The sequence below is a fragment of the Sphaerodactylus townsendi genome, linkage group LG14 (genome assembly GCF_021028975.2).
Source record: "Sphaerodactylus townsendi isolate TG3544 linkage group LG14, MPM_Stown_v2.3, whole genome shotgun sequence".
NCBI classification, from domain to species: Eukaryota; Metazoa; Chordata; class Lepidosauria; order Squamata; family Sphaerodactylidae; genus Sphaerodactylus; species Sphaerodactylus townsendi.
The window spans coordinates 32,383,416-32,484,947 of NC_059438.1; the positions used below are offsets into that span (position 1 = coordinate 32,383,416).

Here is a 101,532-nt window from a genome sequence, read left to right on the forward strand (position 1 = left end):
GAGGAATCTTTGTCTGGGAGCTTTCAGCTGCCCCCTCAGTGGTTTTCCCCTTAGCTGGACTCATATCTGAGTCTGGAGCCCAGCTGGGGGGAAACCCTCAAAACAGCTTAGGGATCAACATTTGCAGTGGTTGCTTGGGCCCCTTCCGCACATGCAGAATAATGCACTTTCAAGACACTTTCAATGCACTTTGCAGCTGGATTTTAACTGTGCGGAATAGCAAAATCCACTTGCAAACAATTGTGAAAGTGGATTGAAAGTGCATTATTCTGCATGTGCGGAAGGGGCCTTTGTGGATGTGGAAAGTCAAGCTGACTTATGGCGACTCCATAGCGTTTTCAAGGCAAGAGATGTTTGGAGATGGTTTGCCGCTGCCAGCCTCCGTGTGAGCTGAGAGAACTGTCCTTTGCCCAAGGTCACTCAGGAGAGCCAGCATGGCGTAATGGTTTAGAGCAGGTGCACTCTAATCTGGGGGACCGGGTTTGATTTCCCACTCTGCCATTTGAGCTGTGGAGGCTTATCTGGTGAACCAGATTAGCTTGTGCACTCCAACACATGCCAGCTGGGTGGCCTTGGGCTAGTCACAGCTCTTCAGAGGTCTCTCAGCCTCATCCACCTCACAGGGTGTTTGTTGTGAAGGGGGAAGAGGAAGGAGCTTGTAAGCCCCTTTGAGTCTCCTACAGGAGAGAAAGGGGGATATAAATCCAAACACTTCTTCTCTTCTTCTTCATGAGAAAAAATAAGGATTAAATATGCACAGCCCACAGATTCTCCGTCATGGTCTGGGCCTCTGCTTCATGCATACACAGGAAGGACAAATGACACCCATTTTTTGCAGTTCAAGACCCTCAAAGAATACCACCCTCCAATTAGCCATGTGTTGCCATTATAACAGAATTATTGAAAAACAAACCCTGCAACTGGAGAAGGTTGGGCCGGGGGAAAGGTTCTTTCCAGAAACTATATGATGATATCTTGTCCATGGGGCTTTTTTTATTATGATGTCTTCTCGCCAAAGTTTATATTCCTGTGGTTTCTTACATAGAGAGGATTTTTGTGGCTCCTTTTTTGAAAAAATAAAAAAGAGAGAGCAAGAGAGAAGACGGTTGCTAACAAGCCACAGGAATTAAATTTCTCAAGGTTAGGATTCACTCATGATTTCAGGCATCAGTAATAGATGCAGGGAGGTCCGGGTCTCAGTGCAAGCTCCTACCCGTTAGTGTGAAACTGTGTTTAGTTTGTTCCATGAGATTTGAAAACTGATTTTCCCCCACTCTGGTGAATGAGATGCACCATCCAGTGGCGAATGCATGAATTTCAAGCACCAGGGTCCCCCCCCCCCCACCTCCCGTGTTTTAACAGCTTTCTTAACATACAGTGCATTTATATAAACAGAATTAAAATCCCCTGAACAAATGAACTGTAAGTTCACCCTGAGTGTTCCTTTTCAGTGAGCAGCTGAACTTGATTTATCTGCTCCAATTTTCAAGCATTTCTTCACACTGAACATTTTTAATGACAAATTTTATTCTCCATTAATAAATGAGGCATTTGTATTTCGTTTGCAGGACACATTCGAAGGCAACTGTAAATGAACTCCACTCAGACACATGCTGATGTTAAGAATGGGATGTTAAGAATGGGATGACCCAGAAAGGGATGGAGACTGAAAGAAGCAGAAGGCGGCAGAACTCATGAAGTTGAAAGAAGCAAGGCTACTGGGCTGGGACCTTGATAGCTTATTATAAGCTCTTAACACCTTGTTTAAGGGCTTTGGGTGTGTAATTGGTGAGAGTTCTTTGGGGGAGCTTCATCATCTCAAATCCAGCACACCAAGCATCTGGAGTCTTCACGAGCCACCCACTCGCAGGAAAAAACGGACTTGGCATGATCAGACTGTAATTAGAGGGCTGTCAAATGAAACTTAAACAGGACCTTGAATTGTTATGTTAAATGTTAATATTTGATGAGTGTTGCATGTTAAAGAAAAGTAAACAATTTTGTTTAAATTTTTAGCTGTTGCAAAACTCCTTCAAAGTTCTGCCCCGCTGAACCCGTAAGCTGAGGTGACATTGATACAACTACGACTGAACTCTACCTGGACACATACAAACAGGGGCGGAGTGTTCACAGGGTCATGTGGGGTCACATGTCCCTGGGCGCACGCCAGCTGGTTATGTGGGGGGGGGGGCAGAGAATCGCCCCCAGACCCCTCCCCTTGGCCCCGCCAGGCTGCTCCTTGAGCCGGCAGAGCCTCCGCCGGCCAAAGGAGCAACCTGTCTTGGCCACTGCCAGGCACCCCTTGGCCCAGCCCCTCCTTCAACTGGTGGAGGGTCTGCTGGCTGAAGGAGCAGTCTGGCTGGGCTGGGCCAAGGGGCGGCCTGCGGCAGGCTCCCACTGGCTACGGTAAGTGGGGTGGTGGGGGCGCCCAGAGCAGATGTTCCCCGGGCACCATGTCCTCCCCTATGCCACTGCATGCAAATGCCCCTCCCCCCTCCCACCATCAGTAGTTACCTTTAATCATTCCCCAGCGCTGCACAGAACTTCCCAGACACTGTGCAGAACCAAGTCAGATCGGAGAGTTCCCCCTGCCGGGCAGCCCCTTATCTACACGGCACCAATATGGTGGCTGTACAGCTTACAGGGAACATTGCCCACTACACAACCACTCTACCCTGTGCCATGGAGAGAAACACATCTGACTGTCACGTCTCTGAAGATGCCAGCCATAGATGCAGGCAAAACGTTGGGAGCTAAAACTACCAGACTGCGGCCACGCAGACCAGAATACAGACCACTACAGTCAAACAAAGGTCAAATGTTGGTAAGCAGAACTGTAAACATCAGCTTGTTTTAATGTTTGTGCCTTCTTCCTAAGTGAATTCAGATTTTCGTTTTTGTCTGCGGAGTGAGTTTCAAAGTTTTCACACACCAAGAAAAACAGTGCTGACGTTGTGCCCTCTCTGTTACAAATCTACTTTCTTCAACTATTTCCACCAGCAACGTTTGAGATGCACAGCTAAAAATGAATATTGGTGCCAACATCATCGACTATCTGTATTGAACTGTGTGTAATACTGGCCAGATGGAAAATTGGCATATACTGCTTCATCAAGGAAAGCTCTCCTGCAAAAGAAACATTTCAATTAATTACTTTTTTTTAAAGACTGACATTTCAGTACATACATGTTGCTGTTTCTTTTTTGCAGGATTGTACCCCAGACAATAATAAAATGTGTCATTTCCAGTACAAAGTACAGTTGTAACCAAAAAGCACCCGGTGCAAAATCTGATTTTGAAAATCCGCACTATGTGAAACACCCTCGACCATCTGAAGAATTTTGCAGAAGCCACCAAAGGCCTGCTTCAGTTCTGTTTCTCTCTCGAGCAGGGGTGTCCAACTCTGGCGCTTCAGATGTTCATGGACTACAGTTCCCATCAGCCCCTGATGGGCTTTTGTGATGTTTATGATGCTGTATATGATGGCAAGATTTTACAGCACTGCAGGCTCTGCAGAATTTTGTTGGGCTGATCATTTTGAAGCAAGAATAACTAATTTTGAAGCAAGAATAACTATTTAGATCAGTGACGGCGAACCTTTTTGAGACCAAGTGCCCAAATTGCAGCCCAAACCCCACTTATTTATCGCAAAGTGCCAACACGGCAATTGAACCTGAATACTGAGGTTTTAGTTTAGAAAAAAACAGTTGGCTCCCTCTTCCTCTGCCCCATCCGCTCGAGCAGGGGCCAGCCTGCTCTAGCCTCCAGCAAGTCCTGCGCGCACTGCTCTGTGCCTCTCTAGCGTCTCTGCCTCCTCTGCGCCCCCCCCCCCTCGGGTGGCAGCCACCTGGAGCATAGGCACCAGATCTGCCAGCCGAGTCCTCCCTGCTCACCACGGTGCATGCACGTCGTGCTCAGTGGCCCAGGCCAGCCTAGATGGATGTGTGTGTGTGTGTGATTTTCTGCCCCCCACATGATGAACTCTGTGTGTGCGTGCCCACAGAAAGGGCTCTGAGTGCCACCTCTGGCACCTGTGCCATAGGTTCGCCATCACTGATTTAGATCAAATGGAATAACTGCCTCTTGCCAAGGCCAGGAGGAGCGCATAGATAGCAATATCTTACACTGGAACTGGAGGGGGATATGCCCAGAAGGTCCTAAAGGTCACAAGCTTGAGAATCAGTGTAGAGTAACGGTTCACAGATCAGACTAGGATATGGTAGACCTTGGTTGAAATTCCTGCTCTGCCATGGAAGCTCGCTGGGTAATTTGGGGCCAGTGGGTCTCTCTCAGACTATCCTACCTCACAGGGCTATTGTCGAGAGCGTATAATGGAGGTGAGAACAATGCTGAATGCCCCTTTGGGGAACATGGGCCATGCCTATCTAAATAAATAAGAGAAACATAAATAGGCAAGAATTGTTCTACAACGACCTTGAGCGTCACTGTAATACAATTCTTGCCTATTTATGTTTCTCCTCGTGTGTACCACTTCCCAATTCATTTATTAATATCTAAATAAATAAACCAATACGATTTTAAATTGCAGCTTGAAGAACACGAGGCAGAATGTAATTCTGTTGACCAGGTCAGGCAGAAAGCCAGACTTTTAATCACACCTGGCCAATCCAGAGCAGTTTTATGCTGCAAGCCAATTGCAGGTGCCCACGTGATATACCCCTTCTGCTCGCCAGGGCTGCGGCACACACAGTTCCAACACTCCCTACCTGCTCTTCTGATCCTGGAAGAGCTGAGCGTTACTGTTATCCAGGGCTCTCCGGAGCTCTCGATTCTGGCGCTGCTGGTGGCGCTCAAACAGCAATTCCGCCCGGGCAGCCTGGATGCGCTGCCTGTCCCATTCTGCGTTTCGCTGACGTTCTTCCTCCTCCAGCCTCTGCAAAAGGTAGAGTGTTTGTGCTCTCTCTATAGCCAGCGACTGAGGCTTCCTAGCTAAATGAAGAAACCTGTACAAATGGACGCTATGCCGGCTTTGTATCTAGCTGAAGTTCCTGGTCCAGACAATGATAATTAACCGGGGTGGGGGGGGTGGGGGTGGGGGGCGCACTGAAACCAGCCCTTAGCTCCCTATGCCAGTTCTTTCAATGCAAGATTGGCACTATTGCAAGATTGGCACTTATCTGCAATTGATTGGAACTTACAATCAATTGGAAAAGGATCTTCGGTTTGAGGAATAGGAGTTGGTAGAATGAATGGGATTGTGGGTTACCTTAACAAAAGGCACAGGATCTAAGTCGTGAGAAATGATAGCTTCACCTTACTCAAAGCTGGTCTGGCCTAAACTGGGGGTATGTGCCCAATTAAAAATATCACGTATTGTCGAAGGCTTTCACGGCCAGAATCACTGGGGTGATGTGTGGTTTCCGGGCTGTATAGCCCTGTTCTAGCAGCATTCTCTCCTGATGTTTTCGCCTGCATCTGTGGCTGGCATCTTCAGAGGATCTGATCAGATCCTCTGAAGATGCCAGCCACAGATGCAGGTGAAAACATCAGGAGAGAATGCTGCTAGAACACGGCCATACAGCCCAGAAACCACACAGCATCCCAAAAATGTCACACTTTGAGAAAGGTGCAGTCAGACGGGAACGGCAAAGAAGAGGGGCGAATGGGAGCCTGGAAAACGAGTCCTATGAGGAAAGATTGAAGAAACTGGGTATGTTTAAATTGATGAAGGGAAGAATGAAGGGAGACATGATCACACTGCTTGTTCTGTGTTGCTCCAGAGGTGAGGACTAGATCTAAAGGGCTTAAGTTACTGGTTGAGCATCAAGAGAAATGTCCCAATGAGATTGCCGGTGGATTGGCATTTCACTCTGGTTGAGCCTCTAAGTGCTCCCAGACTACACACTGTTGACAGGGGCTCTTTTGCCAACTGTAGAGCAAGTTTTTCTTAGCTCTCACCTGCCCTGGGGACCTTACATTTGACAGGTAGACTGGAAGGGTCCGGATTTTAGACCCACTAGTTCTGACAAAAACCCAAAATCATAAGTGTGAGAGAGCCGTCCTGCTCTTGGAGCAGCAGTGGCGTAGTGGTTAGGAGCAGGTGAACTCTAATCTGGAGAACCTGGTTTGATTCTCCACTCTGCTACTTGAGCTGTGGACGCTTATCTAAGAAACTGGATTAGCCTGTGCACTCCCACACACACCAGCTGGGTGACCTTGGGCTAGTCACGGCTTTACGGAGCTCTCTCAGCCCCACCCGCCTCACAGGGTGTTTGTTGTGGGGGGCGGGGGAGGGAAAGGAGATTATAAGCCCCTTTGAGTCTCCTTTCAGGAGAGAAAGGGGGGATAGAAATCCAAAGCTCTTCTTTTTCTTCTTGGAAACAGCCTCCCCTCCCCCTTTTTGTTTTTTTCCTCATTAGTCTTTCTTTCTCTTTCTAATCTTTTCTTTTTTATCTCCTTTATTTATTTATAAACCCCCCCCCTCTTTCCTGTAGTTTTTTGTTGGGATCTGGGGGTGAAATCACTCCTCCTTTCCTTTCCAGAAGCACCGCTCTGCTTATCCCTGATCAGTCCGGCTTCCGAAGCCCAGAGGCTTTCCCAGAAACCAGAAGAGGATGCAGGAACCCTGGCCAACCTCTCTGCCTGGCTGAGTGGCTGGCTGTGCCCCAGAGGATTTTTTCCCCCTCAACTGATGGAATATAAGAGGGAATACCAGCTTCTCGAGGACTTGTTGCAGCTGAACATCCCGTATTTCTTTCAGCTGATCCTGATTCATCCCTTTCCATCGGTCAGTAATCACTCGATGTGGGGCAAAGGAGCTGGTGGCTTGCTGTGGATTTTCAGACAACAGGTCTCCTCTCAGTGTACTTGAAATCTCAGCTGCGTTATCTTCTAGTTCTTGCTGCTTTTCTAATTTCTTTTTTTCTCCAGATTCGATGGCCTTAAAAAAATAGGAGATAAGCAAACCACATAGGATAAACAACCCAGACCGTATGTTATTTCATCATAGATTTCTCTTGCCAAACTGTGCGCTGTGTTCAATGAATAATCAGATATTTTATATTGCTAAATACTATACTATATTCTACCTGCTAGAGGAGGAGGAGGAGGAGGAGGAGAATTTGGATTTATACCCCGCCTTTCTCTCCTGTAAGGAGACTCAGGGTGGCTTACAAGCTCCTTTCCCTTCCTCTCCCCACAACAGACACCTTGTGAGGTAGGTGGGGCTGAGAGAGTTCTGAGAGAACTGTGACTAGCCCAAGGTCACCCAGCTGGAATGGAGGAGTGCAGAAACACATCTGGTTCACCCGATAAGCCTCTGCCACTCAGGTAAAGGAGTGGGGAATCAAACCCGGTTCTCCAGATTAGAATCCACCTGCTCTTAACCACTATGCCATCCTTGGAATTAGTTGGAGGACGTGCAACAATGCTCAGAGTAGCCTAAAGCAGTAATCTTCTTATCACCACAACAGCCCTGTGAGGTAGGCTCTGATTTGCCCACATAATCCAGTCCCCTTCAGGGCTGAAGAAAAATGCGACGCTAGATCTTTGCAATCAGAGTTTAATATTCTGTCTCTAGGCTACTTGGAATCGTATTAGGATTACAATCAATTTTGACTTGAATAGGCTTAAATGTGGAACTCTCACTGCTAAGTAAGAATGTTAGATATGGAGTGTTAAAAGCGTCATATTCAGTGAGTGCTTGGTGACAGAGAAAATATTCTGGAGAAAAAATTTTTTACAGTTAAAACCATTTTAACTCCATTACAAGAAGAAGAGTTGTTTTTTTTATGCCCTGCTTTTCTCTACCTTTAAGTGGCTTACAATCATCTTCCCTTCCTCTCCCCACCACAGACACCTTGTGACGTAGGTGGGGCTGAGAGAGTTCTCGGAGAATTCTATGACTAGCCCAAGGTCACCCAGCAGGCTTCATGTGGAAGAGCGAGGAAAACAAACCTGGTTCACCAGAGCAGAGTCTGGCATTCATTGTGGAGAAGTGAGGAATCAAACCCAGTTTTCCAGATCAGAGTCCAACCACTCTTAGCCTCTACACCACACTGACTTTAAGAGGTTTTTGGTTTTTTGCATATGACGTACAGAACTGCATTATTTGAAACCCGCAAAAATATCCCTGGTGTTTATTTTCAGAACACCATCAATGTACAAGAAGCCTGAATCATAGAGTTGGAAGAGACCCCAAGGGCTATCAAGTCCAACCCCCTGCAATGCAGGAATGAACAATCAAAGCACTCCCGACAGATGTTCATCCAACCTCTGTTTAAAAACCTCCAAAGGAGGAGACTCCACAACTCTCCGAGGGAGTGAATTCCACTGTCGAACAGCCCTGACGGTCAGGAAGTTCTTCCTAATGTTTAGGTGGAATCTCTTTTCCTGCACCTTGAATCCATTACTCCGGGTCCTAGTCTCCGAGGCAGCAGAAAACAAGCTTGCTCCCTCTTCGACATGACATCCCTTCAAATATTCAAACATAGCTATCATGTCCTTGGTTTCTCCAGACTAAACATCCTCAGCTCCCTAGGCTTCTCTTCGTAGGGCAAGGACTCCAGACCTTTTACCATTTTGGTTGCCCTCCTCTGGACCCGTTCCAGCTTGTCAATACCTTTCTTGAATTATAACTGTCTGACAAAGTTATAAACAAAATCACCACTCTTGGGGGGAGGGGATTACAACTTAAATCTATCACTGGCTGAAAGGGTGGGAGGGGGAAGAAAATGGGGATGAATGTTGGATTACACTGACGGTTCTTTCTTCCAATAGTTAACGCTGATGTACCTGTGATCTATTGAATTCTTTAGTAGCAGCACAAACGGCTCGTCGTGTTTCTTCATCGGCCCTCTGAAGGTCCATCGCCTTCTGGTCCAGGTCCAATCTGTGTGCATCGTGCAGACCATCTAAATCAGCGAAGCAAAAGGGTACACACCAGGGTCGTAATGCAGAAAACAAACTCTTGCGTTTATACCCTGCTGCTCTTCTTTGATAAAGCTCAGATTGCTGTTGCAGCTTCACAAACATCCTATCTGAAAAGTTCAGTTTGACAGAAGTCAGTGACTCACAGGTGTCAAACTTGCAGCCCTCCAGATGTTATGGACTACAGTTCCCATCATCCCCTGCCAGAATCATGCTGGCAGGGGATGATGGGAACTGTAGTGCATAACATCTGGAGGACTGCGAGTTTGACACCAGTGGTCACCTAAGCCTGGGTGCAAATCCCCATTCTCAGGAAGATCCATGAGTGATCTTAGGACAGTTTGACTCCTTCGGCCTAGCCAACCTACCACATCGGCTGAACGGAGGAAGTCAGGGAACAGGTGAGAGAGCTCCTCCTGCTGCTTCCACTGTCTCACAAGAGACAGCAATTTTGTGAGTGGCCAGGAGAGGGTAATGTATACACGGCCTGCTTGCCTCACTTGCTTCAAAAGTCAGACTTCCCTCTGTGATACACCTCTGAAGATGCCGGCCACAGATGCAGGCAAAACGTTAGGAACAAGATCTACCAGATCACAGCCACACAGCCCAGAAAACCCACCACAACCAGTTGAACCCGGCCGTGAAAGCCTTCGACAATACATAGCAAGCGCCATTTTTCTCACTACACCTGCTGCACCTGCCAAATTTCCTCTTCAGCAGCCCAGCTTTCTTTTGTATTTGGTGGCCGAGGACAGAAGAGGGAACAACAGCCACAGACTTAAATAATTAAAAACAGATCCAGGCCTGCAGGTTGGGCTTAATAGTTGGACCAAAGTTTGAAGAGGCTGATGGATACTGTTTCCCTCTGCGCCCTACTTACTACATAATTGGCAACACTTTGGCCCACAACACACGGCACTCTTTTCAAACATTCACTTATTACCTGCATATTTCCGGTCTGCCAGTGCATTCGTCCAGTCTTTTTGCTGCTCTAGGAGCCATTCTCTCGCCTGCTCCTGCTGATATCTCTTCCTGTTCACACTGTTCAGATCCTCTCCCATAAATTTCTGCAAGCCAGATACTGTGCATCGAGGGTCATTATCTGCCATACGAGCCGGCGTGTCTTTCTTCAGGGCTTGCGGGTCAGACAAGTCAAATTCACGCCGCGTTTCCGGCTGCTGAAAAGTTTGGTGAAATTCATGGACAGCTTTTTTGATATTGAGAGCATCTTTTTTCTGCCGCTGATCTAGAATGCACATGATCTTGTCGTTCTGTTTCATTTCTGCAGCTGGAACAAAATGATATTTTGAGTTAAAATTTAAGATCCTGGATAGCCCCAGACTAGCCTGATCTCATCAGGTTTTGCAAGGGAAGCAGGATCTGCCCTAGCAAGTATTAGGATGGGAGACCTCCAAGGGATATGAGGGTCGTGACCCAGAGATAGGCAAGGCAAACCATTTCTGAACTTCTCCTGCCTTGAAAACACTATGGGGTTGCAGCTGTGACTTGATGGCAGAAAAGAAGTGAAAAGGTGAAGTTACTGCAAGAGACTGACACAAAACCCTGGTCGGTTGAATGGATGGATGAGATGTATCAATGGGCTGTACAGTACTATTCGTTTCTTTGACTATACAGAAGTTTAATTTGGATTTATACTCCACCTTTCTCTCCTGTAAGGAGACTCAAGATGGTTTACAAGCTCCTTTCCCTTCCTCTCCCCACAACAGGCACCTTGTGAGGCATAAGAACATAAGAACATAAGAACTAGCCTGCTGGATCAGACCAGAGTCCATCTAGTCCAGCATTCTGCTACTCGCAGTGGCCCACCAGGTGCCTTTGGGAGCTCACATGCAGGTGGGGCTGAGAGAGTTCCAAAGAACTGTGACTAGCCCAAGGTCACCCAGCAGGAATGTAGGAGTGCGGAAACACAACTGGTTCACCAGGTAAGTCTCTGCCACTCAGGTGGGGGAGTGGGGAATCAAACCTGGTTCTCCAGATTAGAATCCACCTGCTCTTAGCCGCTACACCATGCAAGGGCTGACTGAAGACTATGTTATACTTCAATGACCCAGGTTCAAATCTCCACTCTGCCATGGAAGATTGCTGGGGGATTCAGGACCAGTTGCCCACTTTCAGCCTAACCTACGTAACAAGGTTATTGTGGGGAGATAAACAGGGTATAAATGAAGTAAAGAAATTAAGTGTACATTTGACAAACAAGAACGTAGATTTTCCAGAAAAATGTGAAAAAGAAATTTTTAGACTTGTATTTAAGACGTAAAATTCAGAGGAACTCATATTAATTGTGGGTTCCAACAGTAACAAATACTAGACTTGAAATATTTGATTGAATAAAAAGTTAATAAAATGGGGCTTCAATATTCAAAGTTTTAAGTGGAGCTTTACCCTTTTGTTCCCCAACCCACATACAAATCAATAAAACATACATGTACAATTATCATGCACAATTCTAAGGGGCAGTATTCAAACTGCCAAGTTCATCTCACATTGCGTTGGCAATAGGATCCATTCATCATTAATATCAGGAAAGAAAGGACAGGAAAATAAAGCACTGAAAGTCTTTCTGCTGTTGACAAATGAGAACACTGATACAATTGCCTCAATAATATACCGATTGTTGCATCCCAGGCTCTTTCAGTTGCGTCCCGAATCCTTTTATCATTGACTTGTGCATCTAGACCTTCCAAGTCGACCTTGGATACATAAAAAGAAACCCTAAGTTAACATCTGCAAGTCTGAATAGAACTGCGATGACCCTTCCACCTGCAGCCACCAAAAGCGATGACCACTCTTTTTTCCCTAAGTAAGTAAGTAAGTAAGTAAGTAAGTAAGTAAGTAAGTAAGTAAGTAAGTAAGTAAGTGAATGAATGAATGAATGAATGAATGAGAGGCAACTATATTTGCCCCCTTAATTTTTCCCTCTATGGTTGCTGCCACCAGGAATATAAATTCCCAGTCCCGCCCGCCCCACCCCTCTTGATCTCCTTTTGGTGGCGCCCCGGGCTCCGTCTTCGAGCAGGGCCCAGGTCGGCTCGCTCTGTCCATGCTTCACCCCGATCGTCCGGGTCCGGGCATCGAACACCCGGCTTTGCCGCTGCAACTCCCGGAAGCGCCTCCTCTGCAGAGCCGCCGTCTCGGCCAGGTCGGGCACATGGTCCACTCTTCGCATGGTGGGCGACCCAAAAGCAGCGTCTTCCTCAAGCCGGTTGCTATGACGGTTGCCAAAGGCAACAGGCCACGCCCCCGAGCGTTTTCAAGTCTAGCGGGAGAAATGGAGCCGAGGGGAGGGGCGAACATAACACCCCGCCCACTGGCTGGTCAGGAAGGTGGGCGGTGCCCTCGAGCCGTAGGTGACTCATGGCGACCCCTGTAGGGTTTTTAAGGCAAGTGATGTTCAGATGCGCGTCCTCTGTGCCGGAAGAAGCCACGTGACACGGGGGACCGACACAGTTCACCGTAGAGACTACTAGGTCTAGAGCGTCCGCAAACTCCCTAGCCCCTGTGTCACTCTGGCATTTTTGTATCATGCTGCTACTTTGATCTCTGGATATCAGTTGTAATTTTGATAAAACAGTCGCAATTTAGCGGAGCCACCAGATTTATTTCTCAGTTCGCTTATTCAAATATATGTCACAGGCAGTCGAAGCTGCTTTTTCTGACGCCGCAACGTTGAACGCAGGGGCTAGAACTATAAGTCGGTAAAACTGGAGGGGCTGAGAATAAAGCGCATGCGCAGGACAAACCACCGACTTCTGCCCTCAAAATGGATGTGGCTGAGGCGACATGACGTTATCTAGCGTGTTTACGTAACGCCTTGGCCCTTGTCAAAGGCTGAAGTCTCGCGAGAGTTTTCTGTCAGGAGAATTTGGCTCCAAATCGGGCTCGGTGTGGTTGGGTTGAAGGAAAAGTTGGATGCTGTCGGTTTAGGTCCGTCGCTTTGCCGCTGCTTGTTCGGTCGTTCAGTCATATATAGAAAATATTACAAAGAAAATATAGAATATATATATAGCACTGAATATGTATATTCTCATATATAATATACACATATACATACTCATGTGTGTATGATATCAATGTGTATTTTATATATAATAATATATATGTATTCAATGCTATATATATCTATATACAGTATATATGTATACAGTATTTGTTATGTAATTGATATACAGCAAATATTTAAAAGATTATACATATATCTTTTATTTACAATATATATATCTTTTATTTAAAAATATTTAAAAGATATATATATATATCTTTTAAATATTTGCTATATATCAATTACATAACAAATACTGTAAAGAAACAGGAATGTCTGTATATGATTTAACAAATACATACATAGACCTTCATTGGCATCAAATCTTTATAGGATTTGGCTGCTAAACATAGCCTGAATGAGAGGCCTAGCTGAATTTCACATAAACGTCTAAATCCTGTAAAGATTTTCCTCTTTTTCCCCCAGCATTTGTTATGTAACTGATGAGAGGCATAAGTACATAAAGCAGAGAAATCAGAGTTGCCTACTCTGTTGGAGATTCTTGGAGATTTAGTTGCAGAGCCTGAACATTTGAAAAGGGGAAGGAGCTCAGTAGAGTATAATACCATAGAGTTCACCCTCCAAAGCAGCCATGTTTCATCTGGGACCTGATCTCTGGATATCAGTTGTAATTTTGGAAGGTCTCTAGGATCCACCTCGAGGCTGGCAATATTACTCTCAATGGCAATTCGTTGTAAGGTTGGTTGGAGGTCGTTTTCCTCCACTGCCTACTTTGTGTGCTTTCTAGTAGACCACTATACAGCAGGCCTAGCAGAGGTGGATTTTTAAAAAAATTATTGTGACTTGGAGGAAGTTCTGGGGAGGTAAATGTTACTGTTAGCCATTTGTTACTTTGGAGAGTATTTTAAAGCAGATGAATGTTATACTCGCTTCTGCTTAATAGACTGCCTGTATTTTGTGTTGCAAAGCTTTCTCCTTACCCTACCAATATTTAATTAACAATAACGTCCCATTTCCCTGCTTCCAGAGATGGGATACTTAAAGCTCTTGATGGTGGAGAATTTCAAATCATGGCGAGGGCAGCAATGCATTGGTCCGTTCAAGAAATTCACTTGCGTCATTGGTCCTAATGGTTCAGGTAACAAGCCACAAGTGTTCATTTTTCATACAGTTTTCAGATAATTAGTATCTCATTTCCTTGGGGAATCTGCACTTTTCTGATATCCTGGAGAATACATCATGACATTGAATCAGGCCCATGGGATTCTGTTTGTTTGACCTGCCTCAATTACACTGAAACTTCAGTGTCTGGAAGTGGGAACTGGGAACTTCAATTCCATGAAGAAAGAATGATATCAAACTTCAGCTAGTTGAAGGGATTTATCACAACATACATTAACATTTTGCAGATATCTTGTGGAAGAGATTCATATAGAATCCATGTATCTCCCACTAGTATCATTTTCCAATAAGCCTAATTACGAGGAGTTTTTAAAGCTTTCCTTTTTAATGTGTTTGTAATCTTGTATGTGCTTGGTTCTTTTAAGAGATGGTTTTCCACTGGATTAGCCTAAAAACAATAGAAGTGTAATGTAATCTGAGAATTACTTCATTCTTCCAAAGTCTTATGTATGTTCTACAATCGGAAAGCTAATGTTTGTGATTGTGTAAGAAGCCTGTAACTTATGATCAGGCCTAAAGTCAAATTCTAGATACCAGTCAGCTAATTTTCCTTATTTGAAAAGAACATTTTTAACAGTGTTTTGTACCATTGAAGGAAAGTCAAATGTAATGGATGCCCTTAGTTTTGTTATGGGTGAAAAAGCATCTAATTTAAGAGTGAGACACGTTCGGGAACTTATACATGGAGCACATGTTGGAAAGCCAGTTTCTTCAACTGGAAGCGTAAGCATGGTGTATTGTGAAGAAAATGGAGAAGAGAAAACATTTTCAAGAATTATCCGAGGTGAGTAATCTTAAGCAATTGTGTATTTGTTTTTGGTCTCTGTGGAAACAGAATAGAACTTTTTAAATTTGTTAGTCTAATGTCCATTATTCAGTGATAATAGTCTTGTGATGTAATAGCGGGAGAAAGTATTTTATGCAGTGTAACATTTGTTATTAATGGGGAAAATACCTTTACATTCAATGTAATAAAATAGCTAGGAAACATGTTTTGGTTTGTGGGCTGTGTCCGAAAGCTATAATGAGAGGCCTACATTTAAAAACTTGTAAAAATACAATGACAGAAAAGAGCAACAAATAGCAAAAACTATTTGACAGATTAAATGGTGCTAGTGTTAATCTCCTTGTTCTCTCTTGGTGATGAAATGTGTCCTGCACAATAGTTAATTCTCCCACTGGCTCCTCTTTTTGTGTTTAATCCTTCCCTTCCAAAAAAAATCCCTTGTCCTTCATCATTCTCCCCCTTAAACAATATGAAGGCAAATTGAATATCTTTTTTCCCTGGTTGGATTTCCTCTGCCTTTTTTCTTCTTGCATGGCTATAATTGCTTGCTATGAGCCACGTCCGAGAGTTGGATGGAGATATCCTGCAAGCTAATTTGATTAGCCTTGCCTGCTCAGAGCAATTGGGAAGATTCTTCAGGAGTCCTTTCCAGTTATTGATAAGAGAGACAGCCATATACTTAACTGTTAGTGTGGTTTGTATGTATATATTCTGGTGTTTATTCCAATATTAGGTAATGGTTCCGAATTTCTTGTCAATGGTGCTGCTGTCAATCGATCGGCATATACAAAAGAACTTACAGAAATTGGCATAATTGTTAAAGCACGGAATTGCCTGGTTTTTCAGGTAAATGTTTGATGTGTTGTTTAATGTTTCAGAAATTTAGTTTTGCATCGTGGAATGAACTGTGCAGTGGTTACAGGCTGTGATAGTAGAAGCAATAAAATCAGGCTGTGATAGTAGAAGCAATAAAATCAGCAGTAAAACATTATTAATTGAAATGGTATAATAGCAGGAAAAAGCATGGCCCAGTCCACAGCCCAAGGTGACCAAGGACAGTGCCGCTGCCTCCAGGGGGCTTTCTGGCAGCGTGAGGAGTCAGAAATGTTTTTTTTACCCCACCACCAGAAAGCCTTTTACAGGACTAAGTAGACTTTTAGGTTTTGCTACTGCAGAGCTGAAGGGTGGCTGGTTGCTGGCACCTTTGCCCCTCCTCCAGCGAGGGTGTCCCTTGTGCCAGTGGAGAGGGCAAACACATCAGCACAGCCCCCATGCTGGCTCCACCACTGAATTTTGTTGTTGTCGTTAGTCTTCGACTAGTTTTACACACACTGCAGCAGAATTTACATTTTCTTTGGATTAAGTTTCAGTTGGTTTCAATAGGGTGAAGTCGAATCAATTGCAATGAAGAAACCCAAGGAAAGAACGCAGCTTTTTGAACAAATTAGTAGTTCAGGAGAGCTTGCTGTTGAATATGCTGAAAAGAAAACGCTTATGCAGAAAGCAGAAGAAGATGCTCAGTTTAGTTACAATAAGAAGAAGAATGTGGCAGCTGAGCGTAAACGTGCAAAGTTAGAGAAAAATGAGGTAATTCAAAAGAATTTGTCGTTTCCAAATGTAATTGCATATGGTGTTTAGCATGCACACTATTTTTTTCAATAAGCCTTTATTGGCATACAGAACATACAGTATAAATACAGTTAAAATTACTAGATAAAACTTCACACTGGATCATAAGTTCAGTTCGCAAGCCTCAGCCAGAAACTTTGCCACTGCGCAACAACAGTCAAGGTCATTACAGTTTAAGAGCATATTTACTTTATCAAGCTCTGTAAAGGTTTTCATAGAGTCAATGATTTGTAATAATAAGCTGGATCTTGGATTCTGGTAAAGTGGGCAGTGGAGGAGAATGTGCACAATGGAATCCAACTGCCCTGGACTGCAGGGGCAAAGCCTCTTATCGTTTGGTAGACCCTTGAGTCTTCCTCTATGGAGCGGGGATGGCATAATGTTAAATCTAGCCAGCATGTAGGCTCTCCTATATATAGGGTTGGTAAGCGCTGCAATATAGTAGGCTGGGTTTCCCTGCACAAATGGAATTGCCACGTTCATTGGTGAGCAGGATTTGTTGGCCCAGCATGCACACTTTTGCTTTCTAGTTGATGCGAGATGTGTAATATGTGCGTGCATCTTATTTTGTTTTCAAAGGAAAACCATGATTTAGGATCAAGGTTTTCCAAAATTTCCCACTGTTCTGATTTTTGTTCATATGCATAAATCCCAGCAGTGTACTTCCACAACAGGCAGATTGTGGTATGGTTCTGATTCTCCTCCGTCATTTTGATTACTCCCTATTGTGAAGCAGTAATTCAGGGCCAAACTGGACATTACAGTGATTTGTGGTGCAACCATTTTAAAGAAGAGTTTGGTAATTTACAAAGTGCTGTGAGGGCCTTATTGGCCCAGCAGGGCAACCAGGCAACCCCTCCCCCACCAGCCTCCGATGGCTTCTCAAGTAATGGCCGAATTCTTCTTGAAAATGGCTTCAGGAGACATGAGAAACTTGTGGCTGCTGTAGTGTCTTGTTTGACTCTTGGGGTTGAGCTAGACATGACAGAGGACATAGGTCTCCACTGTCTTTTAAGGGACCCAAGTTCTTTGGGTTCAAATTGGGGCCACTTGGCTTTCTTTAATGATATGTGTCGAAGGTCCTAGAATCAGGTTGTAGCAAATGATATCCTTTGCTTTTTCTGGTTTAAACCTGAGGCTTCTAGCTTTATATTTTCTGGGTGGTCTCGGCATTCTCCAAGATGAACCTTAACAGCAAACACAAGGGAAAGGAACCATCTCTTTTAACTTGCTCATTTGGTGCTTGCAGGCAGACCATTACCAGATGCTTTTTGAAGAACTGAGAGAGTACAAGAGTCAGCTGCAGCTTTTCCAGTTATATCACAACGAACAAACAACCAAATTTTTCCAGAATAAATTGGCTTCAAAAATCATAGATATTGATACTAAGAAAATAGCAATTTCTAATGCAGAAGATACAGTAAAAGCCAAGAAAAAGATGCTTGGAATGTTAAGCAGAGACCAGCAGCATATTGAAAAGGAAATTAAGTAAGTTCATACAATTCATCTAGTTGGTTAAATGCCCTTCTGTATTTGAGCAGGTGCATGTGATGCTGCATAAATTAAGTCATGGTATCCTGGGAAGGTTTTGTTATCAGTGGAGGAGAGAAGCCAGGCTGACTTTACCCCACTTGCTTCACAGGTAGCACGAAGCAAATGATCAGAGCCTTTATCTCCATTAGCAGGAGGAGTATCCCAGTAAAAGGCTTTTTCTGCACAAGTCAATGAAAATGTTTGCAAAATATTTCCAGTCCCTCCTGCAGGGGCGAATCTAGGCAAACTGGAGCCCGGGGACAAAATCTGAGTTTGGTGCCCCCCCACCCCAGATTATGAATGGGCCCTCCCCCACAACGTGACAATGATTTCTTGCACCAGCTCAAAAAACCCCTCCCACCGCCAGCCACAAGCAGCCACTTGGCTTTCTCACCAGCTCTCTTTCTTGTGTCCTCACACCAGCCCTATGAGGTGGGTTGTTAGCCTCAGAAGGAGCTCCAGGCATAGATGCAAGTAGAATTAGCACCCCAAGCATGTAAAATCTCTCACAAAATTCACCCCCCCCATCCCCAGGGTTTACCAAGTAAGCGTCAGCATCATCTCTCACCGTCCTCCTGCCCCCCAGCCAAGGCAGGCGCTGGCTCTCACCACTTTCCTGGTGTGTCCTCCACACCAGCCTTGCAGCGAGATGGGCTGCTAGCCTGAGAGCGACAAAGCCAGTGCAAGTGGGAATTAACTTTTTTAAGCATTGTAAATCTCTCAGAGTGCCCCATCTGAAGGTTTACCAAACAAATTCAGCATCATCTTCTGGTCTGCTGCTGCTGGACTCCCTGCTCAACACTTTCCTGTGCATGGCTGCCAGGGAGAAGGCTTCTGAGCAATGCCACATGTTAAAAGTGAGATAAGGTAGCTGCTGGGTTAGAGGGAGGCCGGAGCTCCCCAGTCCTGCTCTGGGGGGCCCAGTGGGACTTCTCCCCCATCCCCTGGACACTCCAAGAATGCGTGGAGTGGGGTGGGGCCTCTGACAGGCACTGGGAGCAGTCTGCTGCTTCAATGCCTGCTTTCTAGGACTTGCTCAATCCCTCCCTGTGTCAGAGGATGTTTTGGTGCCCCCCACGTGACCTCAATCGATGCGCCCGGGGACAAGGGGTACCCCATGTCCCTAGGCAGGAACGCCAGTGCCCTCCTGTTTATTCGCACTTAACCCCTCAAAACGATTCCTGACTGCCATTTTTTTTAACTTCTCCCTGAATCCAGTGCTTCGATGCTTCGAAGCCTTGTGCTGCATATTTATAGATCGTGCACTCGAGGTTTCAAAGGTACCACCCCCCCCCCATTACAAAAAAATGATGAAAATAAACAGGCAACAGAGAGAACAAGCTCAGAAAATGGTGCCAAGAAGGAAGTCCGGGGAAGCAGAGAAGCGTGGGAAACATCTTAAGGAGGTCACATAGCAAGTCAGACTTTTTTGGGAAACCTTTTCAAAAGAAAAATCACTAAAATCGAGGATGCATTTAAAATGTTTTCAGGCTGGAGATGAAACGTTTTGGATCTAAAACGTTGCAGAGCTCCTCGGAGGAAATGTTTTATTTCCTACCTCAAAATGTTTTGCTTTGGTTGTGCGGAAAAGGCCACGGTCATGTTAGCTGTGCAGCTTTTTTCTACCTTCTAGATTCTTCTGTTCATGCCATCGAGTTACAAAAGGGTGCACTGATTTCTCTTCAAGGACAAATTAAAGAAAAATGGAACAGAAATCCCTCTCTTAAAAGACAATGAGAAGAATCAATGGCTAAATCTAAAACAGTGCATTTCTGGAAAAAAAAATTCCCTCCCCATAATGCTACTTTGGGGAGGATATTCCATGGATTGTAGAATTAATTCTAGAAAAGTGGCTTCTTGTGTATTGCTGGTGTTTGTGGTTCAGAGTTTCTGGTCCTGGAGTTAAAAAATAGGATTCAAAATCATTTCACAAGTAATCTGGAGGAACCAGGTTTGATTCCCCGCTCTGCCGCTTGAGCTGTGGAGGCTTATCTGGGGAATTCAGATTAGCCTATGCACTCCAGCACACGCCAGCTGGGTGACCTTGGGCGAGTCACAGCTTTTCGGAGCACTCTCAGCCCCACCCACCTCACAGGGTGTTTGTTGTGGGGGGGGGGGGAAAGGGCGAGGAGATTGTAAGTCCCTTTGAGTCTCCTACAGGAGAGAAAGGCGGGATATAAATCCAAACTCTTCTTCTTCAAAACTCTTTGTGACAATTTTTCTGACAGTTGACCAATATCTCCTCAGATCTCTGGAAGCTTTGCTGAATCAAAGGAAATCTCAATATGTAAAAGCCAAAGAGAAAACCACTCACCAAATTAAAAAATCAGACATGGCAAAGGAAGTCTTTAAAAAGCATATGAAACAGCAGGACAAGCAAGAAGAAACCAAAAAAGAACTGGAGGGAGAGCTGAAAGATATCGATAAAGCACGGCGAGCATTTGAAAGAAAGGTTGAAGAGGAGACCTTGCTGCGGGCGGAAGACGTTCTGCTGGAAGAAAGTCAGGTGAATGTTGAGATGAGCTTTGTTCCCCTGTGGGCTCTATTAGACACACATCTGATGGGAATGAGCTGAATTCCTGAACTGGACTTCTTCCCAAAAAATAAGTACATGAGAGAAATCTCCCCTCCCTCTGTCATCATTTGGTTCCTGTCCTAGCAGGAGCTGCTAACACGTGACTAATATGGCCAAACTAGGACTTAAATATCATACTCTGTTTGAGAGAAACCAAGGGACAAGTGTCCAGTCAGACTAATAGGCAGATTCTGGTCAGGGCTAAAAAGCACCCAGATACTTGTTCCCAGTTTTCGTATTCGCATTGAATATTTATTCGCAATCTGCACCTTACAGAATAAAGTATTAAAGAGAGAAGAATTGGGACATAAGAATGATGTAGGGCAGGGGTATCCAACTCTGGTGTCCCAGATATTAATGGACTACAATTCCCTTTAAGGCCTTGCGCGGCCTGGGACCTCTGTACCTGCGGGACCGTCTTACCCCATACGTCCCAAATCATTCTTTGCGTTCGGCAGAGACCAACTTACTGGTGATCCCTGGCCCCTCAATGATACGGCTGGCCTCCACTCGGGCCAGGGTCTTTACAGCCCTGGCCCCGGCCTGAAATGGAGGCAGCCACTCCCACCAGCAGTTCGGGCCCTGCGTGATCTTACTGAATTCCGCAGGGCCTGTAAAGACAGACTGTTCCATGAGCCTTTGGGGAGGCTAGCTGTTGATAGGGGCCCCCTCCATATACAACATCAAGTGGATCCTACTGTCTCTTCCCCTCTTCCCCTTTTGGGGTTAGAGGGAACTGATAGCAGATTTCATTCTTGTTTTAATGCTAATTTTAATGCTGCTTCAAGATGAGATAGGGTTTATATTTTAATTATTAGAGCCTGTATTTATTGAAATTGTGGTTTTAAATTGTTATTGTGCTCTATGTATATGTGTTCACCGCCCTGAGCCCTCCAGGGGAGGGCGGTCTATAAACCCAATAAATAAATAAAAATAAATAAAATCAGTCCCTGCCAGCATGGCCAATTGGGCCATGGGAATTGGGCTGATGGGAATCGTACTCCCTGAACATCTGGGGCACCAGATTTGGACATCCCTGATGTATGGGGATATTAACTATCTTTTTCTGTGATTAGATGTCGTTGTGTATTTCGTTTGATATGCTAAATATTTACTGGAGTTTTGTGTTTGTTTCTTACACTACTGTGTTAACAAATGTTATAAAACAGATTTAAACCAGGAAAAGGGAATCTTAAATACCTTCAATGGACTATAGCTGCCAAGAGGGAAGGGCAGGGTATAAATATAATAGTAAAATAAAGTTTCATACTGTGCATTACTTTATCTTTGATGTATACAGTTATAAACTGGCTTGATTAATAATGACTGTATACTCTTGTACCCAGCTAAATAAATATAAGGAACTGAAAGAATTAGTGAGGAAAAGAGTAGCAATGTTGGTTCAACAACAGGAAAAATTGCAGTGGGAACAAAAAGCAGATGAAGAAAAAATGTCATTTGACAAGCGAAGACAGAAAGACATTGAGGTACTTGTGAAGTAAAGATTTTGAAGTGGTATTTGATTCTTCTAAAGCTACTGTCCTCCCCCTTCCTTTTCTCATTTCTGTATATGCTAACCTTACAGAAAGAATTGCTGCATAGTTTCTGTCTTTTCTTCTGTGGGGTGACAGGGTATTTAGCTCTTCCGCATTCTCCCTATTGCTTTTAAATAGTCGTGGAAAGGAGGAACTAAGACGGATCAGGTTTCCCAGAGTACATCAGTTCTAAAATCAGCATTGCATGGCAGAGTTTCATAAAGGGAGGATAGAAGCCACAAACTCTGTGTTATGCCTGCATGAGACACTGCAAGACAGGGAGCAGCTCCCCCCCTCCCAGTTGCAGATGATTTTGATAAAGCAGTTCCTTACAATTTTATTATTGCATTGTGTAGGGAAGCCTAAAACAAGTTATGGAACAGATAGAAGATCACAAAAACCGAGCTCAGAAGCTACAGGAATACAGCAGCTCATGCATGTATGTATTTAATAAATCTCCGTTCCCCAAGCTGTTAAATCTCTCAGGGTTTTTGTTTTCTATTATTTACTTTGTGGAGGTGCTTCTGTTTCTAGTTACAAACTGACAGCACTGTACATCAAATCTCTGGGTAGCACTTCATTTCATCTGTTCACCATGACGATAACATGAACCATAATGGCTTCTATCCAGCAGAAATAAAGCTGGTAAATTTTACTGGTGTTAGTGCTCTTTAAGTCTGGCTTTCTCTGTGTTTGAATTGAGACTGTGGATCTCTGGTTACGGTTTTCCTCTGTGGTAGACAGCACTATAAGATAGTAAGTTTGGTAATTATTAGTTGTACCAATACTGTCATTCTAAATTGGGAGGCTAATTCTTAAGAAAATTGCAGTAGTATAATCACTTTGTTACTTGTGTATGTGCTCCTGCCATCAGTATTTATGGCTCTTTAAATCCCGAGTCTTTCCCCAAAATTTGATGAGGTAAACATTCCAAGCAGGTCTACTCAGAAACCTAGTCAATTTTTTTTCAGTGGAGTTCACTCTCAGAAAAGGATTCACCACAAGATGACCACAATATCATGCGTGGAATACCTGTTGCGGATCAAAATGCAAACATATTATCTGCAGCACAGTAATAGAAGCATCTTGTATATCCAGCTGCAGTTACGAGACATTTATTGAAATATGTATGTGTGTTAATCAGTCCTCCTGAACAATCAGGACCCTAAGATACTGGAAATGATGGCCAATTTCCTGGTTAATACCTTGAAATAATTTTCTGGACTTCCCCCCTTGTATAAATGATGTCTGTATTCTCCTGATACTCTTACCAGCTGTGTCATCCTGTCTAACCGTATCTGGTGCATATTTTATATATATATTTCTGATGCCTAATAAAGGTCTAGTTTGAGTTTGAGTGTTAATCAGTTTTTATTTAAAGTTTTACTTGCATGTTCTGCCACCTGTGACATATCTAGTTGGCTGAAGGAGGGGCTAGAAGAGATGCATTTGTGGGAATTACTAATGGCTGATGCTGCATCATTTGAATAAAGAAAAAGGTTAATGAAATACCCGCCATAATCTGGAATTTGGTTGAAATTCACCTTTTGGACTCTGTTACATAAAGAAGACTATTAAAAGTAACAAATAAGACATATTGCCAAGTTACATTAATGGTAATATAAAGTATGTATTTGACTCCTGTGCTTACTTGGCCACTAAATCAGAGGGCTCTGACCTCTGGGAATCACAGCAGCCATTACTTAGTTGACATTTAAGTAATTGGCCTGTTTAACCTATTTTTCTTTTGCCTTGTAGGAAATCTTTATTGGAGAAGAAACAAGAAGAAGAATTGCTGGCCAGTGAACTAGAACATTCAAAAACACAAATGGCCAAAGTAAACGAGGAACTTATTAAAATTGTCAGTGATCTTCACAATGCTAAAATTGATGTCTATGAGGGGAAACGTCAGCAGATGAGAGCGGAAAACCTGGAGAGCCTCCGAAGGCTGTATCCTGGTTCTGTGGTAACAAGCTGGATTCCTTCCATTTTAACATGTGTGATGAACTTGACTGTTTCTCGTGCTTAAATAGTTTCTCTAGTAGAACTGTAGTAGCTGTAGCTCAGAGGTGTCCAACCCTGGTGCTTCAGATGTTCATGGACTACAATTCCCATCAGCCCCTACCATGCCAGGAAGGGCTGGGGAATTGTAGTCCATGAACTTCTGAAGCACCAGAGTTGGACACCCCTGCTGTAGTTTTTAAGAGGGGAAGAGATTCATCTCTGGAGCATAGGGCTGAGCCTCCACTTTTCCACGGGTGGAGGGAGTGTGACCGTAACAGTTCATCCTTTCATATGCTCTGTCGCGAAGGGCTTGACAGTCGGATGGAGCTGCAGCTTGGCAGAGTAACCCCCTCCCTGCTGTCCTGCTGCTTTGTAGAGAGTTTCAGAACTCTTTGTTTTCTTCTCTCTCTCTGACCTCAGCCTTGCTTAGCAACTGTGTTTCTTCCCTTGCATTCTCCCTCTGTGAACTGAAAGGCATGGAGTGCTGCCCTCCTTATGCTTAATTTCTACTACTTTGAGCCCCCCCCCCCGACATCTAATTTTTACTACTTCATTATTTGCTCCTCTTAAATGAGGAGGCCTTTGCATTATACACAATGCACAGGTTCATGCATGAATTACAAGATCTCCTTAGTTCCCACATCCTGCCTGGGGCATGAGAGAATCCTCATGCTATTTTCCCAACTTGAATGAGTCTGGAGCCATGTGGATTAACCCTGGTGGGAGGTTCATAGGACTTCAGCCCCTTTTTCATAAGTTCAGAAAACCTGCAGAAGTTGAAAAAATGAAATATTAATTAGTCCCATTTCTTTAAACAGCAGTTTAAACAAACACTTCACAGGCTGCAGACTGTCCTGGAGTAGATTTAAAAGAGCGTTTCTGTCTGTTCCAGGCATTCTCAGAGGGAAATGGCAAGAGAGACAAGCTAATGCAACAAGAAAACAGGAGCTTATCAGATAAATAGGGCAACCCCCACCCCAATCTTTACCAAGCTACTTGTTTGAAACATGTTATGCCAGCCAGGCTCTGATATGGAAATTCCACTGCAGTTAGAGAAATTCTCAAAGCAGAGAGCAGAATCCAGTCCAGATTTTTAAAGCAATATAGGAACTGAATCCCATTTTTTCATAACAATGTTGTATGTGCATGTATCAGCAAATCAAGTGGTCCTTTGTTATCCTTTTTTTTTTTTAGTTTGGAAGGGTCGTTGATCTGTGTCATCCTATCCATAAAAAATACCAGCTTGCTATCACCAAACTTTTTGGCAAGTACATGACTGCGATTGTTGTAGCTTCAGAAAAAGTGGCTATTGAGTGTATCGCTTTCCTCAAGGGAGAGAGAGCTGAGCCAGAAATGTTTCTTCCTTTGGATTTTCTTGAGGTAGGCTTTTTATTCTCTTTGGGAGCCATGTCTTGTCAGGACTAGTTACTTGCGCTTTTATTGTATTCTTTAGCTTTAGAAATTTTTAAGGTATGTTTTTAGTCTGTGGGAAAACTCTACTATATGAAAATTAATGCTTCCCAGCTTTGTATTCTTTGTAACTCCCTCCACAGCTGCCTTTTGGTGGCCATTACATGATGTGTATTGTCATTTACTTTTTAAACTGAGGCTCATTCCGCACATGCAGAATAATGCACTTTCAAACTGCTTTCAGTGCTCTTTGAAGCTGTGCGGAATAGCAAAATCTACTTGCAAACAGTTGTGAAAGTGGTTTGAAAACGCATTATTCTGCATGTGCGGAAGGGGCCTGAGTTTAAAAGCATGTTTGGCCTCCTCATGGAAGGTGTTATTGATGTGGTTCATTTATTAGAGTATATTATCAGAATTCCTCCATTGCCTTTCATTTACTGACGGTTTTATATTTATGTTTAGGTTGAACCTATCAATGAACAGTTAAGAGAGATAAAAGGAACTAAAATGATGGTTGATGTGATACAGACATCTTTTCCTCCCCTTAAGAAAGTGATTCAGTTTATTTGTGGGAATGGTCTGATTTGTGAAACAGTAAAGGAAGCAAGGCAGATGGCCTTTGATGGACCCCGTCGACTGAAAGTAAGCACGATACACCAGTGTTTCAACACCAGAGGAAAATCTTATTTTAATAGGCTGATCTGCTTGAGAAGAATCATGGGACTGTTCTGTGTCAAAATTCAGGTTTAGGGTTGCATGGTTGACTTACCCACACCACAATCAGTTCTGGCATGATTCTCTGACTTCATTATATATTGCAGAGTTTATTTTAAATGTTCTTGTTTTATTTTCTGAAGTGGCTTGGGTTGAAAATGCACTGAAAGTTTTTGTAAATATGATGCTAACCGTCCTGTCTGTAGTTCTTGAGATGCCAGAGACAGCGATGGGGGTGGGGGAGCTGCAGTATCTGGGTCTTCAGGAAACTTGACGTGAAGACTTGAGTCACTGTCTCCTTGTTGTTGTCAGGAAGTAGAAGGATGTCTGAAGGAGAGCCAGACAGTGGTCTGAGCAAGAAAGCCCCACTGCTGCTCCTGACCATCAGCATCTAGCAGGAGCTAAAGCAGCCAGCTGAAAGGACTGCAGATTTGGAGTGAGGCAAGGATTGGATCCAACCAGATTTTCTGGTGGTAAAAAAGGAAGGAGGGGGGTCTCTTTGGACCTCAAAACCAGATGAGCTGGAGATCATGGGACCTACATGGACAAAAAGCCATGTGGGGACGTGGGCTGTAATAAGGAGAGGAATGGGTGAGACAGAACGAACAAGTTGGATGGATTCAACCCAAATAATACCAGTTCTGTCTTTCAGAATTCTGGAAGGTGCTTCATTGGCAACTGTTGCTGAAATTATAATTGTATTATATTAGAATTTTGAATTGTAAACTGCTTTGGGAACCTATCTGGCTGAACAGTAGGGTATGAATACAGTGGAACCTCGGTTTTTGTTGGTAATCCATCCGGAAAGAATCGATGGAAATTGAAACCGATGAAAACCAAGGCAAACTTTTCCATAAGAATCAATGTAGATCCAATTAATCTGTTCTAGGCACGCCAAAAAACATACCAAAAACACATTTTTTTGTGAATAAACATAGTGTTTAATGCTGAAAACAGTAACAAACAATAACACTAGGACCAGCTTCAGAGCCAGTGGACCAATGTCGCACCAGAAAGCTGTCCAAAGAGGTCGGTTTCTGACGCCTCTTTAAGATTTGTCTGAAATGGGGCAAGATATTGTCATTAAACAAGTTGCAGACACAGCCTTCAACAGCTTTGTCCGGGTGATTTTTCTCCACAAACCCCTGCACCAAATCTATGAAAACCAAGGGAAATCGATGAAAACAGAGACAAATTTTTCACTGAAAAAATGGATGAAAACCAAAACCGGGTGATTTTTCTCCACAAACCCCTGCACCTTATTGCAAATTGATGAAAACCGAGGCAAATTTTTCACTGAAAAAATCGATGAAAACTGAAACCGATGAAAACCAAAGGCAATGAAAACCAAGGTTCCACTGTATAAAGAATAATTATACTGATTTGTGATTTCATCATGGGTAGTTTAAACCTCCTGATTTTGACAGACAAAAGAATTTTGTGATATATTAGAGTCCTAGATAATGCTGCTGGTTGTAGATTCTGTTCTGTTGTTCATTGAGGGGCAGAATCCAGCAGAATACAGGTACCTGAGTATACATTCTATTCTTTGACATCTCCTAGAAATTCCTGTTTTACTGCAAGTGCCTAAGTATTATAAGGTCAGGAGAGATAGAGCACTTCAAGAAAACCAAATGTCTTTTCATTTTCAGACAGTTGCTCTTGATGGAACTTTATTTTTGAAATCTGGAATAATCTCTGGAGGATCAAGTTACTTGAAAATGAAGGCTAGATGCTGGGATGAAAAAGAAATAAATGAGCTTAAAGAGAGAAGAGAGAATCTGATGAATGAACTGAAGGTATAACTAGCTTTAATGTATATCTATATCTATTTAACAGTCCAAGATCTCCATCCAAAGGGGAGGGGTAAATCCGCTGTGGGAGCAGTGTGCTGGCCTCGTTGGCAGATTTGCTCTCCCCAGGGCACATACCCCCGCAGAATGGTAATTTTGCCAGTACACAGCTGCTGTTACCCTCTTCTGGTGCTGGAATGTGGTGCCAACTATCGCACCAGTGTTCCCATACTCATGCTGCCTCTGTCAGCTCAGCGGGGGCGTGGCTGATGGAGGATCGCTGTATACCGCCAGCATTTGGTTCAGACTTAATCCACCAAAAACAGTGGCTTAAGTCAGAACAGCCCCATAGAGGCTGCTTTGTGGTAGGGAGACTTTTGCAGGTTTGTAGCCTCACCACCCCACTGGGAATTCCCTTTTTCACCTGTTGCTTATTATTAAAAAGAAAGCGTTTAATGTTACATTGCATGGAGCTTGCTTGTAGAACTATTTCAGTAACGATGTATTGTCGAAGGCTCTCATGGCTGGATTCAACTGGTTCTGGTGGGTTTTCTGGGCTTTGTAGCTGTGGCCTGGTGGATCTTGTTCCTAACGTTTCACCTGCATCTGTGGCTGGCATCTTCAGAGGTGTATCACAGAGGAAAGTCTGTTACACACTGTATCCTGTGTCCTTTGCAAAGCTTGGCTCCCAATACTTAAAAAATGGACTGATAACCCTACCTGCAATACAATGCACTCCACCACACATTTACATAGCAAGTTCCACCCAAACACTTAATGATTAGTTCCCCATCCTGGGACAAGGACAATATACCATACTAAACTTTCCTTCTCACTAGACACAGTGTGAAACGGACTTTTCTCTGTGATACACCCCTGAAGATGCCAGCCACAGATGCAGGCGAACCATTAGGAACAAGATCCACCAGACCACGGCCACACTGCCCAGAAAACCCACCAGAACCACTATTTCAGTAACATCTGTCCGTGTCTTGGAAAACAATGTCAGGTTACATTCCTTTTGATTGATTCATGGATTTCTAATAAATACAATCGTTCAAATAAAGTTATATTTTATATGTAATAGTTCATATAACGTTATAGTTTTCCTTTATAATAAATACTTTGTAAACGTTTTGAGTAAAATTGTGTGTCTCAGATTTTCCTACAAGAAAATTGAAAAGGTATTCTGACAGTAGTTTTGTGGTGGCAGCTAAATCAATTTTCATATGTTTATTGGTCTTGGAAGATAGATCTGGTATGTGTGAGGAAACAAAAACCTCTGCATGTGCCTTGTTATTTGAAGCCAGTCACAACTCTTTTTGTGTGTTCTTTTGTGATTTATATTAACATATCCAAGTTATCAGCAGCATCAAATAAAAAAAACTTCTTTTTAAAAATCAAACAAATCCAACATATTATATCACTTTCCTTCCTTAGGATTTGTTGAAAATCCAGCGCAGGGAGGCTGATTTAAGGCAATTACAGGCTCAGTGCCACGGACTTCAAACTCGACACAAATATTCAAAAAGTGAGCTAGACTTAATTGAGAAGAAACAGCTGTCCAGTTTCTCCAAGGTAGCCTCATACACTCCGATGGCTGTTTCTTGTATATGCTTCGTATTACAGCAGTGTAGTTCCAGAAAACAAAATATATTCTTGTCCTTTATTTAAACAAATAATTAAAGATGTCAGATCAGGCAGCAATTCTGTTTCATTTACCTCAAACATTGCTACCCTTTATTTGTACCTAGGAGAAATCTAAGCTGGAAAGTGAATTGGTAAATATTCAGTCCCAGCTTGCTATGCTGAATGAAGAAGTTTTACAGAGAGCAAGAAAAATCAGTGAGTTCCAAAAGAAAATTGATGAGGTAACATTTAATTTTTGTGGCATCATTGTAGATGTATAAGTGTCCAGGTTATAGTAATACTTTGAATCAGCAGGTTTTATATCTCCATGGAAAGCTTTCCACCTCATTTGTTTGCTGCAGAGTCCCTGGGTTTTTCAGAGAATTCTGATATACTGGGGGTTGTAGTGGTTAAGGGCAGCAGAGTCTTATCTGGAGAACCAGGTTTGTTTACCCACTCCTGTACACAAAGCCTGCTGGGTGACCTTGGTCCAGTCACAGCCTCTCTCAGCCCCACCTACCTCACAAGGTGTCTGTTTGGGGGAGAGGGAGGGAAGAAGTTTGTAAGCCTCTTTGAAACTCCTTACATTTGAAAAAGTGGGATATAAATCTTTTCTTCTGAAATGCACAGTCTGTTCTGACAGAACACCCCCTGTGCATGCCCAGACAGGCTGGAAACAGAAAGAAAATATTAAAGCAGGAGTTTGCAATCTTGATCTCTTCCTCTGGATTTTGACATTGTGTGGCTCAGTGGTTATAGAAGGTTGCTGGCGCCTACATTTTTTATCTGTTGAGATACTTATATGCCACTGTTTTGGGATGGACTGAATCAGTCAAGGAAGCCGTTGCCCTTTGTATGCAGGACCTGAGCAAGGCTGTTAATAATAGGAAATTCTTTGGGCCATGATAGGACGTTAATTCATATGGTCACCATAAGTCAGAAGCAACTTGATGGCATTTAGAAGAAGAAGAGTTGGATTTATATCCCCCTTTTCTCTCCTATAGGAGACTCAAAGCGGCTTACAAACTCCTTTCCCTTCCTCCCTCACAACAGGTAGGTGGGGCTGCGAGAGCTCAGAAGAACTGTGACTTACCCAAGGTTGCCCAGCTGTGTGTGTTGGAGTGCACAGGTTAATATGAATTCCTCAGTTAAACCTCTACAGCTCAAGTAGCAGAGTGGGGAATCAAACCCGGTTCCTTCAGATTAGAGTACTGCTCTTAACCATTATTCCACTGCCGCACGCACACACACACCGCTGTTCTCCCTGTTAGGGACCCAAAGTAGCTCACAGTATCCTTTCCCCTTCTTTGTTTTATCCTCAACAGCATTCCTGTGAAATTAGATTAGCCTGAGAGTGTGTGACTGACCCAAGGTCTCTAAGTAAACTCCCACGGCAGAGTCAGAATCTGAACCTGGGTCTCCCAAGTTTTAATCCAGCACTCTGCCTGCTACATCATGGCTGTCACTATGCCGTGCTGGCCCGTCAGATCTTGCTGCCCAACATTTCCCATGTGGATTCAGGGTTTCAGGTGAACATTGGTATTGATATACAACGTGTCCAGTAAGCGTCCAAGGAACCCCCGAGGTTCTCCAGAAATCAGTAGCCTTGCAGGACCTACAAAACTTCACCTTGATCTACAAAACTTGATCTACAAAACTTCACCATTCCTATGATGATTTACCCTACCTCAGAGGTTAGAACCAGTGACTGCAGGGCCAAATGTGGAACAGAATGGAACCAAATATGCTGCTCTAAAAAAAGCCTTTAAGTTAAGCTACATTGAAGGGGTAGGTGTGACCTCACAAAGGGCTAGCAATAACTAGTGTTTGGACTCTGGAAGCTTTTGGGATTATTAATCAAAATGTCAGTTAATGATACGCTTCAGTTATACAAATGAGCTTTCTTGTCGTTCCTCTTGGTTCTGATTCTTGTCTTTGAATATTGATGTTGTGTGGCTCCTTAATTATAAAAGATTGTTGACCCTTGGAAAACTTGATTATATCACTGCACCTACATGGCTGCTATAGATATTCAGTCTGGTAGTGAAATTCTTTGGGCCATGATTACTTCCAGGAAGCGTAAATGATTCTCGTGAGTTTGTCATCAGGATTTTCAACGAGCCTGTGGAATATTCAGTGTGGAACATTTTAAGAAGGAAAATGTTTATGAAGATTTCTTACCTTTTAGTTGATCTGTGAAGGAGCCATCAAAATCGTGTGCCTGAATGGTGTTCCTAAAGGGAAGGGGCGTTGCCTTAAAAGACTGACAATTATATAATAAAAGAGAAGTTGTTTCTAAAAAATATTTTAATTGCCTTCTTTCGGGGGGTGGGGGCGACCTGGAAATAGGTAGAAGATGGTGTTTTCCGTGAATTCTGTGAAGAGATTGGTGTAGAAAATATTCGTGTATATGAAAAAGAACACTTGCAAAAGCAGGAAGAAATTGACAAGAAGAGGTAAATACTAAGAAGGAATTTCAGTTTGTTGTTGGATTACCAGTAGTTCAACTTGTGGGTTCAAAAACCCCTCAGCTGAATTGAACAGGCTTAAGGCTCCTTCATATTCCCCAAAGCCTGAAAATTAGAAGTTAAGATACAGTTTTAATTTCTGTAGTATCATTTTTGTCAGTTTTTAATCTTTTCTTGGAATTTTGGCTATATTGTGATTTGCTAGATTTGAATTTGAAAACCAGAAGACACGACTAAGTGTTCAGCTTGAGTATATTTCTGACCAGCTAGCAAAGGAGATCAACAAGTCAAATTCTCTGAAAGAGACTCTTTGCAAAGCGGACGCTGAGATTGCCAGCTTTAAAAAGGTAACAGACGGCTTTAGAATGTCCTGAAATACTGTGAAGTCATATCTTTATGGGTCTGCTAGAAAGTGTGGAGCCATTTATTCATTGAGGCATTTTTACTCCAGTTTCTTCCTGGATGAGGCCTATTATGACTTGCAATATCATGTAACCCCACTCCATTTTATTTTCACAGCAACCCTGTGAGATGGGTTAGGTTGCGAGAATGACTAGCTTAAAATCAGTGGGGTTCCATGGCAAAGTGAGAATTCGAACCTGGGTCCATTGTTATCCAACTTCCCCACAAGTGTTATCCAACACTTTCCACATAATAATCAGCAATATATGTGTGTGTGTGTGTGTACTAAAGTTGCCTAGAGCATCATTACAACAAACCGTCATGATGGCTGTTCCTTTCAACAGCAGGTTGCAACTCCCTTCAGGGTTGTAAGCAGAAAACAGCAACCCTCCCATTTGGTCACCCTCATGTATTACTTGCATAAAGGAGCAACCCTGCTTAACCTCACTCCGCCCCCCTTTCAATCTACTGGTTTCCCATCCATGGGACTGGCTCACACTTCTTAGTGTCTTGCACAAGGGACCCAGCAGCTGTAAGGAGTATCAGTCAACAGTAGTTTTTCCTTTCAAACCTGTTCCTGTTATTTTTATTTGTAGTTATGTTTTTCCCGATGAAGTTGCCCCTCCCAAAAAAAGTTTAGAAGAAGTTTTTCAGGTTTTCATTGCTAAACTTGTGTATTTGGCAACCTCCCAGACAAGAGGTAAAAGGCAATAAAAAGACTTGTCCCTTTGGAGTGTAATAGGAGAGTGGATCCTTGCACTAATGAAAAGGAACTCTGGGACTCCGGTGTTTATTGTCTTACATAGACACTTCTTTATTTACAAATATCTCTTACATAGGAAGAGAATTTTTTTACTGGAAATGGTAAGATGAAGTAAAATGGCGAAGGCCTGGCTTGGCTGAGAAAGACGAGGCCAGTTAAGAAAACTGAGGTTGCCAAAGCTCAGAGTCAAGTGGAGGAGCAAAGGACAATATTGCTAACTCTGAACAGGTAATTAATACTGTCCTTTACTTAACGTTAATTACCTGTTTTCTCCCCGAATGATTTTGAGGGAAATTACTAGGTCCCATTTATAAAAAATACTTCAGCCTGCACTTAGTCATAGCATTGTATGCTTGTGTGAGGGGTGATGGGGGACAGGAGCCAAAGGGCTCTATGTCTTTGTATTCATTTTATGTCTGTGTATGTATTTTAGCTTTGTAATTGCTTTGATGGGTGGGAGCTTTTATTGGTTCTAATCGTTTTAAAATGTAATTTTAAGATTCATGTTTTAATTTGTTAGCTGCCTTGATAGCCCTTGCGAGGACAGAAAGGCAGGGTATATGTTTTGTAAACTTTCAACCTCAATATGTGAGATACAAATACACATCTTGTACTTGCTTGTTTATGATTTCTGTTGGCAGAGAGTTGGGAAAGTTACAAAAGGAAGCTGTGGCCATTGAGACCTTGCTGGAAGAGAAAAAACTAGAAAGGCATAATCGGCTTCTTGACTGCAAGCTCTGCAATGTAAAGATAAACCTCCTTCTGGGATCTCTGGATGACATCAGTGAAGTAGAGGTATATTAGCAATTTTTTGTGACATGGTACATTGGAACCTCGGTTATTGTTGCCGTCGGTTTTCGTCAATCCGTTCCCTGAAAATGTTGTCTCGGTTTTTGTTGTTTGCTTCGGTTTTCATTGGTGTGCGCGCGCTATTTTCGCGACAAAAACCGGCAACCCATGCATTTGCACGGCTTGCCAATGGAAGCCTCGGTTTTCATCGGTTTCGGTTATCGCCAAGGTTTCTCGGATGGATTACCGACTGAAACCGAGATTGAAGTCTATAAAATTATGCATGGGATAGAAAATGTTGACAGAGAGAAATTTTTCTCTCTTTCTCACAATACAAGAACCAGGGGGCATACATTGAAAATGCTGGGGGGAAGAATTAGGACTAATAAAAGGAAACACTTCTTCACACAACGGGTGATTGGTGTTTGGAATAAGCTGCCACAGGAGGTGGTGATGGCCACTCACCTGGATAGCTTTAAAAGGGGCTTGGACAGATTAATGGAGGAGAAGTCGATTTATGGCTACCCATCTTGATCCTCTTTGATCTGAGATTGCAAATCCCTTAACAGACCAGGTGCTCGGGAGCAACAGCAGCAGAAGGCCAATGCTTTCACATCCTACATGTGAACTCCCAAAGGCACCTGGTGGGCCACTGCGAGTAGCAGAGCGCTGGACTAGATGGACTCTGGTCTGATCCAGCTGGCTTGTTCTTATGTTCTTATGTTCCACTGTAGTTAATTGTCTGATAGGCCATGTTAGATGTCGAGAGTTTGTATATAAAAGTGTATTCCCTACTCCCAATAATGTGATCGTGCTCAAGTTCTGTCTCATGACATGTCACTTCTTTTCAAGATTGACTGCTACAATTGCACACTGTGAAAGCACAGACAGGCAAGTCCAGTACTGCAAGAATGTAACTTTGATTACTGGCTTTCCCAAAATCTTTTTTTAAAAAAATATTTACTCTCCAGGTGGGGTTCTTAAGGATGGCCAGGCTGAAATGTGATTAATAATTTGCCTCCCTTATGAAGGGGAACGGGTACAAAAATATATTTTTGAGTAAACATCCTGATAAAATAGAGAGGCCCCTTATTTTCACAGAAGAGGAACAAGAGTGTAAAATTCAGCATGAACTGGAAGGTGGCAGAGGACAGGGAGACTGTCAGAGAGGTAGTCATTCCATATAGTACTGCAGCTATGAAGTTGCTGCAGGTGATTAAGTAACGGGACAGGGGAGCTAAGGGAAGACCTTTCCTCTTTCCTGGGGAAGATGTTTGGAGGCCCCAAAAGCCAAGATGGAAGGGAAAAAGGGGGTTATTCTCATTGCCTCTGGCTGCACAACAGTTGCGATAAAAACGTGCCCAAACATACACCTTTTTGTTTATTCAGGACCCTGGACAGCAGCTTGGTCGCATCAACATAAGCGAAAAAGCAGAGGTATTCTTGAAGACTGTTGTGGGTCTTCCGGGCTATGTGGCCATGGTCTGGTAGTTTTTGCTCCTAATGTTCCACCTGCATCTATGACTGGCATCTTTAGAGGCACATCACGGTAAGATGTGTTTATTCTGTGACGTGCTTCTGAAGATGTCAGCCATAGCGGTTGGTGAAACGTTAGGACCGAAAGCTACCAAACCACGGCCACACAGCCTGGAAAACACAGCCAACTGAAAAAACATACTTGGGACAGAAACATACTCTAGCATCCCTGAGATTGCTATGATGGGAGGTTTCTAGGGCATGTATTGAGTGCTTGGTAAAAAGTAGCAACAACTTATTAATATGAAAACAAATTTATTTGAATACAAAGTATGATAAAGATGAGGAGATTAGAATAAACTTAGATATAATTGAGGAGTCAAAAGGAGTCCTGTGAAATACACTAAGATAAAAAGCAAATAAAAGCATAACCACGTCAGCTAACTGGACACATTTTGTTGTAATACCTTGAATTGGGCTTGGCCACAGGGATCAGGTACCCTTCACACAACCAGCAGAATGGATAGGTCAGAACAGCACAGCAGTGAATGGAGCAAAACAAGATGAAGAAGAACAGTTGTGTTCTCTTATTTGAAAACCTGATACTCTATTTACATCACAATCTATAGGTTTGTTGTTTGATTTTATATTCTGTATTTAATGTGGGTGGTGACTTCATTGTGCTATTTGTTACAGCTAAGAAGTGGTACAGAAAGTACAGAAGCGACAGCCGATATCTTTGAACGAGAGGAGGCAATGCGTGTAGATTATAGCAGTCTTGCAGATGAGCTGAAGGTAAGAACATCTGCTAAGATCCCGACTTTCTAATACAGCTGATGACTTCATGTTCCTTCGGTTCGGCGTATTGGATGCCAACGGCTTGGAAACCCCAGATTTAAAGTGAGATAGGCTTTACAACTACCAAATCCCCGTCTTGTTTGGATAGTGAATTTGAGCCAAAGAATTTCCCCTCCTTTCTATCGATGTAAACCTTAAATATATAAATGATTAAACAATCAGGCATCATCTAACATCAACATTAGACATTTTCCACAGCTTGGAAAACTGGCAGGGGGTTTCCTATGCGTTCCAGGATCCCCTGTCTCAGGAGAATGTGTGTTTTCCGCTGCTAACCTTAATCCTCTGTATACAGGACTGACACTGGAACATGTTAACGTGTTGATTTTCATTAACAAATATCAGTAGCATAATGGATCATATGAAAGAATAGGTATGTGGCTTTGATGGGTTGTGAGCTTAATGTTTAAATTTAATGGTTGCTTTCATTCACAAAATATACATCCCCACTCTCTTCCCTTGCCGTTTCCCATGTATGCTTATCTGCCCGGTTAATGTGAACAGTCAGGTGGTGAGACAGGACAGGTGAGAAGAGGGAAGATACAGGCAGTGTCTCCCAGAAGGGTTTTTTCCCTTTCTCTCCCCCTGTTCCTGGTGTGTTCTGGGAACTGCAAAGGGCAGAGAGGACTGGAAGAGGGGGAGAAAGAAGGGGGTGGAAATGTACAAGTACTGTCCCGTCCCTGAATACTTTCTTGATTGTTTCCCGTTGACAAAGCAGATAAGTTGGGGTGCAGTGGAAGAGGAGAGGGGAACAGAGGAGAACTCGGTGCCTAGAAATCTATGAGTGACCAGAACTGTTCACCGTATTCCAAATGCAGTTGCACCATAGATCTGTACAGGGGAACTACAAGATTGACCTTTTCTACATACTTTTTTTTTTTGCTGGTCTCAAAGTTCCTATTGTTTCAGTGTTTGTTCAAGTTCCACACGTGTTTTCCTCCCTCCAGTGATCACCAGGTAAGGTGGGCACCAAGGAAGGTGTTGGTGGGTAGTACGGTGCCCACGGACGCAGTGTTGAGGACCCCTTGTCTTTAGCGTTCTGTTTTATTTTACAACTAGGAATTGCGATCTGACAAAGAGACCGAGGCCCACCTGGCACGACTTCAGCAAGAAGTGACATCTAAAGAAAACACTTTATTAAAAAAAGCAGCCCCAAACATGAGAGCCTTGGAGAGATTACATATTGTCACAGGCAGATTCCAGGAATCAACTGATGGTAATACTAAAGTTTTCTGATTAGTAGTTGTAGCGAATGAGTTATTGGCATTTCCCTCCTCGTGCATGCTTGCTAAGTTTCAATCAGTATCAGTTTGATTTTGCAAGATAAAATTCTACATCTTTGTCTGACCTATTCCCACAACTCGGGTTTGGGCTTATCTGTGCATGTGTGCATTTTAGAAATGTATATTGCTGCATGTGTATAAAGCTACACTTGTGGCAGAAGGGATTTGAACTTCAGTCTCCCAACTCCTCATCGGACCCTTAAACTGCTGTACTCACACAGACCTTTCAGTCCAGCCTAGCAAAAGAGGCTGGCAGTGACTGAACAAGAGATGAATTGGTCAGAATCCCTGATTAGTTCCACATGGATGCATTCCTTCCCTTTGGCTTACTTATTGCAGCGTTGCTTTCAGAAGCATTCATTTGATGCCATAGTCTATTCACCCTGATTCTGTGTATCCCACCCCCACCCCGGGCTTGATTGAGATCTTTTCCTGAATCTAGTTCGTTACACGTACCTTTGGACATCATGTAAATGGGAAGGTGAGCATTTTCTTCACATCCTGCTCACATTCAAGAGGGCCTTTTTTAGGCACTTCAAAATTGGCAATAGCTATATTTCTGTAGCATAACAACATTATAATGCTCTGTTGCAACAGTGTGCTCATTCCCAGGCTGCATATATAGCTACCCTGTTTTCCCCAAAATAAGACAGTGTCTTATATTATTTTTTGCTCCCAAAGATGCGCTATGTCTTATTTTCAGGGGATGTCTTATTTTTCCGTTCCACAGCTGCATGCTCTGATCAACGGGCATGCGTCCAAACAAAAACTTTGCTACGTCTTACTTTCAGGGGATGCTTTATATTTAGCACTTCAGCAAAACCTCTACTGCGTCTTATTTTCAGGGGATGTCTTATTTTTGGGGAAACAGGGTAGTACTGGTTTTTTAAAGGAAGAACGTTCAGGGAAGGTTTTCATGTGGATGCTCCATTGCCACTTTACATGCCTCGTTGGTTGTTAATGTGGCACAAAGAGAACAGGCACTAGAGCAAAAAAGCATTCAAGGGGCAGATATTTATTAGCTATTTTGGAAAATGCAGACACACGTGCTGATGTGATTGTCCTTGAGAGCCAGTGCAGGGTAGTGGTGATTCCCCACTCCTACTGGGTTACTTTGGACCAGTCGTAGTTCTACCAGAACACTCTCAGTTCACACATAGGCAGGCAACGGCAAACCACCTCCGAACGTCTCTTGCTTTGAAAGCCCTGCGGGGTGGCCATCAGTCAGCGGTGACTTGATGGGATACGGGGATGCACAGTTTAGAAATTGTTTTTGCCTCCCTTCTTTTCCTCCCTCCCTGGAAGTGCTGAGAAGTTCAGCATCCCCAGCAAACGTTGTACGGGTGAAGTTGCAGCAGAACGTAACACAGTTTAAAATGTAATCTTCAGTCACAACAGAACCTGATTTCTCATACAGAAGAAGAAGAGTTGGATTTATATCCCCCTTTCTCTCCTATAGGAGACTCAAAGGGGCTTACAAATGCCTTGCCCTTCCCCCCTCACAACAAACACCCTGGGAGGTAGGTGGGGCTGAGAGAGCTCCAAAGAACAGTGACTAGCCCAAGGTCACCCAGCTGCATGTGTTGGAATGTACAGGCTAATCTGAATTCCCCAGATAAGCCTCCACAGCTCAGGCAGCAGAGCGGGGAATCAAATCCGGTTCCTCCTGGTTAGAGTGCACCTGCTCTTAACCACTACACCAATACAGCTCATTATATGACACTTAAATCTTATTTCCATTGTGAGGGTGTACTCTCTTTTTTTGCATTTGCTTACCATTCTGAAGGGGGAAATGATAAAGTTCCAAAATTGTCCAGTTACTGCATCCTGTTAAAGCCACCTCAATTATCTTTTTGTAGTGTTTGAGGCCAGCAGGAAGGAAGCCAAGTTATGTAGGCAAGCATTTGAACAAGTGAAAAAAAGGAGATATGACCTATTCAGTCAGTGTTTTGAGCATGTGTGTATAGCTATCGATCAGATATACAAGAAATTGTGCAGGAACAACAGTGCTCAGGTTTGTACTTTCTAAGGTACTTCCCAATATCAATAGTCATGTCTATTTTTGCCAGTCCAAGAGTCAGCAGTCAGCAGCTCAGCGACAGGATTGTCTTGGAAAGTATTTGTCATGATCTGTTTGTAATAAAACAGACATGTTAAACCGGATACAGGATTAGAAATGAAGGAGGAACGTGATCAACCCTTCACCGATTTCTCGTCTAATCCTTGCTCCCTAACCAGGAAAGTGGATGTTGCTGGATGTGGGGAAATTGCAATTGTGCTGGTGCAAAAATAGCAATAGTATCCAGTAAGCAAAAAGGGATGAGTGAATCTACTCAGAAGAAACGTGTGAAATTGTGCTGGGCTTTGGGTATTATGAAACACTGTGGGTTGGATCCGGACTAAATTTTCCACCAGCAGAACGGAACCTTCCTGCCCCCTTCCCTATTACTCTGTAGCGATTGCCACAGAATGCTTCTCCTGGGGGGATGACATGTGGAGAATCTGCACTAGGAAGGGAGAATCAGTGGTATTGCCAGTTTGGGTCCATCCCACAGACCTCTGCCAATGCACTTTTCTTTTTGCGAGATCTTTTCTACCTCCAATACACTGCAAGTTGGCTTGGAGTATGAATATACCCCAGCGCTCTCTGAGAAAGAGGACATCTTGCTGGGTGATTCCCACTGACCAGTCAGGAAGGCAGGGTTGATTTTTTTCTTCTTCTAGCTTCCTGTTCCAGTGGGAGTCACCCTTCAGTTTTGTTCCTTCCTCAACAGAGAGTTTGTCACAGGAACTGTTCTACTCTTCACTAAAAGCTATTTTAATGCTTTGCCTCAATTGCCTCTTCTACCCTTCTTTTGTATTATCTTCTTTGCCTTTCTTCCTCCACTGTCTTCTGCTTAGCTGGGCTTTCTCCCTTCTTTCTCCTACTCCTTCCCCTATCGCTGGTGGATAGAGGCAGTTTGGAAAGTGTGCCATGGCTGCTCAAACTGCACTCGAAGAAGGCAGCGGCAACAGTTTTCTCTCCAAGAATGAGGACTGCCTGGCTGTGACTGCAACAGAACAGATCACAGCAGAGGCGGGCAGCGCCCATGGCCATCATGGCGTCCTCCACTGCCTCATTTATATCCAGAGCCTCAATTCTCTGGGCAAGGAAAATGCTCCAGCTCTTCTCTCCTTCAAGCAGACTTCTGGCAGAGGGACCCAATAGACTAGTTAAGGCCACTTCATTCTTAGCTGACGTCACCCGAGGTGCTGGAGCTTAGCCTTATGGCTTCAGGCTTGGCCTGCCAGTTCCCGTTCTAAGGTCACTGTGGCAGCATACACCTTTCGGGGAGACAGATCATCCAGGGAACAAGTAGAGAAGGTCTTAGTAAAGAGAGCAAAGACAAGGAAAAGGCCCTTCTCAGAACCCTTAGGAGGAGCGGTAGGAAGGAATATGGCTCCTTTCGTAGGCAACGTACTCTCCCCAGGTATAAACAGGAGCCCAGAACCTCCTATTGGAAGGTTCTGCTTTCCTCAAGGGAGAAGGCCCCTTCTTGGTAATAACCAATGGACTAAGTACAATGTGTGTTTTGTCTTGTTTTTTCTTAGCAAAGTTTGTTTTCACCCTTCCCAATTGATGGCACTGCCTTTTAAGCTTTCCCAGTCCCCTCTCTTAGGCTGAAACTAGACGTTGCTCAGTCTTTCTTTGTGCCATTTCTTTTCTGCAAGTCACCCTTCTTGACACTACTTTACAAAGAACTGTTTACTGTACTTCACCATCCAGTCCCGACACTGGAAACTTCATTATTTGAATAGCCCGTTTTTTATATATATACCATGAGCCTAAATACATTTGTCTTTTGCTTTGAGACGGATAAGTGACATTTTATTACACTGTAAAGATTGGGGTGTAAATGGCAGAATTGCTTCGAGGGAGCGTTCCTTTATTAACTGAATAAAACATGTGTGGTTTAGGCATTTCTTAGTCCGGAGAATCCTGAAGAACCATACTTGGAAGGCATCGGCTACAACTGTGTAGCTCCAGGAAAACGATTTATGCCGATGGACAACCTGTCAGGAGGTGAAAAATCTGTAGCAGCCTTGGCTCTTCTGTTTGCAATGCACAGGTAATACTTATACTGTTTTGCTGAGGGCATCCTCAAGCCCTTTTGAAACTTTATGAAAATAAATTCAGTTACATGGGATTTGTATCCGTCCCAGTATTGCTTTATTTCTCTTGTATCCTGCATGCATATATAAAGTATACCCTCAGCGTTCTGTGACATACATATTAGTGAACACTAGTAACATTTGTGCAGGGCCACAACAGCCATAAAGCAGGGATAAATCAAACTTCCTGCACGGCTTATTGCTTGGGCTGTGTGTGTAATTTCCCATTTCCAGTCTGCTGGAAATACATGGCCTCCATCACATCTGTTTTGGCTTACAGGTAAGTATTTCCGCAGGAGCCAGTCTGGAAGATGAGGAATACTTGGCAAATTAACATAAGTGTTGTCTCCCCTTCTCAATCATACATATAGGCACAGAGGTAAACACCATAAACACAAAAATCTCCATCCCTCTGGAAAGCAGAGCCAAGGTGCAAGGTATCACCAGGTACTTCAGCGTCTCTGTTCATTATGCTGATGTGATCTCACAAATGCATGGATTATTGTTGGGATCTTTCAAGAACAGGAACAAAAGATTTCCACGTTGGTTCCACCCTCTCTGGAGCTGGTGATACCTTGTCCTTGGCATTGGTCCTCACAGGAAAGGTGCTAAGATTAAACAAAAACCCAAACAAAAGATTAATTTATGTAGAAAAGCAGCAGTAATTCTTGTTGTTTGATCTGTTTTTAGCACCTAATGAAATAGCACTGTACAAAGGCATGCTTTTTAAAAATGTTTTGTTACAAAAGAACAACTTATTTTAATAAGCCATCTCTTAAGTGCATTTACTTGGTTCTGTAGCTTTAGACCGGCCCCCTTTTTCGTTTTGGATGAAGTGGATGCAGCTCTAGATAACACAAACATTAGCAAGGTAAGCTCTTCTTCTGCTGTGCTTTCTCTTAAAGATTTTGTTTTTGTATATGAAGATAACATTCTAAAATTCAGGAAAAAGCATGCTGTTCACATAAATCATGGTCTGTTGCTAGCAGAACAAGGGCTGGGGTCTGCTACGTGGGGCCCACAACACCGTGGTTCCTGGTGCTCACCAAGTATTTTTAGAAAGTGGGTGTGGCCAGATTGGGCTTCCATCCAGCACAGCTTCTAACTGGCCACTGAGAATCTGATTGTCTGGGCAGGCCTTTAACAGGTTGCTTTGGCAGCAAGATGTGTGTCTGCAAGAAAATATTTTAAAGCAGTGTATCCACTTAAAAAGCCATCCTTTTGAAAAGAGCTTCTTCTTGAAATATTGACGAGTTACCATTAGAATTATGCATGACCTCACTCTCTGACATTGGTATGGTTAGCTTTGACTTCTTGGAGCAGCCATGTTGTGGCTTTGCTCACCCCTGTATTAGAATTCCATAGGTGCTCATAGGGGCCATTCTTGGGTGAACTAGGTGAACTTCTTTAGGGCATTCTTAGGTGTGTTTCTCTTTTTTGCACATGCAACCCAATAATGAACACCTTGCAGCAAACCATAGTTTGTGATTCTATTCCGACAACACAATGTGGTTTGCACTATTCCCTGCTACCAGAAAGAGCAGTGGTTTGTAGTTTAGACCTAACCCCAAATACGATTTACAATAAAAGTTGAAATGGTTAATTTTTTTCCAAGCAACCCATGCAAGGAGGAGGGAGCTCGAACTCTGTCCCCCACCTTCCCAGGCATGTTCCTGTAATAACAAATCACGCCAAGGGAAATAAGAAAGAAACCAACTCTAGCATTACAGCAACACTCCTGGGGCTAGCTGAAATGAAAGTGAGCTAACCACACAAAGAAGCAGTTTGAGAGTGCTTGTTCCTTATCCGGCACACGATGGCTTAACACAGTGGCTGCCTCCTTTCTCACTGAAGAAACGATAAGTCCTGAATGGACAATGTCCTGCTGCGATGGGCACTGTTAAGCGACCGGCATAGACCAAATTAATGTCTGGCCCATTCAGATGTAAAGAGCACATGTGGAAAATGGGTTGAACCCTCCACCTTCTCTTACCTGGAGAAAAGTGTCTTGATCAATAGTCAGTATCCTTCTCCTAGGCTCATTCCGCACATGCAGAATAATGCACTTTCAAACTGCTTTCAATGCTCTTTGAAGCTGTGCGGAATGGCAAAATCACCTTGCAAACAGTTGTGAAAGTGGTTTGAAAATGCATTATTTTGCGTGTGCGGAAGGGACCCTATACACTGTTAGTGTTGCAGAGAAACCCATCCTGCCTTCTGAGCTGGGAACAGCAGCCTCCTTCCTCCAGCCTTTCAAAGCCTCTTGCCAGGCCTGGGGCATACCCAATTGTTTCCTCTACTCAGAATCTCTTTTGGGGGTGGGGGGCGGGGGGTAAAGCTTGTAAGACTCCCTCCCGCAGGGCCTTCTGGGCAGTCGCTCCCCTTCTGCTGCCTTTCTAGCCCCAGGGTGGAACTTCCAGACAGCTGACTGTCAGGTGGCTCCCTGTCACCTGACTCTTAAAGGGAACAGCTGCTATTGATCTGCTCTTTAGTGTGTGGATCTATATAGGGTGTATTCATGTCTCCACTGGGCCTGGTGGATGCTGAGCTTGAAAATGTGGAGTACCAGGAATTGTGCGGGGGGGGGGGGGGGGGGTCTGGTGCCCCCCATCCCTCCAACAAGCATGTGATGTAATATCATATCAATTCTCTAAATTCATAAAATAAAGTTAATATAATTCCACATCTTGCCAGGGGTATATGTTTTTATCTGTTCTGTTGAATATCTTTTCAATCCGTGTAAAATCTGACAAGCCCACTTTATACCACTTTCCTTCCTTCCAGGTATCAAGTTTTATCAAGCAACAGTCCCATGAAAAGTTTCAGATCATAGTTATTTCTCTAAAGGAAGAGTTTTATTCTAAAGCAGATGCTTTAATTGGAGTTTGCCCTCAGGTACGTATTACCTCTCTCCATTTTTTTCAATGGAAATAGAAACCAGGCATAACTTTGCTTTTGTACCACAGGTATTGGGTTTTTGGAGTGCCTGCTGAATTTAAAATGTATAAATACCAATATACTTCAGTTGTTAAGCAGCAGTTAAAAGTATTCGTTGTGCTTCTGGTGTGTCATGATGGCCAGCTGTGCTTCACCCACTCTTATTTCCCTTCGCAGGAAGATGATTTCATGTTCAGTCAAGTCTTCACTGTGGACCTTACTCTGTATCTAGACCCACATGAAAATGAAAGACAGCTGAAGCGCAAAAAGAGCTCTGTGTCAAAATAAAATATGAAGTTGGTCAGTGTTTGGATAATGTTGCTTAACCACTGTTGTGACAAATTTGAATGTTACTAATGAGTATTCCTAAAACTTTGGAGTTAAAAGTCGTGACTGCTTTAAGTCCGAGTGCTGATTGTTTAGCTTTATGACAAGTATGTTCTCCATACTATATAAATTGTATCTCTTGTAGACAGAGGTTTATTTTTGTTTAAGCTGTTTTGGAGAGTTTTTTAAGTACTTTTCTTGCTCAAATGACCCCTTAGGTGTGTGTTTTTCCCTTAAGGGTTTTGGAAACCACCAGGACTTGAAGCTGCTCAGAATAACTTGCAGTTGGGAAAACAGACTTAGGGAAGATTTTGCCCCCTCCCCCAGTCTTGGTCACTCCAGCAGAAGTAGCTTTTCTAGTTTTTTTTTTAAAAAGACATGCATCTGCATGCAGTATTTCATTTAACCTTGAGTCACTACAACACTAATAGTGCCTTTCAAAGCAGCTAATGAGCACTGGGGAACTGCCATTTAGTGGAAACTTAACCAAGGCCGTCAAAACTGACTCACCAGAAGTCAGGACTGTGCTTTCTTGGCCAAGTGAATGTGTGTCTGTTAATGGTGATGTCATATACGTTGGACAGTTGCCGCATCTGGACGTTTGTTAAATGCTAGTTTCTGATTAAGTTGTCTAGCCTTGCTTTGAGTTACTGTTACCAATGAAATGCCATTAAATCTTTATGCTGCACTCTGCCTCTTAAACACTGTGCTCCTTAACCGTTAAGAGCCATCTCTAGAACAGCTCATTCATAGTGAGCTTTGTTTACACAATCGACAGGTGATGAGGTAAGACCTTTCTTGTGCTGTACTACTTCAAGGTTTTCTAGGGAAGGACTAGGCAAGAAACTGGGATTCTTACACAGGAACAGTGGTGTGGTCTCTTCCTTCTGTTGTGACCCATTCCAGGAGAACATTATTAACTTGTTTGTCAGTAGCAGTGAGGAATGGGTTCTGCAGAAGGCTGAATATACCATGCCCGCTGACTGGGACTGGCCCTTCCTGCTTTTTTATAAATCAGTACAATATTTCTTTAAAGCTTATAAACGCACTGAGTAAAAGAGAAATATTTGCTCTTATTTAATATTTTTTATTAAAATGAATGCACAAAACAGCCATTAATGATCCCCTTTTCATTTAGACAGAAAATTGTCTGCCTTATCTATATTTTGACTAGAAAATTATAAAATCTACATAAGTAAGTTGACTTTGCTATGTTACGTACGATCAGTCAGGTTCAAAATAGATAAAAGCTAAATGTTCTTGTCCAGATTAGAGTGCCCTGTTTCATGTAGTATCTGAAATAAATCCCTGAGGTAGTTGGCTAAAGAATACTCATGAATGAGTTGTGGTGGGTTTTCCAGGCTGTGTGGCTGCAGTCTGGTGGATCTTGTTCCTATATGATCCACCAGACCATGGCCACACAGCCCGGAAAACCCACCACAACCCGTTGAATCCGGCCGTGAAAGCCTTCGACAATACTCATGAAATGTACATATCCTGGCGTGTCGGAACGTACTGCAAAGGATCCCTTCTGAAGCAATTCTGAAGGAATCCATGACTTCATCTGGTTTTAATTCATGTGAATTTAAAAGGTCCTTTTCTACATCATTTTGATTGTGATATAAGCAGATGGCACAATTGTAGTAGACAGCTGCTTTTCAAGTTATATGATCACAATATTCATGGAAGGACACCATCTTCAGCAGTACCTGTTGAAAAAATTAATTCTGCTTTAGAAATGGATTAAACAGAGCTGTTGGGTGGTAGAAAGTAAAAACATTTTGATGGCACTAAATACTGTGGCTTACAAGATAACATGTAATATTTATATGCTTGTTACACATATATTTAATAAAGTGCAACCTCTAAACATCCAAAGTTCATAATCATAATAATGCACAAATGTGTCTAGAAAATACTTCAAAACTCCAGACCATGGGCAATCAGCTAGTATTCTAAAAGTAAGCCATAATCTATATATAGATATCTATCTATCTCCGAGTCCAGTCCAGAGAGTCCAAAGTACAATTCAGGTGTTCTGGATAAAATCCTGTTTCGAAGATGGTCATATTTTCACTTAATCCGCTATAAGTATACACTTTCCTACCCATCGTTTACATGGGATTGCTATAATCCAAAGATTTTCTTTTATTCAAGTAGCTTCAGTAACGAGATGCGCTCCTTAGCAACTGGGCAACTCTAGCAGCTATTACAATGCTCTGATCAGAAGAAAATGTTTGTTTTATAGCAGTCCTACATAAGCGATGGGCATGACAACATATACTTATTGCCAATGAAGTAGAGCTATGACCATCTGCAAAACAGGATTTTATCTAGACACCTGTCCTGATTTGGACTCTCTGGACTGGACTCTCTGATCTGGAACTGTATATGAATTATGACTGACTTTTAGAACATTAGCTGATTGTCCAGTACATGGTCTGGACTTTTGCAGTGTCTTCTAGACATGTTTGTTTATGATTATGCACTTTAAATGTTTAAAGATTGCACTTTGTTAAATATACACGTATAAGCATATAAATGTTACGTGTTATCTTGTTAGCACAGTATAGTCCTTCTGGGGGGTTTTCCTTTCAATTGAGTTCTTGCACCTCACTATACTTTCTCTTTGGGGGATTTTTCCTACTGAATATGTAATGCCAAGAAATTCTATGTGATTATAAGGGGCCCTAGCACAACAGGCTCCTACCATAATTGGAAGATGGTTCAAAGTATTTTGTTGCTTTCTGTGTTCTTTCAGTTAAGAGGCCAGTGTGTTACAGCTGAGCATGCAGCCTCCCATTTTATTTTCCTGTCAAAGTACTACATCATGAGGTCCAAATCACTTGCCTGTTCAGGGTAAATGACCTTAACGAAGACACAGCCTCTATCTAGGAAGTACAAACACAATTTCTGCATCTTACAGAATGTGGCCTGGTAGTCAAAACATGCCATGAACAACATACAATATTTTTAGCTAAGGAAGCAATCATAAGTAACAGTAGATAACCCTCATTTTCCTTCCAGTAGTAGAAAATTAAACGAATGTAAATGTAAACTTCGCTTAAACATTGACAGCAAAAAACAAGAGAGTCTTAAAGCTGAAGCCCCTTGGATGATATCTGCAATTGCTTTAGGTGCACTCTAATCTGGAGAACCAGGTTTGATTCCCTGCTCTGCCAATTGAGCTGTGGAGGCTTATCTGGTGAACCAGATTAGCTTGTGCATTCCAACACATGCCAGCTGGGTGACCTTGGGCTAGTCACAGTTCTTCAGAGCTCTCTCAGCCCCACCCACCTCACAGGGTGTCTGTTCTGGTGGGGGAGGGAAAGGAGATAGTAAACCCCTTTGACTCTCCTTACAGGAGAGAAAGGGGGGATATAAATCCAAACACTGCTGCTGCTTCTTCTCTGTTATTTGGTCACTATTTGCTCTTGACTAAATTTATAAAACCAGCAATAACATTGTTTCCATGTTGAGTTGACATTTTTAGACAATCTACAGTCACATCAGTTTGCATATTTACAAGGCATTCAAGAAAACACAATGAATGACCATCTGCTTTGAAGGTCAGGACACGCACTTCCTTTAGAACAATACCTGCAGCTCTGCTAAGTTGAGGGTGAATCAGTGAGAACCCGGCTCCATTTAACATGATACTTACATGCCCCATGAAATAAAAAATAACTGTAAATTACCAGTGTCAGGTGGCCTTGCTCTCTTAGGATCAGTGCTGCAGTCCCCTGACTTCCTTTTTGCACAGTCTGCACATGAAGTTCCTGCAAACATAAGCAATGTTAAATGCTGGACACAGATTTTGCATGCTGTAAAAACACTGGCCACCACGAAGTTAGCATTTGGTCTAACGAGCCCCTTGGCCCATAAGGGGCCACACGACAAACCTCCGGTGATTGAACTGCACAAATCTACCCCCAAAAAAATTCCACTATCCTCTGTTCCACATAGGGATGTTCGTTCCGTTAGTTGAGGTGCAGAAGTTGAAAAAATTGTATGCTTCCGCATTTGAATATGAGAATCATAATTCATTTTTTTTCACACTGCATTTGTTAAAAGCCACTATTTTGTACATCGATGAATATGGTACTTTGACACAAGAGCCTTTATGTCAAATTGTAATTTTACTGTCAGACTTTCAAACAGATTGGGGGTGGAAAGCGGGGCTAGGGTAGGTACTAGGACCCAGGCGAAGCAATCCACAATAAAGAAGGTCCAGCATGCTTTGTTTTGTGGTGGAGAAAGATACAATCTGCAAACATCTTTATGTGAAACAGAGTATAGTAACTGGTTGCTGTGGGTTTTCCAGGCTGTGTGGCCGTGGTCTGGTAGATCTTGTTCCTAACATATCACCTGCATCTGTGGCTGGCATCTTCAGAGGTGTATCACAGAGGGAAGTCACTGGACACAGTGTGTAACAGACTTCCCTCTGTGATACAACTCTGAAGATGCCAGCCACAGATGCAGGCAAAACGTTAGGAACAAGATCTACCAGACCACAGCCATGTAGCCCGGAAAACCCACAACAAGCAGTTGAATCTGACCGTGAAAGCCTTCGACAGTACAGAGTATAGTAAGTCTTTTTGCCTGTGGAATTTGATGCACTTGCACAAAAGCAAGTCTTAAGTCAGACAGAGGACACAGCCTGCAGCAGCTGTCATATTGTTTGTGAAGGTCACTAAGTCCTGGTACATTGACTACACCTTCATTTTTCACCCTGATAGACCTATTTGGGAGAACAGCTCCACCATGAAAAACGGGCAAGATAACAATATCAAAAATTTGGCTTGAATCTGGAAGCATACTCCACTGTCAGGAATGCCCTTCACCAGACCAGAATAAATGTATGACTCAGCCCTAAGTAACGTTCATATAAGGTTCTTATATGGATGACAGCTTCAGCACTAAAATGTAGACAGAAGTTGCGAAACTCCTATCCATGTAACACCCCAAGAATAAGGTCTTGCTACCCAAAAATCCATTTAATTATTGGCCTGAAAACATTTGGCAATTTCAGATCAGAAGAGAAAGTTTATATATTACTGTACATATTATCTGAACCCATTTTATATACGCGCATATATAAAATTACGATGCTGAGTTGCTCTCAACAGTACCCCCAAATTAAATATTACAAAGTATTCATATAAATAAAAATATACTTGACCAAGAACCGTTGTACTGTCCACTTGTTCAGGATCTGGGGAAAGAATGTAAATGCAAATATGAACCATATTGGATGTGGTTTCACTTAAATTTACCAAGTCACGCAATGCTGGTTACTGCCCTAGATGCGTCTTTGCTAAGAGATTACCAAGGAAAGAGATTACTAAGTGCTGGAGAACTCTGGTTTGCCGAATCAACCTATTTGGGTTTGCTTTGCCCACCCACCCCACCACCACAATAACCTTTCTGGAGGATGATTCAGTCATTGCTTTGGACATCCTATTCTCCATCCGTTCCCAACCACACGAAAAAGAAAACGGACGTCACATGAATTCCCATTTTACCCTAGAGATGCAAATCCCGCAAATCCCAAACAGCAGTTTGTTTTGAAGAAACTGACCACTGGATCCCTTGGGGTTACTTGACATACCTGAGGGTTGCTTAGCTACTTCACAGCCTCCTAGGAAAACCTGTTCTCTTATTAGCTTTTTCTTTTTACCCCGTGCACTTGTCTCAAGACGTGTTTGTTGCTTTTAAGGACAAGGTACGAGCAAAGTAATTACACCAATGCGTACTTCTACTCACAAAATGAGTAACATTTCAACCAACAATAAATTGGAATACAGTTCTATCTTTGTTATCTTGGTAACAACTCAAATTGTTATTAATATAGTTCAACAGGTGCCAAACAGCATGTGTGCTGTTTGGCACCACGAGAACGTCGACACTGACTGGAGATACATACATTTCTACGGTATACAGTACCTGGACTCTTCTGATGGCAAATCCGAGTGGTGAGATCTTCAACATACTCTGGGAAACTTTCAAAACAATCCCCATAGGATACTACTTTGATGCCGTGTAGAAGCATATCTGCCTGAAGCTTAAAAAACTGGTCTTCGTTTTCTTTGAGCACCAACATGTAATGTTCTAAATCCACTTTGTTTTTGACAGTGTAGAGAAAGAGAGCTTGGAATATCTGATCCCGCAGGGTCTCTCCGCAGCCCAGAAACAGAAATGATTTTGTACGGTATAGGTTCTGTAAGACCTCCTGTCAAGAACAAGCGATTCACAATATTTGTCCAACTACAAAGGACACACAGACAAGTCAAAGTTCAGAGCGCTGAGACATTGTAAAGGGATTTGCTACATTTAGCTCAGGTTTGTAAACAACTGTATGCTTGGTGACCTCAGAATTGCCTCCAAGTGAATAGAACAGACTCAGACAAACTAAAAATGTCTAAGCTATTGAACAGCCCTAATGTAGAAATTTCTGAAGCAGTTGCTACATTTTTAATCCATGTTCTATATGATATATAACAGTGGTGGCGAACCTTTGGCACTCCAGATGTTATGGACTACAATTCCCATCAGCTCCTTCCAGCATGGCCAATTGGCCATGCTGGCAGGGGCTGATGGGAATAGTCAGACACAAGGATTATACCACTGGGGCTCAACAATGATCCTGTTTTTGTATTTGGAATGTATGGTACTTCTGGTTTATGCCAGAATAAAGGTGATTGGATTGGAATAGACCAGAAAGCTTTTAAAAGGGGGGAGGGGTCTTGCTTGTTATACAGAATTTATATTGGTATGTATGAGCTAGTAAGCATTCCTGTAGGTTAGAAACGTCTGAAACTTCATTGCAAGTCTTTGGGTTGTGCCTACTTCAGGTATTTAGAACATACGCTCCAGACATTGCATCCACCCCTCATGTATTTAAGCAGCATTTCATGAGCTCTTGTGCGGCAAAGCAGATAAGAGTTTCATGGCAGAAAGTCTGGGATTCAAATCTCCATACAGCCAACAAGCTGAGCGCCTGGCCTACGCACAAAAAGCATAAGTATGACAATATGAGTATTCCTTTCTTTAGCCTTTATTTGGCATAAAAAATATCAGTATTCCTTGGAGGAAAGGAAGGGACTGGATTCAGTCAACTTGCTCCTTCACTCTGGCCAGCATCCCACCTGGTTTTTATAGATGTAGATTTCCTAACTCTCCGCCCTCCCGTCCATCAACAACCTTTTTTTGGGGAGGGGGGGGGTGTCCCCTCCTTTATTTATCTGCAGTAAGGCTCATTGGATCCAACCCAAGCAATAAGTAAAACTTATTCCCACAAGGAACAGTATCAAGGGCTGAAAGTCATGGAAGGTTGACGCCGCCTGCTTTTTCACAAAACCCTATCTAAAATCTAAGAAAGTAGAAGAACTACATCCTAGACCAGGGTTCGATAACCCTAGAGGCCAGCATGGTGTAGAGGTTAAGAGCAGGTGGATTCTTATTTGGAGAACCGGGTTTGATTCCCCACTCCTCCACCTGAGAGACAGAGGCTTGTCTGGTGAACCAGATGTGTTTCCGCACTCCTACGTTGCTGCTGGGTGGCCTTGGGCTAGTCACAGTTCTTTGGAACTCTCTCAGCCCCACCTACCTCACAAGGTGTTTGTTGTGGGGAGAGGAAGGAAAATGAGCTTGTCAGCCACCTTGAGTCTCCAGACAGGAGAGAAAGGTGAGGTACAAACTGTTCTTCTATAGACACCATGGCCTTTAGTTCCACTGACCTGACAGGTAAGCACCTGGGCTTCCCTTAGTCAGTGCATGGCATGCTTTTGTGTTCCCCCTTTCTCTCTCTCTCCCTTCCTCCCCCTCAGCTGTCCACCCTTCCTTTTACTCCTCCTCTCTCTCCCTCTCCAGTTTGCCTTCATTTCTTTTTATTCCCCTTCTGCAGTTCTTTTGCAAAGCAAGGAGCCCTTACTAGTCAGCTTTGGGATGTGGAACAACATTTAAGTGTAACCCAGTGTTGTCATCTGGTCCTTCCTCCATCCCATTCCTTTAAGCCAGAGGTGGCCAATCGGCCATGCTGGCAGGGGCTGATGGGAATTGTAGTACATGAACATCTGGAGCACCATAGGTTGGTCAACCCTGCTTTAAGCTTCTGAGGAATATGACATGAAACAGTGTTTTGGGGCTTGGGCTCAAAACATGCATTTACCATCACTTCAGGGTCTTGAGTAACGTCTTTATATCCTGAAGGATCCAATACCATTCCGCAGGGATCGGTGTACAAGCCGTGAATGTGAAGAACACCGTACTTGATGTGACCCTTCGCCCACTGGAGAACCTGGGGGAAATCAAAGAGTTTATCACTACTGAGCATTCCAGAAAAAGAGCAGGCACCCAAAGAAGGGCCCACCTTTCCGTCATGATGTCACTCACCCAGTCATTTATATTTTTAAAAATATCACCTTGAAACCATGATGTAAAAACATCTAAACTGCAGGCTACAAAATGCTACAAACCAAACATACAATCAGTTCAATATATTTTACAGACATTTTGTCATTTAAAAAGAAAAAACCACACATACACCACAAAAAAGGTCTCCAACAATACTTCAGAAAACAATGGGGTAAAATCTTGTCTATCAGGGCTGGGGATATTTCCCTAGAAATTCATCTCCTAAAGACTCCTTAGAAATTCATCTCCTAAATTCATCTCCTAAAGAAATTCATCTCCGAAAGAACGAGCCTGCTGGATCAGACCAGAGTCCATCTAGTCCAGCACTCTGCTACTCGCAGTGGTCCACCAGATGCCTTTGGGAGCTCACATGCAGGAGATGAAAGCAATGACCTTCTGCTGCTGCTGCCGCTGCTCCTGAGCATCTGGTCTGCTAAGGCATTTGCAAACTATGTCATGCTTGGGCTTAACAGTGCCCCAGGGGGCAGGGCATCCCTCCCACCATGTTCCTGTCTTTGCCCACCCATATCACCAACTGCTGCCAGCTCTTTATTTACCTTCCATTATATACAACCCCCATTCTGTCCTAGATAAACCCAGGCTAGCGTAATCTTCTCAGATCTCAGATACTAAACAGGATCAGTCCTGGTTAGTATTTGGATGGGAGACTTGCAAGGAGTTTCAGGGTCCAGACAGAGAGGCAGGCAATGGCAAAACACCTCCAAAGAATGAAAGAGAGTAAGAGAAGGAAGGAAGGAAGGAAGGAAGGAAGGAAGGAAGGAAGGAAGGAAGGAAGGAAGGAAGGAAGGAAGGAAGGAAGGAAGGAAGGAAGGAAGGAAGGAAGGAAGGAAGGAAGGAAGGAAGGAAGGAAGGAAGGAAGGAAGGAAGGAAGGAAGGAAGGAAGGAAGGAAGGAAGGAAGGAAGGAAGGAAGGAAGGAAGGAAGGATTCTAAAATCTTGATTTTAAAATCATTTATGGTTTGCAAGGACCCAGTATGGGCTAAACAACAAAATATTGCCAATCACGAGAACAGCTGCAGATAAAACTATCTAGTATCACTACTGGTAAACAGAATGGGGGCAGAGATAACTCATACCTTGTCCTTATCTTTCAAGTCCAGAGATTCCATTGGTTTACCCTGTTGCTGGCCAAAGATTTCAAGTAAGTTGTCATAGTTGGTGGTGAGCACCATAGTACCTCTCTCCATCAGTTGGAGGATTGACTGCAAAACAACAGGATTCTGAATGTGTTGCTCCAAACTGTCAAAAACCTCCATCAGGCAATCCTGGAAAAAGTTGGGTTTGGCATCACCTGTGCGCTGGGGCAGGGGGAGGAAAAAGGATATATGAAATAAACAAGAGATTATAGTGAGAGAGAAACCAACCTCCAACAAGGCATTACTCTGGAATCTGGAAGAACCAAGCACGTTCTAACTGGTGTTACAACAAACCTGTACAACCCTTAACCCACCAAGCCTAAAGTCATGTTTTGCGGTCTGCCAAAGCTCAGTAGATCTCCAGTTTTTGCTTTTTACCTAGAACTGGAAAAACAGGAAGTGAAGAATGACATGAATCTAGTGGGCAGCATTGCACTTGATGGGTCAAGAGTTGTACAGGTATGTACAGGTATGAGCTACCCTAATATTCTTCTTCACTAACCCAAAGGGTTAAAGATTGCCTGGAGGAAACGAAAAATTTATTTCATCAATAGAGATTTAATGGGTGCTTGGCAGGTGATGTTATTTATCTCCAGGCCATGAAACGGTTCAGTTTCCCTGTCCACATATTAAAGAGACAGGATCTTTTTCTCCTGCAGGCAACCCTATTGGCACATGGCAGAGTTCAATTTTTATCCAGATATCCTGCTGCATAGCTCTAAGAAACTAGATGAAGCAGCGTCTCTGATACTCCTCTGAAGATGCCAGCCACAGATGCAGGCGAAACTTAGAAACAAGATCTACCAGATCACCGCCACACAGCCCGGAAAACCCACAACAACCAGCTGTAGTGCTATGCTCTGTTCCTGGTAGGAACATCAGACAGCTCGATTCACCTGGTCAGAAAGACAGTGGTAAATGCTGAGTGGCTGCATGTCGAGGCAGACTGCCAAGTGGCATGGCTGGTACAGGGACAATCCCAGGGAAGATGGCGATGGTGCCTCTAGAAAACTCTGATCTGGTCTTTGGATAACCTTTGGATGCCACAGACAATAATTATGCTACTGATGGACCAATCTAAACTGCTGGATCTTCGTCAGTAAACCAGGAATAACATCTGTTGGGAATGTTCTTGTAATAGGAACACTCACCGGTGACATCTTTCGGATTAAATCGTGGGCAACCACCAGTAAATCTCGGTCCTTCGCCACTTTCTTGCGGAACTCAGCCACGCGTCCCTGGGGTTGCAGCACCTCTAAGCCCTGGTCGGCTGCTTCGATGGCGGCTTCAATGCAGCTCCGCCAGGAGGCCGGGGAGAAATGGCTGATTCCGGGGGGGCTACTGAGCACTCTTCCACCCCGCGCTCCGATCATCAACAGAAGGTCCCGGGGCTGCTTCCGGATAAGGCTTTTTAAAAATTTCCTAGGACAAAAAGTAGTCCAAAACAAATCCCATCATTTCGCCATAGTATATAGTGCTGTCTCTAGTCGATCACATTAGAAACCTGTTGATCAAGTAATAAAGTGCCAAGCATTAACTGGCAAGGCACCCGATTAAAAGAGCAGCTGTAAGCCTCACATTCTGATAAACCTCAAAGGGCTGTAGGTTTCTGTGCTGAGTGGTCATGATCAGAGGTGGGATCCAGCAGGTTCTCACAGGTTCCCGAGAGTAGGTTACTAATTATTTGTGTGTGCCGAGGGGTGGGTGGGTTACTGATTGGTGATTTTGCAACGTGATTTTTGCCTTAGTTACGCCCTCCTCTCAGCAGTAGTGCACAGAACTTGAAGCAGTCTAGCAGGAGGTGCGCTGATGCGTGGCAGCCTGCACCTCGTGCATTCGTTCCAGCCAAGGACCGGTAGCTGGCACCATCCTTGCCACAGCCCACGCTTAGGAATGCCCTGCCCTGGAATGCCCAGCCAGCGCCCGTCGTGCCATGCCCAGCCCCATTGGCGCTACGCCACAGTTTGAATCTCACCACCATGGGAACCTGTTACTAGCATTTTTGGATCCCACCACTGGTCATGATCTGGTAGTTTTAACTCTTAATGTTTCACCTGCATCTATGGCTGGCATCTTCATAAGCATTTCACGGTAAAATGTGGGTCTTTCCACACTGTACCACTCTGGGTCGCTCCCCACTCACCATTAGCGGGGTTTTCTCTTGCTCCAGACGCGGGGAGCCAGGATTCCCCACATCCCCAGCGTCCACTCGCGGCCTGGCATGAAATTGCCACTCTTCCTCCTCCTGGTAGCGGCGTCAAATCTGCTCTTCGAAAACAGCAACATTTTCCCAAACCCGGCATGCGGTGAGTGAAATAATTAAAGGAACCGGAAGATGACAGCCAGTTGATTCGCCAGAGCAGAGCTTTCGAGCCAATCAGGGGAAAAGAATCCTCCATTTGTTTGGGGAGGGCGTCACCCGTCAGTGCGCAGAATGAAGCCACATGAAGAGCCCGTTGAGACGCGGTGCACAAGCGTGGCCACGTGACGATATTGTTCCCTTTGTTAAGCGGTTTATTGCTGCAAATTCACAGCGAATTTAGTTTTGCGAATTCACACAGCGAGGTGCTGCAGACCAGACCAGGCAATTGAAAGTGCCGGTGGCGGCAGGCAGATTTTCACTTTATTTTTATGCTGACGTCAGCATGTGCAGAACGATCTCAAACAAATGCTTCCAAAGCTTCCAGCTGCGTTTCTGATGGCGATGCAGACATCCGAGCCTATCAAAACGACCTGCGTCCCAGCCAGTGTGAAAATGGAGACGCCCTCCTCCATGGCGCTTCACACCTGTGCCAGCCAATGGCAACTTCATTGCCTCTATTCCCCGCGAAACTCCCGTTTCTTGGCTGCCCGCTGTTAAGACTCCTTAATGGCAAATGAGTGGGAGGAGCAAATAGTCTCGATGGTCATAAGCTGTGGAGGCTTTTTCGGGCGCTGGGCAGCTGCGAGTTACACCGCGAAGAGGTAAGTGGGGAGCGACCCAGAGAGAAACACATCTAACCAGATACATAGCTAGAAGGGGGCGGGAGGTTACTGGTGGGTCACGTGGGGGGTGGAATATTGCCCCTTCCCCCTCCCCCTCCAGGCCCTGCCCCACCAGAAAAAGGTAAGTGGGGGGCAGGGGCAGCCCCAAGCGCTATTTTCTCCCCCTACGCCCCTGCATTTAACCATCCCATGCCTCAGAAGATGCCAGCTGCAGATCCAGGCAAAACATTAGGAGCTGAAACCACCAGACCGCAGCCGCATGACCCAAACTATCCACAACAACCAATTGATTCCGACCGCGAAAGCCTTCGACAATACAGCTGTTCTCACCTCGATTTTTGTTCGCTTCCCCTTGTCCTCCTGTCTGCGGAATCCATCCCTGCAACCCCTGAAAAAGAATACATAATTCAGCAGGTATGAAGTTTCCTTGTTGAAAATGCCGAGACTTTTCTGGCACATAAAAACATAGAAGGCATAAAACGGAGCACTCGAGTGACTTTTCAAGAGTTGAAACAAAGACCCCAAAGAAGCATGAAGTTGCTACATCCTTTTAAGCTAGAGATGCGCGGGATCGATCCTGGGATCTTCTGCATCCAAATCTTCTGGGATCTTCCGCAGGCACTCTGCCACTGGCCAACTGATCACTGACCTTACAATTTTTTCCAGAGAAGCACCGGGTACGCGCTAGTTCTCTTTTTACCTTTATCACATGTCATGTCACATCGGAATTATTCTTATGACATCTAAGCTTCCTCCAATCGCATCAGACGTTGCATTACCACTCTGCTCATTTGCTGCTGCCTTCCTTAGCAGCTGCTAATTAATTTCATCAGTACCATTACTTCAGGTTTTATTCAAAGTTAAAAACAGCCCATTGAATTGGGCCCAGAAGAAGAAGATGATGGTGATGATTTTGGATTTATATCCCACCTTTTTTCCTGTAAGGAGTCTCAAGGTGGCTTACAAGCTCCTTTCTCTAAACATTCCCATTCTCACTGGACACAGTAACAGACTTCCCTCTGTGATACACCTCTGAAGGTGCCAGCCACAGATGCAGGCGAAACATTAGGAACAAGATCCACCAGATCACGGCCACATAGCCCGGAAAACCCACCTCAATCAACAAAAAGAAAGGCCATCACAACACATATAATCTCCCAACCTCAGTATCTGAGCAACAGAAACCTCTGTTTTCTTCTGGGACCCCCCCCCCCCAAAGGACCCCCCCCACCCCACACAAAAATCTGTATCTTCATCACAATTACGTTTTAAAGTGATACTTCAAGCCGGCTCAAAACTGTACCCCATTGGATCAAAGCAAATTCCACAGTCTGTTATTAAGAATAGACTTCCGCCCGAACTAGCTAAAAATAGAGCAGCCAGGCTGGCCGAGGGCACCCTGGTGTCACCTGCTTGCTCTCTCTCTCTCTGGCATCTGCTGCCAAGTCCTCCTGTCTCAGCTGCAGAAGACTCAAGGCCAACCAAACCATTCAAAGGCCATCTTGCAAACGTGTCAATAAACATATCGATTGCAAAAAGCCTCAGTGAACAGAAGGAATGCAAAATACAAGCAGCTCCCCCCCTTCAAGAAGGGCCTGCTGACAGGATGTTCCCCCTCCTCCCAAAAAAGGCAGCTAGGCAAAGGAATGAGACAAAGGGGGGGGGGGCAGGATGAGACAAGGGGGGCAGGAACATCTCAAGTCGGGGTTCAAACAGTGGGGTGCCCCTGGAGGTGGGACTCAACTTGGAAAGCAGGGAGAAAAAGCGGCTCAGGCAATGAGCAACAAGGGGGGAGGAGTAGACCCCCCCCCCTCATCAAAGAGGGCCATGCATGGCCATCTAGGATCCCTTTGCAACCCAGCCTCTCCTGGCCCCTTTCCATCCACCTGGTATGATGGGCAGAAATCCAACAGATGCTGCTTCTTGCGCTGACTGGCTCCCCATCCCACCAGGGTTAAAGGAATAAGACCCCTGGCCAAATAGGGGAGGCGACCCCCCCCCCCCCCCCCTCCCCGTTTGCTTCAAGTCTTCCGATTCTCGCATCGGATCTGATCAGCATCACTCAAGACGGGGGGGGGGGGGCATTTCTTCTAAGGCAGACCGGGTTTTGCAACAGCCTCTGTGCAAAGAAACGTAAAGGTGGCGGGGGGGGGGACTACAACCGGACCCAAGAGGTGGGGGTGGGGCGGGGGGGGGCTTCACTTTCAGTCCCGGGAAAGGAGTTTGGATTTAGGCAGACGCCCCCGCCCCCATCTCTCCGCTGGACCAGCCACGCTGATCGCCGCCTTCGCACGAGACCGCACGTGGATGTTCCGCTATCTTCCCACGCCTCTTTAAGGTTGGCAGCCCGTTTGGACAATGCAGCCGAGAGCCCTTCGCACGAGGCCCCACGTCGAGGTTGCGGCGGGTCCGAGCCTCTTTGGGCAGGGGAGCCGCTGGGGATGCTGCTGCTGCCCTCCAGTGGCCAAAGGTGTGAATTACAAGCACAACCCCCGGCCCTCACCACGGGGCATTTCTCAGGTTATAGTTGCTATAATGTGGCGTGTGGGGGGCCTCTTTGAGCAGGGGAGCCGCTGCGGAGGGCTCCCTGAGAGCGTTCAACGCTCTCTGTAAAGGGTCAGGTCAGTTTAGCAGGCTCTGGGGAGCGTTACAACGCTCCCCAGAGCCTGCCAAACTGACCTGACCCTTTACAGAGAGCGTTGTAACGCTTTTCCCAATCGCATCGTTAACCCTTCCCAAAAGCGTCACAACGGTCTCTGAGTACGCGATAACCCTCTCCAACAGCGTGGTAACGCTCTAGGAGCGCCTGCGAAACCTCTCCGAGAGCGCTGTAACGCTTGCCGAGACCGTGCCAACCCTCTCTGAGAACGCTGTAGCGCGTTCCAAGACCGTGCTAACTCTCTCGCAGAGCGTGGTGACGTGGGCCGAGACCGTGCTAACCCTCTCTGAGAGCGTTCTAACGCGTCCGGAGACGGTGCTAACCCCTTTCGGATAGGGTTAGCACGCTCTCGGGGAGCCCTCCGCAGCGGCTTCTTTTCCCAAAGAGGCTGTAACACGCCACATTATAGCAACTATAACCTGAGAAATGCCGCGTTGGGGATGGGGGGAGTTTGCGCTTGTAATTCACACCTTTGGCCACTGGAGGGCAGCAGCAGCATCCCCAGCGGCTCCCCTGCCCAAAGAGGCTCGGACCCGCCGCAACCTCGACGTGGGGCCTCGTGCGAAGGGGTCTCGGCTCCATTGCCCAAAGGGGCTGCCAAGCTCAAAGAGGCGTGGGAAGATAGCGGAATCCCTCCATAACATCCACGTGCGGTCTCGTGCGAAGGCGGGGGTCAACGTGGCTGTTCCAGGGGAGGGACGGGGGGGGGGGCTCTCCCGAGCACTGTGGGGCAGATTCTCCTCAGCTGCGGCACCCGATCAGGACTGGGGGAGGGGGTTCCCGGGAGAGCCAGGCCAAGAAGGGGGGGGCGTTTGAAGCCAATGACAGGAGCCCCTCCCTCCCTCCCCGTCGCCTCCGGGATGACGAATCCCAAGAGAGAGCGCCGATTGGGCCGCCGCCCTTCATCCTCCTTCTCCTCCTGCCGCTTGATTGGTTGGCAGGGTGCCGATATGTCATTTTGGTGCAGATATGTCTAAAAATGCCCCCCTGCAGGCACCAATGGCCTGGTGCAAAAAAAAATGTGGGGGGGTGGGGTCGTGGGGTGGCCGCCTTGGGGGGGGGGTGGGGGGCACCCAACGCAGGTTTTGCCCAGGGATCCAGTTTGCCTTCTTACGCCCCTGCCCGCCCTGGCCTTACCTCGTCCTGGGGGTGCTGAGCCCTCCAGCCCGGGCCCGTCCATGGCTGGGGCTGCCCTGCGAACAGCTAAAGGCGGAGCGAAGCAGCAGCAGCAGCAGCCATTTGACTCCTCCTCGACTCTCAGTTACGCAGAGCAGCCCAGGAGAGAGCAGCTGCAACAAAACCGGACTCAGCTGGAAGCTGACCTGGGGCAGGAAAGACACCCGTGCAGGATCCAGTCCGAAAGCATCTCCTGGGGCAGGGAGCCCAGAGGTCCTGGCAAGCACAAGATGTGGGTGTATGGGGGTGCCAGCTCCAGGTGGAGAAATCCCGGGAGGTTTTGGGGGCGGGGTCTAAAGAGGATGGGGTTTGGGGAGGGTAATTCTGGGTAGATGCCTTCTCTGTTTAATTCTGATCTGTATGTTTTCTAATTCTATCCTGTGAAAATCAATTAAAATGATTTTTTAAAAAGATCTAGCTTAAACCAGAGTTTGGACTTTGGTTACCCTGTGTTATGCCATAGATTAGGGGTGGCCAACCTACGGTGCTCCAGATGTTCATGGACTACAATTCCCATCAGCCCTGGCAGCACAGCCAATTGCCTGATGGGAATTGTAATCCATGAACATCTGGAGCACCATAGGTTGGCCACCCCTGCCATAGATATAATGCTGAATACATCATATAGGATTCTACAGCTTTTTCCAGGGCTAGAGCCCTGGCATGGAGGAATCTTTTACGGAAGTAAATTTCTTTGGAGCAGTAATTGAAGAGGAAAAATTAGATTTTTGTCTAGGCCCCACATCAGCGGACTAATTTATCTAGCTCAGTTCAGAAAGTCTTTAGTGGCAGCGTTCAGTAAGTGGAAGATTATGGCTGTGCAAATTGACTTGGCTTCAAACAATTTAAGTGCTGTGGGAATGCAATGGCCACTTTTCGTCATAAGGAATTTCAGTGGCCATGTGACTTCAACAGCTAACTCTTGCTTGACTGAATGAAGCAGACACTTATAAAATCGTAAACACAAACCTTAACTCTGAGCTGTCTGACACCTCACAGTGGCCAACCAATGGCATCAAAGGGCCAATAAACCAAAAATAGAGGCCCGGTCCTCTCCCACCCCCAATGCTGCCTCCTGGCATTCTGAGGTTTCCGCTCCACCGTGAATTTAATCAATTTTCAAAGCGTTTACCCTAATTTATGGCTCCAGCATCTTGCCTGGTATCAATGAACCCAATAACTAATACCAAAAGCAGAAAGAAAAGCAGTTTATTTTGCAGTTGGACAAGGTAGTCGGTCAGCATAAAGCTTTCAAAGAGCAGGCATGCCATGACAAAGTCTTGCAGCCACAACATATTGAAGAGCGATAAAGTGCCTTCAGTTGTCAGGGTGGCACGAAAGATAAAAATGCCAGTCTAAATATGGACCTCCGAGGGACTCCGTGCCTATTCTTCCTTCCCAACCCCCCTGCCTCCCCCCCATGACTCCCAAGATCTCTTTTTTCATTTTTCTTTAGAAGAGTCAATTCTGCCATCTTGTGTCTTGACAGTGGCTGCCAGTCTGCCAAAGGTACAGAAAATGGTGTCTGGCCAATCTATGGTAGGTGGGGAAAGTGGAGCCCAGTCAATTGTTTGGGCAAACCCACCCTTCCTTCCTTCCTTCCTTCCTTCCTTCCTTCCTTCCTTCCTTCCTTCCTTCCTTCCTTCCTTCCTTCCTTCCTTCCTTCCTTCCTTCCTTCCTTCCTTCCTTCCTTCCTTCCTTCCTTCCTTCCTTCCTTCCTTCCTTCCTTCCTTCTTCCTTGCTCCCTCTCTCCTCTGTCCCTCCCTCCCTCCCTTCCTCCCTCCCTCCCTCCCTCCCTCCCTCTTTTGAGTCAGGCATACTATTTATTTCACTCAGCCTTCCTGGGGAGTTACTGCTGTGTCAATTTCACAGGGGTCCTTAGCTATCTGACAAGTGCACGTCTGTCATAAGAGTCCTTGCAAACATTCATTTTGCTTCATTGACATTTTATGTTTGCAGATGTATTAAGGAGAGAAGGAGTTTGGATTTATACCCCACCTTTCTCTCCTGTAAGGAGACTGAAGGTGGTTGACAAGCTCCTTTCCCTTCCTCTCCCCACCACAGACCCCTTGTGAGGGAGGTGGGCCTGAGAGAGTTCTGAAGAACTGTGACTACTATCCCAAGGTCACCCAGCAGGAATGTAGCAGTGAAGAAACACATCTGGTTCACCGATAAGCCTCAGCCACTCAGGTGGAGGAGTGGGGAATCAAACCCGGTTCTCCAGATTAGAATCCACCTGCTCTTAACCACTACACTATGCTGGCTCTATGGCTGAAAATTGTAAGATGTGAGGTGAATATGTTTGAGGAAGACAGTATAAACCCAAACAACCATCACACGGTAGATGAAACAATTTATTGGGTGCTTCTAGCTCGGATTCCTGATTCTCCAAGCCAGAACAAATGCCATTGTTTGATCTTGTCGGTAACTGCTGCGGATTCAGAAAAATGTCCCGCCGACTCATCCGGGGTGTTATTTCTTATTTGAAAGAGCAACCGCTGCAATTAGGGCAATCACCAGGACAAATCCGCCGACTGAGACCAGAATTGTGATGACGATCATTCCTCCGGCTCGCCCTCCATACATCTCATCTGCCGAATCATAATTTTTCACTGGAAGAAGAAAGGAAACAGATTTAAGAATTAAAGTAACGAATGCAGATTCTGAAAAGGGCAAACCCTGCGTTCTATTTCTCTGAAATTCTTCTCCCACCGAGTAGCTTGACAAGAAGACGTCCAGGCACACCGAAAGACTATGAACTCAAACATACGCAATTGAGCCAACCTTCTCACCCTGGCATACAGCTTTGTCCATGGACTTGGACCTTCAGTTTCCTACTCCAGCGCCCTCTGCAGCACCGGAGGTCTCTCCCTCAAGCCTCACAAACCTGTTAGAGTTCTCACTGCCGTAACCAGGTACAGCACCTTCAACAAATGCTAGCCTGGACGGGCAGGGCAAACTCTATGCTGGGGATAATTAGGAAAGGAGTTGATAATAAAACTGCAAAGATCGTCATGCCCTTATAAAACGTGGGTAGCTGACGACTTGGAGTAACTGTGTTCAGTTCTGGTTGCCACATCTCAAAAAGGATATCGAAGAGATTAAAAAAGTGCAGAGAAGGGCAACGAGGATGATTGAAGGATTGGAGCACCTTCCTTATGAGGAGAGGCTGCAGCATTTGGGGCTCTTTAGTTTGGTGAGGAGACGCCTGAGGGGGGATATGATTGAAGTCTATAAAATTATGCATGGGGTAGAAAATGTTGACAGAGAGAAATTTTTCTCTCTTTCTCACAATACTAGGACCAGGGGGCATTCATTGAAAATGCTGGGGGGAAGAATTAGGACTAATAAAAGGAAACACTTCTTCACACAACATGTGATTGGTGTTTGGAATATGCTGCCACAGGAGGTGGTGATGGCCACTAACCTGGATAGCTTTAAAAGGGGCTTGGACAGATTTGTGGAGGAGAAGTCGATCTATGGCTACTAATCTTGATCCTCCTTGATCTCAGACTGCAAATGCCTTAACAGTCCAGGTGCTCGGGAGCAGCAGCCGCAGAAGGCCATTGCTTTTCCATCCTGCATGTAAGCTCCCAAAGGCACCTGGTGGGCCACTGCAAGTAGCAGAGAGCTGGACTAGATGGACTCTGGTCTGATCCAGCTGGCTTGTTCTTATGTTCTTATGTTCAGTTGCCACCTCCTTGCAGGAGGATACATTAATGGAGAATCTGCGTCCCTAGTCTTGCACAAGCCAGTCCAAGGAAATTGTCCCTCTCAAAGCAGTTATTCTATATCAGAGGAGCCTTTTGCCTTTGCAGACTCACCACTTCTGGTCTGTATTGCTGGTGACCAATCGGTGTGACCCCTTATTTCAGACTTGTCATCCAAAATAAAGAAATTCACCCTTGAAAATAAAGATGGAAAAGGAAGACCAAAATTTACACATGCATAAAAAGCAATTGTATAAAACAGTATTGCTGAGTGGTCCATCGATAGCTTTGTGTTACACTTGACCATCTTGGATAGGAGCATTCTACCAGCCCTCCTGAAGAACTAGGCTTCTCCGAATAGGAAAGGCCACTGAGATCAACAATGGTGGCTAAGGACTAACTGTTGGAGTGAGAATGACTCGGCATGCCTGAACACTTGGGGGTGCTAAATCTCTCTAAGTCAGGGGTAGGGAACCTGCGGCTCTCCAGATGTTCAGGAACTACAATTCCCATCTGGAGAGCCGCAGGTTCCCTACCCCTGCTCTAAGTATATAAGTGTTATCTCTTGGTGGGATGTTCCTCTCCTTGTCTGTACCTGGGATCTGCCCTCTGACCCCTCCTCCTTCTCTCTCAGTAGCCATTGTTCTTTGTCTCACTTTCCGCATGGACCAGCATGGAGTCAGACGCTTCTACGGGTCTCTCCTGTAGAAGCAAATATTTCATACTTGCACTCGCATGACACCGGACTAGCTGGCCACTTGTATAGGGAAATGTATTCTTTAGATTATGATTTGTATCTTTCTTTCAACTGCCACAAGAATGTGAACAGAATCTGCTTGAATAAATGTAAATGTCACCTTTTTTGCAATGTATTTCTTGGGAGGACTAATTTTACTGCACTCAATATCTTGCTTCCACGACTGGGCAAACTCTGCCATAGTAACCAAATAAACCCAACAACTGGCAACAATCTTCAGGATTGTTTGAAAAGAAAGCAAAATGCTTTGATGACTTATCCGCTCTCCCACTTATACATGCCAACCCCTGTGCTTTTCCTTCATAATGCCATCTCAATGTCTCTTTCTTTGGCAGCGCCTTTCCTGAAATGTTACACCTTTCCCGAAATGCTACATCTCCAGACGCTGCCCCCAAAACTCTGGGGCTTGACAGTCCTAGCTCTGCTTGTCCACTCAAAGCAACTACCGTAACAAGTATCTGGCTCATTCCGCACATGCAGAATAAGGCACTTTCAAACTGCTTTCAGTGCTCTTTGAAGCTGTGCGGAATGGCAAAATCCACTTGCAAACAGTTGTGAAAGTGGTTTGAAAACGCATTATTTTGCGTGTGCGGAAGGGGCCTCTGAGTCTTCAGGGTTGTCTCCTGCAAAAGGAACCATGAAAGAAAATGTTGCTCCTCTGGAATCAGCCGCCAAAAGTAATGGCCAATTACGGGATGCTAAAGCCAACCCTGCTTTATTAACAGCCTGACTCTTCCCTAATCATCTCTTTATCAAACCAAGCCCATCCATTTTATCAGCTTGTGTTAAAGAATGTTTTAAATGTTTTAAGTTTTAAAATGTTTTAAAAACTGGGATATGTTTTAAGAGCTGTGGACCTAGAGCCCTCCGGGGATGAGGCGGTCTACGAAATATATTAATAATATCAATATCAATATTATTATTAATATTAATAACAATATTAATATTAATAATATTAATAATAGGAACAATAGGAACAATAATAACAATAACAATAATAATAAAGTCTCGCTGCAAGCACACATCCTTCCCCTCTGAGAAGGACCATGTAAGTCCAGGGTTTGCAAATGAAACACAGCATTTAAAGAAAGCGAAAGTATACAGTTACCTATAAAAAGTAGCTGGCTTAAGTGCTTGATTGCAGAAGGGGCCTTTTGTTTCACGGCAAAATTCTGCTCCCACCTGGAAGCCTAAAACTGTGATCAGCTCGTATTGGCTATTATCTATATCCATCACCACAAGTTCCCTGCCCGCCCTACACGAGACACTCTTAAATTCACCAGCAAAATACACAGTGGCTTGAGGTGTTTTCCGGAGATTTTGAATGTCTTCAGTCTTTGTCACACCTTCAAAAGAAAAGATAATCCCAGTAAGAATAAGAGTCGTTTCAAATGTGTAGATCAGACTTCTTGCTGTTTTCTTCCTGGACTGTAGAAGTTCAGACTGAAAATGTGCCATTTCCCCGGGCGCAATTTTAACACCATATGCTTTTGCCCAAAAGCAGAACTTTACTACTCCTACAAAGGCCCTTTCCCCACTTACCTTAAGCCCTGTGCTACTCTCCTCAAGTAGCGCGGGAAGAAGCACCTGATAAAATTTCCCACGGCTAGCAATCTGTCTCAGGCCCGCCCCTACGTTTTGCATGAATAGACACCAATGAAAAAAATTCATGTCTCTTCCGTACCTGTCGAGGCGGTTGCATCAGGAAGCTGGGCTACTGCTATTCTGACTTTGGATGGAGAGAATTTTGAGGAGGACAGACACTTGGGAACATTAACAAGGAAGTTGGTACTCAAGGTGGCGGCTAAAAGCATGCTGTTGTTAGGAAAGAAGTCCACGGCTGAAAAATACAACAAAAGAGGGAATGTCAGGGCCAACCAACCTGGTTCATCCTTATGCTTTGTGTCAGAAAAGCTGCCAAAATAAGTAAAGAAGCAATATCGGCAACCCTTTTCATTGCACAGGAAGCAAAGCAAGGCAGAGCAAAACATCTCAGGTGCTGTCTGAGAAAATGTAGCTTATTCTCCATCAGTTCCAGCGATTTTGTACATATTTACATCTTTTTTTGTCTTCATATATATTACATACACACATACATAAGCCTTTATTTAAAACACTAACTTAAAATTGTTTCCTTATATCATTATTCGCCTTCTAGCAACTTTACAAATATCATCGTTATTGAGTTGCAAGCTTAATTATAAATTCAATGTTTGCAATCCTAATTCCAGCAGTGGCGTAGGAGGTTAAGAGCTCGTGTATCTAATCTGGAGGAACTGGGTTTGGCTCATTCCGCACACGCAGAATAATGCACTTTCAAGCTGCTTTCAGGGCTCTTTGAAGCTGTGCAGAATGGCAAAAACAGTTGTGAAAGCAGCTTGAAAGTGCATTATTTTGCGTGTGCGGAATGAGCCTTTGATTCCCAGCTCTGCCGCCTGAGCTGTGGAGGCTTATCTGGGGAATTCAGATTAGCCTGTGCACTCCCACACACGCCAGCTGGGTGACCTTGGGCTAGTCACAGCTTTGCGGAGCTCTCTCAGCCCCACCTACCTCACAGGGTGTTTGTTGTGAGGGGGGAAGGGCAAGGAGATTGTAAGCCCCTTTGAGTCTCCTGCAGGAGAGAAAGGGGGGATATAAATCCAAACTCTTCTTCTTCTTCTTTATTGGCATAGTCAGAAAGAGTTACATAAATCGGGAACAATTGCATGAATACATGATAGATAAAAGGCCCCACAGGGAGCACAACAAATACGTTCTATTGGGAACTCTCAACTATCTCCGCCATGAAATTGGCGATCTCTTCACAAAGACCGGGGTCCTAGTTGTTTAACAATAGAGATAACCTAGTCAGATCAGGCAGCCCAGATTGGAAGAAAAAATGTAAGTTGGTATATTTAGATCTGATGTTATCAAATCTGGTGCAGTGCAAGAGTTGGTGAGTCAGGGTTTCAATCACATTAAGTTTGCAACTGCATAACCTTGCGGATTTACATATATATTACAAACAAGGCCTTAAGGTCCTGATAGCCATTTTAGACTTCTCTGCCTTTTTTCAGCTCTTAAGTCTTCTTCTCTATATTACAAACAAAATCCTTCATGTCTTGCTGCTGTAACATACAAACGTCTCTTCTTGTCTTCTAGAAATGTACTCTGGCTTTTGCAGCTCGTGGTTTACATGGTTTTCTCAGACAAAGGTCAGCTTCACTAATCTCTTAACAATTGTAAGAGAAACAGCGTGGTGTAGTGGTTAAAAACAGCAGGCTCCAATCTGGAGAACTGGGTTCAATTCCCCACTCCTTCGCATGAAGCCTTTGGACCATTCAGTTTTATCAGAACACTCTCCATTCAGTTGGAGGCAGGCAACGGCAAACCAGCCCTGCAGGGTCGCCATCAGTCAGCTGCGACTTGATGGGATATGGGGACACACAGTGTAGAAACTGTTTTTGCCTCCCTTCCTTTCTTCCCACCCTGGAAGTGCTAAGAAGTTCACCACCCCCAGCATACGTTGCACGGGTGATGCTGCAGCAGAACATAGCACAGTTTAGAACAGCTGGCTCTAATCTGGACAACTGGGTTTGATTCTCTGCTCCACCACATGAAGCCTGCTGGGTGACCTTGGGCCAGTCATGGCTCTGTTAGAACTCCTTCAGCCCAGGCAGAGAACAAAGCACCTAACTCATCCCTTGGAAATGATTTGGGGGTCACCAAACCTCAGGTGGGACTTGACACACAAAATGATCCTAAGCCCCAAACTGCATTTTACTATTTTTAATGTGCAGAGCTGGGGTTTTCCTGACCTACCTTTGATGCTGACAGTTAGACATCAAGGGCATCAAACCCTGGAGGGCTTAAGTCCCTTCTCCCATACCTTGATTCCATCTGAATCAGGGATCCAGGCAGCGGTGGGATTCAGCCGGTTCGCACCACTTTGGCAGAACCGGTCGTTAAAATTGTGCTTGTAAACAACCAGTTAAAATTATTTGAATTCCACCACTGGAACCGGTTGATAAATTATTTGAATCCCACCACTGGATCCAGGCAACTGGAAAAGAAGCACCTGTGTCTGACCCTAAGAGTCAAAACATTCAGCTGAGCGGATACCAATGCTACATGTTGAAAACTGTCATGCATAAATCAGGATTAAGAATTCTGTTGCTTTAGAGAGATGCATAAATAAATTTGATCGTGGTGTTATTTTTTTTCTGGCATGGTTCCTCTGCCTTTAAACACTACATGAGAAACAGAAATCCATCTGGTGAAACTTTCTTGGCATGCAGTAATGGAAAAATCTTTGCTGGTTTAATTCTGACTTGCCACACAGCTGTTTGAAGGGATGAAAGGAGTCTTCCTAGGAAAAAGCCGTGAGCTCCAATCTCTTGTGACTGAAAACAAAGAAATACATTTGGAAGCTGAAAAGTTCTAGCAGGTCCTGGTGAAAAATGCGATAATGTTTTGCTAGCAATAATCTGGGTAAGAAGTAAATTGTCATCAGTTAACAAAGATGTTTGCTTACCCAATGAAAGATATGGTGCTTCATAAAATAAACTACAAGATTCAAAACTGGGAATTACAATTTTGTCCACTGTTCCTGTTCCTCATGAATCATAAGAACATAAGAAAGAGCCTGCTGGATCAGACCAGAGTCCATCTAGTCCAGCACTCTGCTACTCGCAGTGGCCCACCAGGTGCCTTTGGGAGCTCACGTGCAGGATGTGAAAGCAATGGCCTGCTGCTGCTGCTGCTCCTGAGCCCCTGGTCAATCCGAGATCAAGGAGGATCAAGATTGGTAGCCATAGATCGACTTCTCCCCCATAAATCTGTCCAAGCCCTTTTTAAAGCTATCCAGGTTAGTGGCCATCGCCACCTCCTGTGGCAGCATATTCCAAACACCAGTATACCATGGCCAGTGCCTTCCTACTGAAGTAACAAGAGAATTGGTTCTGGTGGGTTTTCCGGGCTGTGTGGCCGTGGTCTGGTGGATCTTGTTCCTAACGTTCCGCCTGCATCTGTGGCTGGCATCTCCAGAGGTGTATCACAGAGAGAAGTGTTACAGCCACAGATGCAGGCAAAAAGTTAGGAACAAGATCTACCAGACCACGGCCACACCGCCCAGATAGCCCACAACAACAACCAGTTCAACCTGGCCATGAAAGCCTTCGACAATACATAAGAAGGGAATACTCACTGAATTTTTCAAGGCCTTCCAGGGGGACAGCCCATCCTGATCCGAGGCTCTCAACCAAGCACAGGAGCACAATCCACTTCATTGTGTATGTGTGAGTGACTCGACTCCAGGCCAGTCAGGTGGGCAACTGAAGGGGCTGTTACCCAGACTGCACGTTTTCTGCGTCTAAAGGAATGGGTGGGCCTTACCTCACCTTCACAGGAATGGAAGAGAAACAGGACCGACAAGGTACGGATGAGATGCATTCTCTAGATACGGGTTGTCTTGTAAAGCCTGTGTGTTGGTCAGTATCTCGACGGAACAAGCCTAAAGCTATCACAACCTTAAAGGTAAAGGCACTGACAGGAATAGAAAGGACGGGCTAAAGGGGATCTGGGCTGAAATGAGAAAGCACTGAGTTTTTTGTTTCTTTTCAGATTTTGTAGTCTTTGTTTCAAGGGTCGAAAAGCTGGGAAATTGCAAGTGGGGCACAATTGCATGGAACTGATTTCCCAAGTGGGGCGCAATCAGAGGTGGGATCCAGCAGGTTCTCACAGGTTCCCGAGAGTAGGTTACTAATTATTTGTGTGTGCCAAGAGGGGGTTACTAATTGGTGATTTTTGCCTTAGTTACACACCTCCTCTCAGCAGTAGCGTGCAGAACTTGAAGCAGCCTAGCAGGAGGTGCACCGGCGGGTGTGGCAGCCTGCGCCTGCGTGCATTCGTTTCCCGCCCAAGGACCGGCGCAGTGGCTGCATCCTTGCCACAGCCGCGCAAAGGAATGCCCGCCCCAGAGTGCCTGGCCACGCCCCCATCGTGCCCCGCCCAGCCCCATTGGTGCTACGCAACAGTTTGAATCCCACCACCATGGGAACCTGTTACTAAAATTTTTGGATCCCACCACTGGGCGCAATGCATCTGGTGCAATCAGTAGCATGGTATCGGGGGTAAGGTTACCAACTTCCCCACGGCACCTGGAGAGCTCCAGCCATTACAATGGCTCTCCAAATTACCAAGATCAGTTCCCTTGGAGAAAATGGCCATTTTGGGTGATGGACTGCATGGTGTTATACTCTGCTGAGGTCCCTTCCCTCCACAAATACCACCTTCTTTAGGGCCCACAGAATCTCCAGATATTTACCAGCCCAGAGGTCTCCCTATATATGGAGAAGAGTGCTTGGAATATGCTGCCGCAGGAGGTGGTGATGGCCACTAAACTGGATAGCTTTAAAAGGGGCTTGGACAGATTTATGGGGGAGAAGTCGATCTGTGGCTACCAATCTTGATCCTCCTTGATCTGAGATTGCAAACGCCTTAGCAGACCAGGTGCTCGGGAGCAGCAGCAGCAGCAGGCCATTGCTTTCACCTCCTGCACGTGAGCTCCCAAAGGCATCTGGTGGGCCACTGTGAGTAGCAGAGTGCTGGACTAGATGGACTCAGGTCTGATCCAGCAGGCTCTTTCTTACGTTCTTAATCCTCTCCTGCCAACCATTTTTCCTCTTTAAATCTTCTGCGACTGCTTTTATCTTGGGAGGTGGGGGGGTCAGGTTCCCATATCCCCCCCCCTTCAATAACTGAGAGGACATGATTCTGGATGGGAAAATGGCCCAAGGAAAAGTGATAACAGCTTCTTCTCCCCGACCTTTAACACTAGTCACCCTTCTCCGCTCAAGAGTTCAGCTTCAAGTAGCTGCTGTTCATTGAAAAAGGAAAGCAGAGTTGGCTGCAGCTGCTCACCATGCATAGTTTAACCTCATGGCACATTGCTTATTCAGTCCGAACAGTATGGCCAGCCTTTCCCTTTCAATAATAAGTTGTATGGGAAATGATGGTCTACCTGGGCACCAAAAAACACCTTTGTGCCCCTTATACAAGAACATGCAAAGTAAGCTCTATATGGGACAGAATACAGGAAAGAAATTTGATACACCTTGTAGCCAATATTGATTTCATATTTTCATTCTAAATCGCACCTCTGGTAGGAAAACGGTTTACATAGCCTTCTACCTTGGGAACAAATGTGCCTACATGCGTTTTTATCAAAGATGGCTTGAAATTAGAGCATCTGCTTTGACTGCATCAGGTTCTGTATCCTGCATCCTTTCCCTTCCCCCCTCACAACAAACACCCTGTGAGGTGGGTGGGGCTGAGAGAGCTCCGAAAAGCTGTGACTAGTCCCAGGTCACCCAGCTGGCGTGTGTGGGAGTGCACAGGCTAATCCAAATTCCCCAGATAAGTCTCCACAGCTCAGGTGGCAGAGCAGGGAATCAAATCTGGTCCCTCCAGATTAGAGTACACCTGCTCTTAACCACTACGCCACTGCTGTTCCAGGTGATGTTATTTGCCTCCATTCTGCAAAAAAATTTCCATTTTTACCAACAAGCCTCTATTAAAGAAACTGATCTTTTTTTGTAGTCCAGTTGACAACCTTAGTACAGGCAGGCATCCTTACTTTGTGAGCTCTAGGTTAGGATAGCATCATGTTCCAATTGCCTGTGTGTGTGTGAAATTTTTGTGTTGCTGTGATTTTCAGACTTGTTTTCTTGTTTGTCTATCATTCTGAGATACTCTTAGGAGATAACATTTTTAGGGGTGAGAACCTGTCTTTTTAATTGCTATCCTGCAGTGATTATGTTGTAATTCCGAATGCTATGGGAAGACGAATGAGAAGTGCTTAATTTTAACTCTTCCTTTACAAAAACATATACTGTAATTTCATGTATTTTTATACTGTGCTTGCAATTTACTTGCTTGCAATTTACTGTGCTTGCAATTTACTGTGAGCTTGCATTTATCGCGTTTTAATTTTCCCATATTGTCTTTATTTGATTTTAATGGATCCAGGCATAAATATATACATTTACACATATACAACGTTCTACTTCTTAATAATATTTAGCAATATTACTTCTACACGTTAGAATGACATCATCTCTCTTTTAAGGCTTTCCCTTCCGTTTTTGTTATGCCCTTGCTTGGCTGGGGAAAATGGCTGAGAAGAAGCATTACCTGTGGATTGGAAGTTGTAATGTAAAGATGAAAATGTAGAGCATTTTTGCTAAAGCAGCTCCTTTGCAGTTCCAAATACCTCACATTTAAACCCAGTAAAATGCAGCTGGTTTCTAGACATTCTGTTAAAACTGGTTCCTATAGGACTCAAAACAGGTTTTTCTCAGGGCTGTTTTATTTGGTTAGTTGCAAGGCGGGAGTTGTGGCAAAGGGTTTCCTGCTCTTAAAAAATCCGGGGAGGAGGGAGATATTCAGGCGACAGTCCATCTAGCCCAGGATTATTTAGTGTGATTGACTGCAGCTCTTCATGACCACTGCGGTCTTTTCCTAAGTTTTCTACCTGAGAATCTTTTAGCTGGAAATGGCAGGGGTTGAGCCCAGTAAATCTTGCACAAGAAATGTGTGGTTCATTATTAAAGTGTGGAACTCCAAATTTCTGACTGCTAGTTTCTATAATGGTTGCTCCAGCTATGCTCCTGGTGTGGGAGGGAGGAAACAACGTTATGAAAATCCAAAGTCGGCTAATGTAGCTCTCTATCATTATGGCTTTCTGTCTCTCCCTTCCCATCCTTCCATCTATTAATAGGAGTAATGTATTCAGTGTTTCTAATAACAAACTCCTCTATTGCTAGGAGCAATGCACCCAGTGTTTCTAATATAACAAATTCCACCTACAAGACGTAGTGGAAAGCCCCCTCCCTCCACACCAAGTCTCATAGAATGGGATAGCCCTACGTCCGTGGTGGCGAACCTTTGGCACTCCAGATGTTATGGACTACAATTGGCCATGCTGGCAGGGGCTGATGGGAATTGTAGTCCTTAACATCTGGAGTGCCAAAGGTTCGCCACCACTGCCGTACGTGAACCATCTTGAGTCTCTTGAGAGTTGAACAGAGGCAGTGGATAATTTTTTCCCAATTTATTTTCTTTGTGGGTTCTATTTGTAGGATGAAAATCACTGCTGGATTAAAGGACACGCCTGGAGTCCATTTGCCAAACTGAGTAGGGAAGTATTCCCAACCACCAGCAAACCTGAACTAGTCCTGTCATCGTACCCCTGACCCTTTGTTCCTTACCACTTTCAAGGTTGACAGGCTCCCTGGGCAGGTTTAGTTACATGCCTGTTGACCTGTAATCTTTCAACCTGATCGAATTTCAGAACAGGGAGTGGTTCTCAGAGTTGCAGACCACATTCCACCTCTCAAAGGTGAAGGCCAGGTGAATTGGCTAGCTTTAAAGAAGCAAGTAGAATTCCCCCGCTTGCCAGCATGGTGTAGTGATTAAGAGCAGCAGACTCTATCTGGAGAACCGGGTTTGTCTCCCAACCGTTTCACATACAGCCTGCTGGGTGCCTCTGTGTCAGTCCCAGTTCTCACAGAACTCTCTCAGCCTCACCTACCTTGTGGGGGGAAAGGGAAGAGAAGGCAATTGTAAGCCATTGTGAGATTCTTTAAAAAGGTAGAGAAAAATCAACTTTTCTTCTTCTTCCATCAGAGGCTGCATCTTGACAACACAACACAGATTGGCACTAGCGAATCATTTTGTCATTTCTGCAGTTGATTCACTGCTCAAGTGACCCAAAAGCCTACTTAAGATGCCAAACCAGCCTGTAGTGGCATCATGGAAGCAGTAGGTGTATGTTATACCACTTGTGGCTGCCCTGTTCCAGTCCTACCTGGAGTGTCAGGCATGAAATCCTTTCTCTGCACCCTACCTGAGATACTGTCAGGGTAGCAGCAGCGTAGGAGGAGATACTCACCTTCTCCATCTTTGCCACTGTAGACTCATCCAAGGCAGACTGCAGAGAAAGGTGAGATTCCATCAGCCCACTTTGGAACATACTTGGGAGTGGGGCTTATGATCCAAAGTGGTTTAAGAACAAAGTATATAAAGAGACGATAAAGTTAACCACCTTGCAACAAGGAAAACTGATAAATGATTACAAAGAGGAACAAATACTATCATTATATAGTTATTTAGAGCAGACAGTGATGTTAGAAAAAAGTTATATCCAGTGCATACACCAGTATGATATGCACAAGCAAAGTTTATATGTTAGACATACTAATGTTCTAGTTGTAAAATAATTGTTGCTCAGCTCTTGTAAAAGAAGTATTGTGTAGCTCTTGTGCGGTTGTTTTTGTTGAAGCAAACTGCAAAAGGAGAAGCCCATCCACGGAAGTTGAATATTTACAGCCATCAGACGCTTGGTATCCCGCACACCTAACCCATGAGTGGATCTCTTTTAAAGTTATCCTTTGATTACAGAGACTTGATGTGATTGCCTTTGGGATTCCCTGTGTGCGTGTTGTTTTGTTGTCATTATTTATAATATGTATCTGTTATATAAAAGTTTCTAAGTTTGCACTAGAGCCAGACAGCTTCTTTTCCCTTCTGTAAATTAGATACTGTCTCTGGCTCATTATATATCAGTGATGGCGAACCTTTTCGAGACCGAGTGCCCAAATTGCAACCCAAAACCCACTTATTTATCGCAAAGTGCCAACACGGCAATTTAACCTGAATACTGAGGTTTTCGTTTAGAAAAAACGGTTGGCTCCAAGGCATGCGTTGCTCCAGAGTAAGCTTGGTGGTAGTCGGCGGCTTTGCTTTGAAACAACCATGCAACTCTTCCAACGGGTGAAACATGACCCTAGGAGGGTTTACTCAGAAGCAAGCCCCATTGCCAGCAACTGAGCTTACTCCCAGGTAAAGGATTGCGCTTTAGTTCTTTGCATGAAAATCAGTGGGGTTTAACAGCACTTAACAGGGTTACCTACACTACTTCCCCAAAACTAGGTTTAATGCTAATAATTGAGCCCAGCGGGCCAGGCCAGCCTAGATGGGGGGGGGGGGACTTTGCGCGTGCCCACAGAGAGGGCTCTGAGTGCCACCTCTGGCACCCATGCCATAGGTTCGCCACCACTGTTATATATATATATATTTGCACTCTGGCTGGCTGGTCAGCTGGGCACCCTGTCTGTCTGGGTTCACCTCCAGTTCTTTTACTCTGGTAGATTTACAACAACCTCTCTTCCAACTGGAATTAATATAGCTTCAATTCCAATTTCCTTTGAAGGCTGACTTTATTCAGAAGTGTTTCAAGAGTGTTTATTTACAACGCGACAGAAACTCTATTTGGTGAACAAGGCACATGATAGGCACTCCCACACGCCAGCCCACTGGAGAAACAAGTAGAAATTGCTGTCGCCCAAAGTTAGCGAAGGCAATTCATTCTCAGGGTGGGGTTCTTAGGAACGTTCATAGCTGACCCGTTTTTCTAGCACAACAACAGAAGATTTTAGAGAAAGAAATCTCCAAGAGCACTTTGTTGTCCTAGCATCTGTTACTGTATATACAATTCAATTCCGTGCAGGGCGGTATTCCAGGACTGGCTGGCGAGTACACTTGCAGCTGAAGACAGCCAGCCAACAGGTGCAGTAGTCAGTGGTCGGACAGGGAGGTTTCCTGCATTCTTGTGTCATCATCATCCCGTCGTCTAGTTGGGGATTGATACCTGAGTGCAACGAATGACTCTCTGGATTCCCTGGTGAAAAACACAGAAAAGCCATGAGCTATAATTCCCAGGAATCTTCAGGTCTCACCTGGAAGTTGGCACCCCTCCCCAACTGTTGGTACATTACAAGAGCATGCCACTCCAGTCCTGAAGGAGTTAAATGGTGTTTGTATGTTAACAACTTGCTGATGTCACATTGTGATGAGTTGAGCTGTTGATGAGCTATTGCAGTGTTTCCCAACCTTTTTGAGGTCAGGGTACCCTTGAACTCACTCTTCATATCTCATGGTACCCCTGCCACCACCCTCCACCTTCCCCTCCCATTGCCCCTGCTTGCTACACCCTCCACCTTCCCCTCCCAGGGTGAAGGGTAGCACTGGGGGTGGGGGTGGCTGCTGACCTTGTGGCAGGCCCTGCCCCATGGGCCAGCTCCATGTCCTTGCTGGCGCTGGTGGGAGACACCAAAAAAATGAGGGGGGTGGTAGTGTTGCCGCGGTACCCCTGGGACATGCTCACGGCACCCCAGGGTACCATGGAACCCTGGTTGAGAATGGCTGAGCTATTGGCTAGTTAAATTTTCATTGTTTACATGCAACAGGGCACATGTCTTGAGCGGGCTGTGTCCAGATGCCAGCCCCCTCCCCCTCCCTCCTTGACAGATAATGGGTGCTGGAGTGTGGTAAAATCACACCATGGAGCATGGTAACTTTCCGACGGGCCCATTTGATTTGTCCCTTAACAAGAGGAAAAGGACAGCAAAACACAAAGGAACTCACCGTGCAGCAAGAAACGCGGCCACTACGGCAAACGCCAGCATGCTTAGGCCAGAAGTGATGACAACCATTCCGCTGCTTCTCTGGCCTGGCCAAGGATCGATGGAGGAAGCCAGCTTCACTAGGAGAGAGGGCACAAAAGGAATACTGCAAGCTTCCTGAATTGCTCTTTCATCGGTACAGTGAAGAAAAATGTTCCTCCGAGGTGTTAGTTTGTATTAACTTCAGCATATGACCTGCAGGCCTCCTTCCCCCAAGATACTTACACTTCTTGGTTTTAATTGGATCAGACCAGACGGTTTGGTCTTTCACCGTGACTGCAGTCTTGTCAACCAAGACAAATTTAAACCTGGAAGTAAGAGGAGAAAGAAAACACCTTTAGTGTCTCAACAGCCAAGAGCTAGGTGCTTGTATATGAGAAGGAATGAGCTGGATTTCTTCCTAGTGTGCCTTCCCATGACTATTTCAGAACTCTTCAGAGATACCCTGCCTTTTGCCTCAGCTAAACACCTGGTTTTTACCATGAATGCCAAAGGGATATCACTGCAGCACTATTCTCCTGGGAAGGTGAAACATCCCTCATATAATCTCACACAGTATTGCCATATCTCAGCCTTCTGAAAGCAGAGAAGGACTTCATCTTGCAGGTTGTGTGCTTAATATTCAGATGATTCATTCCCTTTGAAGACTTGACCAGGACATCTGCTTGGCTCATCTATAGTTAGGGTTGCCAGAGGTAGGCCAGGAAGTTTCTGGAGATTTGCAATTTCCAGGGAAGGACAGGGTTTGGGGGTGGAAGGCACCTCAGTAGGGATGTGATGTGATAGAATCTACCCTCCAAAGCAGTCATTTTTTTCCAGGCAAACTGATCTTTGTAGTCTACAGATGTGCTGTAATTCCAGATCTCAGGCCTTACCTGAAGGTTGATAACCCTATATACCAGGGGTGGCCAACCTATGGTACTCCAGATGTTCATGGACTACATGGCCATGCTGGCAGGGGCTGATGGGAATTGTAGTTCATGAACATCTGGAGCACCATAGGTTGGCCACCCCTACTATACACTGTAAACTTCCATAAGCAACTCAGGAATACTCAGAGGTGACCATAATACAGTATTCTATCACGCAGCAATCCTAAACAGGTCTGCTCAGAATCCTTCAAGTCTACTCAAGGTCTTATTTTCTAAAAAGTGTCTTTAGGATTATCCTTGGGATTTTCAGATGTACTGGAAAGCACAGCCGTTTAACCTAAGAAGTATGACAGACCAAGTTTGAAACTTAAGTCTTAGGCCCCTTCCGCACGGGCGGAATACGGCGGCCTGGGGACGGCAAAAATGCCGTCCCCAGGGACCCGTTTGCACTGGGGGCGCAGCTGCTTCGCAGCCGCTCCGCCCGAGCGGCACGAAGCTGCCGTTTTCCAACCTCGCTTGCCCAGCAAGGTTTTTGGAAAACGGCGGCTCCGCGGCGCCTTCCCTCCCACCTCATGCTCCAAGTATCCTACCTGTCCTGGCGCTGTCTCTCCTCGGCCCTCCTCGAGCAGTCACATTAGGGCAGGGGGCGTGTCCCCTGGCCTCGGCGATGTGCCGGAGGGCCGCAGGACAGGTAGGACGCCCTGACGACGGCGCAGCTCTGCGCTGTTGTCCCGGGCGGTTCTGGGAACATTCATGCGAACGGTCCCAGAGGGGTCGGGTCGGCGTCATCTACGCCGACCTGACCCCTTCCGCCGCCATGCGGAAGGGGCCATAGTTAGTTTTTTCTACAAAGACTTGAAGCTGTCAACCTTCTTGCTTCTAACTTGCCAATCAAATGAGGACTTATATATTGCCATATAATAAGTCCAAGTCAGAAAGTATTGACTCTATGTCCTATTCAGGATACCTTGACTTTGAGTTGCGGTGGCTGCAAAGTGGCAGCACAGACCGAATCACGTTCTTACCTGTAGGATGTATCTTTGGAAAGGGGTGAATTGCATTCTTCCAGGAGATTGGGATCGTGCAGACAAGCTGAGTCATCACCCACTCGGATCAGGTACTCGCTCAGGACTGCAGGTATCTTGGCTATGTTCTTGGCATCGGACAGTTTAGGAGGAAACACACAGTTGGGAACGTTAAATGCTGCAGCTTTATATGGTCCGAGTCGCCCTCCCTTGGTCTGTTGGAAAGTAGCCCTGAGAGGTTTGTCTCCATTGTCCATCACGGATGCACTGGAAGCCATTGCTGGAAAGGAAGCAGGAGTCCTCAGCATGCCTTGATAGTGCCGTCTTAAGAGCTTGGCTTGTGAAAATTCATGCATTTCACCACCTCTGCTTCCAGGCAAAAGAACTTTTGAAAATGGGAATCCCAGCCCCACTACTCTTTTATAGGGCAATGTGTCATGAGCTACTACCATAGGGCAGATGAGGAACTAATTTTTTTTGGAGGCCGGGGTGCAACTACTACCCTTTGTTGATTTCTCTGCAATATTGACTTTGAGTGGGTTGTAAGGACCCTGTTGCTCCATCTTGTTGCAGGTACATGCAGAGGCGTAGCAAGGGGGGAAATTGCCCGGTGCACTGCCCCGGAATGCCCCCGCTCCAGAACATCCCCACCATGCCCCTGGAACGCCCCCGCCACACCCCCACAGGGGGGTGCACCCAGTGGTGGGATCCAAAAATGTTAATAACAGGTTCCGATGGTGGTGGGATTCAAACAGTGGCGCCGCCGCACACACGCACCTCCAGTCCCTATTGGGCAGGGAGGTTGCTTTAGTAACCCCTTCTCGGCACTCCGAAAAAATTAGTAACCACTTCTAGAGAAGTGGTGAGAACTGGTTGGATCCCACCTCTGGGTGTGCCCAGTGCATCACATGCCCCCAGCCCCCTTGGAGCTACACCTCTGGGTACACGGACTTGGCTTTGGAGCCCAAAGCAAGGTGCTGGGATTTACCTTTAAAGCCCTGCATGACTGGGACCAGCACATCTTAAATGCCACCTGCTGCTACATTAACCTACCTAACCACCGTTGTCCTCTTCAGGGTGCTTCCTTCAGGTTCCCCAATTGTTCAAGGGGAAATCAGTAGCAATCTGAGAAAGGGCTTTCTCCTTTGTTTTAGCAAAACTGTGAAAATTCCCTTCCCCGGGGAGATTACTCTGCAACCCTCTATCTTTAGATTCTGCCAGGGGATGAAGACTTTTTATGTCATCCGGCATTCCTATTACAAGTTGGCTGATGTAATTGTGTCATGAAACTTGTGCTGCCGAGGGGAAGCAAGCCAGAGGTGGGATGCAGCCTATTCGCACCTATTCGGTAGAGACTCGTTATTAAATTTTTTTCTCAGTTCGGGAGAACTGGTTATTAATGATTAACTCCACTAAAGGGACAAGTGGGGGGCAATCCCTGTCCCTGGGTACAACAAATCTTGTCAAGTGGGGGATGCAAAATCGCCCCCCAGGGCCCCTTGCGGTCCCCCTGCCCCCCATGGCACTTCCACCCCCACCCCCACCCCATGGCACCCACCCCCACACACTTACCTTTCGGTATATCGCTTTTTTAATACTGTAAACAGTCATTATTTAAACCCAGAGGCGGTTTTAGGGGGGAACTGCACCTGTGACTTGACATAAACCTGCTCTGCCGCAGCACTGCCCACCCTGCTCTGGAACGCCTCTGAATGCCCTTCCGCCACGCCTCCCACCGCCCTCAAGTAATCTCCACCCACCATTGGAACCTGTTAAAATTTTTGAATCCCACCACTGAAGCAAGCGCACAGCAAACGTGTGTGTGTTTGTGTGAGTTTCTACTCCCAATACATAGTTATGAACAGAAATCATGCTGTGTGCTATAACTGTCCAACGCATATAGCTTCAGTGGAGCGATGCCCTCAGAAACAGCCTCACAAGGCTTGAAGTACAAGTAGATGCATGATATGCCTCAGGGTGGCGGATGCCTTTTGCTCTTTTGACAACACCTTCTCTGTGTTGTCAAAGGTTTTACAGCTGGAATCAACTGGATTTTATGGGTTTTCCGGGCTATGTGGCCATGGTCTGGTAGTTTTCGCTCCTAGCTTTTTGCCCAAATTGCAGCCTTTTGCAAACAAGGCTTGATATGACCTTTTTGGAAAGACAGCAGCCAAAAGTATCTTTGTGTCCTGTATGGATGGGAAGGCTTTCATTTTTGAACCCCCCCCCCCCCCGGACACCAGTGCCATTTCCATTGCCTATTTCACCCCAAACTCTAGCTCAGGGGTTCTCAACCTTTCTGAGCCTCTGGGCAAATTTGAAATTGACCTAGTGTGGTGGGTAGAGCTGCAGAATGGGTGCTGAAAAATGGCTGCCACAGGAGGCAGAGCCAGCCACAAAATGTTGGCACCATGTTGGAATCCCACACTGGGTGCTGTGGGTTTTCTGGGCTACCTAGTCATGGTCAGGTAGCTTTTGCTCCCAACATTTCACCCAAATTGCCAAGATGCCAGCTGTAGATGCAGGTGAAACATGAAGGGGAAGAAGAGTTTGTATTTATACCGCCCCTTTCTCTCCTGTAAGGAGACTCAAGATGGCTTACAAGCTCCTTTCCCTCCCTCTCCCCACAACAGACACCTTGGGAGGAGGTGGGGCTGAGAGAGTCCTGAGAGAACTGTGACTAGCCCAAGGTCATCCGGCAGGAATGTAAGAGTGCAGAAACACACCAGATGAGCCTCTGGCACTCAGGTGGAGGAGCAGGGAATCAAACCCAGTTGTCCAGATTAGAATCCACCTGTTCTTAACCACTACCATGCTGGCTCTTAAGAAGCAAAAAGTACCAAACCACAGCCAAACAGCCTGGAAAATCCACAACACCCAGTAAATACCTTCTCCGTTGTAACGGCTGCTTATTTTAAGAGCAGTATGAGAACTGGGAACTTTCACTCTCCAAGTCCTGAGTTGCTCCCATGCAAGGAAAATACTCTGTGTAACCCTGGATAACAAATGCAGAGGCTTTGGGGTGGTAACAGAGTGTCCACACAGCCGTTTCTGCTGCATTTTCCTCTTTTCTCCCTCTAGCAACCTGGAGAGGCTTCTTCTATAAGCATGAAGCAGTTATTGTATTTGCCATTGTGCTTAACGACAATAAAATTTACAACAGTGCATTACCCTCGATGCACACAGCCTCTGTGACTCATACCCCATCCTCACTTTCTCCTTCCTCCACTCCATCCCCTACATACAGCTCCCAAACATATCAACCTACAAAGTCGCCTAGGGGAGTTCATCACTTAGCCACAGCTCTAGAGAGAAGCTGTCTCCTAAGCCTCTTTGTCCTAGTCTCTTGATAGACCTGCTTATCGCCTGCCAGATGGTAACAGTTCAAAGAGAGAGTGTGTGCTGGATGAGACGGGAATCTCTCTCAAGGAATATTTTGGGCTTTTAGGCTTTGGAAGCGGAATTATAGAGTTCTTTCCAATGAGGGAGAGGGCAGCCCAAGTAATCCTCTCAGCAGTAGTGATCACCCTTTGGGAGGCTTCTTCCTATCTGCCACTGTGCAACTGGAGAACCATACACAGATGCAGTAATTTCATAATTTGCAGTTGTAACAGTAGCTGTAACAATCTTTTGCCATCATCTACTAGGGTAGGAGAACTGAGGAGAATTCTCAGCACTCAATAGCTCATGGACTTGAATTCCCATCAGCCTCCCCTGCCGCATTGGCCATGCTGGCGGTAGGGGCTGATGGGGAATTGTAGTCCATGAACATCTGGAGTGCCATACTCGGTTCGCTCCCGCCACCCCCCCCGATACTAGGGCTTCTTCATTTCATTCGATTCATTCTGCTGGCAACTAATATGCTTGCAGATTTCAGTTCAGGATTTTAGTATTCACGGCCATTAGGCCAGCAAAAAAGAGCAGAGAAGAACAAGAAAAAAAAGGAGGAACAACAAACAAAAGGAACAATCGAATTTGCACTGGGAAATCCAATTAAACAGAAATCCACACAAAAAAAATATCACATCAGCTTTGTAGCATTCTACGGGTCACCCTCATGTGGTCTGTCGCGGTCTTCATCCCAACATGGTTCTTCTCTTACTATATGCCAGCATACAAAAATTTAGCTACCTGCTGAGATATAAGAGAGAAACTCGGGTCTTCCAGCAAAAATCTCACAAGAACTGAGGCGGAATTAACTCTAGTTAAATTTCTGTACTGGATAAACAATGGATGAATTAACGCCTCCCTTTCCCCTTTATGGAGTTCGCCACAATCTGGCAATAAAATATGTATTACAGAGTCCACTTCCCTGAGTTAAGCAAACACATAGTCTCCTATGTCAGTGGGATTTTTTAAGGGGAAATCTTACCCATTAGATTGGCTGATGGAAAAGCTGTCAAAAGCGGGTCTCCCTTGAAAGGCCAATTCAGCGCAGATTATAAGACACTTAGCCTGTATTCTCAACCTGAAACCAAACTGGGCGGATTTAGATTCGTTTGAGTTGCTCTCTACGGATGGAAACTATTGGAAAATACTTCTCACTTTTAACACACAAAAAATCCCCTTGCAATTATTGAAGAGGAAGAAAAAGTTGAAAAACTTTTAAACATATTTTTAACAAGGTACTAGGGCTTCTTCATTCCCAGCATTTGTTTTCGGAAACAGCTGTGAGTAGCCCTTTCCCCCCCCACAAGAAGACACAGCCAATTGCCACAGTGAAAAACATAAGATGTACATGGGACTCAGTTCAGGGAAGGTAAGACATCAACAAGTACCTCTCCAAGACTCTTGCAAGGGCTGGCTTTCTAAAGTAGTGACTTGCATTTAGGTCAACAGACACAATGCATTTCGCCCCCCACTTCATTTCAGCCTTCAGAGGAGGGAAAGACATCCACAGGAACGGTTGGCACTTACCAGAGTCAACCATGACATACCAATTGGCCGTGCTGGCAGGGGCTGATGGGAGTTGTAGTCCACGAACATCTGGAAAGCCGCAGGTTGCAGACCCCTGGTTGAGAGTAAGGCCAAGTTGCAGGATAGTTCTGGAGGAGAAGAAGAGGAGAATTGGCACACACCAGTCGTGTCGGTGGGGAACACAGCAACATTAATGTACCAGGGAGCCAGCAAGGGACGGTGGTTAAGCGGGCAGACTCTAATCTGGAAAACTGGGTTCGATTCTCCACTCCTCCACAAGAAGTCAGTGAATGTTCTCTCAGAACCGCCTCAGCCCACACGGAGGCCGGCAATAACAAACCACTGCCAAACACCTGTCGTTTTGAAAACCCTACAAGAAGGCACACACACACTTATATTTGACCAAGATGGACCCTACCCTAAAGTCTCTGGATCCTGCTGCAAACACTGCCTCCAGAGGAGACCTCTGGGAGCCCTTCTTCAACTGAAGAGAAGTTGAAACGTCTAAACGAGCCCCTATGAAGCTAAACCCAAAGTTAACAGACCTAGCTTCTACATAAAAACACTTCATGCTGTGTGGGACAGAACCTGTTTTGACACTAGATCATTACAAAACGGAAGGAGAAAGCAGAATCCAACTCCCCCAAAAAAAAGATCTAGAAACTTTCCTGTTAAAATACAACCCATTAAATACAGTCAATAGTTTTTTTAAAAGCTAGCCAAAGAAAGACAAAGTCAGGATACGCAACGACTTACATGCACACGGCTTCACAACACAGAAAAATATCACTACGCTCCAGTGAAGCCCCATAATCAACCACCAGGAGAAACCCCCCTTTCCTATTGCAGTAGTACCAGGGTGTTACCTTTCAAGCCTCCCAGCCTATATGCTTTAAATCCATTACTAAATTGCTTTTGGTTCCAACCAGCCAATCAGCTCCACATATTCTGGGAGCCAGCGTGATGTAGTGGTTAAGAGCAGCTGCAATCTAATCTGGGGAACAGGGTTTGATTCCCCGCTCTGCCACTTGAGCTGTGGAGGCTTATCTGGTGAACTAGATTAACTTGTGCACTCCAACACACCCCAGCTGAGTGACCTTGGGCTAGTCACAGTTTCATGGAGCTCTCTCAGCCCCACCCACCTCACAGGGAGTTTGTTGTGAACTGGGAAAGGCGAGGAGATTGTAAGCTCCTTTGAGTCTCCTTTAGGAGAGAAGGGGGGATATAAATCCAAATTCTTCTTCTTCTTGGTGGTGACACCAAAGCTTATTCGTCTCTTTCAGTTACAGTCTTCCACTGTTGCATAGTTTTTAGGCTTCGTTAAATGCCGCTTCCAGCACGGCTGGACAGCACAGGATAAAAATAACACTGTGTTCATGATATGAAGGAGTACTTCCTTTAATCTGATCTAAGTGCCAGTTGGCTGGAACTTGGGTAATAACAAGCCATTTTTAATTGTTTTTTTTTTTAAATGTAACTATATTTAGATTTTTAAGCCCAGATTTGGCACACAGGCGATCATGCAGATCATGGTTTGACTTGACAGGTGCTGAGTTACAGAACTAAGAAGAATTAGACCCTTCTAACTGATTTTGAAGAGTACGTGTCTGTTTAGGATTGTGTTGTCAATTAGGCTTGCTCTTTCCCTGACAAAACCACAGTTAAGACTTACTGTGTGTAATAAGCAAACTTCACGTTATGGACTCACATCCTGACTGGATGTACCCTAACTAACAGTAAATTTCTGCTAGTCTGCTGAAGTCAAAACAACAAAAAAGTTGTGCGGTACCTTAAAGATTAAATGATAACACCTTGCTTCAAAGAAGCAACTGTGTTAGCATTTTGTTAATCTTTCAGGTGTTGCTTGACCACCTTGCCCAGATAGTAAACTGGTTAACCTTTAAGGTGCCACAACACACTTTATTTGAAGCGGTGTCAGGAGAGATATTGCCCCAGGGCTGGTGTCTCTGAATTCTTTCCTCGTATCTTGTTATATTGTAGCTTTTGAACTGAGTTGAGGAATTCCACAATTAGCTTCCTCTTCTACAAATTTCACGGTTACCCAGATAAGTGGTTGTTTTTCCACCTTACATTACATTCCGTTTGCCAGGTGTTTCCTAGCTTTTATCAGAATCTGTGGGTTGTCTGTGAATTATCATGAATAATTTTCTTTTATTTCTATTTTATTTAAGTTTATTGGCACTGATCAGCACGCTTTCTGATGTGTATATTTGCGCTAACTGGCTATGTAGTATTTTAGATAGTCAATGTCTGTAACAAATGTCTAATAGAGGTTTTGTTGATGATCTTATTATGTTGTGTTGCTGATGTATAAAATTTGCTTCTATTGAAGTAACTTTGACTGCTCTTTAACCATAATAAAATTTGATCGGATCATGTACATAAAAAGTGTTCCACACTGACCTGGGATATCCTCGGCTTTACATTATTCTTTGATCAGAAAGCATATTCATTTTTTTTTCTCTGTGTTGTTGTAATGGCTTTTTGGTTAATATGTTACCGTTGGTTCCAAGGTCTTGGCATAGTTTTTTTTCTGCGGATTCACACTCACAGAAGGGAAAGTACGCCATTATATATTTTATTGCTTCTTAGTTGTTATTGATCAAGCGTTATTGCCACTTCTTAATATGATGTTAAAGCTAATGTTATACCTCATTGATGCCGCTGTTTTAAAACGCTAGAGTTTATTGTATTTGATTCATAACGATAGGAGTTTTATAATGTACTCACTTTAATCAATCCAATCAATCAATAGCCTTTAAAAGGGGCTGTATAATGTACTTTAGCTTTAAAAAGGGCTTTATAATGTACTACTTTAGCTTTAAAAAGGGCTTGGACAGATTTATGGAGGAGAAGTCGATCTATGGCTACCAATCTTGATCCTCCTTGCTTTGAGATTACAAATGCTTTAGCAGGCCAGGTGCTCGGGAGCAACAGCCGCAGAAGGCCATTGCTTTCACATCCTGCATGTGAGCTCCCAAAGGCACCTGGTGGGCCACTGCGAGTAGCAGAGTGCTGGACTAGATGGACTCTGGTCTGATCCAGCTGGCTTGTTCTTATATTCTTACCGTTGTTTATCATGTTATACCTTGATGCGGTGTTATGATGCTATGTTTATTGATTTTGTTTTGATATTATGTTTTGAGGTTGTGAGCACATGGTTGCTAGGTGATTGATTATTGCAAAATTATTATAATACTGATGTTGTTATGCTGTTGTGCACCGCCCTAAGCCTTTTGAGGGAGGGCGGTATATAAATTAAACATACAAATCGGTACAACTGCTCTCCCCCAGTCTATAATTATGCACAAGAGAGTCACCGATCCCTTCAACTGCCGTTCCCAGGGAATTCCAATTCAGTTGAGATCTTGTCGGTGGAGTTTATGCAGCACTTGAAACGGCTCATTACCCAGCCTTGATCTTGTTAAGTCCCGTGGGCACTGTGGAGAGAAAGTGGATGAGTCCAGGATGGTGTAGCTAATATTGAATCCCTTAACAGTATTTCTTGAGTGTGTACGGTAACTTGGATCTAGGTCTTTTGCGATGTGGGCTTATGTGTCTGTTGGGTGGTCCAGTAGTTAGAGAAAAGCTGAGTTGAGGTGCTAATGGTAAACAAGGAAAACTCTGCTGCCCAAAGACTTTGAAAACATAGAACTCTTTAATATGCTGTTACATTTCTCAGAGTGTGCGCACTGTTGTCAACACATTCCCATGAAAACACCAAACATCCCTGAAAATGTTGTCTTTGTTTACAGGAAATTAAAGCATCTCATCCTGTAGGTTGCCTTAGGTAACCATTTCCGCCTTACATGTTATTCCACTCATAATGCAAGAAATAGTTCATACAGGTGTTTGTCAGTGTTACCCCAAATTTTCCAGTTCAATATTTTCTACCTTTGTAAACCTCGCTTTTTAGTGTCAGATCTTAGACTGCTTTGTTGCCTTAGCTCGCGTTGATTTCCTGTTTTTCAGGCCTAGCCCTGCTGCATTATTTTGTTTAGCAGATGTCTTTGCTATTTGAACTGTTGTACATATTTTGTAATCTTCCTTGAGACTCTGTAAGAAACCTGGGCTAGAAAAATGAAGTGAATAATTTCCAAGTCCTATGTGAAAGATTCAAGAGATGTCTGGGGGAGGAGGGGTCCCTTCCTCAAACCTTTCGACTTCCTTCCCCAGGCTTGCTTCTCGCTTTCTTCCTTGGCCTGCAACCTCGAGAAAACCAAGCCTTTCTGTCCGTTGCTCCCTATTTCCTGTGTAGCAAGAACTGTTCATGCTTAGTTCCTGATCACGTCTGTGTGTCCCAGAGGATCTAAAGCTTGCTTTGCTTCCCTCTCTACCCTGCTTAGTTTTCCTGGACATGCCCTAGTAGCTGGAACTGCTTGCTGCCTGGATTTTGCACCTACCGGCTCCTTGCCAGCAGCCCTTTTGGAACCTAACCTTTGAGGAGTCGCATTTCTTTGGTCATCAGAAATCTGCATACTCAAAAGCCAGCCCAGATGACATCCCTTCACAGGAAATAAGTAATCCCTCCCTCTGCTCTCCTTTCTGTCATTTCCTTTCTCTGTCTTTCCTCTTCTGAAACCTTCCTGTTTAAGATACATAATAGGTAGGTTTGGGTATTAGTAGATTTCTTAGTATTTTGCTGCCGTAAACATTCTTTAATTTTACATGCTTGCACATTTGGACTTCGCCAAATCCTTGTTTATCAGGGATAAACTGATAAACTTCCTGTCTCTGTTTCAGACTACATTACCAGGTTTTCAGGGCACTGAATTCTCTGTTCCACTTCCAAGACTACATGAAGATTTTTTGAGTGGTGCCAAGCATGACACACTTTTATAGAAACTGGATGAGCATGTGTACCCAAGGACTGATCGTTGGGCCAATTCCTGTTTGTAGGGGATTGAGTGCCTACCGCTTGAGAGTGTAGCCTACCTCACTGGGTTGTTGTGAGGCTTAAATGGAGAAAAGGAAAGTAAAACAGCACGTTAAGCTGCTCGGAAGAAAGGTGGGATAAAATTGTAATACGTGAAAACCTTAAGTTTGCTAGAACTTTGAATTGTTTACAGTCTGTAGCTTTTCATATTCTCAAAGATTTTTATACAGTGGTGACTAACTAGTCAAAATACATGTATAATAATGCCTGGTTGGAGTTAGGTGAGAAGATATGACTTCCCAGGATATGGCTCATATGAAGCCTCTTGCGTGAGTGGAAGGTTGGGCCCCAGCATGCTCTCCCTCTTGTGTTTAGGGGATTTGGCCACGGACTATGAAGGCAATGGCAATCTCTTGGTATTTTAATTTCCCTTGCTATTTTGTCTCATTAATATTTTAATGTAAATGTGTGGAGCTGCATATGTGTCAGTTGTTACTATTAACGTACAGTGACATTTCCCTTATACTCTTACCCCACTGCTTGCCCCAGGCCTGATGTCAAGGGAAGTTAAATAACCATCCTTCACTTCTCAGGATGCTGAAGGCCCCGCTGATTCCGCAAAGGAATAAACCTGCTGTTCCGAACTCTGCCTGAATAAACTGATCTCCTTATCTAAGTTTTGTAGAGACTGTTGCAGAGGCCTCTTTCTGGATAATAATCAATCACCTTTATTAGGCATAATTTAAAATAAAATAAATAAAATCTATTAAAAGGGGAGGAAAACAGAATAAAACCTAATCAGGTTAACTAAGGCTCATTCTGCACATGCAGAATAATGCACTTTCAGACTGCTTTCTGTGCTCTTTGAAGCTGTGCGGAATAGCAAAATCCACTTGCAAACAGTTGTGAAAGTGGTTTGAAAACGCATTATTTGCGTGTGCAGAAGGGGCCTAAGTTTTGTTCAGGGCCAAAGCAAGAAACTTTGCCACAACCTCAGTCCGTTTACTGGGATGGGGAATTTCTGAGTGTGTAGGCAGTCTGCACATTTTTGAAGATAGAGGCACCAGACTTTCAAGGTGGCTCCAGGAAGCCCTCCTGGTAATAGTATCCAGGTTTGGAGACCTTTGCTTCTGGGGGTTCAATTTTATGGGCCCCCAAAAGGCTTATTTTGTTTCCCGTTTCTGCACATTAGTGCTCATGGGCTGAGTTTTTCTCAGAACTCTCTCAACTCACCCCACTCCAGAAGCAAAGCTCACCAAGCTTGGATGCTATTACCCAAGGCCTCTTGGAGCCACCTTGAAAGTCTGGTGCCTCTATCTTCAGAAATGTGCAGCCTGCCTCAGAAATTCCCCATTGGCTACAATGGAGCAAAGTCACTGCAAAACAAAGAATCTTGGGCAAATTCTCTTGGGTGCCTGGAAGGGTGTATTTTAAAGTTAGGTGAAACCAAAATTTCAGGGTCTCATCTGGTAACTATTCTGAGGATGCCACCTTGCTTCTGGTGGATAGGTTCAGGAGGACCAGAGTTATGGTCCCTCAGATGGGCAGCCCCCATCTCCTGTTAGCTCCCATTGAAAACAATGGGGATGGGGGAACCCTCTTTGGGGGTCCATAACTTTGCTTCCCCTGAACCAAACATCACCAAACTTGGGTGGTATCATCAGGGCAGTCTCTTGATGATGCCCAGAAATCATGGTGCTGCTAGCTTTAAAAATGCCCTCCCTGCAGGCCGAAAAACACCAAAAATACCCCCCCCCCCCAAAAGCCCAAATACCTTGCATTCACATTTGTTCATATTTGGGCAGGACATAATCGGACACTTTTTGTCCAAATGTGCCCAAATTTGCCCAGATTCTGGCTGAATCTGGTATTTGTTTCATCTGAGTCTCCAACTGTGACAAATCCTGCATTCAGGTTACAGGGTGGAACCTGCATTCAGGTTACAGGGTGGAACCGCCCCTGAAAGAGTTAAGCCCTGGCCAGCCCTGATTGGCCAGAGAAAAAAACGCTGGCTGTTTCTGCATCGTCTTCAGGTTCCACGCCGGGCAAGAATTTGCCGGCGTGGAGGCGAGGTCGTCACATCGCCAGGCAGCGGGCTGCCTCCGAGAGGCCGGGCAGACGGCAGGTGTCTCGCGATGGAGCCGCTTCTCTTCAAGCCCGATTATCATAGCCTGCCGTCGCTGCTGGTTACCGGTTCGCCCGACGCTGCCCTCCGACCTCCAGGGGTCGGAGGACAGCGTATGCGACACGCCAGCAGGCCGCACGACGGGACACGGTGAGTCAGACGGAAGGGGAAACAGCGGCGGTGCTGTTTGCACCGCGCCGCCGGGAACATGCTGTTGAGGGAAAAACAACCCTTTAAAGGGTTGTTTTTCAGGGCAGCTTGACGCCGCCCTGGGGGAGGGGGAGCGCCGCCTGTGTGAATGGCTCCCTGGGAACGGCGTTTTTACCGTTCCCAGGGCGCCATAAAAAGGCCATGCGGAAACGGCCGCAGAGACTATAAATACTGTCAGCGAGAGTGCTGAAGGGTTCTGGTTTTTGAGTCTTCGGACTTTTTGGCTCTGTGTGAGCTTGTGTGCCTTCGGGTGCTTTTTTGTAGCAGTGTGAGGTGAATCGGCCAGATCTCTCACGGCTGTTGATTAGGAATAGCTGAGGAGGCTATTCAGTCATCAAAAACCCTGAGTTTGGAGGAGAGTGTCCGCCCTCAGGTGTTTTGTTGTGTTTTTGAGGGAAACCTCTAACAGTCTAAAAGTCTGTCCCACAGTGAACATCAGTCTTGGGAGACCCAGTCCCTTTGGCAGAGAGGCCAAATTTTGGGGTGTGTGGGAGAGGGAGGCTGTTATGCCTGAATCCCACTGGGCGTAGACTGGGTGTTTTATTTTGGTGGTGAGGAACAGCGAACTGAAAACTTTATTTTTGAAGAGAGTGTAAAAGCTCTAAAGTAACATCTTTAAAGAAACATCTTTTTTTCTGAAGTAAACTCTGGAGTGAAGGGACACCGGCGAGTGTTCATACATTGTGTAACTGAAGTAAAGTGCCTGAAACCGTTAAGCTTAAAAACAAATTTACTCAGCAACCGTTAAGCTTAAACAAATCTCTCTCTGAAACCAATACGCTTATTACCTCTCCAATTTACCTGAGAAGCCTTTGTTAAGCCAGCAATAAAAGTTTTCAGTTTTTGTTCAACTTTAAACCATTCCAGTCTTCATTTATTTTTCCGTCTGGGTCTGTGTGTTCCCCAAACAAAAGAGTGGTGGCCGTTAAAAATCAGTTTTTGTGGGCTTTAATTTATATTGGTGGCAGCGAAGAACAAAACAACTGAAATAATAGGAAGGGTTTCTTAAAACCAACTACCGGGGATCCTTCCTATATAGTGCCTTGCGTTATACCAACCCTCAAAAGTGATGCTGTTTCAGGGCGGGGGAGAATCCACCCCCAAACAGCACCACTTTCAATTTTGTTTTAACCGGAGACCCCAGATTCTCCCTTGAAGGTGGATTTAAAAGAAGAATCTGAGCTCCCTAGTTTAAGCACCATTGAAAGTGATGCTGTTTGGGGGTGGATTCCACTGGAGGTGTTTTGTGAGAGATGATGCTGACATTTGTTTGGTAAATGTTTTGCTGGGGGTGATTTGTGAGAGATTTACATGCTTAATACCCACTTGCACTGGCTTGGAGTTGTTTCTCAGGCTAACAACCTACCTCATAGGGTTGTTGTGATTAGGAAATTAAGAAAAGAGTTGGTGGGGAGAGAGCCATGTATGTTTTGCTGGGAGTGGGAGGTGTTTTGTGAGCTGGTGCAAAAAATCATTGTTTGTTCATGGTGGGGGAGGGTGGCCGCCCATTCGCGGGGGGGGGGGGGCAACTCAGGTTTTGTCCCCAGGCTCCAGTTTGCCTAGGAATGCCCCTGCAGCTCAATAAATTGTTTACGTAAGTCAGTGTGACGGGAACAATACAATAGAACGTGTTGTGTTGTTTCCAACGTGATTGAAGAACATGGACAGGTCTTTTAAGTGGCAGAATACGAAGGTATCTTCCACATGTTATTGCAGTGAGGCGGATGACATTCTAGTTAATAACAAAAATCTCTTCGCCCCCAGCTCCTGTGAAACCTGACTTTGATGGCCCCCGAGAGAAGACGCATAAACTTGGGGAAGGGGAGCTGTCCACGACGAAAGAGGAATTTGCCAAAATGAAGCAAGAGCTGGAAGGGTAAGTGTGACTTCTTAGTTTCCTTCACTTTGTGCAAACGTCTTGCCTTGCAGCTGTGCTCTTTGGCTGGAGTGACATGATCCCCGTGTCCCACTCCAGGCAACGTTCTGACCAACATTCTACACCAGCTGTAGTTTCTGGACAGTCTTCAAGGGAGCCCCACATAAAGCGCATTGGTGTCGTCTAATCTAGATGATACCAGAGAAGGCATACACACAATGTTAAGATTGTTTCTGCCCAGGAAGGATTGTAGTTGGCTTAAACCCAAAGGTGCTGAAAAGCACTCCAGCTACGTCTGCCAGCCTCTTTTATCTAACAGGGGGTCCTGGTTCCCCCTCCCTAAGCTATGAACTTGCTCCTTTTGGAGGGAGTGTGACTCAGCCTAGAACGGAGTCAAAACCTCTTTTTTGCCAGTTTCAATTTTTTCACCTTCATCTGTTCGAAAACTGCCTCCTGGCTCTTGTTCAGGTTTCTGCAGCTTCTCTGGAATCTGCTGCGAGCGTGAGCTAGAATCCAGTGCCATCTGCATAAGGGTGGCGGGCTTCACCCAAATATCCTGAGGCCTTTTTTTATACACCTTTTTTTAAAAAAAAACAACCATTAAATATTAACTTTGTGCATTAGTAGTGAAATAATGAAGGTACTATTAGATTTTCTGGTGTCATCTGGTGTCATCTTGGAAGAGTTAGTTTCATGGAGACTTCTGCAGCTGCCCAGATGTTGACGTCATGTCTGCCTTCCGGTCTCATCTCCGTGCGCCTCTCCTTCCATTCCAGGTTCAGTGGGAAACCATAACTTTTTTCAGGGCATTGGGTGTGCTCACTGAAGTGCTGCTTGAGCTATAGACCTTCGAGCTACGCCTCTACCAGCAGCGCAGAGAGAACACGATGAAACGTTTCATCAGGACCCCCTGCCACCTTTGCCAGAATGGAGAGGTGCGGGCAGCTGTCTTCGGCAGCCCAACCACGATGATTACCTCAGTATATTTCCCCAAGGGTTCACGAACCAATTTTTCCCCCCGGAGGAGGAGCATTCCTAAAAAATAAACAGACCACACTGAAAGAGAGCATAGTGGAATGTTTCGTCAGGACCGCCCGCCCCCTTTGCCAGGACTGTGGAGACGCGTAAGCAGCTACAACGCCATCAGCAGCCAAACCGCTATTAACTTGGCCTTTCCGCAAAGGTTCGTGAACCAAATTTTTTCTCCCAGAAGAGCACTGAAGAGCATTCCGGCCAAATAAAAAGACTGACCATTCATTCGTGAGGTTCTGGATTCAGCCAACAGAAGTAAGTATCCAAACATGTGTATGTTTTACTGATTTGGGTCTCTGCTCAAAGCTTCCCCAAATGAGAGGGGCCACAACCAGTTTTTTTGAGGGGCAGGGGAGCGTTTTAGCTATGAGGTTGCAGTCCTGTGTGCTGTCTACCTTGGGGAGATGGGATCCCCTCTGGATCCTCTGAATCTTAATTTCCTCTCTCCCCTCCCCCCTCCATTCCTATCTTTTTTCCAGGAGGGCCAGAGTTGGTCCATTAAACTGCAGACTTCAAAGGACCTTGAGAAGACCCGATGCATAACTGAATTGGAGCCGAGAAGGAATTTTTCCCTGTGTGCCCAGATTGGTCGTGGGGGACCCAGTTTTTTGCCTTCTCTGCACTGCTTTTATTAGAAGCAACTCAGGACCTGCCTACACAGGACACCCTTTCTGGGTTTGCCCTGGGAACTCAGGACCTAGAGCAGACCTGGAAACGCCCAAATGAGAACACGTGGGTGTTTTAGGGCTGCCTCTGTAAGTATAATTCAATAAAGCTAAATAGTTTAAATAATTTAAATTTGTCTCTCTGAGTCTTTCTTTCATGTCTGGGTAGTCAGGTTATTTGGTAGCAATCCAACCTTTCCACAGAGCTCCCAGAATGACTTCCTCCTGCTATAAGGAGGAAATGAAACCATTTGAACCTCTGCCACCTGTCGAACAAAAAAGGCGGACATTTTATTTGGGTCTTTCTTTCATTGAAGCCTGTGGTAATTGTTGGGCGCAAATTGATATCAATCAAACAGACACGGTGACCTGGATCGTCTGAAATCTTGATGCGAACAGAAATCAGCGTCACAATTTGAAGACAGATTGGAGTGATTTCTATGAGTGAGGGCTGTGGTAACCACTGTAAGCATTGAATCCTGCATGGCCCCTTAGGAGCAGTCTGGAGACAATCTGTATATGGGAGGACATCTGTTTTTTACTCCACACACTTTCCATTGCACACCAAGTAACTACAATGTTTACAATACAAAGAAATCTTCACCACTTACATTTTTGTCAATCATCAACCATATTTTGGCTTGGGCAATATTTTTGATTATTATTGTTTAAACAATGAAACTTAACAATATGCACATTTGTCAGTCATCAAATCATTAATCATATTTTGACTTAAGCGTATTTTAAAGGTAAAGTTTCCCCTTCAGTCGTGTTCGATCCTGGGGTGCCACTGCGAGCAGTGATTTTATAGGCAAGCCTCTTTGTGGGGTAGTTTGCCATTGCTTTCCCCGGCTATTCGTTAGCCCCTAGCTATGAGCTAGGTACTCATTTACTGACCAAGAAATGGATGGATGGCTGACCATGAGCCAGCTGCCAGGATATCTGACCCACAGGGGGCTCAAACTCCTGACCGAGTGAGTGGCAGTGCAAGCACTTAACCACTGCGCCACGTGGCTCCTGTATTTTAGTCTTTGGCTAACCAAACTCCGGTAGGTTTGGTCTCGGAAATCCTTCAATTAGGCCCAAAAATTGCAGCTCAATTTGTAATGATCTCAAAGAGTTTTGTACTAAGTGACTTTTGCTCTCCTAAGACTGAAGCTGGCTGGCTTTCTCTCATGTCTTGTGAATTGTCTTCAAGAGGAGAGCACTCCTCTCCTGTAGAAGGCCCCTTGGTTCCTTCCTAGATTTGGCGCCAGGCAAAACCCCCTTTATTTTCACCCAGGGTACCAACAGTGGTGGGTTTTTGTATGTGTGTTTCTTCTCCTTAGTGTATGATCACCGGCTGAGGTTTTCACTGGGAGTTTTTGTTGTTCTTGAACTTTTAATCTTTCAGTTAATTAACAGTTCTTTACATGATTTTTTAAGCATTTATATGATTGTCAGCTGCCCTCTGAACCATATGGGATGAGGTGGGGGGATTTGAAATCAGCAAGTAGTTTATTAAACTTATATCTCACCTTTCTCTCATAGATCTTAATGTGGCTATCAGGTCCCTGGATGTCTCCATCTAGGCACTGATCAGACCTGATTAGCTTCAGTGAGTTGACTGCCAGGGCACACCTAAGCAGTTGCCCTCTTCCACTCTAATTGACTTCCATGGATAAACCTCTGCTTAGAACTGCACTGTGCATCTGTTACCTTCAGAAAGACAGGAACAGGCTTCTTTGATGTGTGCTAAACACTGCAAAAATAAAACTGAAGATTTGTGAAAACACTTTGGCGACAGCAAAACCAACAACTACTCTGGTCAGAGATTACATAGGATCAAAGATGACCACAGTGGTTTGTTATTAAGAACATAAGCAAGAGCCTGCTGGGTCAGACCAGAGTCCATCCAGTCCAGCACTCTGTTACTCGCAGTGGCCCACCAGATGTCTTTGGGAGCTCACATACAGGATGTGAAAGTAGTGACCTTCTTCTGCTGCTGCTCCCGAGCACCTGGTCTGCTAAGGCATTTGCAATCTCAGATCAAGGAGGATCAAGATTGGTAGCCATAGATCGACTTCTCCTCCAAAAATTTGTCCAAGTTCCTTTTAAAGCGAAGCCTCTTTTAAAGCTATTGTTCCCGCTGTTGATCATTCTGGTCTTCAGGAAGGCCCATTTGTGTTCTTGCCTGTTATTTGAGCAAGCATATTCTCGATGCTGGCTTCATGCAAGAAGAGCAATTATGGGCGATTCCGCACACGAGCAAAATAGGTTCGACCCAGTTCCCTGAGAAGGGTACTAACCTAGGTCGAAGCCATTGTTGTTCCCCACTGCAACCAGCTTGATCCCAGCTCGGAGGGCGGTATCATCCTGTGCCTCTTCGCTGCTCTGATCCGATTGGCTACTGTTCTACGGCCATGTGCCGTCTATCCCCACACACGTTATTAAAAAAACTGCCACAGGAATGGAGGGACGAAGGTGGCGTTTTTTGATTGGCCGCTTACATTGGTACGCAGAAATTGTGCGCCGTTTGTGCGACCAGCCATCGCTTCGAACGCAAGAAAGAAGAGGGGAAAAAATTAGGCGCGATTTTCGCCATGGCGGTTCTCCAGCTGTACGCATGCCTGAAACACTCAGCTGTGATTGGCTGAATGGGGGACTCCTGGCACCAGAGATTCAGCACTGTACTGGAATCGAGCTGAGTTCGAGCATGGTTCCCTGAAAAAGTAGTCGTTCCCAACTGGAGTTGGAAATTTGACTGTTACACGGGGCGAAGCTGGTACAAAACCACGTCGATCCCAGTGGTTGTGCGGAGCACTTAGGTCGAATGCAGCTCGAACTTAGGTCGATAACACAAGTGCGGAATCAACCTCTGACTCTAGCGTGCCCAGCTCTGGTGGAACAAGAGCAGGTCTGCCATGCTGGCACTTAAAAATCTGGGGTGCCCTCTAGTGGAACAAGAAGAGTCCTGCAGCAAGAAAGATTTCCACAGAAAGTACTTTTCAGCTCCTTTCCTATTCATGGTATGTGCATGTGAAAAATAGAAGGGAGGTTTTCAGTACATCTGTACCTGGCTGAGAACCATTTGCAATGGCATCATTACATTCCTGTGCTTTACAATGCATGTTTGACTAATTATTGGTGTCTATACAGATTACGCCAGACGGATTAGCTGATTTGTAGTGGGAAGTTTCAGAAGCACAGAAATCTCATCATCGGGGTGGTTTCCGGGCTGCATGGCCGTGTTCTAGTAGTATTTTCTCCTGATGTTTCGCCTGCATCTGTGGCTGGCATCTTCAGAGGATCTGATGGTAGCAAAGTGGAGTATATATATACCTGTGGGATGTCCAGGGTGGGAGAAAGAACCATTTGCCTGTTACCAAGTGTAAAGGGTGCAATCAGCAAGCTTGATTTGCATGTGTTGGGTGGGATCCAACACTTGTATGCCCATCAATGAACATCTTCTCCCTGAAATAGGTCCACAAAGATCTTGGGGGGACAGTCAGAGACAGACTTTGAGGTATAGAAGTCCAGGATGCAGCCAACTCAGCTCAACAAGGGATCCCCAAAATCAAGTGGCAATAGGCTGTTCACTCCAGATTCTAAATATACCTGGTTCTACCACTGTGACTTAGCTTAGCTCTTTCAAATTAAACAGCTGAAGCTGTAGTGACAATGGTTGAAAGGGAAGCAGGGGAGGACGGAACAAATAGTTTCTCTTTTGCAGAACATGGTTCATCATTCATCCGCATGGCCAAGTAGGAGTGGAAAATGTGGGCCACTGTAGTATAATGGGAGCCAGCATAGTGTAGTGCTTCAGGTGTTGGAAATTCATGTTTGAATCCCCACTAGCATCAAGTAAGCTTGCTGGGTGACCTTGGGCCAGTCACACACACTCAGCCTGGACCATGGTTGGTATTTGGATGGAGACCTCCAAGGAACACCAGAATTGTGATGCAAAGTCAGGCAATGGCAAACCACTGACAGACATCTCTTGCCTTGAAAACCGACAAGGTCACTATAAGTCTGCTGTGAGTTGACGTCAAAAAGAACGTTGTTCCACAATCCCACATAAAGCGTACTCACCGGAGCAGTTGAAATGTGTAATTGACTAGTAGGCATGATACCAAAAATCAGCCTTCTTCAACACACAGAGAAGTTTTACAGGGAAGAAAACAGCCACACATCATGAAATATTCAAACCGTGAGAGAAAACCGCAAGAATCTAGAGATGTACAACACATCAATGTCAAATCTGAGTTTTTGGGGTGTGGCTTATTGGAAGGGGGTGGGAGTTATCGGAGTGTGTATTTGGGCCATTATAGAACGTGTGGAACAGTGGTGCTCAACCTGGTGGTCGAACGACCCTTTCACAGGGGTCGCCTAAGACTCTCTGCATCAGCGTTCTCCATCTGTAAAATGGATAAATGTTAGGGTTGGGGGTCACCACAACATGAGGAACTGTATTAAAGGAAGGTTGAGAACCACTGATGTAGAACGTGTGATTAAGGGATCCTGGTGCCCTTGTAGAACTCCGTGAAGAAAATTAAAGAACCCCTCAAAATCAGTCTTACTTCCTGTTCTCAAGCTTAGTGGAAAACCTGCCCACTGACATACCATGGCTACAGTAAAGGACCGACAGGGAACTCCAAAGGGCTTGCTGAAACAGGTTCCCTTCTCAGAATTCCCCTAACTTTCCCCAGGGTGGCCTCCTAGGCTCCTCCCCTGCCAAACTAAGCAGGTCAGAATTGCCAAACAGGAGAGAGACCTCCCCAAATGAAACCTAGATCACCACCAGATTTTGCGCCATCTCCGTGTGGGACACACATAACTAACATGATTGTTGCAGCTCAAAGAGGCTCAGTGTTAGTGCAAAGGGTAACACAAAGGTTGCTGTTCTCCAGCATCCTGCAGCCAGCAGAGGTGAGTCAGAGGCTTCCAGTACCTTGACCTACTTATTATATCCCAAAGCCACTGACATCATCCTCACACTACTCCTGTGTGTTAATTTACATGCGGAGTGCTTGACTAACTAGGGCAAGATCACCCAAACAGCTTCTCTAGGACAAATAACATAAATAAGCATCAGATAACATGAAAGAATGCAGTAGAAAACTGGATATACATACGATAAAGCAAGATTGCAGTACAGAAATACAATGCTACAGCAAAAAGCATGCCATTTTATGAGACTGGGCAGGAGCCTTGGTCTGAGGGAGGATTACCTGCCTGCTGCTTGGGCAAAGCCAGGAGGATACTTTAGGGTTGCCAACTTTGGGAGCTTGAAGATCTGGCAGCAGAAGCTGAGGACGTTGGGGAGGGCCTCCACTTGGGTAATGACAGGGAGCCCACTTTCCTCTCCCCAACAAACCATAGTCTGGAGATCAGTTATAATTTCAGATTTCCAG

The 101,532-nt window shown here is 44.9% G+C and overlaps 5 protein-coding genes across 9 annotated transcripts; 1 reads left to right on the top strand and 4 right to left on the bottom strand.

Moving 5' to 3' along the window:
- Window positions 1–2,835: 2,835 nt before the first annotated feature.
- On the bottom strand, window positions 2,836–12,306 carry RIBC2 (RIB43A domain with coiled-coils 2). The gene is made up of 7 exons (XM_048515153.1): window positions 11,963–12,306; window positions 11,522–11,603; window positions 9,833–10,177; window positions 8,755–8,873; window positions 6,674–6,901; window positions 4,728–4,894; window positions 2,836–3,126 (listed from the first exon to the last, which is right to left on the bottom strand). The coding sequence occupies exons 1-7, from the start codon at window positions 12,077–12,079 to the stop codon at window positions 3,045–3,047; spliced, it is 1,140 nt and encodes a 379-aa protein (XP_048371110.1). The 5' UTR covers window positions 12,080–12,306; the 3' UTR covers window positions 2,836–3,044.
- Window positions 12,307–12,780: 474 nt separating this feature from the next.
- SMC1B (structural maintenance of chromosomes 1B) lies at window positions 12,781–45,841 on the top strand. Its single transcript, XM_048515351.1, has 27 exons — window positions 12,781–12,837; window positions 13,941–14,051; window positions 14,691–14,879; window positions 15,616–15,728; window positions 16,266–16,469; window positions 17,761–17,999; window positions 20,292–20,550; window positions 21,966–22,106; window positions 22,511–22,593; window positions 23,913–24,120; window positions 25,353–25,538; window positions 26,031–26,210; window positions 27,935–28,081; window positions 29,516–29,653; window positions 29,830–29,946; window positions 32,054–32,160; window positions 32,378–32,519; window positions 33,268–33,274; window positions 33,463–33,565; window positions 33,979–34,132; window positions 36,299–36,397; window positions 37,520–37,676; window positions 39,603–39,757; window positions 41,701–41,852; window positions 42,697–42,766; window positions 44,680–44,790; window positions 45,010–45,841. The coding sequence occupies exons 2-27, from the start codon at window positions 13,943–13,945 to the stop codon at window positions 45,118–45,120; spliced, it is 3,681 nt and encodes a 1,226-aa protein (XP_048371308.1). The 5' UTR covers window positions 12,781–12,837; window positions 13,941–13,942; the 3' UTR covers window positions 45,121–45,841.
- Window positions 45,842–46,230: 389 nt separating this feature from the next.
- FAM118A (family with sequence similarity 118 member A) lies at window positions 46,231–61,822 on the bottom strand. Of its 5 annotated transcripts, none has more exons than XM_048516076.1 (10): window positions 61,512–61,822; window positions 58,046–58,103; window positions 55,882–56,152; window positions 54,671–54,892; window positions 53,330–53,458; window positions 51,106–51,391; window positions 50,337–50,374; window positions 48,858–48,938; window positions 46,828–46,868; window positions 46,231–46,762 (listed from the first exon to the last, which is right to left on the bottom strand). In XM_048516076.1, the coding sequence occupies exons 1-10, from the start codon at window positions 61,552–61,554 to the stop codon at window positions 46,735–46,737; spliced, it is 1,197 nt and encodes a 398-aa protein (XP_048372033.1). In that variant the 5' UTR covers window positions 61,555–61,822; the 3' UTR covers window positions 46,231–46,734. The 5 variants fall into 5 exon arrangements, with proteins under 5 accessions (XP_048372033.1, XP_048372029.1, XP_048372032.1 ...); XM_048516072.1 differs by lacking the exon at window positions 61,512–61,822 and adding an exon at window positions 59,602–60,019; XM_048516075.1 differs by lacking the exon at window positions 61,512–61,822 and adding an exon at window positions 59,602–60,011 and having other exon boundaries at window positions 50,342–50,374.
- A 2,064-nt stretch (window positions 61,823–63,886) lies between these two features.
- LOC125443623 lies at window positions 63,887–71,371 on the bottom strand. The gene is made up of 5 exons (XM_048515859.1): window positions 71,203–71,371; window positions 67,702–67,857; window positions 67,126–67,363; window positions 65,375–65,454; window positions 63,887–64,162 (listed from the first exon to the last, which is right to left on the bottom strand). The coding sequence occupies exons 1-5, from the start codon at window positions 71,282–71,284 to the stop codon at window positions 64,023–64,025; spliced, it is 696 nt and encodes a 231-aa protein (XP_048371816.1). The 5' UTR covers window positions 71,285–71,371; the 3' UTR covers window positions 63,887–64,022.
- A 5,933-nt stretch (window positions 71,372–77,304) lies between these two features.
- On the bottom strand, window positions 77,305–85,348 carry UPK3A (uroplakin 3A). The gene is made up of 5 exons (XM_048515860.1): window positions 85,335–85,348; window positions 80,418–80,697; window positions 78,746–78,828; window positions 78,483–78,600; window positions 77,305–77,736 (listed from the first exon to the last, which is right to left on the bottom strand). Exons 1-5 carry the CDS (start codon window positions 85,345–85,347, stop codon window positions 77,634–77,636), a joined length of 597 nt encoding a protein of 198 aa, XP_048371817.1. The 5' UTR covers window position 85,348; the 3' UTR covers window positions 77,305–77,633.
- Between the last annotated feature and the right edge of the window lie 16,184 nt (window positions 85,349–101,532).

Excerpts from the sequence above, each read along its gene's own strand:
- UPK3A (XM_048515860.1), bottom strand. Across the intron at positions 78,829-80,417 it reads TCCAAAGATACATCCTACAG|GTTTAAATTTGTCTTGGTTG; the intron begins GTAAGAACGTGA and ends TCTTACTTCCAG. Across the intron at positions 78,601-78,745 it reads TCCAATTAAAACCAAGAAGT|TGAAGCTGGCTTCCTCCATC; the intron begins GTAAGTATCTTG and ends CCTCTCTCCTAG.
- LOC125443623 (XM_048515859.1), bottom strand. The coding sequence starts at position 71,284 with ATGAAGTGGATTGTGCTCCTGTGCTTGGTTGAGAGCCTCGGATCAGGA. Across the intron at positions 67,364-67,701 it reads TGATGCAACCGCCTCGACAG|GTGTGACAAAGACTGAAGAC; the intron begins GTACGGAAGAGA and ends TTTCTTTTGAAG. Across the intron at positions 64,163-65,374 it reads AGCAATACAGACCAGAAGTG|TGAAAAATTATGATTCGGCA; the intron begins GTGAGTCTGCAA and ends TTCTTCTTCCAG.
- SMC1B (XM_048515351.1), top strand. The coding sequence starts at position 13,943 with ATGGGATACTTAAAGCTCTTGATGGTGGAGAATTTCAAATCATGGCGA. Across the intron at positions 14,880-15,615 it reads ATTTTCAAGAATTATCCGAG|GTAATGGTTCCGAATTTCTT; the intron begins GTGAGTAATCTT and ends TTCCAATATTAG. Across the intron at positions 22,107-22,510 it reads GAAGACAGAAAGACATTGAG|GGAAGCCTAAAACAAGTTAT; the intron begins GTACTTGTGAAG and ends TGCATTGTGTAG.
- RIBC2 (XM_048515153.1), bottom strand. The coding sequence starts at position 12,079 with ATGCGAAGAGTGGACCATGTGCCCGACCTGGCCGAGACGGCGGCTCTG. Across the intron at positions 10,178-11,521 it reads AGCCTGGGATGCAACAATCG|CTGCAGAAATGAAACAGAAC; the intron begins GTATATTATTGA and ends ATTTTGTTCCAG. Across the intron at positions 3,127-4,727 it reads TTCCAGGATCAGAAGAGCAG|GAGAGCTTTCCTTGATGAAG; the intron begins GTAGGGAGTGTT and ends TTTCTTTTGCAG.
- FAM118A (XM_048516072.1), bottom strand. The coding sequence starts at position 59,758 with ATGCGAGAATCGGAAGACTTGAAGCAAACGGGGAGGGGGGGGGGGGGG. Across the intron at positions 56,153-58,045 it reads GGAAGCGAACAAAAATCGAG|GAAATTTTTAAAAAGCCTTA; the intron begins GTGAGAACAGCT and ends TTTTTGTCCTAG. Across the intron at positions 46,763-46,827 it reads TTCCATGAATATTGTGATCA|TAGAAAAGGACCTTTTAAAT; the intron begins TATAACTTGAAA and ends ATCAAAATGATG.